This window comes from Sinohyriopsis cumingii, chromosome 6 (assembly GCF_028554795.1).
Source record: "Sinohyriopsis cumingii isolate HCF-2022 chromosome 6, ASM2855479v2, whole genome shotgun sequence".
Lineage (NCBI taxonomy): Eukaryota > Metazoa > Mollusca > Bivalvia > Unionida > Unionidae > Sinohyriopsis > Sinohyriopsis cumingii.
Genome location: NC_142966.1, coordinates 52,082,607 through 52,188,039, shown reverse-complemented (window position 1 = coordinate 52,188,039; position 105,433 = coordinate 52,082,607). Strand labels below are relative to the sequence as shown.

The 105,433-nt window shown below is 35.9% G+C and overlaps 2 protein-coding genes across 3 annotated transcripts; one reads left to right on the top strand and one right to left on the bottom strand.

Moving 5' to 3' along the window:
• Positions 1-16,123: 16,123 nt before the first annotated feature.
• LOC149796931 (uncharacterized) lies at positions 16,124-72,327 on the bottom strand. 2 transcript variants are annotated; one of them, XM_089961610.1, is made up of 15 exons: positions 72,199-72,327; positions 71,341-71,389; positions 70,115-70,208; positions 63,882-64,540; positions 61,045-61,135; positions 57,866-57,985; positions 56,774-56,988; positions 53,588-53,837; positions 51,270-51,440; positions 44,428-44,519; positions 41,687-41,755; positions 20,903-21,042; positions 18,447-18,522; positions 17,921-17,971; positions 16,124-16,929 (listed from the first exon to the last, which is right to left on the bottom strand). In XM_089961610.1, exons 3-15 carry the CDS (start codon positions 70,191-70,193, stop codon positions 16,831-16,833), a joined length of 2,112 nt encoding a protein of 703 aa, XP_089817736.1. In that variant the 5' UTR covers positions 70,194-70,208; positions 71,341-71,389; positions 72,199-72,327; the 3' UTR covers positions 16,124-16,830. The 2 variants fall into 2 exon arrangements, with proteins under 2 accessions (XP_089817736.1, XP_089817737.1); XM_089961611.1 differs by having other exon boundaries at positions 72,185-72,255.
• An 18-nt stretch (positions 72,328-72,345) lies between these two features.
• On the top strand, positions 72,346-91,021 carry LOC149796930 (zinc finger matrin-type protein 2-like). Its single transcript, XM_089961612.1, has 6 exons — positions 72,346-72,475; positions 77,101-77,253; positions 78,194-78,264; positions 80,013-80,086; positions 82,914-83,059; positions 90,044-91,021. Exons 1-6 carry the CDS (start codon positions 72,464-72,466, stop codon positions 90,179-90,181), a joined length of 594 nt encoding a protein of 197 aa, XP_089817738.1. The 5' UTR covers positions 72,346-72,463; the 3' UTR covers positions 90,182-91,021.
• Positions 91,022-105,433: the final 14,412 nt, after the last annotated feature.

The window sequence follows — 105,433 nt, the reverse complement described above, 5'->3', positions numbered from 1 at the left end:
CACTGTTTAAAATGACATTAGTTGGTGTTTCCTAATCAATCAATACACATACATAAATATGTATACTTCTATAAGGAGTACACTGACTGAGATTTTTTCTCTAAATGACAACCCTGTCCAGATGCCAGATTTTTTTGAAATAAACTTCTCTTGTATTTGACATACAAGTTAAAAAGTACTCAGTAATGGGACGAGATAAATGCACTCATCTGAAAGTCAGTATCTACAAACCATTAAATCATGGAGCTTGCAGTGTACTTCTTCTTCTTGAATATATTTTATCATATTCTAGGAATAGAGAAGACTTTTTTAATATTGGTCCCGTTTTATGCGTGATGATAGAGTACCAGAGACTTCTGCTTCAAAACTTGGGCAGAAAATAAATTTGTGTTTGTAAAACATTTATTCCCTTACTGAAAAAGAAATAAGTTCCCCAAAATTATTATTTAAAAAAATTACCTAACTGCATGGAAACTTTGTGTGTGTGATTAGGATTTTTAACATAGCTTAACAATTTTTCAGTCATATTGCTACGATTCTGCAGTGTGGCAGTTTATAGTGATGTCTAGCACTGGGGCATCGTGCTGCAGACATGTATGATGTCCCACCCAGTCACATTATTCTGACACCAGGACGACCAGTCCTAACACTAACCTCTTGATGCTGAACGCCAAGCGCGGCAGCTGTTAGTACCAATTTTGTAAGTCTTTGGTATGTTTGGTATGACTCGGCCGGGGTTTGAACCCACGACCTCCCGCTTCCAAGGCAGACACTTTAACCACTAGGCCACTGGAGTGGTCATAGAAACTTTAATCAGTCGTCTACATACACATAATGTCATTCATACCAAATATAATTTCTTTACCTCATGGTATTTGCTTAATCATGCAGACTTTTTCAAAAAACTCAACACGTGTAAAAATTGATTTAGTATCATGAAATCTACTCTCATCACTTACATATGAATGTAGATATATTTACCAATTCTGATTTGTCACTCACAAATTGCTTGATAGGGATATCATACATTTTGGTAGTCTGGTTGTGGATGTGTGAATGAGTCTGTGGACAACTTTGGTTAAGGTCATTTAGCACTTGCAACATTATCCATGTCGCTTGATATTTTAAGTGTAATATCACCATGCACTTCTCTCAGGACCACTCCAACCCCTGGACGGGAACATGGAGTCAAGAATTATAAAGATGCATTTTTGGTTAAATATTGGTTGTTTTCATCCCATTATATTTTCATAATCTCTTACTCAATTCATTTCATAATTTAAATATAACAGCATGGTCAACTCGCTTCCCTAAGTACTACACCTTTCCCAGGGATCTGCCATGGCTGAAACTGTAGGGCCAAGAATTATAATTGGGGACACATTTTTGAGTTGAATTTTTTATTTTTGTTTATTTTTCTACTTTTCCTCCCATTACTGATATTTTCATAACCTTTTGTTCAGTTCACTTCTTATTTGGAATACAATACCATCATATACTCCTCTTTCCCTCAGTACCTCTCCTGTCCCTGGATGGGGTCTTGGGATCAAGAATTATAGTTACACATATTTGGGTGAATTTGCTTAATCTCTTACTTTTTCATAACCGCATACAAAAAATTATCTTTATATTTGAAATATAACATTGTTAAATATTCCCCTTCTCAGTAATACTTTGTCACTGGGTTCTTATCCTAGGGTTAAGGGTCAACTGTTGCATTGGGAACAGTTTGGTTAAAAGTTTTTTTTTTCTCCCCTTTTTTCATAACCCCTAGCCCTAATGCTTCTTTTCCTTACTATCACTCCTGCTCCTATGTTCAACCCTTGGAATTAAGAATTATATTGTGGTCATATTTTTGTTATTGCCTATTACTTCATCTATATTTCCATAACTTAATTAAAACACTTCATGTTTGGCATGTAACACAATCACATACAGGCCTGATGGCTCTCCCACTCCTTCCCCTTGGTTCTGTCTCTATGTGGAGCCATGGCATCAAGAAGTAATGTGTAGGCTATTTTTTTCTTCTTTAGTTTTATATTTTTAGAAGTCCCTTACATACATAACTTCATACTGAGGATGAAACCTCTTAATTTACCCTCCTCCCCTTACTGCACTTAATCCGTTATTGTTATTGGGTGGGTCAAGGGGTCAAAATTTAGGACACGTTAAGTTTCGATTCCATATTTTTTATTTTAATAAATATTTATGTATTTCAAATTTGGAGTATTATATGATCCCTGACTTAATGTCTCCATATACTGCTGTCCCCTGACCAGCATACTTGGGATTAATAACTAGGACACTTTCATTTTAACATTTTAAAATAATAAATATTTTAATTATGTAATCATATCATATTTGGGAATCTATACAATCAAGTATTTCCTTTTATCTTAAGCTGTTCCTTGGGTTATGGTATCACGGTACCAATTGTTTTTCCATATACCTCAATGCTAATGTTTTGTGAAATAAATATACTTTCTGTCCTACTTGGGCATGCATGTCACACGCTGTCATATAGAACAATGCTAGATTGTCAATTTGACAATGACATAACCAGGTACTCCATTGCATTTAAGAGAGATAACTCTACTGGAACTAGACAGGGGTAAGAGTTATCTAGTCACAACAAGCACATTTTCAGGCATGTGTACCATATTTTAAAAAAATCATAAAAAATACAAAATATGATCTAGATAGAAATTAACACAAACTCACATGTTGCCAAGAGGCTCAACTTTTTTTTAAGCCAAACAGAAAGTACAAGTCTTACATAATGCACCAATCACAGCTAGTTTTGTTCTTTAATTCTGAATACAATGTTCCATACACCTTAAGCTCCGCCCACCTGGACTTGCGCAATTGGTACCGTTATACCTATAGCAAACCTTAATTTTTCCAATAATCTGTGAAATAGTTCGGGACTGTATAAGTAACAAATATACTTAGTCTCATTTGTGAAAAACAATTTGATGAGGTACTAACCTATGTCTTATATGAATGTGTATAGAAATGTCATTGAGCTGTTTGAACTATTGTTTTCATACTTTTGCTTCACCATCAAAATCATCTTTTGAAATAAAATGAATTCTTTCAACTATGAGTTGTATCTTATTCATATCAGCAATTATTGAACTTCACATAGGTGATATGGGATAAATCACATTATATCATATTATGTAATAACTAGGTCAAAGGTCAATGTACCAAATAGTATGCACCTGTCCTACTTCAAAATGTACAATTCACCTAAAAGAAAGGAATTTATATTTGTTTGGTAGGTGCAGAACTTAACATCAGAGACAGGTGGACATGACCCAATCTTATTATAAAGTATAAGCTTTGACCACTTTACACTATCTACAAATACAAGAGGTTACTAACCACCAGTCCTCACACAAAGGTCCACCTACCCATCCTCTTTGTAACACAAATAGTAAGCTTTCCTCCTTTGTAATGTGAATAAAATTGTTTCAATAAGCCAGTCAGTCACCAAATATAGTAAATCGCAGCTTCTAAGTGGTTATGTTTGGATTGGGAGGTGAAATTAGGGGAATAAAATACAGAAAAATGCCAAATATAAACACTAAGTATAGCACATCAAATGGAGTTAAAAACAGGAGGAAAGTGTTTATCTAAAAGGGAGAGGTAGCTTATGATAAAGGAATTAAAGGTGGCAAAATCAGCAATGCGAAAAATGAGAAGTGAAAGTTTGATGACCTTACCTTGGACAAATATATGGGGCAGGGCCCAACAGGTCCAAGGACAGCCCAAAGGCAACTGTGCTATAACATCCCTTACAGGACCCAAATTTCAAGTGAAGTTGTGTTCATTTCCATCTAATATAAAAGGGTGAATAATTTAGATAATATAGATACATATAAAGTATATTTCTTCTACATAAGAATTTAATAATAATTGGCATAAGATAGAGAGAAACTTATCTCAGAGCCAAGCAGAACATACCTTATCAGTTTTTAAACTTGTAAACTTTACTGTGAGAAATTATCAAATTGCTTCTACTTACATTTGCATCAAGATTGAGGGCTAATATAATACTTCACAAATCTTCTCTTTATTTTCATAATCAGTCACTGAAAATGTGAGATTTTATTTCCTTGAAATGTTATGACTGGTGTAAGGGAGATAACTGAATGATACACATAAGGTGTGGTAACCTTGAATACATTATCCATGTAATATAGATGAGTTCATCAACAACCTGTATTAACTTCATTGCAATTAAATTATCTCAAAATACATTACTGACAAAGTGAGAACCTAACATTTAGACTCCTATGTTTAGTGGAGACCTCAAGAGTCATGTAATTTTAATTTCTAAGATGACGCAGCTCTTTCATATCACATAGTTCATATTTTCTACAATGCCGGCATGTAGAGTGCAGCCTTCCATAACCATGCAGATATCATCTCATGCCAATTTGGATTCTTGCGATGGGATGCAAAGTTTCAAGAACAGTGTGGATTTGAATGGAATGAATACGCACTGTGTGACTAAAATGGTTATCATTCTGTAATGTTGGACCAAACATGGAAATTCCACAGGAGCAGCTTGACAGAAAGAAATAGGATTAATTGAAAGTCAATAGTAGATTATAATTGGGCTTATACAAGTGCCAATGGGAAATGCTGACTTAAGGAAACTGTTCTTGTTTGTTGGTATTCACTGCTACTTCAACAAAAGGGAATGCAAGAGAACTGAACTAACTACATGAACAATTTCAAAGCAGGAGAGTGTAAAAAAAAAAAAGGGACAATTAGAGCAGGACAATTCAAATCAAAATGGGAAGGAATACCAAATCCTTAATAAATTACCTAAAAATTACTCATGCCAGAACATCCCACATGGTACAAGTGATCTATCTACAAGTGTACTTAGAATGTTCTCTATCCTGGTTTATGGCATGCCTTACAAGAACAAGATAGTTGTTTTTGTACACATGATTTTTCATCTTTTGCAGGTACAATAGCCAATATTTGGCCAAAATCAACTATATTATGTTTACATAACTTATTTTGTTGCATGCATTCCAATCTAGGAGGTAACAGCACATACATAAAGGCATCAGGTAACACAAGTCTATATCTATCATAGCTATAGTTATCAAAAGTCCCCATCCAAAGCCATCTTGTGCTATTTTCTAAAGATTTCATACATTTTATTCTTAAAGAACTTTCAATATTTGACCAAAAGTGTTCAGCATACATTTGTTTTCCTACATCAAACTAGTATAGTTCATAAATGCCGCCCACATGTATGCGTTTCTATGGAAACACTGTGAGGCTATTCTTTCCTTTAGGTATCACGGTACCAATTGTTTTTCCATATACCTCAATGCTAATGTTTTGTGAAATAAATATACTTTCTGTCCTACTTGGGCATGCATGTCACACGCTGTCATATAGAACAATGCTAGATTGTCAATTTGACAATGACATAACCAGGTACTCCATTGCATTTAAGAGAGATAACTCTACTGGAACTAGACAGGGGTAAGAGTTATCTAGTCACAACAAGCACATTTTCAGGCATGTGTACCATATTTTAAAAAAATCATAAAAAATACAAAATATGATCTAGATAGAAATTAACACAAACTCACATGTTGCCAAGAGGCTCAACTTTTTTTTAAGCCAAACAGAAAGTACAAGTCTTACATAATGCACCAATCACAGCTAGTTTTGTTCTTTAATTCTGAATACAATGTTCCATACACCTTAAGCTCCGCCCACCTGGACTTGCGCAATTGGTACCGTTATACCTTATGTCCCTGAATGGGGCCCATGCAGTCAAAAGGATGGACACTGATTAAGTTTTTGTCATCAGTATATTTAAATGAAGTCCTGACCAATTCAGTGCATATTTCGAATAAAAAATCACATACTTACCTGTCACACTGTACCACTTCTGCTCATGGGCTGTGTTCTTGGGTGGGTCATATGGGTCCATATTTAATTATTTTTTATCCAGTTTGTAATATATTTGGAATGTGTAAAATGCTTTATATTTAGATATTCTCCGAAGCATTCATACCCTTGTGTCAAGTGTTTGGGTCTATGGGATTATGCCATGTAAAACTTTGTAGAAAAAATATGAATAATTAATGTGACTGGTCAGTCGGGTCATGTTCTTATCAAGTGTGTAAATTTAGTTGTGCTGAAGTCTACATGTTAATAAATTCAGGATGGAAATATGCCCACTTCTGGTGTCACAGAGGGCTATGATAGTAATGGTTGGAACTTTTAAGAGGAATGAAATAAAGTGTGTGTGCTAATTTAACGCCTTATTTTTTTACTTTTGGTTTTCAGCCTTCATGCATGAAATAACAAGGCAAAAGAGTTATGGGATTTTTTGGATACAAATTTAAATGATGCATGTGGCTCAGTGTTAACTGTACATGTAAAAATTATATCTATTTTGAGTAAACATACCTTTGGATTTATAACAATTTAGTAAACAAGTAATTAAGTCCCCAAAATAGCAAATGTTAGATTTGTAAGCAAGCACCATAATTATTTGCATGCATAATGATGTTGTTATTACTGCAAAGCAGATTTTTAAGTAAATTATGTTTCTCCGATAATACTTACCCAATGACATTATGTTAGAAATATTAGCCTGCTAACTCAATAGTTTTTGTAAATTACCTCCCTTGGTGTCGCTAGTTTTCAGCTGAGAAGGATACTAACAAGGATGCTCGTGCGATTGGTTCGGAGGGGTTTTAAGTAATGCGATTGGGCATGTATTCTCTGAGAAAAATTATTTACTTAAAAATTTGCTTTCCACTTCGAATACATTCCCCAATCGCATCATGATAGGAGAATAAGTAACAGGAGGAATGGATGCTGAGTATCTGACCTTTACCTCGGGTAGCCTTCTAGGGAATGATGGCTGCATTCCCCACGTGAAAGATAACCAGTTCTCCTAACTACATAAGCAACACATCCTGAGGTCACCTAAAAAGAGACATTTACTTGTGCCACAACTTTTCTCTGCTTGAGAGCACAAACAGGAACTTGCATGGCTCCTGTTCTCAACTTGTTTATGGTTGAGAGCGTGCAAGCGATGATTCTTTGGCTACTGACAGATGGTAATCTATGTTGGGCTACAACGCTTGGTTGTGTCAAGAGAACCACTGAACCTGTGATCTGAACTGAAGAGATTTTATTGATATAAAGGGGATGCAGCTCACTTACCCTGCATGCGAAAGCTAAAGATATCAGGAAACATGACTTGTATGATAGTGAATTTAGAGTTTCAAATGGATTCTAATCGAGCTATGTTAAAACCCATGATTGGTTCCATTTGGAAACAGAATGAGGTATTCTGGTTTATTGAAATCAAAAAGGTCTAATAGATCTATATCATGCCCAAAATCATGTCTGCCATAATGCCAGAATGTGTCCAATATCATGGGTTGATAGCCTTTGACATAGATTGAGGCTAACTGTTTCTTCCAAAGCGCCAGAGAAAAAAGTTGGCCAGTTGAGGGATTGAGGCACACAATGATGATGTTGCTGGTATGACACCAGTCCCTGAAAACATGCCACTTTCCCTCGTAAGCCTTCAGAGTGGAGGGCCGTCTTGCTCTCAAGATTCTCTACACAACTGAAGAATTAAATTTCTTGTCTTGTAAGGATGTCCTGATAAGAACAGAGTCTGTAGAACAAGAGGATGGTGCAGGCAGGGAAGGACCACCCATGACAGTGGTTGCTGGTGCAGATTCAGGTTGGCCAGAATTTTCCTGGGTATATCTGTTGTTAGAATGAGTAGATTGGTGACCTAGGACATGTCCCAGCTGAGAGGGGCTATCAGAAATCATCTTTCCATTCTGACCCCATAACTTAATGGATTATTTTCTGTATCATCACCATGGAAGGGGAGGCAAATGCCCATAACCCTTCCCAAATGATTGTCAGTGCATCACAGCCCAAACTTTTGGATTTGGAATTGGAGAAACGAAGGTGATTAGCTTGTGATTCCACCTCGTCACATAGAGGTCGATCACTGGATGCCCCCAAAGTGCACAAAACTGAGTGAAGACTGATTGATGGAGAGACCATTCCCTGTAGAGTATTGGCCAGTATAATTAGTCTGCCGGGAATGTGTCCAATTCATACGATGAAATGGAGATTGTTGCATCAACATAGAATCAGCCAAATCAGACCAAAGAGGTCAAGTGATTTGGTGGGTGCCTCCCTGTTGGAAAAAATAGTTCACCACTACAGAGTTGTCTGATTAATGAGGACTGTTTTTTCCACATTGTCGATCTTTTCAGAAGTGAGTCAAAAGAATGTATAAAACCTGCAGCAGAATGATTAGTCTACAGAATAAATTCAAAAGGAACGTTAGATGAGTCCATTTGAATACAATAATGGCTTGAATTGTTGCAGAATAAACTGTATGATGTTATTCAGTACAGCAGCAAAGCTAACAGCTAGTAACACCTGGTGGTGCTGAGGGGAGGTAACAAATGAGAGTTATTGTCCTTTGTCTACTGAAATAGAAATAGAAGACTTTTGTCTTTTAGTAGAGCTGGATTTGTAAGGAAGCATGCTTCTATTCCTAACTTAATGTGATTGGGGAACGTATCTGAAGCAGAAATGATGAGCATATCGAGCAAGGGGATGGATGAAATCAGAGTCGTGTCAAATGGGCAATTAGTCTTCTAATTGATTAGGGACCCCAAGAAACAAATCTAGTTAAAGATTACCACAGGAAAGGATAGATAGAACTTGAAATCCATGCAGAGGAGTTTGGATTTTCTCAAGTGCCATCTGCTACAGCATTAGAAGCCACCATCCTGAAGGATAGCCATGTCAAGATTCTAGTCAGGCACTGGCATCATGGGGAGGTCACTGTCCTGAAGGATAGATGCATCAAGATTTCCAGTTGTCAGGTACTGGCAACATGGGAAGCCCCTGTCTTGAAGAATAGCTGTGCCAAGATTTTAGACCTCCTTCACTTTCCCTGCAAGTTTCACACCCGCTTCTTCACGTGGTTAAATAAAACTGATGCAAAAGTTTGCCTTATTTCACTGGCATTTGTAATCAAAATAAAGAAAGATCCGTCTAAAAAAGAACTATTGAAAGAAAATTATATGAGAAAAGCTATCATTGGCAGATAGGAAGGAAGAAAATAAAGATACGGAATGAAAAAGAAATGGAATTGCTTATTTGAAGCACAAGATCTATCACATCATGAACAATTACTGGAGGAAATTCCTCTTCGGTGATGAATGTAAGGTCATATTAAGGGAAAATCAAAAATTCCCATGTGGAGAAAAGTAGAGGAACTGGAACCAGAATGTCATCTCACACTTATCAGCATTGGAAATTAAATGGCAACAATATCAATTTTTAATGGTAAAATAAATGGCCCAAAATATTCAAATTAATTAGTATAATGTTTGGCCATTTATAACTTGACATTTTACCAATGATAAATACATCTTCCGAAATGACAATGCCACCGTGCAGTGGACTCATATGGTAGGGTAATATAAGCACCAAAATTAACTGTGTTTGCCAGCCCGATGTCCAGACATGAATATAATAGAAAATTTTGGATATTATTGAAAGAGGGAGATGTAAAATATTGTTCACAGAATCACCTCAGTCCAAGACATGTAAAAGACCATCAAGGATTTGTTGTCATCTCATTAGATTTATTACCTTCAGAACCTTTATTAGTCCATACCACAAAGATATGTTCTAAACTCAAAGGGACACATCACAAAATATTATGTTAAAGTGACATTATTTTGATTAAAGATTTATTTTTGGGCATAATGGTCAGGTGGAACAGTTTGCCTTCACATTTGCCACTAAGATGTAGCTTGGTGATAAATGGACAAACATAAAAATTGGGTAAAATTGGTAACTTGCATTTATGCAAAAAAAAGCCATTTATTTTATTGATCCAGAGGACCCTGTTGCAGATTGTGCATTCTTTAGATTAAATTGCATCACGAAAGTCAGCCCTCATGAAAAACAATTTTTTTGTGAATTTTATGTTTTTTTCATGAATGCAACACAATCTAGCCCTCACAAAAAGAAAAGATTCAACTTAAAGATGTACAATACTAGGGTTATTTTAAAAGTTAAGAATACTTGGTCATGGCTATTTTGTTTCTTTAAAAATTGAATGCCAATTAATAGAAAAAATAATCCATAAACAGATAAAAGATCAGCAGCTTCATGTACAGCATCCCCAACACTTGCAGTTATGAATGACATAACATGGGTAAATGAGAGTGACCTGTAAATGGCGGAGAAAGATCAAAATTCATCTAATGTGCAAAACGCAGTCAAATCTGGGCATCTTAGCATAATTTCTGATATTAAGGCAAAGTTGGAGAAAGTTTACAGATGTAATTCTCTGTCCTATCTTACAATTTTGAGGTAATTTGTAGTTTAAAAGACAATTGCAAATCCATGGAAGATGACCCACATTCTGTTGGGTATAACAGGTGTGCAGAAGGTGGCTGGTGTGGAGATGATTAATGGAGATGATTAATACAGATGCTTGGTACACTGTGGAAGTGATTTCCCTTATCTTGGGCATTTTTGTTGTTGTTGTTCTAGGGTTTAACGCCATTTTTCAGCACAAGATGGGCTATGCATGGTGGCCAATATAAGTGGTGGAGGAAGAACCCTGGAACACCCAGGGAAGAACCACCAACCCACGAGAAGTTACTGGCAGGCTTTCCCACATACCCACGCTAGCCGAGCCTTGGACTCGAACCCATGCAGACAGAGGTGAGATGGCAGTGATCCGGAACAGTAAGCACTTTAGACCACTCAGCCACTCGGGGCCCCATCATGGGCATTAATTTGCCAGTGGTTTTCATATACTGACGAATCATTTGAAGCTCAAAAGGACTCATGGCACCTATAGAATCAGTTATGGAAACCGCATGATATTAAAAAGTCAATAATTGTAAATTTCTGAATATTCATTATCAAACTTCCATTCCTCAGTATAGACTCATCCTGGAGAAAACCAGATGATCTGCAGCATTTTTTTTATTTAGATATGCTTGAATGTGTTTCAATTTTACACATAAAGAATCAAGTTTTAATTTCAAATACAAGTGTTTCAAAGATAAATCTTGTAAAAGGACTGAAATTCCATCAATAAAACATGATCGGTTCTTTCAGTTACAAATAGGGTAAGTTCTTCAATTCTTTATACTAAGATTTTCCAACAGCTACTTGCCAAATTTAAAAAGACTGACCAATGATGTTTGAATGTTATTGTTATAAGAGAAGAAACATGGATTTCCTTTTTTGAACCTATCTGGAGAGAAAAAGGTGTATCTGATAAAATGAGAGACAAGAAATCATGCCAAATAGATTGTCAAGAGAGTTTAAATGCATAATTATATGATGCAAATAGCATCTGTGTCCAACTCTGCTAGTGTTACCGGACATTTGTATGCCTCAAAAGCACTGACAAAAGTTGTGGAACATTACCTCATCCAGGGTTCCCACACTACCAGAAAATAAGGAGAAAGTCAGGAGAAATGATTAAAAAAATTTCCCGACCGTGAAAAGTCCTGGAATTTTGCAAATATTGATGAAAGTCAGGAAAAACCTGGGAATTTCCGCCATCACTTGATGCCCGAAACAATCACGTAATTTCGTCGTAACTAAACATATCGAGAGTTGAATTTATCAAGTTCTAACCAGAATATTCAGAGGGTGCAGTATAGATAATTTGGATGCTTGCATTAAACATATATACTAAGTCAATTCAAACGCTCAGTGGATTAGATTCATCTAGTTGACTTTTATTTTCAAAGTCAATTCGAGATCCATATCTTTCCTTAGGTGGAAAGTATGAAAACCACTCTAGCATCACAAGAGGCAAGTATCGAATAGGCAAAGCATAGCCACTTACTGGATGGCCTAGCAAACTTTAAATGTTGTTAGATCAAGTAATACACCCCAACCTAAATGTTCAAATAAAAAAAATATGATGGGAATATTTGGAGGAAAACTGGGTTAGAAAACAGACTGCTATTTGTTTTAAACCAAATTTGTAGTCCAAACTGTTGAATCTGAGAAATCGTCGTCCCTTTTATTATATATTAAAAAACTATTTCGAGCCCATGTATCAATACAGGTCTGGGGACTAGTTTAACAAATTACAAGAAGACAAGTTGATTTTACAGAAAATTCTGTTGTTTATACAACAGTATATAATTTTTACGGTCTTTTGTCAAAATTTAAATCAACCCTTTTGAAAATGTTTTTTAAATGATGGATTTTTAACCAGATTGCCTTAAGGAGATTAGGTTGTTTGAAAAATCTTGTTTGGGATTTTATTGGTACAAATAAATTCAGGGTTAAACTGTCTTTGTTGCAAGACAAGATTCTAATTATTTGCGTTTATTGTTGTTGTAGGGTTTAACGCCATTTTTCAGCACATGATAGGCTATACATGGCGGCCAGTATTAATGGTGGAGGAAGAACTTGGGAAAAGCCCAGAAAGAACCACTGACCCACGAGAAGCTACTGGCAAGCTCTCTCACATACCCACATTAGCCGAATCCGAGACTCGAACTTATGCAGACAGAGGTGAGATGGCAGTGATCCATAACGAAGAGCGCTTTAGACCACTCGGCCACTCGGGGCCCCATTTTTGCGTTTATTATATTTATACTGTAATAGGACATGTTTACTTTCTACAAGATGCATATATATATATATATATATATATAGCTATTTAATTATTTAGAATTAAAAGTTTGAAAGGAAACAAAACCAACTTGTGTTCATTATGTTGTTCCCACTTAGCAACATAATGCAGGTCAGAAAATAAAGTTAGAATCTTTATTATGTACATTGAAATGACTTTACATGCCAGTTTATAGGCATGTAATCAAACTTGTTTCGTGTGATACATTTTGTGGTTTTGTACATGATCATCTTTTCTGGCTTAGATATTTTGGAGAGTCTTGAAAGAGAACCATCTTTAGATTTAGAAAATGCATGTTTTATAATCTAAAATGTTCTTTAATTCCATTCAGTAATGGTCACATGTGAACCTTGAAAAAATTAATTTCATCCTGGAAATGACCTGGAAATTTATCTTTAGAAAAGCATGGGAAACATGCTCGTCACCTATCAGTGCACCAATACCCAAATTATCTACTCCATGGCAATACACCAGCACATAAATCCACTATTGTGACAGTCTTCATGAAGTAACATAGCATCCAAATGTTGCACATGCTCCATACAGCCCTGATTTAGCTCAAAAGTGATTGTTGGCTGCATCCCATCATCAAAAATTCACTGCGGGGTAGATAATTTGACAGTTGCCAAGCTGTTGGAAGTGCAGTTTAACAGTGTATGAATAACATACCAAAAAAGGAATACAGATGGCATTTAATAATTCGATAATCAGACTGACAAAGTGTGCATGAGTACTTTGAGGGATGTGCTGATGTACTTCTTGTTCATTAATAAATAACTTGGATCATACAGCACACTAATATTCAGAACTTTTGAAACATCTCTTGTGTATATGATAAAAACAATAACAATGATATCTACAGGAAGAAATTATTATTTGATACCATTATAATTATACACCCACCCATCTTATCTCTGCTAGGTGGTTACCGTAACACCAGATTTGTATAAGTTTAAACTTGAGTGAAATATCAAGAGGATACTTGCATATGTGGGAAAGTGCTGGATGTGGAAATATCAAAGAGGATACCTGCATATGTAGGAAAGTGCAGGATGTGGAAATATCAAGAGGATACTTGCGTATATGGGAAAGTGCAGAATGTGGAAATATCAAGAGGATATTTGCATATGTGGGAAAGTGCAGGATGTGGAAATATCAAAGAGGATACTTGCATATATGGGAAAGTGCAGGATGTGGAAATATCAAGAGGTTACTTGCATATGTGGGAAAGTGCAGGATGTGGAAATATCAAGAGGATATTTGCATATGTGGGAAAGTGCAGGATGTGGAAATATCAAAGAGGATACTTGCATATATGGGAAAGTGCAGGATGTGGAAATATCAAGAGGATACTTGCATATGTGGGAAAGTGCAGGATGTAGAAATATCAAGAGGATATTTGCACATGTGGGAAAGTGCAGGATGTGGAAATATCAAAGAGGATACTTGCATATATGGGAAACTGCAGGATGTGGAAATATCAAGAGGATACTTGCATATGTGGGAAAGTGCAGGATGTGGAAATATCAAGAGGATACTTGCATATGTGGGAAAGTGCTGGATGTGGAAATATCAAGAGGATACTTGCATATGTGGGAAAGTGCTGGATGTGGAAATATCAAAGAGGATACTTGCACATGGGGGAAAGTGCAGGATGTGGAAATATCAGAGAGGATACTTGCATATGTGGAAAAGTGCAGGATGTGGAAATATCAAATAGGATACTTGCATATGTGGGAAAGTGCTGAATGTGGAAATATCAAAGAGGATACTTGCATATGTGGGAAAGTGCTGGATGTGGAAATATCAAAGAGGACACTTGCATATGGGCAGTTGTGGGAAGTGCAAATTTAAAGCAGGATACATTCAATGTTTGGGAAGGTGGGGGAGGGTTTATCTGAAATGTGATCTGCTAATATTCACAGATAAACATAATACTTGCAATTAAAACATCCTTTCTCCAACAAACTTCCTACTTGACCACATTTACATTAGGAGGATGAAATTTAAATGCATCCAGCTACTACCTTGATAATCTCAGAGGTCATAACAGTAGGAATACTCGTCTTATGGATAAGACCATTCTCCCAACAAAAGGGGCAGCAAAACTAAGGTAAATTTGAAATTTAATACCATAAACTGAAGCTTTACCAGAGAACAAGGTAAAATGTATGCACCATTTTTTGTCACTTAGGGAGGGTTGGATTCAGAAAGTTGAATTGTTGTTACATGGTTTAACGGCATTTTTCAGTTCAAGATAAGACTATACAAGGTGGCCAGTATAAATGATGTAGGAAGAACCAGGGAAAACCCCCCAAAAAATACCGACCCACGAGAAGCTACCGACAAGCTTTCCCACATTGGCCAAGCCCATGATTTGAACCCATGAAGACCGAGGTGAGATGGCAGTGATCCATAACGGTGTGCACTTTAGACCACTCAGCCACTTGGGGCCCCGATTTAGGAAGTAGATGAAGTTAACATCATAAGATCAATCTGATCAGGTAATGCATTCTAAAGATAAATTTCAAGGATGGTAAACTTGTATAGAAGTTTTCTATTCACTGCTTAAGAGGTTGAACAAATAAATGGCATGATTTCTTATGTTTATACCAGTCCTACTGACATTTATTAAAAGGAATATCCACCTGTTAAGAGACAGACCTTAAGAAGTTTAAACCATTTAATCAGCCACTACAGTGCTTTTATAATAGAATGCACCTTTTCAAAGGATGACTGATTTTTTGGTATATATTAAAACAAAACTCTTAAAAACGATTTCCTACCTGGATTTACTTAAACAATTGTCTCATACTAAACTGGTAGTATGTGATGCTGGTAAAATGTTGCAATTTACATTGTAGATAAAACATACGGCAGCTTCAACATCGTATTATGCTTGTGACATAACAGATACAAGGGATACAAGCAAAGTGACAACACTGTAATATCATGACAATACAAAATGGCACCACATCATAAATGAGAAATTTCCTTGTAACTACTGAAAAAATTGTTTTATTATGTACATTTTAAGGCAAAACAGTTAATCTGCATGTTTGGGTTGTGTTTTTTTTTTTTTTTGGTCTCCAATCAATGCAAATATGACTAATGGCTGCACTATTATACTGCTACATAGAAGTTCCAAAATTGTACAATAATTTTAGACTTTTTACAAATTTAGCTTCACACATAATGTTTTTCTTTTTTTCTGTGTTTAAATGTGAACTGTGTTGCCTTAGCAAGCTTGCTGACTAGTTCAATCACAGATGCACCCAAATATCAACTGTTACTTAAATTTCAGATGCAATCAACATACATCTATCCCCAATTTCTCCATTGTTTTCAAGCATGATTATGATTGTTATAAATATAAAATCACAACTCAAACAATTCTATTACTATATTTAATCAAGAGATATTCTGTAAAAACTGGTACCATTTATCACAGAGTGTAAAAGGTACAATATGGGTTAAACTGAATGTCAAATACAAACTGGTCATGTAAATTAAGATTCATGTGGAAAACAAGTTTTTAAATGTTTATACCTGAAGCCTCCTTTTTGGAGTTCATTTTTAGGCTATACTTAATTGCACTTCTTAATTGATTACATAAATATATAATACAGTCTTAACTGTAAGATCTGCTCATCCTAATGGAATAAAGAGAAAGTGAGGGAGAGAGGAGACAAAGAAGAATGATGCGATAAGACACATATAGGCAGACATATTTCAAACTTGGGAAAAGAAGTAGTTCCAAAAGTGGTATTACCACAGTAGCAATAAATGTTATATTGCCATTTTAGAGAAAATGAGTCAACCACTGATATAGTTCAATATATCATGATAAAACATACAATAAATATGTGTATCCAAACTTTATGATATGAATAAAATTATATATTAAGTAATATGTATAAATGCCCTGGTATCAACAACAAAAGAGTACTCTGAATTTAACTATTTTTACATCAATCTTTCACAGTCAACAATTGGCACTAAGTCTCATGATAGCATTAATTTATGTTAAAAGTTTCTTTAAGCCGAGGTAACATGATTCACTTGTAACTATGGCTGGAAATATCACTTGACTGGTGCTGTCACCTATTCAGAAATTCTGAAGTTTCTATAGCAGCTTGTTGCAACACTGGCAGCAACAACCGAAACGCATCCTGCACATAAGAGCTACTGTTTGATGCCTGAAACAATACAAATTGAGTACATAACTAGCCTATTTTTTCAAACAGCTATGTACAAACAAAGTAGCTGTAATACTACAATGAAGAATGACAGCAATTACAACAAATGACTGCATATTACCATGTTATTTTTAATACAGCCAAAAGATGATTTAAAAAAAATTTGAGATAGAGATTTTTTTTTCAGTTTTAGATTTTAGGAGTCAAAATTTGCACTCCATATTTCACAGTGTCATGCATAAGGAGTAACGTACTTCTAAAATCTTTGACCTATCGTAGGTGCTAGACTGAATACTAAATTAAAGACTCCGGTGAATACTAACTGACCTGAATGTAAAAGTTTTGCTCCAGAAAATAATTAGCATTGGTTCCTGATATGCAAAAAACTAGTTTGATATCAAGTATCATGTGTTAATGTTATCAACAATATCCAAGTTGTCATGACAACTAACACTACTGTAACAATATCTACACTGATGCAGCTGAGCAAGATGTCATCTTAAACTGCACTAAAGTGGGCTGTAAAAAAAATTGTAATCGATCTAGAACAGTATTCTGCTTACTGTTAGTAAAATGTAAACTATTGAGATCTGTGCCCAGTCAAGAGTCTCTTAAATAAATCAAATGAAGAGAAAACAATACATTAAAAATCAATTATCCCACAGCGGGGTACTATAAGCAAAGAAACTTAAGTTATACTTAATAAAACTTTCATAAACATAACTGGTTACAGGTATCGACAAAATTACTTTGTTTAAACCACTATATGTATGACCTTCTTGAATCCTGATTTACTCTAAAGTTCGAGTTAAAAAACTACCCAAACTCATCCAGGGACTTGAAAATGGTAGGGATAATTGGGAGTTCCATGAAAATCTATGTGTAAACCTTGGATTGTTTAGTGTTAAGTTTAATGGACATACAATTTGATTAGTTGAAGTTTGGATATGTTGGTGTCTACTGTATCCAAAATAAGCATTTATTATCTCACCTCCAAGTATATGTTGGTTGTCAGACAACCTATCTCATTTCCTCTGTCCTCCTAAAAATATAGAAACAGTCATGGAAACTTTTACCGGAATCAAAATGTATATGACTGGCTTTTCGTTTTGTTTTTTCATGTATAAATAATCCCCAAATCTTATGGATCCAGTTAATAACCAAAGCACACATTTTATCCAAAATGAATGAATGTTAACAAACAATTTTTTTAAACATTTACATTTTTTCTCCTTATACTCGTTAAATATAGGTTCTATAAATTTTAGGAAGTAAACATTTCACTAGACAAATGTATATAGTTGGTTATGTTCAATTAATCAATCATTCTGGCAAGACAGAAAAAGGTTCACCTAGTAATTAAGTCAGAAAGGTTTGTTTTGAAGATAAATGTTTTAATTGTTAACATTAACACCATAGAAATCATAGAGTTTGGAATCATATGAATGTGGATATTTAAAAGAAAGAACATTTAGTACAAGCACCTAGATAGTTGACTGGAATCTAACTACACTTACCTCAGTTAGACTAGTTAAACAGTCAGCAAATTTATTTGCCAAGCATCCCATTTCTTTACAGAGTATCTTTGTTAAACTGCAATGAAACCACAAAGTAATATGAGTATTGGACAGACTGTAAAATCAGTACAATTAAAAAGAAAACTGTCTAACAGTTTGTATGGTAAAACAAATTTGCAATAACAATGAAGTACAGTCACATGTCCAATGAAGCATACTACATACATTATGATAGTAACCTAATGAATTATGGACAGGTCAAAGTCAAATCAGGTTTCTGTTAGGTTTGTTATAAATATATTTTGATGAAGACAAACATTTTTTTAGAAAGTTTCCTATATATTTTTTTACTCTTCTGAAATATATCCATAATTCTTTTAAACAGAATCTGTTAGATACTTAAGTGTGAAATATATAAATTTATGGGCAAAATAATTTTCATATTTTTTTCATACCTGTATTTTCACTTAGATGTGAAAAATATTTCTGCATTTTTCATGAGAAAGTATATGATTTCCCATCATGCAAAGTGCTGCTTGATTGTATGTGCCTACAGAAGTTATGCCTGTAGCAACAAAGATCAATACTTTGTGAACTAAAACAAATAGAGGCCCCGAGTGGCCGAGTGGTTTAAAGCGCTCTCCGTTACAGATCACTGCCATCTCACCTCTGTCTGCATGGGTTTGAGTCTCAGATTCAGCCAATGTGGGTATGTGAGAAAGCTTGCCAGTAGCTTCTCGAGGGCCAGTGGTTCTTATCGGGGATTTCCCGGGTTCTGCCTCCACCATTAATACTGGCTGTCATGTATAGCCTATAATGTGTGCTGAAAAATGGCATTAAACCTTACAACAACAACAACTAAAACAAATAAATAAAAACTATTATATTTCAGGCATGGAAATTAATTTTTATTGAAAAAAGTTGACTAGATACTATTGGTGTCTTTCTTATTTCCCCTTACTTCCTAGACAACAACAATAAACCTGCTGTGATGCATGCTAATTTGGACATGCAATGTTTTGAGATTAGTTTAAAATATGTCAGACATGGAATTTACTGTGACAGATTATGCCAACCCAATCCCACAGGTCACCAATATTTATGATCAACCTATGAAAGTGAGGTGAAGTTATGAAAAGGGGGATAGTTTTGTGCTGAAAAGTGAGCTAAAGCTTCTAAGCTTCAATTCTGGAGCAAGTGTTGAATAAAATGAAAAGAATGTTTTTCCTTATGTAAATACTGGATATATTTCATCTTGTGATACCAAAACCAATGTCACATTTTTGTACCACATAATGAAATACATATCCCTTAATAAGGTAGGAAAAGAAAATATCCTCTATTTACTGGCAAGCTTTCTCACATATCCACATTGGTCAAGCCAAGATTCAAACTGGTGCAGACATGTGAAATGTATGAGTGATCTGTAAAAGCGAGTGCCTTAGACCATTCAGCCACCCAGGGCCCCTTCCAAAAAGGAGATCTAATCGTAGTAGCACCACCATATACTGGCCACTTCCATAAAATGGACAAAACTTTGCACCAAACAGTGTCTGGTTTAGTAAAGTTAACTGTATTCACTTCCTCGGGAGACATAGATTTGGCCTTCATATATATTTAAATAATACAAATGATAATGCACAGATTATTAAAGTTGGGGTGGTGTCTTTTCACTCTCATGCTTTGTTGGCTGGAAAATATGGATGATATGCATTTGCTGATGTGTTTTGACTGCCTAATTCAGAGCAGTCTTGACTCTGATCTACCATCACATAATGTGGCAGAAGATAATGGTCTGCACTGTGTTATAATATGTCAGCACAATGATGACTGATCCATGGAGGAACAATAAACATTAGATTGGTTATGTGCTGTTCATAGTTTGGTGCATATTATTTATGGGTACATATAGGTAGCATTTAAATATAAACTTTAATATACATTAGAATTAGTTTTACCAAACATCATAATAACTATTTCTACTAAACCATGTAATAATTAGTTTTACTATTGTAATAATTGGTTTTAGTAAACATTATAATTAGTTTTACTACACATTATAATAATTATTAATTTTACCCCACAATATAATAATTAGCTTTACTATACATTATAATAATTAGTTTCACTGCACAGTATAATTTTACTATGCAATTAATACTTGTACTACAGTTCAATAATTAGTTTTACCATACATAATAATAATTAGTTTTACTACACAATTTAATAGTTTGACTACACATTATAATAACTACTTCTACTATACAATATACAAATCATTTTTACTATATAATATAATTAGGTTAGTTTTACTATTCATTTTCATAAACATTATAATTAGTTATGTAAATAACAATTATAAAAAAATTATTAGTTTTACAATATACAAATTAGCTTTAAAACATTAAAAACAAGACGGTTTCATATAAAGTAGCACAAAAATAAAGCTACAGTACCTTGCCAGGGACTGACTCTTCTTGACATAATCATGATCAGCATCCATGTGCAACAAAATTAGCTCCCCTGTCTTGTGGAACTGATCTATGCCTTTGGATGTCAGTCTTGCCAATGACTGAATGGCAGTTTGGTGGATGATCTGAACATACAAAAATACATGGATGGCAGTGTGGTGGATATAATGAACATAAAATAATACATGAATGGCAGTGTGGTGGATATAATGAACATAAAATAATACATGGATGGCAGTGTGGTGGATGTAATGAACATAAAATAATACATGGATGGCAGTGTGGTGGATATAATAAACATAAAATAATACATGGATGGCAGTGTGGTGGATATAATGAACATAAAATAATACATGGATGGCAGTGTGGTGTATAATAATGAACATAAAATAATACATGGATGGCAGTGTGGTGGATATAATGAACATAAAATAATACATGGATGGCAGTGTGGTGGATATAAAGAACATAAAATAATACATGAATGGCAGTGTGGTGGATATAATGAACATAAAATAATACATGGATGGCAGTGTGGTGGATGTAATGAACATAAAATAATACATGGATGGCAGTGTGGTGGATATAATGAACATAAAATAATACATGGATGGCAGTGTGGTGGATATAATGAACATAAAATAATACATGGATGGCAGTGTGGTGGATGTAATGAACATAAAATAATACATGGATGGCAGTGTGGTGGATATAATGAACATAAAATAATACATGGATGGCAGTGTGGTGGATATAATGAACATAAAATAATACATGGATGGCAGTGTGGTGTATAATAATGAACATAAAATAATACATGGATGGCAGTGTGGTGGATATAATGAACATAAAATAATACATGGATGGCAGTGTGGTGGATATAAAGAACATAAAATAATACATGAATGGCAGTGTGGTGGATATAATGAACATAAAATAATACATGGATGGCAGTGTGGTGGATATAATAAACATAAAATAATACATAGATGGCAGTGTGGTGGATGTAATGAACATAAAATAATACATGGATGGCGGTGTGGTGGATGTAATGAACATAAAATAATACATGGATGGCAGTGTGGTTGATATAATGAACATAAAATAATACATGGATGGCAGTGTGGTGGATATAATGAACATAAAATAATACATGGATGGCAGTGTGGTGGATGTAATGAACATAAAATAATACATGGATGGCAGTGTGGTGGATATAATGAACATAAAATAATACATGGATGGCAGTGTGGTGGATGTAATGAACATAAAATAATACATGGATGGCAGTGTGGTGGATATAAAGAACATAAAATAATACATGAATGGCAGTGTGGTGGATATAATGAACATAAAATAATACATGGATGGCAGTGTGGTGGATATAAAGAACATAAAATAATACATGGATGGCAGTGTGGTGGATGTAATGAACATAAAATAATACATGGATGGCAGTGTGGTGGATATAATGAACATAAAATAATACATGGATGGCAGTGTGGTGGATGTAATGAACATAAAATAATACATGGATGGCAGTGTGGTGGATATAATGAACATAAAATAATACATGGATGGCAGTGTGGTGGATGTAATGAACATAAAATAATACATGGATGGCAGTGTGGTGGATATAATGAACATAAAATAATACATGGATGGCAGTGTGGTGGATATAATGAACATAAAATAATACATGGATGGCAGTGTGGTGGATGTAATGAACATAAAATAATACATGGATGGCAGTGTGGTGGATATAATGAACATAAAATAATACATGGATGGCAGTGTGGTGGATGTAATGAACATAAAATAATACATGGATGGCAGTGTGGTGGATATAATGAACATAAAATAATACATAGATGGCAGTGTGGTGGATGTAATGAACATAAAATAATACATGGATGGCAGTGTGGTTGATATAATGAACATAAAATAATACATGGATGGCAGTGTGGTGGATGTAATGAACATAAAATAATACATGGATGGCAGTGTGGTGGATATAATGAACATAAAATAATACATGGATGGCAGTGTGGTGGATATAATGAACATAAAATAATACATGGATGGCAGTGTGGTGGATGTAATGAACATAAAATAATACATGGATGGCAGTGTGGTGGATATAATGAACATAAAATAATACATAGATGGCAGTGTGGTGGATGTAATGAACATAAAATAATACATGGATGGCGGTGTGGTGGATGTAATGAACATAAAATAATACATGGATGGCAGTGTGGTTGATATAATGAACATAAAATAATACATGGATGGCAGTGTGGTGGATGTAATGAACATAAAATAATACATGGATGGCAGTGTGGTGGATATAATGAACATAAAATAATACATGGATGGCAGTGTGGTGGATGTAATGAACATAAAATAATACATGGATGGCAGTGTGGTGGATATAATGAACATAAAATAATACATAGATGGCAGTGTGGTGGATGTAATGAACATAAAATAATACATGGATGGCAGTGTGGTTGATATAATGAACATCAAATAATACATGGATGGCAGTGTGGTGGATGTAATGAACATAAAATAATACATGGATGGCAGTGTGGTGGATATAATGAACATAAAATAATACATGGATGGCAGTGTGGTGGATGTAATGAACATAAAATAATACATGGATGGCAGTGTGGTGGATATAATGAACATAAAATAATACATGGATGGCAGTGTGGTGGATGTAATGAACATAAAATAATACATGGATGGCAGTGTGGTGGATATAATGAACATAAAATAATACATGGATGGCAGTGTGGTGGATATAATGAACATAAAATAATACATAGATGGCAGTGTGGTGGATGTAATGAACATAAAATAATACATGGATGGCAGTGTGGTTGATATAATGAACATAAAATAATACATGGATGGCAGTGTGGTGGATGTAATGAACATAAAATAATACATGGATGGCAGTGTGGTGGATATAATGAACACAAAATAATACATGGATGGCAGTGTGGTGGATATAATGAACATAAAATAATACATGGATGGCAGTGTGGTGGATATAATGAACATAAAATAATACATAGATGGCAGTGTGGTGGATGTAATGAACATAAAATAATACATGGATGGCAGTGTGGTTGATATAATGAACATAAAATAATACATGGATGGCAGTGTGGTGGATGTAATGAACATAAAATAATACATGGATGGCAGTGTGGTGGATATAATGAACATAAAATAATACATGGATGGCAGTGTGGTGGATATAAAGAACATAAAATAATACATGGATGGCAGTGTGGTGGATATAATCAACATAAAATAATACATGGATGGCGGTGTGGTTGATGTAATGAACATAAAATAATACATGGATGGCAGTGTGGTGGATATAATGAACATAAAATAATACATGGATGGCAGTATGGTGGATGTAAATGAACATAAAATAATACATGGATGGCAGTGTGGTTGATATAATGAACATAAAATAATACATGGATGGCAGTGTGGTGGATGTAATGAACATAAAATAATACATGGATGGCAGTATGGTGGATATAATGAACATAAAATAATACATGGATGGCAGTGTGGTGGATGTAATGAACATAAAATAATACATGGATGGCAGTGTGGTGGATATAATGAACATAAAATAATACATAGATGGCAGTGTGGTGTATAATAATGAACATAAAATAATACATGGATGGCAGTGTGGTGGATATAATGAACATAAAATAATACATGGATGGCAGTGTGGTGGATATAATGAACATAAAATAATACATGAATGGCAGTGTGGTGGATATAATAAACATAAAATAATACATGGATGGCAGTGTGGTGGATATAATGAACATAAAATAATACATGGATGGCAGTGTGGTGGATATAATGAACATAAAATAATACATGGATGGCAGTGTGGTGGATGTAATGAACATAAAATAATACATGGATGGCAGTGTGGTGGATGTAATGAACATAAAATAATACATGGATGGCAGTGTGGTGTATAATAATGAACATAAAATAATACATGGATGGCGGTGTGGTGGATATAATGAACATAAAATAATACATGGATGGCAGTGTGGTGGATATAATGAACATAAAATAATACATGAATGGCAGTGTGGTGGATATAATGAACATAAAATAATACATGGATGGCAGTGTGGTGGATATAATGAACATAAAATAATACATGGATGGCAGTGTGGTGGATATAATGAACATAAAATAATACATGGATGGCAGTGTGGTGGATATAATGAACATAAAATAATACATGAATGGCAGTGTGGTGGATATAATAAACATAAAATAATACATGGATGGCAGTGTGGTGGATATAATGAACATAAAATAATACATGGATGGCAGTGTGGTGGATATAATGAACATAAAATAATACATGGATGGCAGTGTGGTGGATGTAATGAACATAAAATAATACATGGATGGCAGTGTGGTGGATGTAATGAACATAAAATAATACATGGATGGCAGTGTGGTGTATAATAATGAACATAAAATAATACATGGATGGCAGTGTGGTGGATATAATGAACATAAAATAATACATGGATGGCAGTGTGGTGGATATAATAAACATAAAATAATACATGAATGGCAGTGTGGTGGATATAATGAACATAAAATAATACATGGATGGCAGTGTGGTGGATATAATGAACATAAAATAATACATGGATGGCAGTGTGGTGGATATAATGAACATAAAATAATACATGGATGGCGGTGTGGTGGATATAATGAACATAAAATAATACATGAATGGCAGTGTGGTGGATATAATGAACATAAAATAATACATGGATGGCAGTGTGGTGGATATAATGAACATAAAATAATACATGGATGGCAGTGTGGTGGATATAAAGAACATAAAATAATACATGAATGGCAGTGTGGTGGATATAATGAACATAAAATAATACATGGATGGCAGTGTGGTGGATATAATGAACATAAAATAATACATGGATGGCAGTGTGGTGGATATAATGAACATAAAATAATACATGGATGGCGGTGTGGTGGATATAATGAACATAAAATAATACATGGATGGCAGTGTGGTGGATATAATGAACATAAAATAATACATGAATGGCAGTGTGGTGGATATAATGAACATAAAATAATACATGGATGGCAGTGTGGTGGATGTAATGAACATAAAATAATACATGGATGGCAGTGTGGTGGATGTAATGAACATAAAATAATACATGGATGGCAGTGTGGTGGATATAATGAACATAAAATAATACATGGATGGCAGTGTGGTGGATGTAATGAACATAAAATAATACATGGATGGCAGTGTGGTGGATGTAATGAACATAAAATAATACATGGATGGCAGTGTGGTGGATGTAATGAACATAAAATAATACATGGATGGCAGTATGGTGGATATAATGAACATAAAATAATACATGGATGGCAGTGTGGTGGATGTAATGAACATAAAATAATACATGGATGGCAGTGTGGTGGATATAATGAACATAAAATAATACATAGATGGCAGTGTGGTGTATAATAATGAACATAAAATAATACATGGATGGCAGTGTGGTGGATATAATGAACATAAAATAATACATGGATGGCAGTGTGGTGGATATAATGAACATAAAATAATACATGAATGGCAGTGTGGTGGATATAATAAACATAAAATAATACATGGATGGCAGTGTGGTGGATATAATGAACATAAAATAATACATGGATGGCAGTGTGGTGGATATAATGAACATAAAATAATACATGGATGGCAGTGTGGTGGATGTAATGAACATAAAATAATACATGGATGGCAGTGTGGTGGATGTAATGAACATAAAATAATACATGGATGGCAGTGTGGTGTATAATAATGAACATAAAATAATACATGGATGGCGGTGTGGTGGATATAATGAACATAAAATAATACATGGATGGCAGTGTGGTGGATATAATGAACATAAAATAATACATGAATGGCAGTGTGGTGGATATAATGAACATAAAATAATACATGGATGGCAGTGTGGTGGATATAATGAACATAAAATAATACATGGATGGCAGTGTGGTGGATATAATGAACATAAAATAATACATGGATGGCAGTGTGGTGGATATAATGAACATAAAATAATACATGAATGGCAGTGTGGTGGATATAATAAACATAAAATAATACATGGATGGCAGTGTGGTGGATATAATGAACATAAAATAATACATGGATGGCAGTGTGGTGGATGTAATGAACATAAAATAATACATGGATGGCAGTGTGGTGGATGTAATGAACATAAAATAATACATGGATGGCAGTGTGGTGTATAATAATGAACATAAAATAATACATGGATGGCAGTGTGGTGGATATAATGAACATAAAATAATACATGGATGGCAGTGTGGTGGATATAATAAACATAAAATAATACATGAATGGCAGTGTGGTGGATATAATGAACATAAAATAATACATGGATGGCAGTGTGGTGGATATAATGAACATAAAATAATACATGGATGGCGGTGTGGTGGATATAATGAACATAAAATAATACATGAATGGCAGTGTGGTGGATATAATGAACATAAAATAATACATGGATGGCAGTGTGGTGGATATAATGAACATAAAATAATACATGGATGGCAGTGTGGTGGATATAAAGAACATAAAATAATACATGGATGGCAGTGTGGTGGATATAATGAACATAAAATAATACATGGATGGCAGTGTGGTGGATATAATGAACATAAAATAATATATGGATGGCGGTGTGGTGGATATAATGAACATAAAATAATACATGGATGGCAGTGTGGTGGATATAATGAACATAAAATAATACATGGATGGCAGTGTGGTGGATATAATGAACATAAAATAATACATGGATGGCAGTGTGGTGGATGTAATGAACATAAAATAATACATGGATGGCAGTGTGGTGGATGTAATGAACATAAAATAATACATGGATGGCAGTGTGGTGGATATAATGAACATAAAATAATACATGGATGGCAGTGTGGTGGATGTAATGAACATAAAATAATACATGGATGGCAGTGTGGTGGATGTAATGAACATAAAATAATACATGGATGGCAGTGTGGTGGATATAATGAACATAAAATAATACATGGATGGCAGTGTGGTGGATATAATGAACATAAAATAATACATGGATGGCAGTGTGGTGGATGTAATGAACATAAAATAATACATGGATGGCAGTGTGGTGGATATAATGAACATAAAATAATACATGGATGGCAGTGTGGTGGATGTAATGAACATAAAATAATACATGGATGGCAGTGTGGTGGATGTAATGAACATAAAATAATACATGGATGGCAGTGTGGTGGATGTAATGAACATAAAATAATACATGGATGGCAGTGTGGTGGATGTAATGAACATAAAATAATACATGGATGGCAGTGTGGTGGATGTAATGAACATAAAATAATACATGGATGGCAGTGTGGTGTATAATAATGAACATAAAATAATACATGGATGGCAGTGTGGTGGATATAATGAACATAAAATAATACATGGATGGCAGTGTGGTGGATATAATGAACATAAAATAATACATGGATGGCAGTGTGGTGGATGTAATGAACATAAAATAATACATGGATGGCAGTGTGGTGGATGTAATGAACATAAAATAATACATGGATGGCAGTGTGGTGGATGTAATGAACATAAAATAATACATGGATGGCAGTGTGGTGTATAATAATGAACATAAAATAATACATGGATGGCAGTGTGGTGGATATAATGAACATAAAATAATACATGGATGGCAGTGTGGTGGATATAATGAACATAAAATAATACATGGATGGCAGTGTGGTGGATATAATGAACATAAAATAATACATGGATGGCAGTGTGGTGGATATAATGAACATAAAATAATACATGGATGGCAGTGTGGTGGATGTAATGAACATAAAATAATACATGGATGGCAGTGTGGTGGATATAATGAACATAAAATAATACATGGATGGCAGTGTGGTGGATGTAATGAACATAAAATAATACATGGATGGCAGTGTGGTGGATGTAATGAACATAAAATAATACATGGATGGCAGTGTGGTGGATGTAATGAACATAAAATAATACATGGATGGCAGTGTGGTGGATGTAATGAACATAAAATAATACATGGATGGCAGTGTGGTGTATAATAATGAACATAAAATAATACATGGATGGCAGTGTGGTGGATATAATGAACATAAAATAATACATGGATGGCAGTGTGGTGGATATAATGAACATAAAATAATACATGGATGGCAGTGTGGTGGATATAATGAACATAAAATAATACATGGATGGCAGTGTGGTGGATGTAATGAACATAAAATAATACATGGATGGCAGTGTGGTGGATGTAATGAACATAAAATAATACATGGATGGCAGTGTGGTGGATGTAATGAACATAAAATAATACATGGATGGCAGTGTGGTGGATGTAATGAACATAAAATAATACATGGATGGCAGTGTGGTGGATGTAATGAACATAAAATAATACATGGATGGCAGTGTGGTGGATGTAATGAACATAAAATAATACATGGATGGCAGTGTGGTGTATAATAATGAACATAAAATAATACATGGATGGCAGTGTGGTGGATATAATGAACATAAAATAATACATGGATGGCAGTGTGGTGGATATAATGAACATAAAATAATACATGGATGGCAGTGTGGTGGATGTAATGAACATAAAATAATACATGGATGGCAGTGTGGTGGATGTAATGAACATAAAATAATACATGGATGGCAGTGTGGTGGATGTAATGAACATAAAATAATACATGGATGGCAGTGTGGTGGATGTAATGAACATAAAATAATACATGGATGGCAGTGTGGTGGATGTAATGAACATAAAATAATACATGGATGGCAGTGTGGTGGATGTAATGAACATAAAATAATACATGGATGGCAGTGTGGTGGATGTAATGAACATAAAATAATACATGGATGGCAGTGTGGTGGATATAATGAACATAAAATAATACATGGATGGCAGTGTGGTGTATAATAATGAACATAAAAAAATACATGGATGGCAGTGTGGTGTATAATAATGAACATAAAATAATACATGGATGGCAGTGTGGTGGATATAATGAACATAAAATAATACATGGATGGCAGTGTGGTGTATAATAATGAACATAAAATAATACATGGATGGCAGTGTGTTGGATATAATGAACATAAAATAATACATGGATGGCAGTGTGGTGGATGTAATGAACATAAAATAATACATGGATGGCAGTGTGGTGGATGTAATGAACATAAAATAATACATGGATGGCAGTGTGGTGGATGTAATGAACATAAAATAATACATGGATGGCAGTGTGGTGGATATAATGAACATAAAATAATACATGGATGGCAGTGTGGTGGATGTAATGAACATAAAATAATACATGGATGGCAGTGTGGTGGATATAATGAACATAAAATAATACATGGATGGCAGTGTGGTGGATGTAATGAACATAAAATAATACATGGATGGCAGTGTGGTGGATGTAATGAACATAAAATAATACATGGATGGCAGTGTGGTGGATATAATGAACATAAAATAATACATGGATGGCAGTGTGGTGGATGTAATGAACATAAAATAATACAACTTTTCACTTAGAGTATTATAACCTGTGGAATGTGGGAGTATTTACCTGATATTGTTATTCAGCTATGTAATCCAAAATCACTACAATATGTATAGTCTGATGTGCATTTTCTTGCTCTTTTCTTTGCTGAATATCTATACCCAAGCACAGGTCATTACATATAAAAGAATGGGACAAAGAAACTGGCATGTTGCTGCTTCAATTTGTTCTGCATCACAGAAGTATTCAGATCACATCATTTTTTGACAACAGAAAAGCATTTGTTTTCTGATTTAAATCACTAAATATTTCCAAAGTTCTTGTATACTTTTTCATCGTTATTATTAAGAATTTTTCTTGTTTATTACTTAATATGAGACATGAGTTGTAACCACATCATTTCACATACATTCTATCCCAGAGCTCATAGTGCTTTGATAAGACTGAAAAATATTTCACCTCCTCTACCTATATAAATGGTGAATTTGCTATATAAATAAACACTAACTTCTTCAACAACCCACCTCTATAACAATGACGGAGATGAGTCCATAGTCACAATGGCACATAGCTCTTCAGTTAACAATGTGAGTATAATGACTAGTCAACATCAAACATCCCACCTCTATAACAATGACGGAGATGAGTCCATAGTCACAATGGCACATAGCTCTTCAGTTAACAATGTGAGTATAATGACTAGTCAACATCAAACATCCCACCTCTATAACAATGACGGAGATGAGTCCATAGTCACAATGGCACATAGCTCTTCAGTTAACAATGTGAGTATAATGACTAGTCAACATCAAACATCCCACCTCTATAACAATGACGGAGATGAGTCCATAGTCACAATGGCACATAGCTCTTCGGTTAACAATGTGAGTATAATGACTAGTCAACATCAAACATCCCACCTCTATAACAATGACGGAGATGAGTCCATAGTCACAATGGCACATAGCTCTTCAGTTAACAATGTGAGTATAATGACTAGTCAACATCAAACATCCCACCTCTATAACAATGACGGAGATGAGTCCATAGTCACAATGGCACATAGCTCTTCAGTTAACAATGTGAGTATAATGACTAGTCAACATCAAACATCCCACCTCTATAACAATGACGGAGATGAGTCCATAGTCACAATGGCACATAGCTCTTCGGTTAACAATGTGAGTATAATGACTAGTCAACATCAAACATCCCACCTCTATAACAATGACGGAGATGAGTCCATAGTCACAATGGCACATAGCTCTTCAGTTAACAATGTGAGTATAATGACTAGTCAACATCAAACATCCCACCTCTATAACAATGACGGAGATGAGTCCATAGTCACAATGGCACATAGCTCTTCAGTTAACAATGTGAGTATAATGACTAGTCAACATCAAACATCCCACCTCTATAACAATGACGGAGATGAGTCCATAGTCACAATGGCACATAGCTCTTCAGTTAACAATGTGAGTATAATGACTAGTCAACATCAAACATCCCACCTCTATAACAATGACGGAGATGAGTCCATAGTCACAATGGCACATAGCTCTTCAGTTAACAATGTGAGTATAATGACTAGTCAACATCAAACATCCCACCTCTATAACAATGACGGAGATGAGTCCATAGTCACAATGGCACATAGCTCTTCAGTTAACAATGTGAGCATAATCACTGGCCAACATCAAACATCCCACCTCTATAACAATGACGGAGATGAGTCCATAGTCACAATGGCACATAGCTCTTCAGTTAACAATGTGAGTATAATGACTAGTCAACATCAAAACATCCCACCTCTATAACAATGACGGAGATGAGTCCATAGTCACAATGGCACATAGCTCTTCAGTTAACAATGTGAGTATAATGACTAGTCAACATCAAAACATCCCACCTCTATAACAATGACGGAGATGAGTCCATAGTCACAATGGCACATAGCTCTTCAGTTAACAATGTGAGTATAATGACTAGTCAACATCAAACATCCCACCTCTATAACAATGACGGAGATGAGTCCATAGTCACAATGGCACATAGCTCTTCAGTTAACAATGTGAGTATAATGACTAGTCAACATCAAAACATCCCACCTCTATAACAATGACGGAGATGAGTCCATAGTCACAATGGCACATAGCTCTTCAGTTAACAATGTGAGCATAATCACTGGCCAACATCAAACATCCCACCTCTATAACAATGACGGAGATGAGTCCATAGTCACAATGGCACATAGCTCTTCAGTTAACAATGTGAGTATAATGACTAGTCAACATCAAAACATCCCACCTCTATAACAATGACGGAGATGAGTCCATAGTCACAATGGCACATAGCTCTTCAGTTAACAATGTGAGTATAATGACTAGTCAACATCAAACATCCCACCTCTATAACAATGACGGAGATGAGTCCATAGTCACAATGGCACATAGCTCTTCAGTTAACAATGTGAGTATAATGACTAGTCAACATCCCACTGCTACACCCTTGATGGAGATGAGTCTATAGTCACAAAAGGGGACATAACTCTTCAATACCAGTGTGAATATAATGACTAGCCAACATCCCACCACTATACCCATGATGGAGAAGAGTCTATGGTCACTAGCATAATGACTAGTCAGCATCCCACCGCTATACCCATGATAGTCACAAAATGGCACATGACTCTTCAAAAAGACTGAGTATAATCACTAATCAACATGCAAACCTGATAATGATGACCAAAATATGTACGTAGTTTTGCAGTACTCCAGTGAAAGCTTCTTGAGCTGATGCATTCGCAACACTCTGTCACACACTGAATGCAACTGTAAGTCACAAGGGCATTAACTTTAATAAAAATTTGTCAAATGTACATTTTAAATGAAGGCCATAATATGAAACAAGTTTCACAATGATCCTTTAAACAAAAGTCCCTAGAAGGGACTGATCCTCTAATGGATGAAAAGAATTTCCAGGAATTCGAGATTTGTTGTTGTTGTTGTAGGGTTTAACACCATTTTTCAGCACACGACAGGCTATACATGGCGGCCAGTATTAATGGTGGAGGAAGAACCCCGGAAAGAACCACCGACCCACGAGAAGCTACTGGCAAGCTTTCTCACATACCCACATTAGCCTAATTCGAGACTCAAACCCACGTTGACAGAGGTGAGATGGCAGTGATCCGTAACAGAAGCACTTTAGACCACTCTGCCACTTGGGGCCCCTGGAATTCGAGATAATGTCTTTCATTTGACTGCAGAGTGTTGAACAATCTCTCATATTCTTCAAAGAATTTCAAATTAGCTGCTGTGCTGGACATAATGGATGTCAGATTTGCACCACTTTAATTTAGGACCAACAAGACATCATAAGTAGTTTTCTGGTGGAAGCCCCAAGTTGATATGACTTTCAATTCTGGAGGAGTAACAGTACAATTTTCAAGATGTGTGCCATGGTGACCACCCTGGATAATAGGCTGGCATACTCTCCATTTATTACTAACTATACATCCAACAAAATCTTTTGGTGAAAGCACAATATCGATATTACAAGCCATCAAGAAGGAGTAATAATAACAAGATTTTCAAAATGACCATATTGGATCAGCACCATTTTCATCTTGAACCAACTATGGCAATATGACTTCTCATTCAGCAGGAGTAGCAAAAACAAGATTTACAAGATGGCCACTGTGGTGGCCATATTGGACAAAATTTTCAATATGGCAACCATCATATTAGCACCAGCTTCACATGTGACCAGCTCAATACTGATATGACCATTCATTAAGGAAAAGCAATGATAATAATGTTTAAAAGAAAGACACTGTGGTGGTCATATTAAACATAAGATCTGCACCATTTTCACTTAGGATCAAGAAGACAGAAAACCCCACATCAATATGACTTTCGATTCTGAAGGGGCAACAAAAACAAGATTTCAAAATGGACACTGTGATGGCCAAACTGTACATCAGATCAGCAACATTTTCATTTTTGACCAACTAGATATCATAAAAAAATCTGTTAGTGAAAATCCCATGTGGATATGACCATCCTTTTGGTGGGAGTAGCAATAACATAGATTTTCAAGATGGCCATACTTGATGTCTGAGCAGCGCCATTTTCATTGGATCAACCAGACATCATTAGAAGTCTTTTAGTGAAAACTCCATGTTAATATTATAATCCCTTCAGAAGCAGTCATGATAACAAAGATCTTCAAGATGGCCAATATGGCAGGCATATTGGACACTGGATTGGCACCATTCTTTTAGTGAAAACTCCATGTTAATATTATAATCCCTTCAGAAGCAGTCATGATAACAAAGATCTTCAAGATGGCCAATATGGCAGCCATATTGGACACTGGATTGGCACCATTTTCATGTATGACCAGCTAGACATCACAACAGCTAGACATCACAAGAAGTCTTTTGGTGAAAACCTCTGTCAATATAATTTGCCATTCAGCAGGTGTAACAAGAACAAGATTTTTCAAGATGGTGACTACAGTGGCACCATTTTCATTTAGGACTATAACTAGACATCATAAGAACTCTTTTTGTGCAAACCCCATGTTGACGTGACCATTCTTTCAGGAGGAGTAGTGATAATAAGATTTTCAAGATTGCCATTGTGGGTTTCAATATTGCCATTAAGGCAGCCATATTGGATATATAAACAACAGCATTTTCAGAAAGGACCAATTAGACTACGGGGTGAACATGAGTGTAAAGTTTCATGGATCTTCAGGTACGTTTAGTTCAGAAGATGTAGTTATAACAAACTTGTGCTAATAGTCAGATGATAGCAATTGTCAAAAGACCATCCAAAAAGTTCTTCCTGCCTGTGACTAGCAGAGGCAAAAATGCAAGAAAAATTGCATTCACAGGATTCTATTTTGCATTGCATTCAGCTGTGGGTCAAAAGGGCAATAACTGTTGCATTTGTTTTGTGCTCAAATTCAACTAACATATCTTACATTCAAGACTTTTTCCTTTCCATTCAGGAGCAGAAACGTTTAGATTCCTTAATCAAACATATTAATCAATGGATGATCTATCATGAAATTCTCATTATCAAATTCTAATTCGGTACTCTGATTCTGCTGAAGCATCCCCTTCAAGGGATATTGTATCAATAATCAATCTCTCTAGACATAGCTAACAGAGGAAAATCAAAGTGTTGAGAACAAAGAAGGCTTGTATGGTTAGGATAATAAGATACATTAATTATGATAAATATGCTAAATATATAAATACACACCTGACTTCCCATATTCTACACTTTCCAGTGATGGAAATGACTCTATAGTACCACAAAAAGTATGAATCTTTTGAAAATAGTGCAAGCACAATGATTTGTCAACATCTGTTTTGATGCTGACCATATTATGTACTAAGTCCACTAAAAACTGCATGAGAAGTTGCATTCCCAAACTTCTGTTATACACTGCATCTAGATGTTTGTCAAAAATCATGTCAGAATAAATATTAGTCAATAAGTGCATCTTTAGATGATGACTATAATATATACCATGTTTAGCAGCAATCAATAAAAAAACTACAAGACAAACTGTAAACTAGGACATTAATGAGATTATGCCATTTCCTGCATTAAGGTACAATTAAAAAAGGGTAATTATGCATACAATCAATGTGTCAGCCAAGTGATTTGTCAACATACACATCTTCAGTGATTACCATAATATTTACAAATTTCATGGCAAACCAACAAAATCTAGGACCAGTCACACTAATAAGATTGTATCATACGCTGCATTAAGCTACACGACAAAAAGAGCAATAAATCTAAAATAAATTGTGGGAGGAAGTCATTTGTCCAAATGCACATCTTAACATATCATCAAAATATTTATGAAATTTCATGGAAATCCATCAAAAACTGCTTAAGTAGTTGCTCTAACAGGATTGTTGATTAGGTGTTTAATACAATTAAATGATGTTTACACAAAGAATGGAGTCCAGCCAGGGCCCGAGATATGGGTCAGTTCAAGGTCAGGTCAGTGGATATGCACACTAAGCTGGATTAGCAATCAGCCAATCAGAGACAAGGGTCTGCTGTGCTGAGGTAGCTGACAGCAGTCAATGAATTTACAAGTGATCAGCATTGAGAGTGGTCTGTTTTGTTTTGTATTTTATTCCATTCTGAGTTGTTTACTATTCGAACTTGACTGTCTGCCAGGACTCATTTATAGCCTATACTGGATATATGTTGATATAGTTTTGAATTTTGATGTGTGACGCTAGCATATGGATTCATCTGGTTTACATTACAACAATTTACATCGTGTAGCACGGTCTGCTTCACAACCCATGTGTTCTGCTGGGCAATTGCCAATTTAAAATAACTGTGTTTTGCTTCGTGTATATCACCCCATTGTTCTGCGGGCAATTGCTGACTTCTTGTATATTATGGATAAATCGCACCAGCATTTGTCTTCTCATGGGTACAGCGGTCGTAGAGCGGCAAAGAACAGACAACAATGGGGTGTTCAGGCACCAAGAAATTGGTCTGTGGGAAAACTTCTTACTTCTAAAAAAAATATGTGAAATTAACATTATTGTGCCGGCTTCATTAAAGAAGGCTCAACTTGTGCAGATCTACAAGGAAAATTTAAAGTTGATTCAAGATGGTGGCCAAATACGAGCCGTTAGGCCCCTGGATTCGGACTCCCCGGGAAGGGAGGGTTTGCAGCAGTTTGGGATGACATCAGTACCCACAGACTCACCCACTAACCTGGACGAGACTGGGCTCAGCATTTCTGCCAGCCAGCCAGTGGCAATCTACCGATGCAGCTAATCCCTTACTTTCATCCAATCGACCAGCATTGAGAACCAGTCAACATAGTGCACAGCCATGAGCAATAGGAATACCCTGTTCTACATCCCCGGTAGGAGCTGCTCCTAGTACCAGAGGGAATAATCAACCACAACAAGGTGGTGCTCTTAGCACCAGAGGAATTAATCAACCACAACAACAAATACACCAGTGTCATGTGAAGGATACCATTATACTGGAGGCAGTATCATCTCTCCGAGAAGCAGTGATAAAAATGCAAGCCCAGTGAAGTATGTCCAACCATACGGGATACTGAGACACAGTCTCATACCCTCGCAACAGCGATGTCGGCCACGGAAACCAGGTATGGTAACGCTGTGGCTGTTGCCGATTTTTCTCACCATGGCATGCCTATCTCTACACTTCCAGATATTGATCCCGTCAGCATACAACTGCGAATGGAGATCATCACAGGTAAATAAGTAAACTTATCTTTACTTCAATAGGTTATCTATTCCAATTGCCTCCCACAAGACTTTAGGACCGTCACCAGTCATGGAATACTTGGGTATAATTCTAGACTCTGACAAAATGGAATCTAGATTGCTACAAGATAAGCTGAGCTGATTAGCTGCACTGCTTAAAACTTTCCAGCAAAGGAAATCTTGTACGATGAGGGAAATGCTGAGTCTGTTGGGCCATTTACATTATGCATGTCGAGTGATTGCCCCATGTCGGTCGTTCACATCCTATCTAATATCCTTGTCAACAACCCACCATCGAATTGAATCATCATGTAAAAATAAATAGCGAATGTAGACTGGATCTAAAGATGTGGGGTGACTTTATGGCTCAAAGGAACAGAGTTTCTTTTTTCTTGGATTCTAATATTACTGTTGCTACAGATTTTGAGCTCTTTACTGATGCAGCATCAACTCTCGGATTTGGCGTTTTTTTCCAAGGTAGATGGTTCCAAGGATCGTGGCCTGATAATTTAGATGTATTAGGCACATACAAGTTGTCGATGGCCCTGCTGGAAATTTACCCCATTGTAGTTGCAGCCCATACATGGGGCCGTATGTGGCAGAGAAAACAAATTTTGTTCCATTGTGACAACATCAGCACAGTCAAGATAATTATGAAGCGTCGATCTAAGTCTCCCATAATAATGAAATTGCTCAGGCGTTTAACTTGGATATCAGCACAATACTGTTGTGAAATTCTAGCTGAATATGTCCCAGGGAAAGATAACCTCATTGCAGATGCTCTCTCTCATTTTCCGATGGAAAAATTCTGGCATCTGGCTCCAACTGCAGAAAAAACTCCTCACCCATGCCCAGTCTTAGAGGAACTGATATTCTACTAAACAAAACTGTGGACAGGTTAATACAAGCAGCGCATAGCCCACAGATGCAATCGGTCTATTTGTCGGGTTGGAAAACCTTCAGTCATTTTTTGGTCATGTTGGGTCGCTGGGATCATAGGAGTCATCAACCTTCAGGAACAATTGATGAGGATGCCTTTGTTGCTTTTGCAGCATATTGCTTCAAGAGTATTGGTATTCGATATACATCTATCAAGCTGTATTTGTGTGGTGTGAAGTATACATCACCCCCTTGATGGCCATTTATTTTCGTGCTGTCCAAGATTGCAAATGGTATTGCGGGGTGTGAAGAAATTGCAGAATAATGGACCTAACTCAAGGTTACCCATTACCTTCGATATATTGGCACGCATGTGCATCATGCTTCAAAAAGGTTTCTTTAGTCCCTGTGTGGATGGTATGTTGCTTGCTGCATCGTCATTAGCTTTCTTTGCCTTCTTACGTTGTGGCAAATTTATGGTGATGTCAACTACGGATATGGAGTACTTGCATATCAGTGATTTTATTATTGCTGCAGATAATTCTTATGGGATTTTAATGTTGAGAGTGTCAAAGGCTGATCCATTCCGGTATGGTGTGCAGATCAGACTTTTTGCAGTGCATAACTGTACGTGCCCCTTACGGGCTAAATGCGAGTACCTAGCGCTCCGCAGCAGGGTGGGTTGTCTTATACCATTGGACCCCCTATTTACTACAGATGGTATCAATCCACTTTCTAGATCAGTGTTTTTGGAGAAACTACGTTTGCTCCTGCACATACTAGGCTATCCACAAGACAAATTCAATGGGTACTCCTTTTGGATAGGGGCTGCCACTACTGCAGCAAATGCTGGGATCGAGGACCACCTTCTTAAAACGCTAGGCTGTTGGACTTCAGATTCTTATTTACATTATATCAGGACCTCGAATGATGCCATTCTGTGAGCACAGCAGGCCATGTGTGGGTCTACCCATTCATAGCTGAAGTAATGCCATAGGAGCATTTTCAATTACGTCTTTCTCTTGGATAAAGTGCATCTGATGGAAGTATGTGTGTTCTAATATAGGCTAGTTCGTGTGTCAGTGTATTCTTTCAGAGGTGATCATTCAGACTCTTTACATGGAGTTATTTCTGAGAAGGGAGTAAGCAGATTCTGTGTATTGTTCTAAGTATTTAATTGTGTGTTTTCTTTTTCTTCAGTTTTCTACACAGTGAGATCATCAGATTCAGTTGTTTGTGAGGCGTGTTTCACACCGGTAGTGTGTTTAATGTGTTCTGCGGGATCATCAAATTCATTGGCATTGGGTGGCATTTAAGCATTGTGTTTACTAATGTTCTTTGGTTTATCTAGTTGGTTTCTAGTTTAATCAGTTTACTGCATGTGCACTGCAATTGGTTATATGCATCTGACTTAATTATTGAACTATATTGAACTAGATTTTGTGGCAGTTGTGGAAACTTTATTTATACATCAGCCCCCAATGGGGAATAAGCCGTGAACACTGCAGTGCTGAACGTACATTTTTTTAAAAAATAGTTGTCTTAGTTTCATCTTATATGACTTTCCTACAGATTCTTGCACCAAAGACTTGCTTACAACTCCACTCTAGATATAATGTGACTTTAGTCTTGGTATCACCATAACATTGTGTGCAGGCATGGACCCCAGAATAGTCATACCTTGGCACAGGTTCCTGCAGTATTATCCATTTATGATGATTCACAGTTGTATAATCCTTAGTATGGAATGGTTCATTTCATATACATAATTGCATATATTGATTGTAATTTTCATGCTTAATTTAACAGAACTGCAGGTATTTCTGGTCCATATCTATCCATTCCTTGGGGCTCACCTCTGCATACTACTGCAGTTCCATTCTCGGCACACAGCGTCGTTTGGGCATTCTGTTCCCAATCCACTCGACTTACAGACATAACAAGTTGTGGCGACTCTGCCTCAATACAGCGGCAATTCTGCTTTAACAGTTATGTCAGTCAGTCATACTGGCGAGTCCGCCTCAAAACATCGGCAATTCTGCCTGGACATCAGTCATACTGGCAATTCTGCCTGGACATCAGTCATACTGGCAATTCTGCCTGGACATCAGTCATACTGGCAATTCTGCCTCACAGATAGGGCATGCTGGCCATCGGGCCCTGACATCAGTCAGACTGGCGATTCCACCTCATAGTTACATAGTTACTGCATGCTTCTCTACCATCTTACCACAACTAACCTCATGCAGTGGAGGGTGAGACCCAAGGAATGCCAAAGATGTATACTTATGTACTGTTTTATAATGCTAAATAGTTGATGAAAGAGTTTGACACTACCTCTCTATTAGTTCTTCGTATGCTTTAATATCATATATGCAGTTCACCTATCAGTCAGTCCAGCTACAAGTGCATATGGTCCACCTGTCCACCATTCCATTTATTTTATATTGTGTAAAATACAACTTTAAGCTTAAAGACTAAAGGGACACCAACTCTAACAAAAATTGTTGGAACAAAGTGCTTTGTTGACATGCATATCTTCAGGTGATGATATTAATATTTTACCAAGACTCATGGCAATCCATAGAAATCTTTGGGACTAGTTGCATTATTACTATTTATGTATTTGCACTAACAAGTGCCCAAGGAAAGGACAGACATGAGTAATAATAAATACAAACTGCCTCCATAGAGGTGTAACAATAAAACTTTCATAGGAGAAGAAAGTAAAAATTATCTTGGATCAGAAGATGTAAAACTGGACTAAAGCATCTAATCATTATTTCAATTCATTTATAGTTTGAATTTGTGAATTTACAACTCAAATATACCTTTGATGACACATCACTGTCTTTCTTTTCATGGAACTGTGCTAACCAAACTTCAATCTCTTCCCAAGTCTGCAAAAAAATGTTTATATTAGACTTTTAATTAAATCTAGTTTCTAAATTAAACTTTTGAAACATTTCAGACCTGTTTTAAATGGTATGTGATAGCACATAAAAATATATACAACCCCTAACCCTTTTTCTATCACAGAAGTGGTTTTATTTCTACCTGTACAGAATTTTAGATGCAAGATTCAATAGTATCTTATGTATTTACTAACAATTTACAATAAGAAGCAAACTGTTAAATGACCACTTGCATATGAATCATACTTTGTTTGGAAGACACAAGCTCTAAAATGACCATTTGCAATTAGAATCAAACTTTGCTTGAAATACAAAGAAGCTGTTAAATGACCATTTGCAATCTGAAACTGTCAAATGACCATTTGCAATTTAAAACTGTCAAATATCCATTTGCAATCTAAGGACAATTTTATTTTTATAAATTATTGCTGTTGGACCTTGAGAAAAGTTATGAAGTTCTGTCTAGTTAACTCCCTACCCAAAACAAATTAAATATCTATAATTCTTAAAAGATTTTATATCTTAAAATTTCCAAATTTGGAGATTACATTTTGTTGTTTTCATGGAATGGATAAAATGACCCAGAACAAATTAAAAAGGCAGAAGTGAAAATTAGTGAAATGCTGACACCACAAAAAGTGCTTTCATGTAAAGCAATGAAATTATAATGTACGACAATTAAACCTTTTTAGTTCTGCCATATTTATTGGAAAATAAATCAGGTATTATCTTACAAGAACTCAATATGTAATTTGGTATCAGTGATCATATCTGTAGAAGAATGCCAAACAAATTTGTTGCCTCTTCAGGATCTTTACAGACATATCTGAAACACGAGGATTTTGTCCGGCCGAGTTTCTGTGAACACAATAGGTATTTTACATCTTTGCTACATAAACTAATTGGTTACTTGTTAAGTAAGATAAAATTGTTGATGCACCAGCTCTTGTTTGACATACAAGTCACAGCTGAGCTATGTAACTAGGATAAGGATGTTTTACAAATGCTTGCTGCAGTGACAAAATACTCCAAAGTGAGCTCTAAATATCTTCACAGCACAAGCTGTATATACAATTTGGATAACACACATACAAAAGACAAAAGGAATGGAAAAGGAGAGCACATCCTTTGTTCAGAACATTTCTGGAACATCTTGCTCATCTATACACAAACGTGATGACACAACCATGAGTTACAACACTATGAATATAAACTAAGTAACAGAAAGAATCAAATCAACAACTTCTGTAAAACTTAATAAATAATTTAATTATCAGTTATAAAATGAAAACAAAAGATCTTTCAGTAATATGAATTGAATCCAAAATAATCCTAAAAAGTTCTATTCAAGTCCAAAAGAATCAAATATTCTTAATGAATTTCAGATCCTCAAATGTACATATTACAAAGTCATTATCCAGAATTCCTTTAATAATTCACAATAGTTCCAGAATAATCTTCTAATCTAATAAGCAGCTCATAATTCCAATCAATAATCCATACAGATGTCTTCTCTCAAATAATATCAAAACAAAACATTAAATACATCTGAAGACAGATGTTACAACAAGAACAAAACAAAATAAGAACGAAAATATTGTCCAGCCTGAGTTATTTATATTGTTCAAGAACCCGCATGATCTAACCCATCCAATGGGAAATAACTTAATTCTTCTAAGATACCATTTGAATGACCTATCCAATGGGAAACAACCCCTGACTTGTCATCATGTTTACTACTGACATTGTTATTAGTAATCATAAACACATATGTAAACACCTATTCCTAGATTTCCTGCAATATTACACTCTTATCTCAAAAATGAACCTATGCATGTACACAAAATTTAACTATTGATAATCATTACCATTTACAGTCAAGAATAATAAATAATTTATAGATATACATAAAAAATATAGCTTAGTCCCTTCTACATCTAAAGAGACAAATGACTGAAATTGAAGGTAATGATTGCTTTAATATGTATATGGATGTACAATGGGTAGTTAAATTTGTATCTGTGCATTTAGTTTTGGCCTGAGTGGCAGGGGGAATAAGAGTGAAAACTGCTTTAGACATCTGATAATAGTTTGTAGCTAGGAAAACAATAAATATTAACACGTTGTTGTTACTGTTGTAGGGTTTAATGCCATTTTCAGCACATGATAGGCTAGAAGTGGTGACCAGTATTGGTGGAGGAAGAACCCAGGAAAACCCTGGAAAGAACCACTGACCCTTGAGAAGCTACTGGCAGACTTTCTCACAAACCCACAGTGGCTGAATCCGAGACTTGAACCTGCGCAGACAGAGGAGAGATGGCAGTGATCCGTAACGGAGAGCACTTTAGACCACTCGGACACTCGTGGCCCCTAACAAATTGTCATACATGAACAAAGTCTTAAAACCTCTGAAACATTTGACAAGTATTGCACTATATCAAGAAAGAAAAAGGTTTTCTGCTGCATTAAATGAGATAACACAAGTGACAGATATCATATTACATTAAATGTGATAAAACAAGTGACAGATCAAAGAATGTTGCTTTCTGAATCTGTGCTTAATGCCTACACATAAAACAGTTAATTTTTTTGACTTTGGAATGTTTTACTGTCTCCAGCAATTTCAAGGAAAGTGAAATCAAGCAATGCTGACTTGCCTGTTTAACTTTGTTTGGCATAGATCCAATCTGAAGTTCTGCCAAATGCTCAGCTACCAATCTGATGAAATCCTGCTTCTGTGATCCTTCCTCTGCATTAAGAATGAAAATATTAAACTCTGCAGTCAATCTGAATTATATAAATAGATAGGCAAATGGAACATCCAAAATATAACTCAATAATGCATAATGTTGGCTTGATTTTAATGGTGTTGTGATACATTTCAGTGGCAGACTCACAGCAAGACGGATGTGGGTTTTACCGACCAGGTTTGAACCATGTATAGACCAGAGCTGGTTGCCCACTGGTGGTATGCCACAGTACAAGACACCATACTCCAACTGCCTCACACACACATAATTCAAATGCGTTTCTAAATAAGATAGTATGATTTCATTTCAGTGGAGTGAGGACTGTTTCACTGATATACATATAAAATCTCCAAAATCAATACACGTATATTATCTCATTTGCATGCTAACTCACTCATTTATTTATGGCCTTATATGATCTGTTTTACATTTTACCTATATATCAAAACATCAAATACTTTCTTAACAAAGGCAGAGCTGAGACATGTGAAGTAGTCTTTTATGACTAAAATTGTGTCTCCTATCTTCATCCACACCATGCACTCACATTTATTACTGATCAGGTCTATAGCATTTATTTTACTTTTATCAATTCAAGCAATAATTAAATATATCCTCCTAACCCTCTCCCACTCCTGATTTAAAAAGCAAATTTTTAGTAAATTATGTTTCTCCGAGAATACTTACCCGATCACATTAACGTTAGGGATATAAGCCTGCTCCTTCTCGAATCCAGCCCTACTAAAAGATGAAAATTCGTCTTTTCTGTCTATCTCATATAGACCAAAGGGCAATAACTCTTGCCCCTTACCTCCCCTTGCCACCACCAGGTGTCATTAGTTTTTTAAGCTGAGCGATATATATTATACAAGGATGCTCAAATAGCGGGGTGGTTGGGAGGGTTTTTAAGTAATGTGATCGGGTAAATATTCTCGGAGAAACATAATTTACTAAAAATTTGCTTTCTCCTTCAAATACGTTCCCCGATCACATTAACGTTAAGAGAATAGGTAATAGGAGGAGGGAATGCTGAGCATCCTACCTCCACCCCAGGTACCTTCTAGGGAATGATGGCTGGATTCCCCATTTGAAAGATAACCCGTTCTCCTAATTTCATCAGCAACACAGCCTAGGGTCCCGTGATATGTGACCCCTATATACGGTTAAGAAGATAGTTATTGAAATCTTCTTACCTACGAAATTTCACTGGTGAATCCAGCGAAGCTGATAGGCTGTGCTGATTGTTTTAAATGGGTCTGGTGGTCATCTGGGCTGCTGACACCGGACCTACCAGATTCAAGGTTTGCCTCTGCGAAGCCAAATCTCTGAGATAAAAACTGGAGGTTGACTCTGCATGCCAGCCAACAGCTTCTATTATATCTCGGATCAAAACATTGCGTTCGAATGCAAGGCTCGCCGAGATTGCTCTAATCTCATTAGCTGTAATCTTCATGAGGCGACTCTGATCTTGTGAGACCTCAGAGTACACTGAGCGTATAACCCACTTCAGCCATGAAGCAAGGGCTTGAGGGGTGATATCCCGTTTACCAGCTTTGACTGGAAGAAAGAGGCGCTTACGTGTGTCCCGACATGCCTTTTAAATAGTGCTTGAGTGCACGAACAGGATCTTGCATGGCTGTTGCTCTTGACTTATCTATGGAAGAGAGCGAGCGAATGACGATTCTTTGATTGCCAATGGATGGTAACCTATTTTTGGCTATAAAGCCTGGTTGCGTCAGGAGGACCACCGAACCATCTGATCTGAACTGAAGAAAGTTCGGGTCACTGGAAAGGGCATGTAACTCGCTCACCCTGCGTACTGAAGCTAAGGCTATCAAGAAACATGTTTTGTATGATAGTAGCTTTAACGAAGTGTGGGAGGTTCAAATTTGTCCGAATTGAGCCATGTTAAAACCCAGGACAGATTCCATTTTGGAAACAGGGTGAGGGATTTTGGTCGATTGAAATCAAAATTGGCTAAAAGATCTGATAGATCTTTGTTATGCCCAATATCACATCTACCATAATGGCGGAATGTGTCTGATATCATGGAGCGGTAGCCTTTGATAGCAATTAGGGCCAACTGTTTCTCCTCGAAAAGCCAGAGAAAAAAGTCGGCCAGTTGAGGGACTGAGACACTCAAAGGGACGATGTTATTGATATGGCACCAGTCCCTGAAAACACGCCACTTTCCCTCGTAAGCCTTCAGAGTGGAGGGCCTTCTTGCTCTTGAGATTCTCTCCACAAGTGAAGGTTTAAATTGTTTGTCTCGCAAGGCCGTCCGGACAAGAGCCAAGCGTGAAGAAGAAGACGGTCCAGGCAGGGGTGGAACACCCGTGACCGCGGTTGTTTGAGAAGATTTGGGCTGGTTGGAATCTTCCTGGGTAGATCTATCGCTAGATCGCTAGATCGAGTAGATCGGTGACCCAGGACTTGTTCCATCTGAGAGGGGCAATCAGAATCATCCGACAGTTCTGACCCCATAACCTCTGGATTATTTTCGGTACCAAAACCGTGGGAGGGTAGGCAAATGCCCACAACCCCTCCCAGCTGATTGACAGAGCGTCCATGTCCCAAACCTCTGGGTCTGGAACCAGAGAGACGATGATGGGAAACTTGCGATTCCACCTTGTCGCAAAAAGATCGATCATCGGACACCCCCAAAGTGTGCAAATCCGAATAAAGACTGATTGATGGAGTGACCATTCCATGTGAATGACTTGACCTTTCCTGGATAGAGTGTCGGCCAAGACATTGAGTCTGCCGGGAATGTGTCTGATTTGTACGTTGATGTGGAGGTTGTCGCACCAACGTAGAAACTGCCAGATCAGAATGCACAGGTCTGGTGATTTGGTGCCCCCTTGTTTGAGGAGGTAAGTCACCACCACAGAGTTGTTTGACATAATGGGGACAGTTTTTCCTGAGAGTTGATCCTTCCAGAAATGAAAGGCATTGATGACAGCCCTCATTTCTAAAAGGTTGATGTGGAGAGGCCTCTCCCCTGGCTCCCATGTGCCGCTGACTGTAGCGAAGTCCGGCAACAGTGGGCACCCCAACCATAGGTACTGGCGTCGGTACATACCATTATCTCCGCTTGGGGCATCTCCAGAGGAATCCCCGTGAACAGCCAACCAGGGTTGTGCCACTGACGCAGGAATGATCGTATCTCGGGTGTGATCATTATTGTTTGATTGAGGGGACTTGAAAATGAGCGCCATTGTGCCAGTAACGTCATTTGTAAGGGACGCATAAAAAGACAGCCAAGCGGGATCAAGTCCGCCGCTGCATTGAATAATCTGAGGAGTTGCAAGAATTCTCTCGCTGAAATCCACATCCTGTTGGAAACGGACTTGACGAGTTCGACGAACTGGATTATGCAAACATGAGGAAGACGTACCAGATTCAGATCGGTGAGAAACTCCATACCCAGATGGACAAAATGCTGGGATGGACGGAGATCAGACTTTTTCCAGTTCACGAGAAAGCCTAGATGATCTAAAAGTGCTAAAAGATTGTTTCTGCCTTTGAGCAGAATAGAACTTACCATATGTTTCTGGAGGATGTCATCCAAGTACACTGCCGTCCCTGTAGATAAAGTCGAGTGGAACAGGGTGACGATGCAATCCATAACCTTGGTAAAAGCCCAAGGGCTGATGTTGAGGCTAAAGGGTAGGACCTGGAACTAATAAACCGCGTCGCGGTAAGCGAATCAGAGAAATTTCCGTGACGCGGGGTGGATAGGGATGTGAAAATATGCGTTGGTCATATCTAGACTGATGGCATACTCGTCCCACCGGATGGAAAGATGGATTGATCTCCCCGTTTCCATCTTGAATTTCGGGTTGATGATCGGCCTCAACTTGCTGTTTGCCTTCTGGATAAGAAACAGCCTGGAATAAAACCCCGGCGATTGCGGTTTTTTCACAATCTCCACCGCCCGTTTTTCTATGAGTGACTGTATCTCCTGTTGTAGAAAGGTATCCTTCTCCCGATTGGACGGTATGTCCATGAAGAGGGGAGAGGAGGACATGGGAGGGGGTTGGATAAATTAAATCTGAAGCCCCTCCGAAATGACCTGGATCACCCAATCGTTCTGAGTAAAAAAGGTGGTCCAGTGGTCCTGAAAGTGCAGGAGGCGGCCGCCCACAGGTAGGCTGTCCACGGGTGGTGGGGAGGGTATGTCAACTTTTAGAGTTAGGAGGCTTGAAGACAGAGAAACTTTGTTTCTTACCGCCTCTGTATGGTTGCCTCCTATCTTGATTAGACTGTTGTCTCCTGGCATTGGGTTGGAATCTATACTGCACATTTGATTGTAAGGATCCCTTGTCCCTGGTCCGCCAATCATCCCTCTGCTGTGGCAGGGGATTTTTTCTAAACGCCTGCGAGGGTTGGGTGGCGAGTTGGAGGGACAGTTCCTGAGCTGCCTGCTTCCGAACTTCTTCAATTTTTCCTCCAAAGAGTAAAGGCGACCCAAACGGAGTCATCTGTAAAGCCAGAGCATGATGGGGCTTGAGCGACGTGGACCGCAGACAGGCGTCACGTCGCATCAGGTCTAAGTTGGCAGAAGCAGTCAACGCATTAGCCATGGAATGGTGAGTTGCCGTGTTAATAACTCTAGCAATCTGGGCCATCGCTTCCCAAGCATGGTCATTGTCGGATTTTTCTGCGAGTCGGAAAATGGCTATCGAAGCCAAGTCTAACATTGAAGACGTAGCGACTATGTTCCATACTAGCTTTGACGTGGCATGGAACACATTTTTGTCCACTTTGTAAAACAGTGGAGCAGACATGTGAACTGCTGCCATATTTTTGTCCAGGGCCGGAAGATCCGTACTGAAGGCGTCTGAATGAGTTTTGTACCAGTGACACGAGAACATCGCTAGTACTTGGCTTTCTGAAATGAACGCCTTAGCATTCCCCGGATCACCTATTCGTCCTGACAGACGATCATTGATCTCCTTAATTTTTGCCGATTGGGGAAGAAGCCGGAAGGACGGCGTCTCTTCCTTCCTGTCAAGATCTACAGACGCCTTAACTTTGTAGTCTTCAGTGGCAGTAGGAGGTGGAGGGCATTCTGAAGTTGCCAACACCCTATAAATTTCTTCCATTGCCACCTTGAAGCCAAACTCAGTCCGTTCCATGGTTGGATCTGTGTACGGCTGATTTGCAGGAGTTTCGTCACCCTCACTGTGTGCCAAGTCGTGTTCTGGAATAGCTTGCATTTCTGGATAGAGCATACCAGGTGGCATAGATGATGCGATTCCGTCATCCTTGACACTGTCACTAACTCTCCCTTGTGGATAAGCCGTGAACATATGGACGGCCGGCCCTGCCAGCTGGTTTGTCTGGCTTGTGGTCGGCCTGAATGTTGGCGACGGTCCTGCTATCACCGGTACCGGCTGATCCAATGGCCTGGCTGGACGGACAGATTTCTCACTAAAATCTCCGCCATAGTATTGGTATGTTGCCAGCGGTACAGCTTGACGGACAGATTTATCACTAAGATCCCCGTAAATCATATTTGGTCGGACCGTTTTAGCAATAGGGTCCCCATGCTGGGACAGCTGGACGGCCGGTGACATAGAGGTTGTATAATGAAATTTATCCGATGGATCCAGTAAAAAACCAATGCGTCCTGACTTACAGGCCCGAAGGCCATGCTCGGACATGCGGGGGGACTTACGCCCACTGGGCAGCCTAAAATTGGGGGAACATTCCCCCAAAGAGTCAGAAAAAGTTGTGGAAGCGAGCGAGGGAAATAAGGGTAATATCTGGCCTGATGTCAATAGCTGCGTCGTCGTTTCCTGGACCAAACGACGCATCTGTTCAAAGGTGGACTGTTGTACCCTGTCAACATTATTTTCCTCCATTGCCGCTGATGTTACTGTGGCTGACGGTTGCAAACGACGAACTTTAGGTGGAGGGGGGACCCCAACATTCCCCACAAGACTCGCAATGGAGGCTGTCTTCGGATGTATATTGAGGACATCAATGCTATCTTTCTTCGACTTATTCTGTCTATCCCTCCCTTTTGCTGCCTTCTGGACTACATCAGCCCACATTTGCTCTGTCCAAGTATTACACACGCTGCACGGTATAGATGATGTACACTTGGTACATACAATACAAGAGTCATGGTTGTCTTCTTTTGCTTTGAACTTTTTGCATTTCATCCATTTATTTGACATTTCTACTGAAACAACACAAGAAAAGAAAACAAAGCACAAATTAGCAATTCAGCATGTTATTAATTCGCTAATACCAACCGTTACTAACGGAGTAAGCGAAATTAGTGTCGCATTAACTCTTGACAACACGAGTTCAGTGATAGCGTGTGTAACATGGTCTTCAGTAGACGAAATCCGTAAGGGTGACAAAGTCACTCAATTTTGAAAAAATTGTTAAAATAATGTATACAACCTGTAGAAGAATCATTGTCCAATGCAATAAATCCAAATTTAACGTCGGATGGTCCAATTTAATGCTAAGATGGCTTGGATTGTTTGGAGGTATAATGTACGTGTTATCAGTACAAGCAAAGCTTAAAAATTAGTGACACCTGGCGGTGGCAAGGGGAGGTAAGGGGCAAGAGTTATTGCCCTTTGGTCTATATGAGATAGACAGAAAAGACGAATTTTCGTCTTTTAGTAGGGCTGGATTCGAGAGGTAGCAGGCTTATATCCCTAACATTAATGTGATCAGGGAACGTATTTGAAGGAGAAAAATAATAATTTCTCTTTATGCTGTACCATCTTCTGATTCCTCCTCTTCTTCTATCTCGGTTTCAAATGTCTGTTTAATAAGCAACAGTGTTGGTTTAATGGTGGCCAGAGAATCAGTGGGCAGTGCGGCCAGCAGAGACTGTACCTTCCTCTCACTCTGCTGTGACAAAATTTCCAAGGCTTCCAGGTGGACCAAGCCTGAAACAGAACATAAAATGTGCACCCAATTAGCATGACCTTAATATATCTCTTTATAAATGAAACTTGCCTTCAGTTTGTAAAACCTGTATGATCTCAATGCAGACTAAAATGTCTAAATCACATAAGTTTAAAAAGTTCTAATTTGAAAAACTGCCATTATGGGCTTAAAATTTTAATTAGGCTTGGATTTCACCAAAAAAAGAAAGTCTGGATTTAGGCTTAAGTGGAGAATCCATCAACTGAAATTATTATTTTTCTCCTTCAAATACGTTCCCTAAAATTTTGGAGCACTCTGGAAAAAGATCGGGATTAAAAGTGACTTCATTAACTGAATTAAGCGGTGGCACCTCTTAATTCTAAACTGAATATTTGAATGTTGTTTAAACCTAACATTAGGATTATTTCAAAGAATGGTTTATATCAGATTGTTGTTGTTGTTGTTGTAGGGTTTAACGCCATTTTTCAGCACACGATAGGCTATACATGGCGGCCAGTATTGATGGTGGAGGAAGAACCCGGGAAATCTCCGGAAAGAACCACCGACCCTCGAGAAGCTACTGGCAAGTTTTCTCACATACCCACATTGGCCAAATCCAAGACTCGAACCTACGCAGACAGAGGTGAGATGGCAGTGATCCATAACGGACAGCGCTTTAGACCACTCAGGGCCCCCGTTTATATCAGATAGCTTTATTTTTAGCAAATCATTTCCTTCCTTCCAAACTTTAGTTAGAATGGAGGAATGGTGAAGTTTATGAAAATGGCAGCATTGAGGCTTTAAATCTTTAGTTAGTGAACTTGGAGTTATCAACATGCATACTAAATGTTCATTTTCACCACCTGCAGTGATCTTTGCACCACTGTGCTAACAAGGTGTTAGTTATAAGAGCGGATTCAAAAAATTGGAAATTTCTTTAGTATTATAAAAATACAGTTGATAGGGAAGGACAAAACTCAATGATTCAAATGCAAGATCAATTCATACTAAAGGTAGATAATTACAGATCCTGTCTAAAATCATGACAATATAAGCTTATACAAAGTTTGATCAAATTCATATCTAAATCCAGTCTCTAACAGTAGCAAGCTCATTCAGTAAGATACAAGTTTATCTCATAAATAGGTTTAGATCTTGCTTATCACTAACTCATCCAATATGTTGAAGGCATAATACTATTTTACAGCTCTGACCAAATTCTTATCATACACAGACGTGCTAGAGTCTCAGCCAGTCAGAAGCAAGACCATCTCATTAATATGCATGGATCTCACTCATTATCCAACTTGCCTGACATCATGATGATACAAGCCCATATTCCAAGACTGACCAAAACTGATCAGAAACACAGCCACTTCAGTGGTCAGAAGTTCTAAGCATTAAGGCCATGTCATTAATAAGCATGGTTCTTGCTTATTATCAGCTCATCAAGTCTGATCATAATCTGACCTCCACAGTGGTAAAATTTCATCCAATCTGATGTACAATCACCTCATTAATTTATACAGTTCTTGCTCATCATCAAATTTGAGATCATGACGATACAAATGCAAATTCCAAGTTTGATCAGAATTGAACAAAAAAGATGGCCTCCAGAATGGTAACAACTTCAACCAATCAGATGCAAGATCATCTGAACAATATGAATGGATTTCACACAAAACTGAATTCATCCAATATCTTGATGATATGGTCTTAGAAGTTTGATCAAAATCAAATTCGAAATATGAAATCAAGAGTTGTAACAAAATACTTTTGACAGATGGATGGATGACAGATGCAGGACCATACCATAAGCTCACATGGCCTTAGTCTGGTATGATAAAAAGTAAAACATTGCTGTAAGGCCTGAAAATCTAATTAGATCAACTACATATGCATACAAAATATGCATGACAAATTTCATTAGTCAATATTAAGTGGTTTTTGCACATTTGTTATAAGAACAAGTAATTCTCCCAGATGGCTACGAATTCTATGAAATGATCTAATGGCTAGAGATATTTACTTCTTTGTTCATTGTATAAAAATATCCTAAAATAAGACGTGTTATGAATACTAATAAAATTTTAATTTTTGATTTAGTTTGGGCTACTAATGGAAATTTATTATTTGGAACCTAGTGTATGCATGTATATTTAAGTACCTTGAAATTCATCAAAGTGTACTCCAAAATCAGCTTTTCTGCTCTCTTCAAACTCTTTTTCCTTTTCTACTCTAAATTCTGCTTCTTTTTTTGCATCTCGTAAAATCTGTGACAAGTTTGGCTTATCTTTCCTGTCCAAAAGAAACCCTCGTGCTTTCTTTAGGCCTGGATCATGATCCTTTAATACATCAAATGTTTTTTTCCCAATTGTCTCCAGAACATCTAGACTGCCTGTCACTAGGCTCTTGCCCTGCCATAAAAAAAATATTGAAGAAAAATTTGAGTACAAAACTAATTCAGTGAAATGGTTACATATAACACTAGAGGCACAGGACCAGTTCTCAATGCATATTAATTGTCCCAACAGAGCTAATATCTAAAAAAAAATGAACATTTTATTTATGCATACCTTTCAAAGAACCTCACAAAATGACCTTTGTTAGATAACAGTCCCATCATAGTCTATTGCAACAATGGCTACAAAGTGAAAACTGATTCTTACAAACAGTGTGATGATGTATGTTATGTCACTCTAAAACTTTTGCAAAACTCTTTAACATCGTTGATGCATTGCTTAAGTTCTGATAGATGTTTTCTGCCAAAGAAAGCAAGGCAAAACTTGTACCCTAAGTCCGTTTTGATCTTGTGCCTGTGGACCTACATGCTTGTCTTTGTCCTGTAACAATTTGCCTTTATGTCATGTTTGTGGGCTGAAAACAGTTTCAGTTGGCTAACTGTTCAGCACGACAAGTGAATTGAAACTTTTGCTTGTCATTCTTCAAGTTTATCCTTCCAATACTGCACGTCATCCTGCATCTGCTTAAAATTACACCCTTTTAACTGGACAAGGATCTTGAAAAAATGACCTGCTGTTCATCAGGCACAACTCATAAATTTGAGTGGAGGAGTGGAATTTTAAAGCCCTGTGTGTGTTTTGCCCAAGAAAACAGATAGGCATATAAAAGGCTGGTAGATACAAAATAATGCAAAATATATTAGAACACAATCTATGCAATTAATCATAATACATGTGGTGTAAGCTATATACTGTGATGGTTAATTTTGTTGTAGAATATTGATCATCGATGGCTAGAATGCAACATATTTTACAAAGACTTTCCATAAAAATCTGATTAAAAATGCATGTCACAAAATTGAATAATCCAAAGAAGTTTAAAAGAAGAATCTTTTGTTTTTCTACAACACATCGATACTACTCAATCTTTGGTAAAACTTCTGATTTGGTGTCACTTTGATTTGTTCCAATGCAGACAGCAAGCATCAAGCAGAAGCAGTGAACAGCATTTCAATCAATACCTCAAAAGGACACATTCCAGATGTAGTGGAATTTGTATACATACTAATGAGAAGAGAAACTATCATAACTACGTATAAGCATTTCTGAAAACTGCTGAAACTTAAGCTCAACTCAAGAACCACAACTCTGATGATGCAAGAAAGATAAATCTAATTACTGAAAATCTTCAAGTTAAATCATTCTATGTGCTGAGTGAAACCAGTGAATGACGGATGCATTTATCTTCACTTTTTGATAAAATTAATGAAAAAGTTGCAGTGACTTCATTAAGGAATTTTTTAAAAACTATTTTAAATGTATGTTACAATGGAGATAATGGTTCTGTCTTTTGGAGTTTCAGGATATTGAAACAGCTTTACTTGTGCAAACATCCATTTAATCAGTCCCACTTACAATTCTGGCACATGTCCATTTTACCAACTCTGTTTACTTCTCTGAACCAACTCTTCTTTTCTGCCTGGTATATATTCATTTTACCATCTCTGCCTACTTGTCTGGTATAACTTTAATATGTGACAGAAAAAGCACCATTAACATCATCAAATTTTCAAATGCAAGAATTTTTCAGAATCCTTAAACCTGCCTGCTTCACTGAGGCATATCTCAAATAATCGGAAAAGTCAATGGAACAAGAAAAGTAGTTAATTGTGGCCTGTTTTTCATGTGGTAAGCAACGCCCATACATGGAATACGCACAAAAGGCCGCATGACTACATGCAACAAAATCAGTGAAACTGAGCTAAAACACAAAAACTTAATGTTGATGCCTATGCCAAAGACAATGCCATAAGAAAAGTGATACCTATGTTTTGCAGGTGAGGCAAAGAAAGCTTTTATCAATGAATATGAATGCACAAAAGACTCATTAATGAGACTAGATGGAACCATAATGCCAACCCCCCAAGAGGTACAAGCATAATTATTGCTATTATAAGTGGCAAACAAAACATAATTTTGGCATAAAATGAACAATCTATATCTTACATGCCAGAATCACAGCAAATATAATAATATACACTTTTACAACTAACCTGATTCTGCAGCTGGTCAAAATTCTTGTCAAAAAATGCAAAATCCATATGGATCAGAACCAGAATACAAACACAAAATCTAATGTAAAATTATTTATATTCAGCACTCAACTAGTCTACATGTTCAACTTAAGCTGAATGATCATGAACTGCAATTCTGCAACGATCATGGTCAGGCACACAGAGTTCTCTATTACATTACTCTCATATTCTTCTTTTAAAGTTTGCAAAGGGGTATTGATATGTTACCTTTTCTGATCTGACATGTTTTGAAGCTTGAAAAGATCAATCTGCTCTGTCATTTTTCTGTCATATAACATCCACAATTCACACCATAAAGTGTTTCCCTTAACATCTGGCACCATTTGCTTTAAAAATTCAGACTGGTTCACTAGCTAACTTGTCAATAAAATGAATCTATTAGGCAAAGTGCACTTTTGAAGTAACCTGTCTGTTTTCTTGGAAATGGGGTCATATATAGTTGGTACAAATAGAATGAAAGGAAAGTACTCTTACACTATTCTTACACAGCAGTCACCTTTCTTAAGAATATTCTCAAATTCATATGAGTGCAATTAAAAAGATAAAAATAAAAAGACAAAAACAAGCTTTTATTGCTTTATTTTTTAAATTATTTTTTAATGTAGCAAAAAAGCATAATCCATTAGCAGTCTCGCGGAAAACGTCAACAGCATAATGATTACACCAAAAGTGCAATGGTTGGCATGTATGTGGTACATTTAAGAAAAACAAATTTGATCTGTAAATTATAAAAAAGTTGAGGTAAATGAGATGCCATATCTCAAAGTAAAACAAAACAACATACAAGAAACTTACAGTGTTCTGAACAATTCCAGTGATATTGGATACCCCCCATGAAGAGAACCAGCCACCACCACCACCACTACTGCCACTGATCTTGCTGGCTGCTTGCATTTGCTGTGGCTCTTGAGCATTGGTGGTTGATTTGGGTTGTTCCACTGATTCTGAGTCAGATCCTTTAGACTCTGTACTAATGGCTTCTTTCTCTTCAGATTCATCCTGGGTGTCATCTTTTAAAAGAGAAAAACAAAGAACAGCAATAATTTTGTTTTCCTAGAAAACCTGCACATCTACTGTAAATCATGGTAATGATCAGAATGAAACAGATTGAAAACTGCAAATTTAATCATGATAACACTTGATTTTGAAATTAGTTTGTAAAATGAGGACTATATACTTTCAGGATGATTGTATGTGAAAATATGTACATATATTTATCATGACACATTAATGGATGATATTGTGGTACCCTTTGTTCTGTACATCTCTTTGTAGCTCTATTTCCTCATAAACTGCATAGTGGAAATTCATGAAACTTGGTGGATAGATTACCTATGTGGTAAGCATTGGTGAGAGTGGTATATTTTTTGACATCTCCCCTGAGTGAATTTCAAAGATCAAATTATGAAAACTTTAAATGCTGACAAATTTGTAAATACTTCCTAACCAAACTTTATTAAATACAGTCATGATATATTTAATGGATTTCTAGTTAACACCCCTGGGTAACAAACTGGAAGAGGTTGGGGTGGAGTGTACTAAAAAAGAGCGTATTTCAGTTTAACCATGAGTGCTCATGTATCAAATTTACATGTAGATTTCACTTCTGAAATTTAAAAAAGGCACAGTGAACACTAAAAATGTACCACAAACTTTGTTCAACATTCTTTGTTTTTACAGTGATGTAAAAGATAGGGCTTTAACACAATCCAATTAGGCCTGTATAGATGTGATTCCAGAGTTTCCTATCAAAACAATCAGGCATGTAACTGATCAGTCTGAGCTTATAAAGAGAGATCTATTCAATACAAAGTAACAAAATTCATTTAATCCTCCCTCTATACCCCAACCTGTCATCAAGTTTTGATTTTCTTTCACTAAACTGACCATCATTAGAATTGTTTTCCTCATCTGTCTCCTTTTCGGCAGAATCATCCACGAGCTGTTCTGGGGGTGGTATATTCAATGTGGACTCCACAGTCTCCAAAACTGCATTCAACCCACCTCCTGAAATGTATTAATGTGTTACTGAAATGACTTGAACTTATAAAAACAATATAAAGCTATGTTTTCACTAAATTGAATAAAGAAATGGGATTCTCTTGATGCAAATGATGCTTTAGAGTCCAAAAAGAATTTCCAGGACTTAAAGATAACACTGTTTTTTCATATTAACTACTAAGTATTGGAACCACTCTAATACTGAGCAATCAATTTTCAAAGTTGCCTCTGATGCAGCCATACTGGATATAAGATGATACCATTTTTGTTATTATTTAGGACAAGCTGGATGCTATTAGAAGACTTGGTGGAAACCCAATGCTAATAAAACCATCCATTCATGATATTTCGTGACAAGCTTTTCAATATGTTTATTGTGGCAGCCATACTGGATGTCTCTAGGGCACAATTTTGAATCTAAAGTAGATTTCATAAAATGTCTTTTGGCTAAAAATCCTATATTGATATAATCAAAAATTCAGGAGAAGTAGCAGTAACAAGACATTGGTCATATTTGACGTCAGATCTGCATCATATTCATCCAGGACCAGCTAGACTCCACAATGTCTTTTGGTGACATCTCCATGTTGTTATGACTTTCCATTTAGCAAGAGTAATAACACTTATGAGTTTTAAGATGGCAGTCATATTTGAGATTATATTGGCACAATCTACATATCATAATTGTTCTGGAGAAAACCCAATGTCAAAATGACTTTCCATTCATGAGGAACAGCAATACCAAATTTTCAACATGGCTGCCATGGTGGCCCTACTAAATGTCCTGTCAATACCATTTTCACGAAGAACCTACTAGATGCCACAAGAGGTCTTCTGGTGGAAACCCACTGTTAAATATGAAAAGATAGATTTCTAAGGACCGTTCAAACTATTGAGACAATGAAATCAAGAAAAGCCTAAATAATACCAGACCACATCTCTTGGGGGCTAATGCAAATAGTAATATCAGCTAACATATATATTCAAAGAATATTCACCTCTGTGATTCCCTAGACATGGAAATTGGTAAATGTTACTCCTGCTCACAAGCCAGGCAGCAAAGAAGACAACAATAATTACACAACCAAGTCTGTCTTACCAATTCTGACCAAGCTTCTTTGAAACAAAGGTTTATGACATAAAACACAAGTTTATAACAATCACTTGATGCACCAATCAACCTACAACTTAATTCACCAAAATCGATCAGGGTTCTGAGAAAACTAATCCTGTGAGACAACCTTGGTATCGATAACAGATAAATGGATTACTGATTTGGATCAAAGTAAATTAGTTGAATACAAGATGATCTTAGAAAGCTTTTGACCTTGTAGGGCATGATATATTTATCAATTAGGTGCAGACCTCACTATGAGGTTCCTCACTTTTATAGTTCCCATGAACAGCAGTCTAAAAGGGAAGCATTGTATACTCAATGTCATAAATCTATATGTTATACTTACTTGTTTCTTCAGAGTGGTTTTGCACATTTAGCAACATAAAATTTAAAAGGGTATATTTAAACATTGTTAATGTACTCTAAATGGTGCATAAAATAAACGGAGTACATTTCCATTATGTTGGCACATTTTTTATGATTAATAAATGAACCAAGAGGTTATGTTTTATTGGTTTAGCATCCATAAATCAATGGTTTAGAAGTGGAACTGTGATAGGCAGCTAATGAACTGTTACTCTGAGTTATAAAATACAAGAGTTTGTAAATCTTTATACTGATGGACACATTATCTTAGCTGTACTTCAGTATGCAGACTCTATTTGCTTAAACTCTGAATAGTTGTAATCAGGTTATATGCATGACGATGGTATACATGTATTGTGGGCAGTTAGGACTACCTTTTCTTATTTTTCCTGTTGAATGTCATTACACTGAAAGTCTTGCCTGAAATTTGGTATTTCATCAGGAGGACTGATTATCCTTTTATAAGTAAAGCAGTGTTTATAACTTGAATTTATCTTACCCCTGTGGATTTATTATTTTACAATTTCAGGTCTCAAGAAAACAATGTCAAGGTAAATGTCTGAGTTTTAATTACTAGGTCCAGAGACCAGTTTATACATGTATCACTTTAATATAGTGAAATTTAAATTATAAATCATAAGCAACTGAAAAAATAAACCTCAATTCAGTGAAGATTTCTTGGAGAGGATTTCTCTTCAAAGACTTGTGGAATCAACATACATACACAAATGCATACATACATACTTACATACATACATACAGACATATACATACATACACAATGACATATATGGAAGCATACACAGACATTTATGCATGCATATAATACATATACATGAATGGAGAAAATCAGACATTGGTCCTTTACAAAAATCATCAAAAATGTATCTTAAGGCAAAGAAAGTTCTGTCTTAAACCATTAACCTTGCCATACACAGATCTCTCTCTCTCTCTCTCTCTCTCTCTCTCTCTCTCTCTCTCTATATATATATATATATATATATATATATGTACACACACACACGCACAGACTTGAATTCTTGATCTCAGTCATGCTTTGCAACATATAACAGCATAAATAAATCATTTGATAAATATTGTTCTTTTATCATAGTCAATGCAAAATATACAAGAGCTAGATGATCTAAAGGCACATGTTTTTACAATGACTAGTCAGCATTGTTTTTTTTTTGTTTTTTTTTTGTTGTTGTTCTAGGGTTTAACGCCATTTTTCAGCACAAGATAGGCCTTATATGGCGGCCAGTATAACTGGTGGAGGAAGAACCCTGGAAAACCCAGGAAAGAACCACCGACCCACGAGAAGCTACTGGCAAGCTTTCTCACATACCCACATTGGTTGAATTGGAGACTCGAACCCATGCAGACAGAGGTGAGATGGCAGTGATCCGTAACGGAGAGCGCTTTAGACCACTCGGGGCCCCCAAATTAAGTACATGTAGTTAATATTTACAGAACATTAGTGGGCCCTCCTAAATCATAAAAAGACCCCTTTAATTCTAGACAGTGGGATCTGAGCCTGCCTCTGAAGAAAGAAAAGCTGGAGAAAACACAGGATACTTACCCACTTGACTGGTGAATGTTGTGACCGAGGACGAGGCCATATCTAACAATGACGACCCCCAGCTTCCCCAACCCCAACCTCCTGAGGAAGACTGGAAAAAATATACAGATAATGAGAGCTGGCAACCATGCCAACAGAGTGGACATTATTTTAAACAGAGCTCTGAAGTTTCTCTACATGGATGACATTTCTGCCCAATTGCCAAATACAAGAGCAGATAGCCCCCAAATCTGGATTAGTAAACTGTTTTCTAAGAAATTGATTCTAATGATGTTGATAGCCCCCAAATCTGGATTAGTAAACTGTTTTCTAAGAAATTGATTTTAATGATGCTGACTGAGTGTTTTATGAAAATAACTATTTCAACATTTCTCATTAAAAATATACATACATCCATATTTGATGGCACATCTATGGCATTTGTCAGCATTGATAGACCTCTCTGCCAGAATGCTTTCCTTTACAGTAGGGCAAATTCTACAGTGATAAAGTTGTCATGGTTTTCTATTTTTAGTAATGTCACCATTTTTGATAGGGGATGCGCATCATTCCATAAATGTCTCATACATTCAAGCTAAGACTGTTTTTGTCAAATTCGGTTATTAAAAACAATTATCTTTTAAGTAGAAAGCAGATGCTGGGTTTACATTATTTTTGTACAAACTTAACCAGGCTACTTGCCAAGATCCTTTATCAAACTGAATTAAATTCAAAGGAGAAGTTTTTGAGTGTGTGTATGTTTCTGGATTTTTAACATAGCATTAAACATTTTTCAGTATATTGCTATGATGTCTGCAGTGTGTCAGTTTATAGTGATGTCTAGCACTGCGGCATCATGCCACAGACATGTAGTGTGATGTCCCATCCAGTCACATTATCCTGACACCAGGCAGACCAGTCCTAACATTAAGCTCTTAATGCTGAGCACCTAGTGCGGTAGCTGTTAGCACCATTTTTAAAAGTCTTTGGTATGACTCGGCCGTGGTTCAAACCTGCGACCTCTCACATCAGTGGCGGACACTCTAACCACCAGGCCACTGGAATGGTCAGTAGTTTTTGTGTCATTCAAATGATTTTATAGTTCTAGTAATGGCTGCCATGTCAAATGAAGAATCAAATACAGTAAAAACTGATGAATGGTTGTCTTAAAAATCTGTATAGTTTTTACAAAATTTGTTTAAGTTGCTGAAAGATTTTATTTGTAGTGATGGTGACCATATCTCATCACAGATCGGTATCAATTGACAGCCATCTATTACAAGATGCTTTCAATCAAATTTTGTTACAATTTTGGGGATAGCAGCATATTTTAACAAAGCTGAAACATCATGCCAGAATGCTATCTGTTAAAATTAGTCAATTCTATTAAGCAGTTTTTAAAGTTGTTTGAACATTTTTCTAGTTTATGTTATGAGAATATATTGATTGCTGATTGAAATAAATTATAACAATTAAAGACATTTTTGCCATGATGGTTTCTGTCAAATTTGGTAAAACTCCACCAAGTGCTTTTTGTGAAAAAGCCATTTAACAGTCAGTCCTTTTAAGTAATGGTGTCCATATTTGATAGTGGATATGCATCCATTTCACCAAATTGGAAAATGCTCTCCATCATATTTTGTAAAAAATTCCTTTAAACAGTGTTTGGTAATGAGCCACTTAAAAACTTTTTTCTTTTCACATTATTTTTAAAATAAAGGCGACCACATCTGATGGCAGATCAGCACCATTTGAACAGATCTAAAATAGATTTTATAGAGTAGTTCTTAAGAAGTCATCTTAAGGTTGTGTTTTTTCTTTTGATGATAGTAACAGTTGCCATGTTTGATGATCGACTGGCACCACTGGAGATGCTGTCTGTAAAATCTGGTCAAATTTGTGGCAAGCGATTTGTCAGAAGATGCAAACAGCAACTGTGTATGGATGAAGCATGATGATGCACAATGAATGAAACATGACTGATGATGCACAATGGATGAAGAATGGCAGATGATGCATAATGGATGATGCACAATGGATGAAGAACCATGCCATAAGTTTACTTGGCCTTAAAGTCACGTAAGCTATAAAAAACGTTTGGTGATACCTTTGGTGATTGCTCCCAAATGAAAATAAAATAAAGAAAAATTGTCATTAACATAATAGACAAACCAAAAGAAGTAAACACAATATAATTTACAATGGTTTTCACAGATAAGAAGAAGAATATTACAGAATAAAATTTTAAAATAATTCAATGGAAACATTAAATTCACTACAATTAAAAGGAACAATTGCAAATATTTATAACGTACCAAAAAGTTAAAAAAAGATTCAAATTTTGAAGTTTTGCGAAACATTGGGATGTACTTAATTTCAAGTAAATAATTTATCTCATTACCAAAAGTATACAAATTTATTATATAAACTGCATTCAATTCTGGTAAAGGAAGTTAAAATAATTAACCTCAGAAAGGCAAAATTACATTTTGTTTATATCTGTGGTGGAGAGACAATGATAAATTTTTACCAATCTCTTAAAGTTAGACGAAATAGGTTTACAATAGTAACTTTGATCATGATAAGCTGTAAGACCCATGCTATAAAGAAACTAACTACTGCAGCACCGTATAAACTTGAAGTGCTTTAGAAACAAACTCTGGGTTTGAGTTTTCCATCAATTTGTGGTTCTCTGGGGTTACAGAAAATGTGCTACTGAAGGACTGAGCAAGTCTTTCATGTAATGACAAGTATTTAAGTAACTGATGCTTGAATTATATAAATGATTGAATGCACAAGAGTGTTTTGCCATATTACAGAAAAACTGAATCCAATGTTCAAGACAAATATATACTAACAGATTTTGTAGGTTCTGATTGTCCTTTGTCTATTTTTTTATCAGGATCCTGTTCATTTGGTGAATCTTGCATAGGTCTTACAATCTCTTGAGAAGATGGTGATTTCAGGAGTTCAGTCTTTTTTGAAGTTTCTTCAGCAGTACATGCTTTCACTGACGAGTCCTTGGTGGGGGTGCATTCCCTTGTAATGGGATCAGTCTCCACTATAACATCTTTTTGGGGTGTTTTCATTTCAGTTGAACCTTTTTCAGCAGTTTGGTGACCTTTCTGGACTTTTTCTTTTTCTGTCACACCCTGTAATTTCTGTTCAGATTTGTCATCTTCAGTACAAGAAGGCTTAGATGTACTAGAGGTAAGTTCTAATGATTCAGATTTTATCTGTTTTGTTTCTGAGTATTTCACTTTTACCTTTTCTTCTAAAACCTCTCCCTCATTTTCTTTTGATTTCACAATAATTTTTCCCTTTTTTGCTTTCTGTTTACTCTTCTTTGTTTGACGGCCTGGATGTTTCACTACACCATCAGCAACAGACTCAGCACTAGAGGCTACAGCTTTCGAAGTGTCTTCACCTGTCTTGGACATGTGTTTCACACTTTCCTCTTTACCTTTATTTTCAAGTGGATTAGCTGCATCACTGCTGACTGGCCCTTCATCCTTGCCTGAAGATAAACAATTTTAAACTATTTTGAGATGACCACATACACAGGGGTGGGAAAAACTCTCAGTGAAGAATATACTGTTTTCAAAGTCAAATGAAAAAAGATTGTTGAAATACAAAGTACATGGATCTCTCACTTCTATGCCCCCTCAGCATACTATTGCTACTCTTTGAACACAAGTCACAGATTCCAATAATTGGTCCTGGATCCCATTAACTGGTCATAGATTCCATTAATTGGTCATTGATCCCATTAATTGGTCATTGATCCCATTAATTTGTCATGGATCATATTAATTGGGTATGGATCCAATTTAATTCAAAATGGATCCTTTATTTTGTCAAAATTTATTATCATTGCTAACTGGCTTATTTCACTTCAGTTTTTGCTTCTTATTCACAAGAACTTATAGATTATTCATCATTAAATATTCTACTTGTGTGGTATACTTAACATTCAGGACATAAACTGACTGAAACATCGCACAGAGTTAATTTTCATCACATATAACAGTCATCTGTATTGCTCCTATGATGATGAGAGAAAGCACTATATTGACTTTATATTACTGGACTACCAGTATTCTAGATAATTCAATTCTTTCCATAACATGAATAGAAGTTCTGATAACTAAGGGATGTTTAAAAGTAAGTTAAAACAGTAAAATTCAGCGAACTTACATACATATCAAAAACTTTATGTTCTGAACATAATTAAAACAAAGTGATTACTTGTAAACACCAATTCTCTCATCAACAGGAGCACATTTTTATTATCTGACAATGCAAGGAAAGTACCATAATCATTCTGTTCTGAAATTTAGGTCACAGTGACCTGTACTTGTCACTGTAATAAGCCAAAGGGGTTTCTTTACCGAGCTATTTCAACCTTTTGTGTACATCTTGCTAGAAGTCACATATTTTCCCTTGATCCAAAAGACTTCTATAAAATTACTGTTGTAAACTGGAAATTCCAATGTGCCCAAACTATAAATAATTTTACTCTAATTAATACATGACCACAAACCACAAAACTTCCCAACTGCCAATCAGCCTCACAACTGCATGGTTTTTGCTCATTAGATTTGTGTAATGTACCACCAGTAGTTCACACTGTGAAAATATGCAACTCAACTATGCCACCTCAGGCCAGTCAAATCATGATTTTATTCCTAATTTTGCATGTAACTCTACTCCATATTTACCATCATAGCAAGAATAAATGGCACCTCCTGACAGTGGAACAGTCCCTTCTCATTTATTCCACTGTGATTTGTACCAGTCCCCAATCATAAATACTGCATATGCCGAGGTCATGCTACCTGGCGAAGTGGGCAACTAAGTCGCCTGAAAAATGTAAACTACACCTTCTTCTGTCAGGAAAGTGTAAACAACTTCGCCCTCTGATTTTTCAGACATAAAATGGCTGCTTTAGTTTATGACTTTTGAGATGCTCCCTCGCTGAAACCAGATAGTTCTGGCAGTGTTGTAACCCAAAGCAAAATGTATTTATGCAGTGTTTATACCAGCTAGCCAACGCTGACAAACACTTGCACATTCATAGGCATTTTTTAATAGCTAAATGACTCTTGATACTTTCTGAAGCAAGATATCACTGCTCGATTTCCTAAAGTTGAGCCTACTCAAAATACTTTTCTGTGATGAAAATATACCAAATTCATTTTTGAAATTTAAACATCAATATGTAAATAGTAATTTGTTTTTCTTATAAATATAATTAGCGAAGAGCATATTCTAATTTCTTTTTAAAAATGGAGATGCTAACTGCCATGTTTGCATTATTTTCTTTATAAAATCAGTGTGAAACTATAAGTGAACATATAGGCTAATGGCAGATATTGCTGAGTCTCTGAATACCACTTCATTAGATTGTCTGTATTCATAAATAATTGGGCAAACAGATTAGGGAAACTAAATGAATCAATGAAAATGAAGTTTAAATTTTACGTGATTTAGCCTATATAGGTTAGAGACATGGGACAATACTATGTTGTGGGTATTGAACAAATACTGTATGGTCAATATTGTTTTCTGACATCATTCATTTTCATGAAAATATGAAATATATTGCAAAACAAATACTATTTAACCAATGTATGTTCTTACTACCAGTAGGCAAATAATTAAACCACAAATATGTAGTCTTATTACTGGATTTTTGTAACGAAAGTGAGTAGTGATATTAAGAAAATCCCTAAAAAATAGATGCACTCACATGGTGCAAAATGTGTTCCTGGATTTGTTCAGTTGGAAAAAACGTCTAATTAAGTCATATATTGACTTTAACATTTCGGTGTGTTGTCTCTGAATAAATACAGTTGTATTTTATTGTTAACAATGAAATCACGACAAAGAATATGTTCTGAAGTCACTTGTGCATTTGCTCCTATGTGGGTTTGTTTCAAAGTTTGTTTCAAATCTTTTTGACTGCAATTTTATAAAAAACTTTTAGAAACTTTTAAGTCATATGGCCAAAATACAGCACATTCACCTATATCCAAACATACATATATTACTAGAAGTATATATACAATGTGTATGAATGAAATAAGTTTTATTCATATACAACATGTGTTCATAATAAACATTTAACATAGATCTGTCACCTGGAAAATAAAGTATTGCTTAAAACTAAATGCATGCTGAGAGAAATAGAGGACATAATTAAAAGAACACACACACACACACACACACACACACACACACACATATATATATATATATATATATATATATATATATATATATATAGGAATGGCTACTGCTGTAAAAATGTTGTTAACCCCAAAATCGCCAACCATAATATTTTGTCGCCAATTTACAACAACAAAAAATTGTTGCCATTTCCATAATACAGTACTATTCGTTTATCTGAGCATCCTTGTGACCAAGGTAATATTGTCGACATAAACAGATGTTTAGGTAAGTAACGAGAAGATTCTGAAAATAAATTGAAATTTTGCACACAAGTGAATTTTTTTTATGAGATAACCTGTCATCAGTAACTAGGATTTACACAGAGAAAGAAATGGAAATTTAGATTAAATAAAGACAACTAGTCTGAAATATGCTTGCATAGTGACAACTTATATTTGTGTAATACACTCCACAATGTGTTAAATAATATACATTCATATGTTTTTTTTTTGATCATATGTTAGAAAATTCATGTATCAGTTAAATCCCATTAGAAAATAAATAAAATAACTAAAACTGATATATATATATATATATATATATATATATATATATATATATAGATATATATATAGATATATATATATATATATCCCATTGTCAACAAACCCATTTCACCATAAAATTCACTCTGATATTTATTTTCCTTGGAGCATGTGGCTGTATAGTTGTTTACATGCCACATTAACATGCATTTAAATTGGCCTAGACTTTGGTCAGCCAAAGACAACTACCATGATGCTACCAAGGGGTTGATGCTATTCAATGGAAAATGAAAACAAGTTTGACATTCTTGCAAGATGTCCCACCTTCATATGGACTAGACAGCCATATGTCTGTTGTATTAAAATACTGGAACTTTAATTTGGGTTTAAACCATCATTGGTAGTAATCGTGAGCTTGAACTTTTTTTTTGCTGCAAACAGGAAACTTTCACAGCACAATAAATATGTTCCAATCACTTCGATAAATGAAACAATGCTTTTGTTTAAGTTTGTTGCAGATTTTCTTTGACCAAAGGTCTTCGGCTTGCTTTGATGATGGTTCAGGTGTTATTGAAGCTGCCACTAAAGGCACTCTTTGAAGGAACAACCAAATGCCTCTTTGTTACTGCTGTGGCAAAAATGAAATTACTGTAAAACATTGACAGAGACAGATTTTTTCATTTGCTTATTATATATATAAAGAATGATCAATGTTTCAAAGGTAATCGATTTTCTTTAAAGTGTCAGCAAAACTATATTTTTCTGGTATATCTTTACAAAAAAAACTGCCATTGTCTAGTCGATTGTAGTCATTCCATTCCCAAATTCAGAGATGGCTGATTAGCTAGTCAGGTAGCATGACTACTTGGGTTATATTACAGCACAGAATACTAAGACCAGACTTAAACATAAACAGATTATGATATATCAATGCTGTGTTAGGGTGGTTTGTCAATATGAAAAAGGGATTTGTTTATGTAACAATAGATTTCAGTGCAATTTTATAGCCAAGTTTGAGGCTTCCTGTCATGGTACCTTTGAATTTCTGAACTCCAAACCCAAGACTATATATACAATTTTTTACAGCCAAAAATGTTGATGCCAAAAAGATCGCCAGATGGTATATTTTATCACCAATACAGGAAATAAATCACAAATTGTGACAGTGGCGAAGCCCAGCGTGATCCCTAATATACATACATATATATATATATATATATATATATATATATATATATATATATATATATATATATATATATAATTTCTCCCTATTTAGCTCCCACTTCTCACTGTTTTGTCCAAAAGGAGAATCCACTTCTCCTTAAAATTCAAATCTAGCTTGACCCCTGGCATGGAGTCACAAAATCAAGTCAAACAATTAGGTTTTAATAGGGACTACTGAGCTCCAGGGACACTCATAAGGCTCTGACCCGAATTCACTAAATGTAAACCATGACATCATGAAATCTCACTAACACATCATTCTGTGCCATTTGCCACTAGTAACTGGCTAATTATCTCAGTCTCAGGACTATTTCTCCAGCACCAACAACCCATAATCAAATAAGTAATCACAAAAATCTAAGAAATCCTTAAAATGGAGAGTTATAAGCAACTGTGCACACTCCAAATTTATTACAGTAGGATATTATTGTGTTGTTCACCATGAGATGAACTCAGATACAAATTTATCAAATTTCCAGAGTGTAGATGACATATAGTCCAAGGCAGTGGGGATGCATACCTGCCATAACACAATGTAACATAATAAAGACACAAGTTTTTACCCCTAAACCCTCTGATGCAGCATGTTTAAAAAAACTTGAGTTTTAGTCAGAAAAAATTACCCTTTCAATACATACCAGTAACATGTAGCATGTAAAAACAGTAAATAGTCCTGATTGGAGCTGAAGCAAAACAATCCTTGGGGCAGTTTAAATAGTGGCAATTAAAAGGCAAAGAGCTCAGATATAAACAACCATCAATTTACATATTATTTAATTGCCAGATAATAGCTAGTGTGACATGCTAAGTACTTTGAAGGCTGCTGTGGGTGAACCCACTTTTGTAAAATGTGTTCATGAAGCAGAACAACCCATATCATCTTACTAAGTTATAGGTAAATCAAAGAGCTACTAGATGCATCACCAAGAACAAAATTTATTACATATCGTTGCCTTCAATGAGAATGTTTAAGCCATTTGTATTAAAGATTAGTGTCAAGTTTGGGAACAGCATCAACGTTACTCTGAAGTCGGGTTCCACTCCATATATAAAATGCGGACAATGATTATTTCAGTTGTCAGATTTTAAAAACTATTTTGAAAATTATATATTTTATTCAAATTTTAGAAAAGCAAATAATTTACCTTTCTGTTTCAATGTCAGAGGGTCTTCATCACCTTCATCAGCACTGGCAAAAGCATCATCATCATCTGTGCCAGACATCCTTTGGTCTTTACACTAGTATGAGAACCAAATTAACAGTAATAATGTATACAATGTTACAGAGATATATGTACATATTAATACAGCATAAGGCACACTGTCCCCATTCATGTGTTGCCATTCATAACCCACTTACTGCCCACCACTGACTACAAAAATAATCTATATCAGAAGGTGCATAAGATTTCTTGGACTAAGGTGAAGATATACAATCCACCCAATCAGCATCTAAAGGCTTAAGTAACACAGTCTGAAGAGTCACATTACATTATTCACATACAAAGGCTTAACTGCAATAGTGTGACAAGTCACACTAATTATTCACATAAAAAGGCTAAAATGTAATAAGTGTAAGATCATTCAAAGGCTTAACTATAACGCACTGTGACATGTCACATTACTTTATTCACACAAAAAGGCTTAATTGTAATATAGTGTTAGATTATTCAATGGCTTAACTGTAACACAGTGTGACAAGTCACATTACATTTTTCACATACAAAGGCCTCATTATAACACACTGCAAGATCAAAGGCTTAAATGTAACTGCGAGACGAGTTACATTAATTTATGCATTCATTTGTGAATGCATACACCCACATATGCAATAAGAGACAGAATATTCAGTTTAATGATGATGATGGTGATGATGATGATTATGCTGATGATTATGATTGTAATGACAATGAAAGACAGGGCATAATATCTCTGCACTTTTGCAGATATATTGGAATTGATCAGGGTTTTTCTTAAAATTTCAGCACTGAAAGTCTTATAAGAAGTACAGTACTACATTATTTATATAGTGCTTTTGAACAACCAGAGACTCCCAAGAGCATTATGGAGCATTTCAGCTAAGTGCATTCCAGCCAAATGAACTGTAGGTCAACAGAACTTGAAAACATATTTTTGCTTGTCTGAATTTGAATTTAGTAGAAAAAAGCCATTAGAGTACATTAACTCAAACTAAAACAATATGACTTTAGTTTGCTGAAAAGCGTCGATATGGGAGGGCAAGAATGTGAGATATTCCTGAAAATCTGACTTCTCATTGCAATGTTAGCTGACCTCAAAACATGCTACAAAAGACTGTCAGTTAGGCAGTAAGACTGGCCTAAAAACACAAATATCAGAGGAGGCATCTTACACTGTATGCTAATCAACACCTTCAGCACAGGATCTTCTTTCGAACACCACTGAAATTTAATTAGAAATTTATTCATTAGGACTGGTGACATAACTTTCTGGACTACCTGGGATTTAATTCACAACACTAACTTCTTGATAAATTTTCACTTTGTATTCAAGAGAAATAAATTATTTGTTGAATTTTACAAAACTAGTACAAAAAGCTCATTTTAATTACTTAGTTTAAGATCATAAACATAATACATAACACATAACTAAAATGATGTATAACTAAAATGATGTATAAAACAATATTTACTACTTATCATCTTATTTGGTTAGCCAGTTGACTGGGATGTGATAGAAGTCAGGAAGGCCAAAATTTATTAAAAAAGTACTAAGTATTTTGAATGAAACAGATTTCTGCAGTCTCGTCTTCCATCGCATTCCACCCAACTGAATTGTATGTCAACGGAACCTGAAAAAAAACTTTTTCTGTGTTTCTGTCAGAATTTGAATTTATCCGGAGGAAAAAAAATGACACGAGAGATTGTCAAGTCCGAATGCAATAGGACTATACTCTGTCGAAAAGCGTCCATATGGGCTACTAAGTATGTGAGATATTCATGAAAAAATTGACATCTCGTTCTATTCAGGCAGTAAGACGGCGACCTAAAAAACAGATATCAGGGGAGATGTCTTACATTGTAGGACTACTTTATATTTAGGTTTTCACGTAAGTTATTATTTAATTAGACTATGATCTCCATTATAAGCGAACGGTCTCAATACAATGTGTCAGGTAGCATATATGGTATGTTCACAAAAAACATTAAATGTAATTCCAAGTTTTAAGAAAATACATGTAATATGTTACAGGTTTATTCCAAACAAAGCCACGTCAAACTCAACCTTGTTGGTGTACAGAAATATGTGATAAAGATGCTTAATGGAAACGAATTATATAATCAATCCTCTTTGCAACCAGGAAGATAAACTAAATTTGTAGTCTTCGGATGTTTTCAGAACAAGATGAAATATTCGAATGAGCAAGTGGCAGACTGGTGTTTCGAAACATTCATTTAGAACACTAACACTACAAACAAAACATTTGTAGGTCAGTCTTTGAAAACAGACCAACGATGGCGTACGAGGTAACATTTTGAGAAGAAAGTAGTACTAACTTAAAATTTAAACAAATGGAATATCAGAACAGTATTTTAAAAGCGAATGGTGTAAAGTGTACGATTTTGAATTATTTACAATATATCCATCAAAGCAAAAATGGGTATTATTTTTAGTGTAATATGTTTTCGAGGAGGAATTTACTTGTGGGATTGAAAGGGTTTAGTTTTTATTAGGCTGTCATTTAAAACAGTGGATACTATTAGCATCAAGGACCATACTTCAGTATGTTTCATGTTCTAGACTTGTATTATGCAAGTTAAACAGTGATTCTTCTGGCACAAGCGAAAACTATGTCCAAAAATGCTATACCACTGCATTACATATAACAATATCTTTGCTGAAGGTATGCATTTTGAAGAAGTAATTTTAACTTTCAGGGATTTACCGGAGTCTCCTTTCATATTTATGTAGTTTTCCCCATAAGCCGTAATATAATCCATGAGCTGAGCAAACGTAGTAACTTATTTTGGAGTATTTAAGAATGATGTCCTTTCTTTAACATATTATGGTACTACTGGCATATTTATATTGCATCTTCCACAAACATGGCTCACATAACTGAAAACTCAATTTCAGGCAAGGCACATCAGTTAAAATGTTCCAAAATATCTTAAAAAGGTTTAAAATGTTGCCATTTATAAAAGTGTACATGAGTGCGTATTTGGCTGATATAGAGGATCACATGCAATGCAATTCGTACATTTCATTATTCCTTTACTCGCCTTAAAACAAATGACAAAATTGTAAGGCCACATAAGCAAGATTTGAGGGGTTTTGCTTTGCGTAAATATGGATAATTCCATGCAAGATGCTATCTTGTGAGTACAAGGTATGGTGCAAAAATGGACCTGTTTTGGACTCCATCTCCAATGTTATCTTCCAAAAGCTGCTTAGAATTATCTCCCATTGCCTAAACATAGCTAACAACATGAAGAGCTGCCACTCTAGTTTCCAACCCCATGCCACTGTGATTTTAAAAATGAAAAGTATCAAACTTGTAGTTTCATTAATTGATTTAATTTTTTGAGGGCACGCAAAGACTTAGTCATTTGCTTGATATTATATGAAAACCACTGTTCAAGGTAGTTTTTAGTTTCATACGGTTGATATTTTCTCAACCAGTTAACATACATTATGAAAGAGGGATCAGGAGTTGTTACTGTTCTTGTGACTTGAAATATCTATAATAAATATTCTTTTCAATCTTGTATCAAAAGTGAGGACAGTTGTAAAGAACAAACATACACAAGAGCTGTAAAGAACAAATATACCACAAGAGCAGTGATTCACAGAATTACAGCAGTGTCTTTACAGATGAAATTATCCAAATAAAATTATAAAATAAGGAATACTAAAAGCATAAACAAAAATGAACTGATCATGAGAGATAATAAATTAGAAAGGGATGACTGAAAGGATATGTTGATATACCCTCCCATCTGTTAATTGGATCTGGTCGCCCTCATTCCCTATTCACTTTGTCTTCTCAGTTGCAGGTGTCACCGGTGCAGCCGATATTGCTTCATGTTAAGTCATGTGACACTTGTGTTCATTGACCTACTATTGCAGCATCCAGGTTTCAAATGACACTATTATCTTGCAGCCGGATTTTGGTGGATAACACATAATTATAGAAAACTGTTTTAAATAGGGGTATACACAAAGAAATTACTAGAAAATTCTTGAACTTTTATTTAGATTGCAAACCTTTACTTTTATTATATTATAGAAAAACATAGTTTTTGTAAAGCTAGCATAAAACTGCACAAGAGACTTTCCATAGTATTTGGAATATTATAAAGAATCAGCTGTAATTGGATTGGATCAAATTTGTTCCATATATCCTATAACTCTAATTTTGGGTTCAATAGATGGCATCAGTTTGGGTATATTTTATAATATTTATTGAGTTCTTCTGTTTATTGAAGATTTTAATACATTGTTGCATTTAAATATTGTTACTTTACATATGACCCATCAATATTTATTTTTTGACACATAGTGGTCTTGGTGCAAAAGGACCCTGTCATAGTTTATAACGTAAACCATAAAATGCAAGGGCAGTCATTGGAGGAAAATGTTTCATCAGAAGAGTTAAATTCACTTTAAGCAATTGACTATGGGACCAGAATATCTTATTCTTAGTTAACATGGGAGGAAATATAAATTAAGTTCAAAAATGCTGGGGTGGGGGGAGCTGAGTGGTCTAAAGTGCTCTCCATTATGAATCATTGCCATCTCACCTCTGTCTGCGTGGGTTTGAATCTCGGATTCGGCCAATGTGGGTATGTGAGAAAGCTTGCCAGCAGCTTCTCGTGGGTCGGTTCTTTCTGGGGTTTTCCCGGGTTCTTCCTCCACCATTAATACTGGCCACCATATATAGCCTATCGTGTGCTGAAAAATGGTGTTAAACCCCCACAACAACAACAACAACAACAACAAAATGCCTGGACTCCCATTTAAACAGAAATGTTGTTCCCTAGCAACTGTGGAGTATGTAATTGGCAAATCCAATAAGGTTATCTGTTTTTCAGATTAATATTGCTACTAGAGAGCTTGGTATAAAATTACTTGATTTTTATATTTATATATCATCACTAGGAGGTGTGCTGTGTACCCATAATTAGGGCCCTATCTTCAAGATCAAGATCATAACTCAGTATTTTATGTTTTCATTTAACTTTCCATTATTTCTGTAACTTCTAAGCCATGTGTGATTAGGGATGAAACTTAGTATTTTTAGTTGTGGTGTTTTTTTTCATCACACATTACCACTATGTAACTTTATAAATCTACTTGATGTTAAGGAATGCACCTTAGCATACATATATATCATCTTTAGCAGGTGTGCTGTGTGTTATCACTTTTGAAGTCTTACCTTCAAGGTCAGTTTAGAGCCAGTTGACATTGGTAGTCTGAATGGTAATTATTTATTTTCATAAAAGCAAAAGAAGACAGAGCATAAATCTGTAGCCTATACTTTAGGTTTGACTAAATAGCTGGAGGTGGCTTAATTGCTTAATGGAGACCAGCTGCAAACTGCACAGACCATGTCTGCAGTTACTGTAGAACAAACAACATAGACCCTGATCTGCCATTAGGAGGATGTAGCACAGAAAACCCTAATGGAAGTATCTACAGAAAGCCATCAGCTTACTCCTGCTCACTCTCTTTGTCCAAACAGAAGAGTTTAGTATCTTAGTATCAACAAACACCTTGGTAACTGTGACCAAGCAACGAACCTAAAAAGACCACAAGATATGTTTGCATCTACATGGTGAAGAATTATTTAAAATACATGTACATGTAATATACTGGTGGCAAAGCACCAGCCCATCAAAATCCACAAGGGGTGGGTGGATGCTAAGGTGGCCTAATGGATAGAGTGTCCGCCTGGGATGCGGGAGGTCGTGGGTTTGATCCCCAGCAGAGTCATACCAAAGACTTAGAAAAATGGTGCTAACAGCTGCCTCCCTTGGCGCTCAGCATTAAGAGGTTAGTGTTAGGACTGGTCGGCCTGGTGTCAGGATGATGTGACTGGCTGGGACATCATGCTACATGTTGGCAGCATGATGCCCCAGTGCTAGACATCACTATAAACTGCCACATTGCAGACATCGTAAAGATATGAATGAAAAATTGTTAAAGCTATGTTAAAAATCACAAGGGGGTGGTGATAGGTGGGGACCAGTGGAAACCCGAAATTCTCATCAAAGAACTGTCTTTATTGGGAGGTGGCCCTCAGTTTGTGACAGTTAACTGAACTGAATTTAGGTGCATATTATGGGGGCATTAGGATAAAACTAAAGTTTCTTTATGTACTGCATGACACAATTTTATGATTGGCCACTTGATGGCAGAATTATATAGTTTAAAAAAATGTCTCAAATGAGTTAAAATAATGCCTAATCCTTCATGATTTACCATGTGATAATAAATATGACATAATGCACCACCACCCTTTATGTATCTATCATCTTTTTCCATTCATCACAGTAATATCAGCCATGAAAAAAAGCCCCAAAATTATTTCTATCTGTGATTCTTGATCAAAAGGATAAATACACACTAGAAAAGTTGATACACCAGATTTTAATGTTGTGGGTATGTAATTTCTGAGAATCATATCTCTGTCAGATTTGAAAATGAGATATGGAAGCCATTTGCCATATTTTTATTAAACACTGAGAATTCAGTACCTAAAACTGAAAGTCCCAAAAGTAGGGACTCAATAAAGCTGGTTCTGAGAATGTAGACTGAGAAGTGACAGAGCACAGTAAATAAAAACTCAAGGTTTATTTCAAAATGAATGATATATTTGTGGATGTTAAACTGGGGTTCACTAATGTTTTCCTAAATGCCAACCTGTAATCAACATTGTATTTGATCTGCTGTCATACAGGATCTAACCTATCCAATGTAGTTACAATTTTTAAGTGAACCGTGTAGACTTGAATCTGTTGGTACTTTATGCAACATGAGATCTGAGTCTGTGCAGTTTGCATTTGGAATTTTGTTAACATGGGTAAATACAACATTACTTTTTATTGTTACAGCTTTTAGAAATGATTTTGATGTTTCTTATTAACAGAAACCTGTCATAAGCCACAGAAAAAAGTGGGATAAGGATGAATATGAGAAGATTGCAGCTGAGCGCCTGGAGGAGGAACAGAGGCTTCTGCTGGAGAAGGACAAAAGGGAGCCCCCCATAAAGAGGGATCTTCTGAAGCCTCGAGAGTATAAGGTCACTAACTGAATAATTTTAGAAATCTTCTTAGATCAGGAAAAATGAGCAATTTAACTTGGTTAATATACCAGTTGCCTTTATGAGACTTTGCAGAATAATGAAAAATAGACCATTTGAAAATGGCAAGAAAAAGAATTTGTTGGGCCAAACAATTGTTGATGTTTTGCATGGAATGAAATAATGGTCTATTTTATTTATATTTACAAAAGACCTATCAGAGTAACTTGAGCTTCTTAGTAAGTCTTATATTCATCTTGCAAACTAGCAATTGTTGATGTTTTGCATGGAATGAAATAATGGTCTATTTTATTTATATTTACAAAAGACCTATCAGAGTAACTTGAGCTTCTTAGTAAGTCTTATATTCATCTTGCAAACTGTCAGTGGTAAATTTTAGCTGGATGCTTCAATGCATTCTGAAATTACACATTTTTTGCAAACAGTTCATGTAAAATAATTTTTCAAGGCAACTAAATTGCAAAAACATTATTCAAGAGTATTTATTTGAGGCAGTAATAGCAACACATCATTTATAACATTTGATGACATTAAATGTTATTTACAATAATTGAAACAAAAAAATCCTTTTATTGTATCCTTGTGACATACATGAACAGAAAAAACATACAGTTGGTGGAAGATCCTAAAACTTCTGAATACCATTTTTTGAAAAGGTTGTGGAAGTTAAAAATTCCATCATATCCATAATTTAAAAATATGATTCTTTAAATGAGTAGTAAAACAGAAATTATTTGGCATGTTGATGCCTTTTTGTCTTTAATTTAGTAGAACCTGATCTGTAGGGGTAAGAAGTAATAAGTAGATTTGAGTGCATGCATTTGCAGTTAGATTTGTATTTATTTACACAAACCTAACCTTTCTTCCAAGAATGACCTTCATTTATGTAACATTAATTATACATATTTTGTTTTTGCAGGTTGATCTTGATTCAAAGCTTGGTAAATCTATTGTAATTACAAAAACAACTCCAGCATCACATCAAGGAGGGTAAGTCTTTTTTTTTTTTAACAACAATATAACCTTACTAGAGTGAACATTGTTACATGCTACTTTTGCAGTCAATGAAAATGAGAATAGTTACCTTTCTGCAGCATAATACACTCAAGCCTTTCTTTTATTCCACTACTCCTGGCAGCAGTTGTATATGCATTATCCCTGAAACTTTCTGGTATAAGGTGGGAGATTATGTAAGCATGTTTGTCTGTTGATGTGTTTGTAATGTCATTCAGCATCCCCAACATGGAGACTTCAGACCTTGAGATATGATTGGAGTTTGTCTTTTGATGTGTGCGACAGTTTTTTCTTCTACTTTTATACATTCCCTGTGGATGGGGACTAAGGTAGTTGGGTGGTTCTGCTTAAATTAGGAAACAACTCCAAACTGATAGGACTAGCATGTTTGAGAATTGGTATGTTTGATCACCAACCCAAGAGTCAACACATATAAGATGAGCTGGTAGAATGAGACCTCATTTTCATGCCCTGGGTGCATAGTTTTGGCTCCTGAGTCACAGCTTAGAAACCATTGAGATCCCTACCTTATAACCATGTATGCTCTTAATGGGTGTGAAAAAACAAATATTAATGGCGATTGACTTTGCCCTTGGGTCTGTTCTTGCCCCAAGGGACATAGCCCCTGTCATAACAAAATATGGGAGGTCACGGGTTTGGAGACTGGTAAAGTCATACCAGAGACTTATGAAAATGGTACTAGCAGCTGCCTCACTTGGCACTCAGCATTAAGAGTTTAGTGGTTAGGACTGGTCAGCCTGGTGTCAGGATAATGTGACTGGCTAGGACATGATGCTACATGTCTGAGGCATGATGCCCCAGTGCTAGACATCACTATAAACTGTGACACTGCAGACATCATAGGGATATGACTCAGATTGTTAAAGCTACATTAAAAATCCAAACCATACATACACACAAACACACACACACACACACACACACTGTCATAACAACAAATACAGTCGAGATCATCACTGCGTAACCAGCGGGTCATGGTAGTTCAGTTGGTAGAACATTGGACACTCTGTTTACCCACCCAGTTCATGTTGGTTTAGTGCCTCTTTGTGTCCTTGGAAAGGTATGTAAGTCCATTCCCTTAGTGTGATATAGCCAGTAATGTGTTGATAGTATCATTGAAAACCAACTAACTATTCATATTAAGTTCAGTGTTCTTAACAGCAGCCAGCCAATCACAGGTATCCACCGACCTACAGCATTTCAACTTACCTGAATGTTGCGTTAATACAGTTCCATACGAATTTAGTATTTAATTGTTTCTAGGAAAGACTAAACAAAATTAAATGATTTGTTTAACACAAAAAATTGAGATTTGTAAAAAGCTGAAATGATAGGTATTAAAGTTAATTGAATTACATATTTTTCAATGGAAATAATGGCTTTGAAACCACACATATCAAGTTATGCTATTTTGAATTACACAACCACTATTGGGAACACAAATGTTGTGTAAGTCAGTGGTTAACTGAACTTTTAAAATTGTAACATTGTAGTTTTCTATGCTGTAGTATTTTTTGTTGCATTTCTGCATTGACCTCGTTTCTTTATTTCTGAATTTGAGCTGGCTGCTTCAGATATTCAGATGGCTGCAAGTGGATTATGATGCAGGAAGATTAGATTATCCATTCATGTTACAACACATACTGCACTGCATACACTTTTTCATTATTTTAATCCCATTCTAAATACTTTTAATATTCCAGATACTATTGCAATGTGTGTGACTGTGTAGTGAAAGATTCCATCAACTTTCTGGATCACATAAATGGCAAAAAACGTAAGCATTGCTTTTCATACAATTTTGTTCTATGAGAATACTATACATCTTCATTCTGCATGACACGTTTGTCTTAAAATAGTATCATGTATTAGGGACTACTTTGTTAACAAACATCATGCTTTAGCTTTTGGTTTATTCAGTTTGTTTGTGGAGGAACCAAGCAAGTGCTCATTTGAAAGTAGAGATGATAAAGTTAATGATGTGGATGAGTCACTGAGATACTTTCAAACAAGCAAGTGAATGAACATTCTGTTCGTGATATCTGCAAAAAACATCAGATACATCATTCGTGTACTGAAAAATGGTGGTTAAACCCTACAATAACAACAACGTTACCATTGGTGTCAGCATCAGCACTGATGTCAGCATGAGCAATGGTGTCAACATTACCCTAGGTAATTGTCACATATAAAAGCATTTATTTTACAGTCTCACCGAATATCAAGCAGTCTTTCTTCTGAGTTGGGGCTGAAGTCATTAACTTTGACCTACATGTACAATTTACTTGTACATTCTTGGTTAGGATATTGTGATTACTTAGGTTTTTTTTAAATTTTACCTTGTATGCATACTGTTACAGAACAGAACAAAACATGTATTGATAAAAAATAAATCTCAGGTCAAACATAGGTGGCATATGAAAATACTATAATTGCTACAATATTGTAAGGTGATATCACCAACATATGGAGATACAAATCACATCATAGGTCAACATTTCCAATCATGGCAAGAACAAACATTTGGACGTGATGTAAGATCATTTGGGTACATAAGTGTAACCTGAATCATCAACTTTATGAGAAGATGCATTTTGACGAGTACTTTTTGTTCACAGAAGTAGATCGCTCAAAACTTGATCAACTGGCTCTGATTAAATTATGTGGTTAAGTTTATTTTTCAAGCGCTGTTCGTGTTCGAATCTTCAAAATTGATAATTATATGCATCTCTGTTAGTATTACCCTCTTACAACAAAGGTAGGTCACTGACCTCTATTTCAGTTTTTGCATCTAGCTCATGACCATTTAGGTTTTATGCATATAGAGATCATGAAATTTGGCATGAGGATTCCTCTTGATGGGTATTATACCTTGTTACAGAAGTAGGTCACTGAACCATACTTCATGCCTCACTAACTTTGGGTTAAATTTTGTACTTTAACTGTCTGATCATTATATTTAAAGATTATAAGAATATATATTAGTACCACAACTGTACAGAAGAGGTCACTGTAATCAGTATTGAACATTTTACTGGTTTAGGTTAAGGTTTAGATTAGCTCATGATCACAGCTTGTTTTTGCTTACTTATGCCATCTCTTCAGAAATCATTGAAATTTTTAAGGGCATGCAGTACGATGAGCACCTTTTCCCTCGTTGCAGATGTATGTCCTTGTGGTCATTAATGCTTCACTGGCCTGATTAGAATTTTGTGTTTCGTGTTTGTTTCTCAAATGCTGTTTATGCTAGAATCATGAATTTCATGAAGATTTCCATCTCTGTTAATGCCACACCATTAAAACAAAAAATTCAAAATGGGTATCACTTTAAGCTTCTACAGTTTTGCTTACATTTATCTCATCACCATATGAGTTTTGGGCATTTGGCATGTTATATGCATATTATCCTACCTGGAGTCATGTTGCTTGGAGAGCAGATGCATCTTGGTAAATATTACACTATTATTGCCAAAAGTGGTCTCTGTGACCTATTTTGTATGCTTCAGTGACTTTGTTGAAAGTTTAGGGTCTCTAATTGGGTGTTTGTCATACACCTTGATAATTTAAGAGTATCCCTGTTAGTAGAACCTAAGGGCATTGTGACTACTATTTGATCACTCTTATGGCCTCACTGGTTAGCGTGTCCATCTTAGATTTGGAAGGTCGCAGGTTTGAACCCTTACCAAGTCATGCAAAGACTTTTGAATATGGTACTAGCAGCTGCCTCGCAAGGCACTCAGCGTTAAGAGGTTAGTATTAGGACTGGTTGGTCTGGTGTCAGGATAATGTGACTGGATGGGACATGATGCTACGTGTCTGCAGCATGATACAGAATGCCAGACATCACTATAAACTGCCACACTGCAGATGTCAAAACATTATGACTGAAAAATTGTTAAAGCTACATTAAAATCCAAATCACACACACACACACACACACACACATGACCTACAGTTTATGATTTACCAACCAAAAGTTGAGTGGTTGTGTTTGCTTATGACTACATTGATATTTCCTTGCTATATCCAGTCCTTTTTAACTAGTGCAGCTGGAAGTTGGAACAAATATGCTTATTCAAATGTAAACCTACCATATTATATGACTAGACTGTGTGTCAAACTTTCCCAGCAGTGAAGATATTTTAATATAATTTTAATCTGTTACATTTTTTTAACTTGACTCTTTCACTTTTACCCTATGCTGTCAAGCTCATATTTGTAATAAAGAATAAATTAAGTCAGTTACCTGTTTTCTTTTGCTGTAACATTTTCATTCCTGGAGATATTGTGATGAAACTTTATCCAAATCCACATCTAATCAGACAATAAAGTCCCTAACTCAAAATGTCAAGGTCATTAGAAAGGTAAAGGTCATGAGTTGGGTGTATCACATGCAGTTGGCAGTACTTTTCTCAAATTTATTCAGTTACATGTAATGATTATTTAATTCAGAATTATGTATTTATTCAGGAGTCCGGTAAATCATTATTAAAACCAGAAAATGTGATATACTTGGGGTCAACAGTTTCCTTTTACAGAAAAAGATGTAAAAATGTGCAGACAACAAGCCTTGAAGTTTTAAATTGTTTATCTCTTCATTACAGATCAAAGAAATTTGGGTATGTCCATGAGGATAGAGAGGTCTTCACTTGAACAAGTAAAGAGGCGGTTTGAGATTAACAAAAAAAAAGTTGAAGAGAAAAAGAAAGATTATGACTTTGAAGAAAGAATGAGGGAACTTAGGGAAGAGGTATGTTTGGGTGCTGCAATATTGCAATATTTATTTTCTGAGATATTAAAAGTTAATGCTTACCTGCTCCCATAGTAATTGTTTTAATAGGTACAGTCGTCCCCAGTTACAAGGCAAGCTTTTTCTGCATTGCAAAGATGACTGCAAAATGGTAAGAATGTACAGAACAATTCGGCATTCTAGATGTCTTTCAAGACCGTGAAATATAGATCTTGGTACTGCAATAAAATTTGTACCACATTATGCGGCGGTATTTCTTCACATACTGCGACACATACCATGATACATCATATATTATATTAGGAACTAACAATTAAGTGTTCTGAGGCAGGAGCCTGGGGATTTTTTGTGTGTAATTCCTTCTGTCAATAACTGGGGAAAATATCTTGCTCTGATTTATAGGAAAATAACTATATTACTCCATGATAATATTAGGACAAGATATCAATTATATTGGGATAAAAGAAAGGAAAATATTTCAGCACAAAAGAAATCACAGCCCCCTCCCCCACCAGTTAAATGTCCAGTACCTTACAGTAGATGAATTGATTATGTATATGTTTATTGTTGTATAAGATGCAATCAAAAAGCTGTAATTGCTTTGCGATGATTAAATTTACACTATATTTGATACTGTCAAAGACATTGGGCTGACAGTAGATAGCCTGTTGTTAAAAAAATGAAGTGTTGATATTGAAGCCTACAATTTTCTGGCTTCATTTTTGATATAATAGGCAGGAAAACTTTGAGTGGGATGCCAACACTTTGGCAAGGTATCTATCAGAGATGACCTGTAAACACTAAACACACACAACAAATGAGAAAATATTTAGTGGACTTTCTTATAGTTCAGAAAGAAAACAAGTGCACTCATGAAAATCATATGATGATTTGCAGTCTTAGAAAGGAATACATATACTTAAGACATTCACATACTCTTTTCAATATTGGTAGTGGTGGGTAATCCAAAATCTTTCTGAAAGTTGGATTTTGCTCAAATCTGTTTAACAATTCTTTTTATCCACCATGTTGGCATATATGACAGCTGTCAAAGATGTGATTAAAAGATTATAAATATAATTATATTTTTCACTACTAATTTGTGACATATACAAATATTTTGTAAGGAAAATAATTTTTTTGAACTATTTTGTGATGAATAATGAAAACATGCTATTAATATCATTAAAGTCTTAACAAGATCCTTGGGAATTTACATACATTTCTGATGGAAACTACTAATGTACCAGTTAGGGCTGAAGCGATTCATCGATATATCGATGCATCGATACTTTTGCTGAAATGATACACATATGGATACAAGAGATGGAGTATCAATACAAAATTATATTTAGTCATGAATAATTATTAGTTGCCTTGTTATTCTGTTAAATTATAATCCATCCGAAACAGCATTTGCAGTCACAGGCACTCATGTTTATTAGTAAAAACAAAAAAGATTATTTGAGAATACCCAATGCCATCTACAATTTAACAAAAAGTGTCATAATTTGTAATCTGCCCCCCACCCCCTTTTATGTTAATCATTTGGTTGATTCGAAAGCTATGCTACCAGTGTGTTGCACATTGAAAATATGTTACATTGAATTCTCATTTGTGGTTATTGTTTGATCCACTCTATGTTAAACAATAACCACGAATCAGAAATCAATGTAGCTTATTCTCTGTGTGACAAACAAGAAGTATTAACAGAGAAACTTCATGGAAAAGTCATTAGATATGTCAAGTACTTAAGTGGAGATGCTGTCAGGGTATGCCATGGTACAAATTGTGCAAAATGCAAAAACTCCTGCAGATTCATTGAAAGTCCCACATATGAAAGTATGCTCTGCAAACTATACAGATATTATTTAACTGTTCTTGTCAAGACATCTGTTTTTTGGGTAGCAACTGATTTAACAAAGGAAGTTTATGTTCTGGTTTGATGATACATTATTACAGAAAATGTGTGTTCTGAAGGATTTAATTCCGAGTGAAAAGAAGAGGAATTATACTTATCATCAGCATACAGATGTCAGTCTATGTAATAAATTCATTAATTACTAGCAAGCGGCTGAAAATCCAACAAAAAATAGATTACCAAAAAAATGTCTCGTCCGGTTGATCTCCGTTACCAGAAATGTCAGCAACAAAAAAGCCGATATCTCACAGCATACAGTACTCATGCTAGGTGTCAAGATAAGTGGATTATGATGTAACAGTGCATTGCTTAGATGGTTTGTCAATGTGGACAGAGAATTGGTTTATGTAACAGTGGATACATTTCAGTGCATTTTATATCAAGTTTGCATCTTCCTTTCATGAGGCCTCTGAATTTATCCACTCCAGAACCAATGGTTGTATATTCAAGTTTAAACAGCCAACAATGTTCCCAATTTTAAAAAATTGGCAGTTGGTATATTTTGCCACCAATAAGGGGAAAAAAAATTCCAAGTTTGCAAAATTGGCAATACCCTACATTATCCCAGAATAAATGAATAAACTTTTTATAAAAGGTTAGAAAAAACAAATTAATATTTTTTGTGTAAGAGAATAATACATATAAAAATCCAGGAGCCATGCCGCAATCCTCTTGTGTTATTCATGTTATTCTTCACCAAAATGATAATGAATTTTTTAAATTTTCTTTTCGTACTTTTAAGAAAGAATTTTTTTCTTGTATGAGACAAATACATGTATGTGAAATTTAGGAAGCCACACCATGACAGTGTTATAACGGAGTGTGCTATAGTGGGGTCACACTGTGTGTATATATCTATATTTATATATACTGAAATTTATTGATTAGGACTGAAACCAAATGCAGCTTCTATTGATACAGCCATTGGAAGCAGACAGTACTGGTTTAGGAAATATCAACCATTATGCGCATCTACAATGAATTTTCCCAGGAATGCATCACGATGTATGGTTTTCTTATAAAGTTTTGGCTGAATGGAGAAAACTCAACAGAATAGGCTAAAACTAAACTTGGTTATGACAGGGAATACATTTTAAAGAGAAAACAGGTGTTCAAATATTCTTTGCTGAATGAGTTTTTTGGGTTTAACAACAGCAAAGCTTGAATAAAATTACATCTTGTAATATATACTTAAGAGCACAGGGGTCCAACATACTTAGTATTATAGTACATATAAGGTTATCTTGTGTTGTCACAGATTTCATAACATTTTATTCTTAAAGTGTCAGACTTGTGTGGTAAGAGATACCTCTCAACCACAGACAAAACCAGTGGATTGTTTGCAGGACAGGTTATCTCAGGGAAAGACACACTGAACACACCAAACAAAATGCAAAATACAATAGGTATCAATTAAAATTTCATAATGAAAAGCCCAAATCTGAACTACCTTAAATTAACCAACTCTTTCATAACTGTGATCGAAGATAACAAGGCAGCCAAGCGAAATGAATACTTCATCAAATAAAGACCTTGATTTCACAGATACGGACCATTGTGGGCAAGCAAGTTTCAGAGAATTCTTGAGCTGACACAGATATCCTCAAGGATGATAAGAAGTTTCATTATTACTGCCAATGAAAATCTCGACATCAATCTTGTACAAAGTGAACAATACAAAAATTGAGTTTTGCCTTGGACGATTGTCTCACAAAATAAATGTTGCATGTTTTAAAAAGAAAAGGAATCTTGTTTGTTGGTGTATCAACAGTTAGTCTAGTTCCCTGCTCTGTGACTTCCGATCTGGCAGGATAATATTAAACACCACTACGGGAACCAGACTCATCAAGAAAGCAAAAAGCAGTGACGTAATGCACAGATTTTTTTTGCATACGAGTGATAGTTGCTGGAACCAGTTGGAACGATCTTTCTTATGTTGGACATTTTGAAAATAGATGCTATTTAAACAAAATAATGAACAACTTCATTAGAAAAAAAAATTTTTTAAAAATTTGTATCCACGTGATTGTAAAATGAGGATTCAGTCAATAAACAGCCCAGTTCCCTAACACCGCTCCCCCCACCGCATTTTTTTTTCTCCAGTTTTTAAAGGTCCCTCAGTAACTCGCACCTCACTTAAATTGCGATCTATGTTTGTGGACCCTGTTGTACGCGACTTATTGAGGGAGAGGTGTATGTAATACTGAAAAAGAAAGTGATCATCCATATTGAATTTCATGTTAACCACATAAGATTAAATGGTATGAAATAAAACAAGAAAATTCCAATTTTATTAGCAGTAATAAAGTAGTGACATTATTTGCATTGATGTGTCTTTTCCTTTTGCTAGTCCCCAGTGGAAGGAGATTCTTCCCTCCTCCAGTTAGTAATTGGAGGTCTATAAAAACAACACGATCCCAGTCTGATACCTTAGTTAACTTCCAACAATTGGAATATTATTCTTTTTTTCCTTGGATCTAATGCAGTTTGTACATGTGTCTCTTAGGCACTCAAGATTTCATCATTTAATCATGTATTGGCATTTCTATGAATGTTATATCCACCAGATTCTCACTCTTTCCTTTACACCAGGCATTGCATCTTCCAAAGCATGGACTCGATATGTGATTTTTACTGCCACACACTATGAGATAAATAGGCTGTAGTTTACACATGCCTCATATTAAGAGAGGGATGTTCACCTAGAGCACAACAGGGTGTTCCTGCAGGGCCTATAGTTTCAGGAAGAACTTTCACTTCACACCAACATCTAAAACAGCCTAAACTACATAAGACGTTACTGCATCATGCTTGCTACAAACAACACTCTGGTTGTAACATACCTTAGATGTCAAGGAGGCACTCATGCCCCTTCTTTCTCCTTGGATGTCTGGAAATCCTTCCAATGGACAGCTTCAGAGATCACAGTCTGAGTCTGTCACATTCTGGCAAGAAAAATATTCTAGTGGATAGCTTTTCCAGACATGGGTTTACCCAGTCCTTTTGAGTGATGCAGCCATCAAAACTCTAGCCCTTAAAAATCTTCCTTCTTTTCTTAGCATTATTGAGAGGCCCCAAGTGGCATAGTGGTCTAAGGTGCTTGCTTTTACAGATCAACCCCACATCACCTCTCTCCACATTGGTTCAAGTCTTTGTTCTGTATTGCAGGTATGTGAGTAATATGCCAGTAATTTCCTGTGGGTCACTGGTTCTTCCTCCACTAAATATACTGGCCATCATGTAAAGCTTATCATGTGTTTAAAAATGGTGTTAAACACATATAATACAAACTTTGCGTTGTCGAGGAGTAAAATCATGCCTTATCAGTGGAAAATGATTGTTTATGGTTCAGTGGTAACAATGATTGGGTTCGTCTCCATTGCAGACCTGGGTTTCTGGCCAAGACTGGGATCATGTTGATTTTCTGTTCTAGACCTCCATTTACTAATTGGAGAATGGAATAATCTCTTTCGAGTGGGGTCTAACACCAGGAATAGTTACAGTAACCCAATAATACAGAACTAAAACTTGGAAGGATAAGTAGTTATGGAAATAGCATTAAGCATTACAGAATAAATACACTATATCCATGTGTCAGTAATCCTAAAATTCAATTGATTTTCTGTATTGTGATGACTAATGAATGTTCAGTGTCATTGATGTATTCCACTGAAACCAATTTACAGCAGTTGGATTTGGGTCACTGTAAGTATGTATATAAGTCAGTTAAGTTGGTAAATTTTCAGGATACATGAAGGATTTTCTTGTTTTAATTAAGTTTTTGTTCCCAATTAAACCCCAAATTTTGTTCAGATAAGACTGTGGTATTCAGAATTGTTGTTGATTGGCTATTTCTTATCATTGGCAAAGTCACATTTCACATTTATGTATGAAATTTGTCCTGTCATCGATTTTTCACCTGACAAAATACAGATTCTGAATGTTGGAATTTTTGTTTTAAATTCTTTGTGATAGAAATAGTTGAAATTCAGATTTATCCCATTGGGAAAAATAAATACTAATAAGGTATTCTCATTTTAAAGTTTTAAAGGATGCAGTTATTTACAGAATTTACTGGGTTATTTATCCTTAATGATTGATGCCAATCTCATACCTTGTCTCAGGTTGTGCTAGACGATAGATAGAATAATGAATGTAGTTTGTTTTGTTTGCATTAAGCCTTAATCCACTTATCTAATGCCAGGGACAAGCTCAAATTCAACCTGGGCAAATTCAGATTTGCAAGGTGATTATCCATGTCAAGCAAAAAATATTGAGAAAGATGATCTGTTCATAATGCTTGTGCCATTTTTTCTTCATTGGGCTCATCACATATATCACCTTTTTTAAATGTTTCAGTGCACTAGATGCTTTTTTTATATAGATGATTAAAATTTCATTATCTGTCAATTGTTTCTTTCATGATACATTTTCTCAGTCTTCTTCTTCCATTTTGCAGTGTCAGGTCAGTCTCACATTTTCTTATGCAGACATTATAATATGAAAGATCACTAATTAACCCAGTTTTGACTAATAGTTTATATGCAGAATTTTTTGTTGCTATAGATTAATTGCCATCGTGCGATAGGAGTTGGAGGGTTGGATATGAGAGGGGCAGCATATATTTTTGTCAGCAAATTGATTGTCACTTCTTTAGTTCAGAAAGATAAATAGAAAATGAAATAATCAAAATTTGTTTGTTGTATAAATATAACACAGATTTTAAGAAAACAACCAATATTCAATTTTACTGCATGTTTAAAAAAATTGGGTGATAATTTTGGGAAAGCTTTAACTTCACATGGGCAAGTTAAAATTTGTTCAGCCCTGATTAAGTCCATTTAGGAAACAGTTCATACCATCTGGCCAGGTTCATACTTGTAATGACTAAAACTTACTTTCAGAAATAGTTATCATTAGCATCTCAAGTATTTGTATTATGCTTATAATTAATAATTAAAATTAAATTCAAATGTAGCACATGGTTGAAGAAAGAATATATTCACCTTCAGGTGATGAATGTTGGCATGGAAATAATGTTTTCTCATTTGATGATCCTGTAGGAAGAAAAACAGAAGGTTTACAGGAAAGAGATGAGAAAGGAGAGGAAAAGAAAAGCAGAGGGGGATCTGGAACAGGATGTTGACCCAGACATGGCAGCTGTGATGGGATTCTCAGGATTTGGATCGTCTAAAAAGTGAAACAAGATTAATTTGACCACATCTTTGTTTGGCAGAAAGAGTAAAGATGCTTGCAAAACATACTGTTTACACAGAGGAAAAAGACTCTAATTCTTCTTGTCCTATAATATTTTTTAGTGTAACTGTACTTTCATTAAAATTTTGAAAGGTTAATAATAAAAAATTATTTTATTCCCCGTAAATATTTGTACCTGTGAGAAACTTTATAAAAGGCATTTTCAGAAATTTAGATTATACAGTAGATTCTCCTTGTTGAAAATTAAGATACATTGTTTTCTTGTTTAAGTGCAGCCCCATATATAATCTAGACACACTGGTCAGTTTAAATGACTAAATTATTTATGTTGAAAAACTCTGAAAGACATGTATTAATGTTTTAATGATGGTGTAGAATTGATAAATATGGCAGATTTTAAGGAAGTGCCACACCTACTTGTGAAAAGTCTGAATATGATAGAAATTCACTTTGTTTTAAGCACAATCACAACAAGTGGTGTGACATATTGTTTTATTGGTGCCTATTTATCCATCAAACATTTTTTAAAGTTTTGCTTTTAGTTCAGTTTTCATTAACTATGGCAGGGAATCCATGTCCATGAACAGATATCAAGTGTTTCCACGATTGAAACCAACATTTTGTCAGGAAACATTTGATACAATGCTCAACTCTTTATGTTTTGGTGAGTAGAAAAAAGGAGAAGGAGGATGTACGGACATAGTTCCGCATTTACCTAACACTTTAATAACCATCTCTCTTCATATTCCACTCTGTTAGAACTATTCAAATGAAATCTCTTAAAGATGTTGTCTTTAGCATTAAATCTGTTGATTGTTTTAAAACTTATTCTGTGCCTTGTCTGTGTATGAATATTGTTCTGTGCTGAGATCCCCCTTTCAGTCTCTTGTCTGATGGACATATACATAGCTAGCATGGAAACTGTTCTTTATGGTTATGTATAATTTTCCAAAGCTCATAGGTATTGAAATTTGGATACTTCTGCTCCAAAAAGAGATTTTTCACCTGCATAAGTTCTGTTTCACCTTCATAAATTGGCTCTTTGTTGACTATTATGCCTAATTTCCTATCTGTTCCAACATGCTATATATCTGGTTTTTAAGTCCATCAGTGCCTTAGTATTCTGTTAAGAAAGAGATGTTTTGGTCAAATAATTATCTTTACTTTTATTTTAGATTCTTATATATTCAGTTGACATTAACTGTATAGCGTTATATAGTTTTGTTGCACAAGATCCCATTGAGCTAAACTGTTTGAGAAAGAAATGAAAAGTATTCTCTACTTTTAAATTGTCTGTATTTTAATTAGGCCTGCTGTTGTGCCTTTTCTTCTTTAAAGTATGTTGCTATAAGTTCGTTGATTTTAGTACTAATAGTGCTTGAGGAATAGAACAGAAAATTAAACCAAAGCAGTGAAGGTATAGGTCAGAGTGACCAACTTTTGTGATAATGGAGACGTTTTCATCAAAATATATTCCTTTGCCAATTTTTATAATTTCAAGGGAGCCATAGCAACTCAATTTGCATAGTGTGAGTGGGTGGGTGGGTGGGTAGGTAGGTAGGTATGACTGACTGACTGACTTTCTTTATTTCCTCTTCAGAATAGATTACATTCAGTTAATTTTTCATTAATACAGAAAAGATAGGAACATAGCTTGACTTTAATGGACTTACAGTATGCTATATATATACATACATATATATATATATATATATATATATATATATATATATATATATATATATATATATACGCATACATACATAAGTGTACATGCACACATATACACACATATATACATATGTGTACAGGCACACATATATACACATATATACACACATACACATAATACACACATATAGTCATACACATATACATGCATATACACACATACACATGCATACATATATATATACACATAAATACATACATATATACACATACAATATATATATATATATATATATATATATATATATAAAAAAGAAAGAAAATGCAATATCTAAACACATGAGTGAGAGAACTCATTGCAAATGAGATATATACGCAACATAGATTAAGACAAGAAAATAAAGGAATTGGAATTATTTACATTTGACTATCGATTTAAATGGATTATCATGTACTCTCTCACTTAGAACACATGTAGATAATTTATAAGATCAAAATGACATGGTTCCATTTCCCTAATTTACTAAACAAGCATAATATCAGATATCGTTTTCAAGTTCATTTGTTCTTCTGTACATTGTGTCTATTCCATCAGCCACCACACACATAAATGTTCTGCCATGATTGATCATCCATAGAATCAAAGATGTTCACTCTCTTGCCCAGAAGGATATGAAGTGATGAGTCATTGTCCTGACATAAAAGCCAGTGCGAGTCTAGAATGTCTATTGCATCTATTATTTTCTCAAACATAGTATTACGAGTTGACCTTAACTAAAAAGTGTCCCTATCTGACATCCAGCATGGCCAATATCTTTAAAAAACCTCACTCAACCTTTTTGATCGACTTGGAGATTTTACCAGAAAACTAATTATGCTATCTAGTTCTATCTACTTCTTCTAAAATAAATAAAAAACGGTGCTAATCTGACTTAAAATATGTCTTAGTATATAAATTTAATTCATTTTCACCAATTCTCCTTATCATGAATACTATATGAGCCAATTAGGGCACAAAAGAGCTTCTTCAGGGACATTAAGAATTTAAGAAGGTAAAACCTCTTGGGGGACAATGGGAATTTAATATGGGAGAGCCTCTACAGGGACAAGTGTTTATGTTTCTGATGGTAACAGCGTTACAAGTGGTTGGCCTTACTTTGGGGGTGACTAAGTAACAGTCTGAGTTGGCCTCAATACGTGCCACTCTAAGTAAGTATGGCAAATTCTGTATTAAATGTTTCCATAGGGTTAACTAGAGGGGGGGATCTTTAGGGACAAAAGTGTTAATGGATACAAAAGGGTGTATGGGGACAAACATGCTGATAGGGAAAAGGCAACTTTGTAATACTCATGGTTTATTTCTATGCACAATGTATACATACAAAAATTAACATTTTTAGATACAGCAATTCAAACATATGTCCAAAACATTACCTTTACCATCCAAACCCTCTACGCTATCCCATGCCAAAGCGCTGTGCCTAAAATCCCACAACAACTATTAGAAGAAGGGAGTATTCAGTAAACAAAGAAGAAATCTCAGAATCGTAATATCCAAAACATCACATACACCATCCAATACCCCATACACACACTAAAAAGCATTGTATAGTCTTCACATACAATCACAGACCATATACACCAATTAACACTCTATACACTCAATCCAAAACAACTTTGTGTAGTCTCCAGACACTATTAGGCCAAACTGCGAAGGGTTGAAAACATTACACGTAATCCAACAAAACATGCTATCTGTCACTCGATCTATACCATCTAACAACCCATAAGCATCTATCCAAAATGTCATATGTTTGCTTAGAGCTTGCAGCACCAAGCGTAACATTGCCCAAAGTAACAACACCAGAGACCAGATATGTTTAGCCTGAGTCATCATCATGGGGCAAAAGTATGCCGACATATATGGAGAGGATTCGAAAGTCAGACCGAGTCAAACTGCTGTTGCAGCAGGCATATTGAAAGACACTGCTTGTAACATTCTTGAAATGTACAAACTTAAAAGACCTCATGGCTCCACACTACATGTTGAAAGTGCAACCTCAAGTATTTCGGGGACCTCATGTTTCGAGAGCCCAATTTTCCAGATGAAAATACATTCACGTATATCGTCACCAAGAACCATTGGATGTCATTAACAGTTGCAAAGGATTCCTTGAGTATAATTATTATTGTAAGAAATGCGACCAAGAATTTTACATTGGGGACAACACATTCATTATGGAGAGAGATTATGGGGTTGTTCAGCATCTAAACCCTGCATTCTCGATGGAAAAGAAATTAAAAAAATCATTGCTCAGCTTCCAACAAACCTTTTCCAATCGAACATCATTGCATGACACATGGTGAATGAAAGAAATGTGCTTGCCAATTAATGAGATTGTGCTCTACCTGTGGACAGCTCATGCACATCAATAGCCCTAATGCCCAAGTTTGTCATGGAAAGCGACGTATTGAGACAATTCGGCCCAACTTAAATTGAAAAAAGACAATTTGGCCCAACTTGAAAGACAAAAGTGACTATGACAAAATTATTTGTGAACAATATCTAAATAATTTGTATATTACTGTATAGTTATAAATTTCTGCTTTAGGTAACAGAACCATATAGAATTATGATGTTTTTGTCTTTTGGGATGTAAAATATGAAATACAGGGAGGTTACATTTTCTTTTCTAGCATTTATTTTGTTTTTCAAAGCAAGAACTATTATAAATGATATACAATAATTTATTCCTACCAGTTAACATGTGCAAATTTGACTTTGACCGACCGAGCAATGCTAGAAAACAAATACCACTTGAACTACAATTACATGAAATAGTAAAAACAGCAAAGAATGAGTTTTACAACGTAGTTGCTGTTCATGTTTGGTTGACGTTTACAATAGATGGTCATGGAATATTTATAGATTCAACAATGAATAAAAATTTTGCGTACAAAATACTACAAAATCTACAAGGCAACAAGAAGTGGTTTTTTTTCTTCAGGGTAAGTTATGTAACAGTGCAACAAACACAAGATGGATCACAGTGGATCATGTGTGATAAATTGGATCCGGTAAAAAAAAAGTCAAGCTCATCATCATAAGTCATCTTGGACAGAAATATAGCGCCAGGAACATTCATCGGAATAAACAACACCTACAACAAGAACTCTTATCCAGCTGCAACCGTTGTTTACGCAATTTATTACATGAATGAACCAGACATAGCCTTTCTTTCTCTGATGAAAACAAGGTCGCTAAATTGTGTTGATCAATGTATTATGGAGCATTTTGTAAACTCCAAACTCGGAAACAAATTAACAGAATCAAGAATATAAAAAAAAATTATTCGGAGAAACCTGACAATGCGACTGGAGCTAGCATAAAGGACATAGCTGAGTTAGATTTTTTTAAAAAATTGTTTCCGATAACAAATGAAGTTTATATAAGTCTAATAAATACACAACACGTGTTGCTCCAATAACATTAATTGATCAAAACTCCCATGCGTGGGCGGAAGTAGTAACACAAATTTTCACAAGATAGAACAATAAGTTTTATGACGGCAATATTTTTTAAGATATCTACAACAAACGCAAAAATGACCCTGCATCAGTCTAGTTATTTTATAGTGACGGCACCGAAGAGGTAGCCGCCGCCGAACCATTTTATCAGTTTTTTGTTGCCATCTGGAGTTCTTTATTGGAAAGAAACGCTCCAAGGTGCTATGAAACAGATTGCGGTTAAATATGATTGCGACAAATCGTTAACTATTTTACTATTTCGTCTGTTGTATCTCATATTGCACAACATCAAAAAAATAAAAAAATGAGTGGCGTACAACTCCAAATGAATTTCTCAGTGATATAGCTAATTCTTGTGTCGAATTTAGTCACTGGAATACAAAATATAATCCATCCGACATGATCTCAGTCTGCAGCTTATCCGGCGGCTTTTCTTAGACTTGGTGATGGACGCGTTAAACAACGAGGTCACGATTGGAGTTAACATGACACCTGTCAATACAATTGCGAAAAGACATATATTACGATGAAATCACTGGTTTATCAGCTACATCCAGTGTTTGGTAGTAAAGTAGTAAAGTAATCAATGAGGTATTTATGTGAACCTAGTGAATTTGAGGGTGATTCAGCAAGAGCAACCGATCCCGCGTGGAGGATAACAAAACTTTCCAGTGTGGTAAGATCTACTATGCAGCCACCAATCTACATACTAGATTCAACAGCTCCTTAATGTGGATATGTACGTGAATAATTCACGTAATTCTTGAAAACACCCAGTTACCACCAGATTGTATACGCGCCAACAAAAACAAAACGCTGACAAGAGTCACACCCTCTGAGGAACGAAGCTCATCTGCTTCGGTTACATTCAAGACATGTAAGAGAGACATTTTCGCTTGTGTGTCCGAGCCTACCATCGAATCTGTCCAAGGGAAATTGTCTTACATCAGTAGTGATTATTTTGTTGTTGTTTCAGCGTCATGATAAATGCCACATCCAGATCAAACTGGCGCTGTTTTTTAGTTTGTCATCTCGCGCATAACCAGCTAATGTTGTTTTCAGTGTGTTGATAATTCCTGGTGATGCTGTTGTTTGTGACGGTAGCAAACCATACTATACATCATCTCTAAAATAGTCCAAATCAAACACAGGTAATTTCGAAGATTTTCTAAAAATCTTCAAGTCTGGGATCTGGTAGATCTGCCTGGGTACAACCATCGTGCACGATACCTGATTTAAAAATTCCCACCCACAACTTTATTATACCACTAATGGTTAAATTAATCGCTGATGTAATTTTTTTATCATTTTCTCCGGAAAAATCAGCACTTTTCTGATCAATGAATTATATATGTTAACGGCGTAATTTGATTCCGCAGATTCCTCCGCTGATATTTCAATGGCGGCGCTCAGCATTGGCTCGTCCACTTTGATAGCGATCAGTGGTAATAGGGAGCTGTTTACAGAAAATGGGAAATCCAGTCGAAAAAGTCGTGGGGTTGTTTACAGACAGTGGGAATTTAACATGGGGAATATTTGGCCTGAATACGGACAAGGGAAAGTTGGGTTGTTATATAGGAACAATATGAATGGAGCAGGCGAGGTGACGTCAAGGTACTGAAGATTGATAACAATGTAGTAAGTGGCAGTAGACATAGATTGATGAACATTAATCTATCACACAAACAACTATACAACCGACTAAAAAATGTTTAGGCAAGAAAGTAAATCTTTTCGAGGCATATGAGTGGCCCTGCAAAGGGCCTTTTTTCGTAAACACCATTTCATTAACATAGAGGGCATCGCATTGGTGTTCTTCTCTTCCTCAAACTTCTTCTCACTTCTGGACCATAGATGAGGTCTCGCTTCGGACAACCTTGTCTCTCCACATAGATCCTTCATTTCCAAACACTCAAATCGATGATCCGGATGATTGCCCATGATGAGTTGACATATTTGGGTAAGTCCGGGTTGAACAAGGAACGTTGCAGGGAAAAACTACACCTGATCACTGAATCAACGAGGAAGGAGAAGAGAGCTGAAAAAGCATGTTGCACATGGGTCGTGACTATCCAACAAATTATAAGAAAATGGAGCACGGCCATATACGTGTGTAGCAGCCATTGGTGACCCAATTACCTAGCCATCGAGTCCGAAGACTTAAGCTCGGATTTCCATCAGTAACTGGTTACACGCAATAGTCCAGTATCAATGCTGAGACCAAAAAAGTACTAAAAACTCCGAAAAGGAAATGTCGGACTTCATGTGAAGGAAGTGCACCTATGTTTTTGCTAACGGATGAGGAACCAACCAACCTTAGTAGCAGTGTAGACCATTTCCAGACCTGCCTGGACATCTTTCCTGACCTCGATATGAAAAGACCGAGCAACTGTCATATTGCCTGGTTGAATGTATATCGTTCTTCTTTTTTCTTGGCTTGAGAACTATTTTTGATAATATCTATTTTTTTCATTTCCTAATTTGACCCATTTGGTTACCACCATCAAATTTTGTATTCTTCAATATTTATTATGCGTGATACAAACTATTCATTAGGTCATTCCGACTTTACTTATTGGTTTTTAATTTGTTCATCATATGTACACTTTGTACACCAAATTCCAACTTCATAAATAAATAATTTTCAAAATTTTTTGACTTAGTTGATTTGAACAATTGCACAGGTGACTTACACACAATTGGTGCTTTTACTGTCCAATAAAATAACTGGACCAGATTTGATTAAGTACTGACTGGCATTGTAAGGCCCTTTGGGGTTTCGCCTGCTGACGGTTACCTCTCCTCCCTTGCCTCTGCGGACTTCTTGTACCGTGGTGGATATGTGGAACCATTTCCAACCGTCCTAATGCAGGTGTCAAGATGTGACTTCATAGTGGCGACCAATCGCTACGGGCGTCTCATACTGCTTCGGTTGACTGGGTCAGTTGATTTTAGACTGAAAAAACATCTAACTTTAACGTGAATTTGTGTTAGGTCCATTCCCACGCATGACAGCCCTTAATTCACGTCGTTAGGGACATTTAGTCCCACGACCTGAATGCTCAGTTCAATAGTTCTCTGTGAGCACATACGTGCCTGGGAAACGTGGCACCAATTCCTTCCTCCAGGAAGAATTAAATATCCTGCAGTGCAGGAATAAAACATAGGTACATGTACATTTGTACAAAAACCTTCATAATGCAAGCTAAGTAAGTAAATACGTCTGACTACCCAGCGTTAACTAGTCAACACATAGAGAGATGAATTTATGCAACGATTTAAAAGACAGTTGGTACTGGATAGTGGATGGAGACTGTGTAGTAGAAAGGCTTGCAGATGTATGGAATAATCCAGATATCCTAGACTTTGTGACCAGTCTGAAAGTAGAGAGACATCTGATTAAAGACATGATAGAGGATGAAGTGGAGAGTCTTCATTCAACCTTAGTATGTTAGACTTGGAACATTAACCGAGGCACTTGATGGTGTGATCAAAGTCAGGTGCTTTTTCGAAAAAATAGAGAATTTGACAGAGTGGTCTTTTGTGAAGTGGGTATTAGACCAATCAAATAAATCTGAAGAAATGATGAGAAAGGTACTGAAAGAGGTGAAGAAGATAAAATATAACAGGGCAATGGAGCAAAAGGACAAAAAAGCAGAAAAGACAAATAAAACAGAAAGAAGAAAGAGGACTTTAAAAGATGGAATCAAAACTGGAGCCTGGTTCAGGAAAAAAATTAGAGGGGCATCTTGACTGAACGACAGAGAAGGAAAAGAAGAAGGGAATAAGAGAGAAAGTGAGAAGATGGTGGATGAGGTGGAGAAAAATAGAAGAAGAAGAACCCAAAAGCCCTTTTCAGGGCCACTCGTATGCCTCGAAAAGATATTTTTTCTCTTTGCCATATATGTTTGATGTTCATCAATCTATGTCTGTATGTTGTACATTTTAAAGATATGTATATATCCTGCCAAGTGTTTTAGGTTTTTTCCGCTCTTTGGTCCCTACTGAGGTCCGTCCTTTGCTACATTGTTACCAATCTTCAGTACCGTGACGTCACCTCACCTGTTCCACTCCTATTGTGCCTATACAACAACCCAACTTTCCCTTCTCCGTATTCAGGCCAAATATTCGCAATGTTAAATTCTCACTGTCCGTAAACAGCCCCATGACTTTTTTGACTGGATTTTACATTGTTTGTATAAATCTTGTCCGTAAACATCCCCACGTCCTTTTTGACTGTATTTCCCATTATCCGTAAACAGCCTTCTATTACTACTGCGATATTTGATTCTTTTCCTATTATTGATTTAATTCTACGCTGAAATTCATCATTGATTTTTTCGATTTGATATGATCTTGCTGGTATGCTGACGACATTCCAATCTGAAATTGGCTGCCCATTCTCATGAAGCTTAGTTTTATTCGAGAATGCCAGTGTATTCTTGGCTTCTAATTCACCAAATGAGTTTTCTCTGATATATTGCCTGTTGTAAGAAAGACGTAATTGTGCCAGTGTGATTTCAAGTGACCGACCATTAGGACCTTTTATTGTAGTTGGAAAACCAATATCGAATTCCGGCCTTGTTGATGTTGCTGAAGATCATTGTTGTCGGCGGCGGCGTTTTGTTAGCGACAATCTGTTCCAGTCATGTGGTTATTTCTGCTGTCATGATTATTTATACGGCGGGTTATATTTGTGGCGTATCCATCGTCGGCAAGGGTTTGCGTTATTGTGATATCTATAATAATTATCCCTAATTACATCAATTTCATTGTCTGCAATCACACCATATTTTAACCACGCTGACAGCATCGATGATATATTTATGCATGCATATGTCTCAGCGCAGGTTATTGTTGTGTGCTGATGCAATTTTTTATTGGCTAATGGTGACAATTTTTGCGATAATATTTAGTATATCAGCAACACCGACAACAAAAGAGACAATGATTTCAACCACGGGCGGTAACACGTGCGTCGCTGATAATGTGCCAATTAAAGTGGCTGTTTCAGTGACCAGTGAGGAAACCACGTATACCGAAATGATTTGTCTGAAATAGCTATTGTTTTATCATGTGTTCGTTGGTAATGTCTTTCAGCAACACCTCCCACACACACGCTTGATTATACTGAAATGATTGTTTGGGATTCATTATGGTATATGCTAAGTTACCAATTGAGGTGTTCTCGCGACGAATTCCAGACACCACCAATACGTCGTTGGGGTTAATTTTGTTGTCTACCGGCTACAGTATGAATATTTCCTCGGCAGTTTGATTTAACACGGCTGAGAAGGTTACAGAAAATATATCTGTTGAATGATGCCATATGTCGTATATATCTCAAATTTAGCAGCGCTAAACACAAAGGGCCTATACACCCATGTGACCTCAGCGGTATGTTTGATGGAGTTAATTTGTTGTGACCATGTTGTTGATTCAGACGCTGCTGTGTAAACCTTGTTGGTAAGCCGTGTTGTGTGAATTACACAATCTTGAATTGCTTTGATTGTTTCAGTGATTTCAGCAAGCTTAATGTTGACGACTCTTGGAATTCCAAAGAAAGCATTTATGGATCAATTTATCTTTCTATGAAAATCCCAAAACGCGTTTATATGATTAATATATTCAGACCTGAACGTAGTTATTCCATCATTGATTGTCATTAACTAGGTTATCATTGGGATGTTGATATTGTCCATGTATTTCTTCGTTGCATCATCATCGTGTGTTGTTGGTTCTCTCAAGTTACGAATGCTATTTCCACTCATGTTGCGATCGCCAATCACTGTATCACCGGCTTTAGCAACGCATTTACTGATTGCAGTTACGACTGTGGAGATGTTGTTGTCTACGTATTTTTTGTTGCCACATTATCGTCTGATTTTGGTTCTCTCACATTGATAATTGCATTTCTGCACATGTTGCGATCGCCATACATTATATCTCCGTTTATTCTAATAAGTCCAATAATCTCTCCAATGATTGTTAGGAGTGATTCCTTCGAGTTTTTAACTTTACAGGTTTTAGTAAACACCACTAATTTATCTTCGGTCGCACCCGGAACTCTCAGAATAATATATGTCAATGGGCTTACTCGTTTTTAATTGTCCTTGCTAATCCTGAAAAGCAACAACCTCGTTTGTGTCAACATAGGCGAGACATAGAAGATCACCAAGTGCATCTTGTGTTGCATATTTTGATAAATCTATGTCACCTGGGGCTTTGCGGCTAGCAGATCTTCCGTAAATATTTACCAATATAAACTATTAACCTTTTTAAAACGACGTTGTATTGCTTTGCCGTCTGGTGGTATACTCATGCACGACTTTATGAGGCGGCGCTGGTGACCTTGACATTGAGTTAAATACAGCAAGTATTCTAGACGTATATTATTGGATACATTATTGTCCGTGTTGGTAAAGTTGAATATCAAATTTGAGTGCTTTGCACTCTGCTATATTCTAAAAATTCTCTCAGTGGTGTCAATCCATTTGAATCACTGTTCTAACTACACCAAGTGCAGCCGCATTTTTAACAGCTGGAGCCACTGCTGAAATTAACGCTGGTAACGCCGCTAGAAACGGAAATATACGGCCGGTTTTTGTTGTGTCGATGATCGCATTCGCATAAAGATCAAGTTGATCGCCGGCTTTTTATCTCTTGGCGTTATTGTAGTGTCTGAGATGGTATACAAGTGGTATAACTGGCAGTTAATTGGCCACTGACCTGGCAGTAACAAAACTCTGAGCTTCCTCTTTTTTTTGGGGGGGGGGGTATCGATATAATAAGTATTTTTGAGAGACGTTTTGCCAACATTTGTTCATCCGGTGACTAAAATCATCTTTGTCGGACTCTTTAGAAAAACAGCAATGAAGTCACGAAATTGCACAACGGGGAAAATACCAATTTTTTTCCTACAACTATTTACCACGAAAATGGAGCCTTGTATATTTTTTGCATCATTTTAACGTATGTCTGGCCGCCATTTTTTGTTGTTGACCCCTCACGGTGTTCATCGAGATTGCGAAAAGTTCATCAAAGAGCCTATTTATTTCATTGTCTCCCCTGCAGCAAGATTCCAGGAGGACATGAAAAAAATCATTCAAGCACCCAACAATCCACCCGATTTCGCCAATGGATAATAGACCCTAACGATAACACTTGGAACGAACAGGACATTCCCAGTTACAGAGACTGCCATCCCTATGCTACGGTGATTGCTCACAATTTCTAGGGGTACGGTGGACAATTTCTTCTGAAATACTAGTTCGATCGATGTACCGAATGCCAAACGCATTCATATGCAAGTGGCCAAGTACAGGTTAAAGATTCCATGAGTTATTTAGCGATACCCTTGCCCCAAATGTCTACAACGTTTGGAATGAGAGAAATGGCCGAAGGATATTTTCCACACTTGTACCATACCCAGACCAACTAACAAGCTGTCCTGATGAATTTGTCTGATACTTACTATTACGAACCCGACAATATGCGCACCGAACAACTAGAACTTTATATACTTACCTTATAATGACTACGCAAAATTATTTGAATATGTGTTTTCTTTGTATGGGAAACGTTGCATCGCAAAGAAGGAAGTAAATATATGATGAAATTATATCCCATACTTTAAAAGGTAACTAAATTATGAACAATATATTGTTTTAATAAATACGTTTGCTATGAAACTGGGTCGTTCCCCATGAGTGCTTTTTGTTTTAAAGATACTATATGTTTCTAAATAACAAATTCAGGTATCGTCAATGTTTGCAATTCTATCATTTCTTAGAGAAGACATTCATTTTGCATCTTTCGGAGTTTCAGAAAACATGCTCCTTTTGGTCATCAAGTCTTGGATCTGAAATATGACACAGCTTTATACAATCTATGATAAAAGTTCCAATGCCTCTGTTGCTGGACAACACTTTAAATGTCGTGGATATTTTATTAATTTTGTATTCTATTTTGCTTTAGCCCAAATGCCGCCGTTATGTGCAATAGGTCATACATGACAAATTCATGTAAATAATCTTGAAAATTATTCGTCCTAGACATTTTCTTTTTATTACACTAAAACCAGGTAATGGAAGTTTCATCAAATTGCGATCAATGTAATATCTTCATTGAACTGAGTAACCCGACCATTTTTCACATATACGAATTAATCCTATGTTAATGGGGATTTTCTTTCCACTGTTCAACCAATTTCAGGCGAAAGCTTGAAAACAAGATTTGATTACATCACAAACATAAGAAGCAACACTACGATATGTCTCTTATGTTATACGCTATTCTCATTTTGTATTGGCTTTAATACAGTACTTGGTCCAGAATGTATGAATATCATTTCTTTAAAGACATAAAAGAAGCATAATAGATTTTACAAGTCCGTATCATAAAAGTATAAATTAGTATATAAATTGACAACAGTTTCCCGTTTTTTTTAGGCGAAGTTAGCGCCTCAATGTATGTCAGCTCCCCAGGAGGTTGCTAATATTTATCCGATTCTTATCGTTATCTAATGTACTCATTTTCTTCTCATATCTGATTAAAAACGAGAGCCTGTCTCACTTCACTCCAACTGGAATCGAACTATGACCAACGTGTGAATGTTGTTATTCGAAGAAGTTACTAACGGAAAATTTTGAATCTATCACTACTTTTGGAGCACTCCCGAAATGAAAGTGAATACATAATGACTAAGGTGACTAAAATAAGGGATAGCACATGAAAACTCCAAAATGATCATTTGAGCGTCATCTAAAACTAACATCTTTGATTTGTTCTTTTCAAAGAACGGCTTATGTCACATAGCTTTCATTCAAACTTTTGACAATGTAGAAGAATGGTGACATTTATGAAAAACGGTGGCATAGTACTTTTAAAGGAACTATACTCCATGCTTTGCTATATCCAACCTATATTTTATTAATTAAAAATGTATGTGTCCGCCCTTGACCAGGTTCTCCAGGATCTGGTTCATTGCTTCAGTCAAAACATGAGCTACTCTGCTTCTGCTAAGAAATAGGAGCAGTCTCCAAAGACATGCGAGACTCCACCTTACAAAAATGGCCGCAACGGTGACTCTAACAATTACAGAGGAATCTCGCTCCTGAGCGTCGTTGGCAAAAGTGTACTCCCACATCCTCCTCAACAGGCTGCAGCTGTTGCTCCCGGAATCCCAGTGCGGATTCAGAGCAGGCAAGACGACAAAAGACATGATCTTCTCCCTCCGACAACTCCAAGAGAAGAGCAGAGAAGCAGAGAACAAAGTCAGCCACTCTACACGATGTTCATCTACCTCACCAAGGTCTTCGACCTGGACAGCAGGAAGGGCGTATTTAAACTTCTGAGGAAGATCGGCTTCGCCCTAAAACCACTCAGCATGACAATATCTATTTCCGTCCGATATGAAGGGAACAGTCCATCCTCCTCAGACTCCTGATGATATTCTTCTCCGTGATAGTTTCCTACGCATTGAACTCGTTTAGGTGGCGCTATACAGTTTCGCATTTTGCATAGGGTTAGGAATTTAATGAAAAAGAATGTCCCCGGCTTTCCTCACTGGTTATACTGGCTATTTAAAAAAGACCTTGTATATCTTAGGTATAATGCAAAGAACCTTTAATTCCCTTTATTTTGGTGTATGATTGATGGGTGTACTATGGGTTATAGAGTATACAGCTTGGCCTTACTTCAAATGTGCACCTTTCAATAAAGTGCTAGCTCTACTTGGTCATTTTCACTTCCTGAACTTCAGAGGTCATTTGTATAAAAAAGAGCCGATAACTTTTTTTACATTTTATATATTTGGTAATTCATTCATTGCACTTTCAGAAGCTGGTATTGTCTAGTCTGGCAAAATTCATTTTCCCTATTTTAATAGCTGCTATGTATAGTGTACTTTAGACTAATTCAGACTGATTTTTTAACACAAGGGAGCAGTCATTTTAGTTAGCAGTGTGCTTAAATCATGTAAAATTTCCAAAAGTACAATATCCAAAAGAAGTATCATCCACATTACATTAATGTAG

Excerpts from the sequence above, each read along its gene's own strand:
- LOC149796931 (XM_089961610.1), bottom strand. The coding sequence starts at position 70,193 with ATGTCTGGCACAGATGATGATGATGCTTTTGCCAGTGCTGATGAAGGT. Across the intron at positions 64,541-70,114 it reads TCTGACATTGAAACAGAAAG|GCAAGGATGAAGGGCCAGTC; the intron begins GTAAATTATTTG and ends GTTTATCTTCAG. Across the intron at positions 44,520-51,269 it reads AGAGGAGGAATCAGAAGATG|AGGAAGGATCACAGAAGCAG; the intron begins GTACAGCATAAA and ends TTCTTAATGCAG.
- LOC149796930 (XM_089961612.1), top strand. Across the intron at positions 77,254-78,193 it reads TGAAGCCTCGAGAGTATAAG|GTTGATCTTGATTCAAAGCT; the intron begins GTCACTAACTGA and ends TTGTTTTTGCAG. Across the intron at positions 83,060-90,043 it reads TGAGGGAACTTAGGGAAGAG|GAAGAAAAACAGAAGGTTTA; the intron begins GTATGTTTGGGT and ends ATGATCCTGTAG.